Source organism: Myotis nattereri, assembly GCF_964212035.1.
Source record: "Myotis nattereri genome assembly, chromosome: 1".
NCBI lineage: Eukaryota > Metazoa > Chordata > Mammalia > Chiroptera > Vespertilionidae > Myotis > Myotis nattereri.
Window position 1 is genome coordinate 215,365,531 of NC_138075.1, and position 144,179 is coordinate 215,509,709.

Here is a 144,179-nt window from a genome sequence, read left to right on the forward strand (position 1 = left end):
TTTTCTGTAGACACAGTCTCACATTTTCAAATAAAGCCATACAGAGGCTAATGAGGATGGACAGTCTTCACATATTAGCTTCTACCACTTGACCTCAAAATGCCATAGTTAAAATTAATTACCAACATTTTATATTTGCTTGGTGCTTTGCAGTTTAAAAAGTCCCTTTCAAATATATGTTCTCATTTGCTCTTACTTAATCCTGGAAGGTACACAGAGCAAATATGATAATTTCCTGCTGCCTGTCCTCCCTGCCTGCCCCTAATTGCAGATAAGAGAGTAAAATACTGAGGGACTTACAGGTAGAAACAAAACTATCCAGCCTAGTGTTTTTCTGCTAGACCATGAGACTGCTGCTTTGAAAAAGGCTTATGAACGTTCTCCTAAAGCAAGAGGCCAATGAAGGGAGTCTCTGTATAAATTTGACCATAGTCGTTTAAAATTCTCTCTCTTCCTTACATGTTATTTCTCATTTTCCCAGAGAGAGAAGGAGGGAGATAAGAGTCATAGGTGTGCGCATCATTATCCTCAGGGTGAGTGTGCATTTGCACACACAGAATGGCAAAGCATATGACCTAACTGCATCACCTGCAAAAACAATACAATGGGTTTATTAGGAATCAGCGGCTGAATAAATTATTTAGTCCTTAGTAAGTCAGTAAGTACCTGATGAATAAAAGCACATAATATTTTCAAATACCTAGCTATACCAAACTCCACCACACTTGCAGTATTGTGCTAAGCCTCATGTATTTCTTAATATATACTATATAAATAAATGTTTCATGAATACATTTGGATAAAACAATACAATTCTAGGCATTCAGTAAGAGTGTTGATATACAGTGAAACCTCGTTTCTCGAACTTAATTCATTCTGGCAGGTTGTTTGAAAACCAAATCATTTTTTTCCCATTAGAAATCATGTAAATTGAATTAATCCATTCAAGACCCCAAAATGATTCTGTTTTAACCTTTCTTATATACAGTACACATCTATGATACTGTTTATTCTATAAATAAGCACTTTAAAAACAAAAAAGACATGAAGTGTAATTGAAAATTTAACAAAAAGGAAAGGAAATGTACAGTAAAAAATGAAATTTAATAATAATATGAGCAGCAACAAAAGCCAAAAAAAAACCCCCCAAAATATTCACAGCACAATATCCTGAGATTTTAACAGTGGTAAACTGACTCATTCGTGCATTCTCTCTTTTGCTTGTCACCCGAGAGATGTGTGACTGACCATACAGTATCAGCATGAAAGGGATGCCGGGTTGAGAAGCAAATGGTTCGAGAAACAAGGTTCCACTATATTGATTTAGAGTTTTGTTAAAATGATCAGCATCTTGAATTTGAGCCTAAAATCAAAAGAATTGTTTTGGACTTCTTTTTTTCATACTATTATTCCAAATTACAGAAATGGTGGGCCTTTGGGAAGTAATATATAATAAGACCCTCCACTTATAATAAAGACCAACATAAGATTGAGCCTTGCATGACGTCAGTTCTGGAAGGAATGTCTAGTATCTATTGCTGGTCTTGCAGCTGCTCCTCCCTAGAAGTAAATCTCATTAAACCAACCATCAGCAAAAGCGAATATGGTTTTGATATTTCATTCCCTCCATTGAATCCTTAGGTATCCTCCAAAGTAACAGAATCTGGCAACAGGCCTCAGCAGTGTCGTCTTCTAATCGCCGTGATATGGAAGGTTGAGAAGTTTGAACAGATCATGTCATAATTTTGACTTTCTCCCCCACCCCAGGAAATAATGAATACAATACTGGCAGGTGGACACAACTGTATTTGACCTCCCCTAGTACAAAACATTAAGTGAGAAATAAAGTGGAGAGAGATCTAGAAAATCTCTGGGGAAAGGAACATTGTTAAAAACACCAAAGCACATGTGAATTTCTACTTAAAAGCGTTATCTTTTTCAAGTCTTCCCACATCCTACCCCGCCCCCGGTTCTGAGTGAAGAGCAATTTATAAGATAAAACAATACATTATCTAGAGATAAATTTACAAACTGACATAAGAGAATTGTCCCAGAGGCTGCATTACCTCTTCAAGTTTATTACAGCATCTTTAGTTCTTATTGCATATGTTGTCGCATGCTTTTTACAGGTCAGGATTGTATCTATAGAACGCTCAAGTCGCCAGAAGTTCAGTCTGTTGCTTCTCTCTTGAAAATCAGCAGCATGCAGTGCAATATTTGGTGTGCTGAGTTCTTTTTTCAAAAAGCAAAAAATGACTTAGGTTTGTTTAACTGAGGAGGGAACATGATCGTTATTGGATTTTGGTTTTATGCAGTTTGCATAGTTCATGATTAGCTTCTAATGAAAAACTTTATGTGTTGTCAGTGACCTTGAAGAAGATCAGGTGACAGTAGCAAACAAAAAAATCTGAAGAAGAGGCATAACTTTTAAAGTAGAAAGGTCAGCAAGAACTGCCTGAAACAAAAAAACAAAAAGAATTATTACTGTCAGTATTCTCATCAGCAAAGAGAAGCCTATGAAATAAGGGGCAACAGAAACGCCATCACAATGTTATGCTGGCATCGACGCACCCTCTAAATTCTCCAGATGTGTCCTAACCTCTGTAATAAAGCTACAATGGTCCTTTTCTTTTCTGTGTAGCTTAATGTTAGAACATGTGCAAAATGCTAGCATGGACTTTAGCCTTGAGCCTTCTTCAAATATACAAGGTAGCATGAGTTTATAAGAGGTCTAACATTTCAACTTGCTTCTATAAATAAACGTACATTAGGATTCCTCATTCTGTTGTAGTAGTATAAGAAGTAACTGACTTCAGGAAATAATTTCGAGATGGGACTAATGTTTATTCAGTTGCAAGATGCATAAACATCCTCTTCCCTTTAAACAAAGAATGTAGGCGGCTATTTTAAGGATAAAACGTATAACAAATAGAGTAATATGGCAAGCCACTGTTTAACCATGTTTCAGGTATACTATTGAAAAGAAACCAGCTTTAAGTAATTAACTCACAATTAAAAACAACCAAGAAAGCTCATTTATCATTAGTATATCGTCCAAACACATGCCCTTTAACTATCTCAGCTAGTTTTTCTTTGTTTTATGAACTTCACACATGGATGTAAACACTACTAAGGAAACACAACATAAGACCCAATAGTATATTATGTTTCCCATAATGATTACAATGGCTTTCTACAATAATCTTGTTTATGACTCTCTCACAAGGTTATTTTCAAGTCATTAAGAAATTTTGAATACCTAATACTACTTAGCTCAGAACTTACAGGTTTTACCCACGTTAAAAAAACTAGGCTATGAGTAAAGTGTGTCTCAGGCATCTGAGATTTGAGTGCCCGAGGCTGGCAGGCCCTCAGGAGCTATTTCCATCCCTTCAGAGTGAAACTTATCCTTACTTCAGCTGCAGCCAGTGATGTCACCTCCATCAGGTTGACTGCTCGGAAGGCAAATACGGCAGCTGCCAGGACTGGAAGAGAATGCACACTATTTCAACTGCTGGCCACTCATCAGCCCCACCAGTCTACTGCTGTGCCCACAACCCAGCACGAGAGCTCAGAAAGGGCGCTTTGCACAAGCACACGCCTGCCCTGAGCGAAGGTCCTGCGATGAATCTCCTGAGATTGTCTCTGGAGAACAGTGCCTGGTGGCTGATAAACTGTTATCTCACAGTTTGGGGGAAAAGAAATAGTCAAAGGCCCTAAAAAGCCATTTTATAAATTGCTTCTTTCATACTTACAACTTAAATTATAACAGCTTTTAAATGGCATGAAGATCTAATGACTGTCTTGTAAATGAAGGTTTATTTGGATGCAGGTGTTTCTTACTAATGCAATCGAGAGGCTTCTAAAAAGTTACAAGGAGACTGGATTTTTTAATGTATCACATCGTGTTTCATATGTACTGAGGCGGCATCATGATCAAAATGTGGCAATAACACCTTTTCTTAAAAGTATCTTTACAATGTTTTGTTGTATTCATATTGTTATACTGAGCATTGCACTTTCTTAGGTCACAAATGGGCATGCCTATGGGGAGAGCTGCTGGGAGGCTGAGCCTGCAATTGGCTACAGGAAAAAGCTGAAACTGAAAAAACCATTATAGGACATCTTGAAGGTTAATGTTCTACTTTGAATAGAAAACAACCTTTGGGTTTTTGTTTTCATTAAACATAAGCATACGAAAAACGAGCAATGCTAACATGCACCACTTCTTATGTAACCTCCCATAGAACTCCATGTGAGAGAATGAGTCATCATGAACAAGGGAAGGGCCCGTGGAAGAGGAAGGCAACCCGATAAGGAGACAGTACTCCCTGGAGATGATACTTGACTTCTCCCTCGCACTTGTTTATTCCATCACCTGTGGTGGTAATGCATTCACTGTCCAACAAGTACTGAAGTTTAGGAAATGAAATCTACAAAATTATGGTGAATTGTGCTGCTATGAACATAGGGGTGCATATATCCTTTCTGATTGGTGTTTCTGGTTTCTTGGGATATATTCCTAGAAGTGGGATCACAGGGTCAAATGGGAGTTCCATTTTTAGTTTTTTGAGGAAACTCCATACTGTCTTCCATAGTGGCTGCACCAGTCTGCATTCCCACCAGCAGTGCACAAGTGTTCCTTTTTCTCCACATCCTCTCCAGCACTTGTCGTTTGTGGATTTGTTGATGATAGCCAGTCTGACAGGTGTGAGATGGTACCTCATTGTTGTTTTGATTTGCATCTCTCGGATGATTAGCGACTTTGAGCATGTTTTCATATGTCTCTTGGCTTTCTGAATGTCCTCTTTTAAAAGGTGTCTATTTAGATCCTTTGCCCATTTTTTGATTGGATTGTTTATCTTCCTTTTGTTGAGTTGTATGAGTTCCCTATAAATGTTGGAAACAGCCTAAGTGCCCATCTGTAGATGAATGGATTAGAAAACTGTGGTATATCTACACGATGGAATACTATGCTGCTGTAAAAAAGAAGGAAATCTTACCATTTGCAACAGCATGGATGGAACTGGAGAGCATTATGCTAAGTAAAATAAGCCAGTCAATGAAGGAAAAATACCACATGATCTCACTCATTCATGGATAATAGAGACCATTATAAACTTTTGAACAATAATAGATACAGAGGCAGAACTGCCTCGAACAGACTGTCAAACTACAGGAGGAAGGCCGGGGAGGGTGGGGGGGGGAGGAGGGGGCGGGGTAAGAGATCAACTGAAGGATTTGTATGCATGCATATAAGCATAACCAATGGACCTAAGACACTGGGGGATAGGGGAGGCCAGGGGATTGTCAAATGCAGGGAAAAAAAAGGAGACACATGTAATACTCTTTGTAATACTTTAAGCAATAAAAAAAAAAAGAAATCTACAAAATTATTGGAAGACTGGTTCCTAAGTACATTGCATAGCTAGAATACACACACACACACACACACACACACACACACAGATTTTTACTATGGGAATAATGACAATAGTAATTAATTATTACACTAACTCTATGAGTAAAATACTACTATTGCCCCATTTTACTAATGTGGAACCCGAAGCACAGTGAGTTTGGGTGACTGTTTAAATCACACAGATATAAAACAGTAGCCTGAATACACCTGGGCTCTGGCCAGAGCATCTAATCACCATGTGATGACATTACTGACATGCGGGTTAGCAGTATCAACTTATTCAGTACTGTAAAGTCACTGAGCTTCTTTGTTTACAAGAATATCAAAGAAAACCAGGTACGTGGACCAGCAACGTCTTTATGGTTTCCCAGTACCTGGAACCATGTTTGACCAGGAAGACATTCAGAAGCTAAGGCGTGTGAGCATGCCTTCCCCTTCTGTGCATAATTTAACAGTCAGTGAGAGCTTGGCAGGAGGGTCAGATCTGCTGTACAGGAAAGAGTTTGCATGGCGGGAAATTGTTTTTCCAAATGCAGAGGAGGGAAGAAAGCGCAGGTCACTAAGTAAGTGACCTTAGCACCCAGAATGCTCATGTGCTCATAACCTTTATTTATCTTGGTGTCGCATCACAGGAGTTCCTCCCTGCCTGCTCTTGTTTGCTCTGCCCAGCCCTTCCACAGCACGGCTTTGTTTGCCCGGGAGAAAAGGTCTATACTTTAGGGTGTTTTCAACTGAAATCATGTTTCATCTGATATACAGAAATGCTAATATTTACTTTGGTCTTTTAAACTATTCTCATTACTGTAATTTTAAGCAATTCTATCATGAACATTAAGGCACCTTTGCTTTAAACTGTTCTACAAAAGGCTCTAATTAATTCACAACTAAAGCCAGTAAGTATTTACTTACTAAATACTTTAGTAAGTATTAACTTACTAAAATATTTCTAAGGACTATATTTAATAACTCATTTGAGAAAAAAAAGGTGGATCCCAAATATTCATAACAAAAAAAATAAGAAAATATTTTAAATAATCAAAATTAATTTGATCCATCTACCTGAAATTATCTGCTCTGTGGCTCTTGATTGGCATTCCATGGTGGGAGCACCCCTCAGTCTAGTGCCACTCTACATGGTCTATAATTCTTCCCTGTTGATTTTTAAAAACCACGCAGGAAGAGTAGATGGCTCCAACAGTGTGGACTGAATTTCTACCTATTCATCAGTAACTTTTTACTTAAGGTACTGAGTTCATAGCATGTGCCTGCTTAGAGCAAATGCAGTATGCAATATTAATTTATGCCGCTTTTACTTCAGCTTCCTGAAGGGCGATAAGTCACAAAAAGAGAAAATTTAAATTGGAAGAGACCTTGAAGGCCTTCTAATTCAGCATTTCTTTCATAGTAGAAATTTCAACCCTTCAGGTGACAATTAAAAAGCCCATTCTACTTTTGGAAAGTCCTAATTATTAGAGAGTACTTTCTTATACTGAACCCCTTTCATTAACACACTCTAATATCTTTTTGAAATGAGACAAAAAGCTATATACAATACTTTCCAAACTTAGGACCCAAACTGAGGAGAGTTATTTGGTGGAAAGACTAAAATCCTGATGCCTGAGCAAGGGGAGCAGAAAACAAGTCCATTTAGCCGGAAAACAGAAGACTTTGGGGAAAGGAGGGGTTTCTGAGAGAAGAAAAACCATGCCGATGACCCTGGTTTACTGGTTGTACATTTTAGCAAGTCGTATCATCCAGAAATGAAATGGGCGACCTGGTAAGACAGGGACTACCCTGCACCAAAGTGTTCAGGGGATGAGGACTGCCGGAGAGAAACGCGTGAAAGAGGTGATACCTGAGGACTTCTGAGACCTCTTCTATCTTTAGTTTATATGTGTCCCTTCATTCAGCCAAAGGAGACGAGGGCAGACCATTCTTTCCTACTCATATTTAGATGGGCTTTAAAAACCATTGAGATAGGAAACATCAGTAAGTGATATCTCTGAATACACCGGGGTGATATTTCTCCTTATGACATTTTATTATTACTCTAATTTTCCTTTTCAAAATGCCACCCAATTACTCTAGACCTCTCAGCAGTCAATAATATGTTAATATGGTCCCTAGAGAATCTTTGACAAGAAAAACATCTTCACTTAAGCATTATTTCCACAGTAGCCCAGAAAGGTGTCTTACTATACTAGCGATATAAGATACGGAAACAAAGGCTTACACAGGTTAAATAGTTTATTCAATATCACACACCTGGAGAAGGTTGGACCCAATACTCCGCCTACTTTTCTGCTTTCCATCCTTTGTTATAAAAACCTTGTAAAATTTATTTGAATTTTCTGATAATACCAATGATAAAAATAACTGAGTCTACTTTGTACAAGAGAAGCAAAATAATATAATCAGTAAGAATCTGTGCTCTGTGTGTTACACAGCTGCCTTGTGTAATATCTGTGGTAAGAACTGCTAAATTATTAAATGAGAGGTGAATCTGACTTCCTGAAAAAAAACAAAAACCATAAAATATTTTTGGTTTAAGAGAATACCTAAAAGGAAATTCTGCCACCAGGGCAGGAGTCAGAGACCATTAGCAAAAAGGAAAAGGTTTTGAATTCAGTGTAAGGTGAAGTCCAGAAGCGCGGGGATGCTCAGTGTCAGTTAGGATTTCAGGCCGGAGTTGAGATGGAGCACAGAACAACACTGAGACAGTCAGAGGAATCCAGGGTGGAGTGTGTACCTACACTGCTGCACAGGTCTGCCAGGCGCTGAGGCGGTAAGCCCTGGTTGGACTGATAGTGGTGGAGGGGGAGAAACGGACTTTCCTGGGAGCCAAAAAGAAAGACTAGGAACAGACTGGTGTTGGGCAGTTACACAGAAGTATCTAGATCACAGAACCTCAGTACCTGCCTTCCATGAATTAACAATGACAGATAAGTGTAGACTTAAACTCGAATGACAGATGGTGAATGTTAGAAAGGAAAGGGGCTTTACTATAGAAACAGCATGTATTTTACAAATAAGCACTTCCTCTTACCAGCAAGAATTTCTAGAGAGTTGTATCCTAGGATTCTATCCCACAAAAGCAAGAGTTGATCTGTAGCTAAGTATCCGGAGAAAGCTCGAACCATCCATTTAAATGATATGCGAAGTCTGTAAGCAAAGAAAAAAAAAAATTTTACCAGTGGTTTTTTTCCTTTCTTTCGAAAAGGCGCTATCTTACAAAAGGTTAGAAGAGCCCAACCACTTCTGTTGTTAAATGAATCTTAGAAATCGCCTGGGCATTTATAACACCACGAGTCTTAAAATGATTGGTCTCAAAGTATTGAGAGGAAGAATTATATCTGCTTGATCCTCCTTTGTGCTACAGTTCAGCCTTTCGAAGACTCATGTCTACCTTCTATTTTTCAGGGTATGTACTAATTAGCTATCAGTGAATTGATCTTGGAGTATTGACAGTTTCAGGCAAGCCATGATCATTGGAATTTTTTTTTTTTCAAAATACTTGAAAGGGTGCTTGATAGCTGCATAATTTTCCTACTCAATAAATTACACTCCTACATCTCAGTCAAATGGCTACATAGGATGAATAAAAGAAATTGTTAAAGACAAAGAAAAATAGTTTTAAAGTTATAAGGGAATTGAGAAATAGATTTCTAATTTCAAACACTTCATTTTAAAGAGGAAGGGTTGTCAGAACTCTGAAAGATCGACCAGAAAACACAGTTAAATTCCACCACCACCCCCACCCCCCCCACGCAAAAAAAAAAACACCCTAAGAGGATGAGAGCCCACTATTTATAAGCAGGTTATGTTACAACAATTTATCTCTGGAATCAGGAAATGAACTCTTTGGCTTGATCCCTTCTGTACTATCCATTACTATATAAACCTCATTTTTCTGCCCCTGAGAGGTGCTAGACAAACTCTTTGATGGAACTGTTATACTATTATGTAGGTAAATATCTGTGCTATTTTCTTAAAGCAAGAGAAAGGGACCCAGATATTGTCTTTGTTGGTGTCATATTAATTCTTGTAAGACTGAAAAAGACCCAAAGTTTCAGAAATTTCTCAATATGAAAGAGAAAACTATTGTTCTAACAGAATAAAATACAAAGTACAAAATAATATTGACAAATTAGGTGTTTTGGTTGGTTTTAAAATACTCTTTAGAGATACCAAAGAAACTTCTGGCCACTGGATATTTAAAATTTTAAAATTCATTTGATTTTTAAGTCTAAATTATTAACTTCAACTAATCTCATTTTACTGGATCTCTCATAGCATCTTATTAGAACTACCACATTGTGTTCTTCCCTCCCCCCAGCCCGCCCTGACCCTGATCGCCCCCCCCCCAACCCGATCGGGGGCGGGGCCGGCTGGCCAACCACTTACAGCCCCGCCCCCCGCCCCCCGCTGACTGGACCCCATCCGTGCATGAATTAGTGCACCAGGTCTCTAGTCTATACAATAAAAGCCTAAGCGACCATTACGGCGGAACTACCAGAATGACCAGTCACTATGATGCACACTGACCATCAGGGGGCAGATGCTCAATGCAGGAGCTGCCCTCTGGTGGTCAGTGTGCTCCCACAGGGGGAACACCGCTCAGCCAGAAGCCAGGCAGTGCTCAGGAGCAGCAAGCTGAGCTGTAAGAGCAAGGGGTCCCAGACTGCAAGAGGATGTCCGACTGCTAGAGGGTGCAGGTCGGGCTGAAGGACACCCTGCCCCCGCCCCCCCCACCCCCGTGCACGAACTTTGTGCACCGGGCCTCTGGTCAATAAAAAGATGATAGATTTTTATAAATATTTTGAAATTAAACAACACACTCTATATAACCCATAGTCAAAGAGAAAGTCACAAGAGAAATTAAGAAATATTTTGAATTAAATGACAATGAAAGCACAAAAATTTGTTGGACAGAGGTAAAGCAGTCTTTTGAGGGCAACTGATAACATTATTAGAAAAGAAAAAAGCTCTCAAACCACTGCTCTAACTTTCATCTTAAACAAGTAGCAAGGCAAGAGCAAAATAAACCTAAAGCAACCATAAGGAAGAAAATAATAAGTAGAAGAGCGTGTGCTATGATATTTAAAGCAGAAAAACAATAGAGAAAATCAATAAAACCCAAAACCGGCTCTTTCAAAAAATAATAAAATTAATAAACCTCTAGGCCAGCGGTTCTCAACCTGTGGGTTGCGACCCCTTTGGGGGTTGAACAACCCTTTCACAGAGGTCGCCTAAGACCATCCTGCATATCAGATATTTACATTATGATTCATAACAGTAGCAAAATTACAGTTATGAAGTAGCAAGAAAAATAATTTTATGGTTGGGGTCACAAGATGAGGAACTGTATTTAAAGGGCCAGAAGGTTGAGAACCACTGCTCTAGGCAGGATAAAAAAGAGAGAGAAGACATAAATATCAATCTCAGGATTGGGAGAGGTGAAGTCACTCTTAGTCTATAGATACCAAAAGGCTAATTGGGAATAATTAGGGAATATTATAAGTCACTTTATGTCCATAAATAAGATAACAGATAAAATGAACCAAATACCAAAGCTTAATCAAGAAAAAATAGGTAACTTGAATAGTTCTATATCTATTAAAGACATTAAATACTGAATTAAAAACCTTCCAACACTATCAGTTTTAATTCATGAAAGCCTTTAAAAAATTTATTTCTAGCTTGACAAATGAATTTTTATACTTTTTCCTGCATAAGTATTTTAATGTTTATCCGAAGTCACTAAAATAAATTTACTTTTAATGATTAAAGTGTATAAATAGGCTAGAAAAAATATCAAATATCAGAATTTTAGTTTCTAGCAATCAACTGTCTTCATTCTAGTAAAGTCTAGTTATATTCAATATACAATATTTCTATCACATTCTTGTTTTATAATCTTTATCATTAACAGATTCCTGTTTTTTAATGGCTATCAAGGAAAGAATATCAACTTAGTATTATCAATGTATGATATGAGATGTTGTTTTTATAAATGGCAGTCCTAAGATCTAAGAAGTCTGAAATTCAATGGTGCTTTATAGAAAAAAATAGAGAGACAAAGAAAGAGATCTATATATTATCTATCTATTTAGCTAGCGAGCTAGCTATCTAATCATTCAATCATGAAACAACTGCATGAGGTAAAAATTCTCTTGATTTAAAAAATGAGGAATTTAAACTATCTTGATTTAAAGAAAGAAATTGAGACTTAGATAATTTAAATAACTTTACCAGGATTATATAATTTAGCAGAGTTAGAATTTGAATCTGGGTCTGTCTCTTAAACCCACCCACTCATCCATCCATCTGCTGTGGATTTAAGCGCGGAGAAGATAAACACTAAACTGTCCCATTTCTCATTAATGCCTTTTGTGGCCTCAGAGAGTTAATGCTCCTTTCAAATATGCCCTCTTGAATAGGGGGAAATAGTTGCACAGAGAATATAGTTAACAAAACATTGTAAAGTCATTTAGAAATTTCTGTTGCCTTATATACACTGTTATTTAAAAGAGAGAGAGAGAGAGAGAGAGAGAGAGAGAGAGAGAGAGAGAGAGAGAGAGAGAAGAGGACCAATAAAATTTAGGTACAGAGATATCCTGCATATTCACTGATAACTCATATTGAGAAATATGAACAAATATTCCAACTCTTGGAAGGAAAAATCACAGTGTACAACCATTGATAGGTAACTGACTTAGTTTCCTTTAACAAGACAGCAAATTTTAAACTTACATAGCTCTCATAAAGTGCTCTCTGATCAATTTAGCCTGAACTGACTTAATTTTAGTATTATCACATTTCTCAGGGAGTATTTGCTCCATAAACTTTTGCTTTAGTTTTGGCCAACACCTTTCATTAGGAATAGAAATTAGTTCATTTTAGTGATTCTTGTACCAGGCACAAAAATCCTAGCAAATAATCCTTCCAAGAATTTTTGGTACAATGCAGACTTACAATTTACTACTTCATAAATTGTTTTATAGGGAAAAATTGTTAGTTTAATTTCTCTGAAAAATTACTGCATCTTTGCAAGTGATTTACAATGATGAAAAGGAACCTTCTAATGTCAACTAATCTATTCTTCAATTAGGAGAGAAAAATACTCACGGTTGAGCCCCAATTTCTCGTAGATGATAAAAGAGTTGGGGGAGGTAAGTTTGAAGAAGAGTCTCAAATAGCAAACAGAGTGACACAATACCCTGCAAACAATAATAAGTCACAAGAGGAATACATATTTTAGTATTTAAAAATTAACTCTGCTGATAAATTATTCAAATGAAAATGAGAAAACCAGTATCAACATAAATATTTTTGTCAACATATTCTTTATATTGTTTAAGAGTCAAAAACAGGACATACACTAATGATTTCCAACATTGTATTTAAAGATACATTTTATCCCTCTTTACGGAAACCTACTCTTATAGATATGCAATGGAGCCTCCTTTTAACACAATAGGTTCCCCACATAACTTGGTATGTAATATTCAGAGTCCAAAGAAAACATCATTTTATAGAAAAGCTGCCACTTTGTAAGCCATGCATTATCACTTAGGCCCAGCAAATTAGTTTTTTCTGGAAGCATGCCAGTTTCCAGGTATTTCTCTGGTGCCACGGCCACACCCTTTACTTTCTCCCCCCACACAGCTCTTCCCTGCCAGCTGCCTCACCCATCAGGGAAAGAATTTCCTGATTTTTTCTACTTTCTTTGAAATCCATCCACAGGGAAAGACTGACTGCTGATTGCTTGAGATTTGCACCAGAAAGTTATCAAACAAGATTTTTTATTTCATATAAAGATTATTTTTTTACTGAAATCTACTTTCTTAAAAGGGCATTATTTGTAGAGTACGGGAAGTAACCAATTTAAGCAGATGGTTTTGCAAGTGCATTTTTTACTTGACAACTCTGAATAAAGTCTTTCTTGCAGCTCAGCATTCCTCAGGGTTGATTTTGGTAAGGAACTTTTAATCCTCTTTTTGAATTTCTAAAGAAAAAGGGCTGTAATGGTTCCAAATAGTTCAGTCTAGCTGCAAGCCAGAAAAGGAGCCGGCCACTTCGAAGTCTTCATTTCATGGAATAAAGAAAGGGCAGAGGCAGGGCTGGCCCAATCAATTAGCTGAAAAAGGACACCTCCGGGTCAGTGTGGAGACAGAGGAATACCCAGACGGCTCGGCTCAGTGTTGAGCTTCGGAGCTCTGCAGGGGAAAACCCATGGGTGTGTACTGAGCAGCCAGGTCAAAACTCTGAAGCATAAAACGGTATAGAATCTGAGTGTAAGAAATCTGATGCTAAGAATGAAGCATTAGAAAAGAGAATTCTTCATATATTTCAGAGGATTCTAGATTAAGCATTCACGTAAGATAAGCGCTAAGTCAAGGTGTCTCAGAGAGAAGAAACCAGGGTAACTGGTGGTGCCTCCTTTGTGCATCGGTGACGCCCTGGTTTCTGTTATTTGCCAGCTGTCACTAGTGATGCATGAGAGCAAACTGGAGGTGGAGGAAGGGGATAAGAATACAGAGTTTGCTGGGGGGATAAAGGACAACCATGTAGTTTAGCAGTGGTGATGGTTGCCTCTTTGGGGAAATTTGGTAGCCCCGACACATTCCAATCTAATGTTTCTTCCGGAGAGTAAGTCAAGTTGTTCAAAACAGGCCCAGAGGTGGGAAAAAGTGGAACTGAAAATAAGCACTGCTTTTACTCAGGCTCATAGCAGGGAGAAAATACAACAAAGGACCGGCCAAAATAAGACAGGTAAAAATGTTCAATGCCCAATCTGCTTCTCCTTGATTTTCATACTGAGGCCAAAGGAGCTCCCTATTGAATAAATACAAGAAAAAGATCTAGTATGATAACTGAGAATTAGCCAAACATGAAACTGAAAAATAAGTGACAAATACATTTTTTGATTTTCATTAACAACAAAGAAGAGGTGATGACGATAATCATAGCAATAAAAACAGCGGCATTTATTGGACACCTGCCATGAGCCAGTGCCACCCGGTGCTCTGTCGGCTTCGCTGCAGCTCTGCAGGCTACAGAAACACAATTCCCTAGGTGAACCTCACTCCACAGGTGAGGAAATCAGTCTTCAAGAAAGGTGGGCATTTTTGCCAAAGAGGATAATACAGACATTTCTATGTTTTTCTTTTAACACAGAAAAGATCATTTAAATGCAATTGATAAAGGACTTTTCCCATTTTAATTATTACCAAAATATTTAAATATCGGTTTCTTCTTCTCTTTTGTTTATTTGATAGAACCTTGTTGGTGACATCAGAAGTGAAAATTTGTTGTTTTATAGTTTAATTGAGTAAGAGACTTTTTCTTGAATAAAAAACAGATTAGAGTCTGATTTGACCCAGTTTTTTATGAACTTACAGAAGGATGAGAAGAGATGGAATGAAGTCTGAAGAAAAAACGCACATACATCTCACGGAATATCTGATACAATTTGGAAGGTTCATTGTATAGAAAACAAAGTGGTGCAACTGAAAGAATAAAAAAAATCACTGGTAATATTGCAGAACTACTAAAATTTAAAAGATAAACTCATGAAAATGAAAGAGTAAGCCCATCTCTTATAGTAATATTCATTCATAGACAAGTTTAAATTAGAGGAAAGTTTTAATCAAATTTTAAAAGACATACATATTATAATCTGAAAGAAAGACAGTAACTAAAACTGAAGTGGTAAGGGACTAACTAGAGTTCCTGAGGGGGGATGAATTTTGATTATTCTATTCTACTGGTTCTAACTAAATAAGTGGCTGCGGCTCAAATATTTGTGGATGCTTAACATATTTTTCTAAAGTAGTATACTTAAACTCTATAGCATCATCTATTTCCTTAGCAAACATTTTCTCCCTGTGTGTATAAACCTTAGACTATTTCAATGACTAGAAATGTGAACAATCAGGAGTTGATGCATTTTGTGCTCTGAGAAGTGTTAGAAGATTTAAACTTTCTGACATCATTAATTTGCATCCAAATCATTCAAGTACAAGCTTACAGCTGAAATTATTAAAATAGGACAAAAGGGCTAGCATTTTTTATTATTTGAAGTAAAATTTATGTCCTTAACCTTTGTAGGTTTTCTATTTTACATTCCTCACATATTTATCAGAGATAAAGCAGAGCGCCTTATAATCCACAATTTCCCCAGCCTACTGGTGTGCACAGCAACACTACATTACAGCACCAGTCACCCCAGCCACACCACCAAGGAGAGCATAAGGCAAAGGTCCTAGGCCCCTTGGCTCCGTTTCACTGAAGGCTAGTTTTCAACGTTTTGTGTTACATCATTCACCATGATTATCTGATATTGGACTGAGGGCCTTTTTACAAAGAAAAGTATTAATTTACTGCTGATTCTTTTTACAAAAGTAAAGCATTAAGGTATTTCTGCTTAGCTTAAAGGTTGGGGGCAGCAATAGTGGGGACAACAATCTTCTGTCACCATATATTTGGCCCTCTTTATCCTTTACTGCCCTCCTTCCCTCTGGTAACCACCATTCTGTTGTCTGTGTCTGTGAGTCTCAGTTTGTTTTAATTCTAGTTTGTCAAGCAATCACCATCTGAGCAATTATGACGACATTTTTTTTTCCATTGGACATATAAACAAATACGAAACTCAATGTTTAAAATGTTCGCGATCACTTGTGTGTGGTGATGTGCTATAAAGTGTGATCTTCATGTTTAATTTTCTAAAGTGTAATAAACAGTGAATATTTTTAAGCCCAACTTACCATACATTGAAAATCCATGAAAAGGGATTACACCTAAAAAAAAAAAAAAGTATTTCTTTTCAATTAGTATGCCCACTGAATTATTAGGTGAACTTTAGAGGATTAAAACTGAAAATAGAAAGTTTTCCTATTTTTTATTTCTACTTTGTTCATGAATGTCAGAAAAACTTAGTGATGGTAACTAACAAAAATAAATGCTTTTTAATATCTTTAAAATAGCAAACTAGAGGTTTGCAATATATATCCAGTTAATTTTCTATTGATGACGTTGAAAAATTAAAACTTTGAATATGTACTACAAAAACAGGGAAAAAATAGAAGGCAGTTCTCAGAACTAAGTTAAAGAACTAATTATATGGTCTCAGAAAGTGAATAGATTATATCCTTCCTGAAACAAATTTATCCTGTAAATTTGAGTACAATCTGTTAAAAGAAAAGGGAGCATTCCAAGGTACCCTTGTATAGATACATTCCTCTGTAAACTTATCAAAAATTTTTATCGTAGAATGTGGTTTAGAAAAAGTATTGGCAGGAATATAGTACAAATTCAGTGTAATCTTTGGCAAGAATTATACACAAGTAAATGAGATCCACTTCAGAGAAATACTCAAAGCCTAACTTGGTGTGCTAAACATCTTGTCACATTGTAAGTGAAAAATCAGAATTTGTACAACTTAGGTTCAAAACAGAAGTTCTGCAATATACACACCATTGAATATCTATCACTGTACCAAGTCAGGTTGCAAAAACAGTACAGGAGAAAGCTGAGAAGTTTACTGTTTTGAAAAATAGTATAGAAATGCTTTAATCATCGACATGCTCAGAGGCAGGGCCTTCTGAGGTCATCTAAAGTGAGTTATAATACACTAGAGGCCTGGTGTACAAAAATTTGTGCACTCGGGAGGAAGGGTGGGTTCCTCAGCCTGGCCTGTGCCCTCTCGCAGTCTGGGACCCCTTGGGAGATAACGCCCTGCTGGCTTAGGCCTGCTCCTGGGTGGCAGAGGGCAGGCCCAATCCCTAGTGCAGCCCTTGGTCAGGCTCAGAGCAGGACCGATTGGGGAGTTGGGGCACTGCCCCCTGTCATGCACCGAGCAGGGCAGATTGGGAGGTTGCGATGCCACCCTCAGTCACGCTCAGGGTAGGGCCGATTGGGGGGTTGGGGCACCGCCCCGTCACACTCAAGGCAGGGTCGATGGGGAAGTTGCGGCGCCACCCCCTGTCATGTACAGAGCAGGGCCAATCAGGGGGTTGGGGCGCTGCCCTGTCACACACAGAGCAGGGCCCATCAGGGGGGTTGGGGCTCTGTACCCTGTCACGCACAGAGCAGGGCCAATCGGGGGTTGGGGCGTTGACCCCTGTCACGCACAGAGCAGGGCCCATCAGAGGGTTGAGGAGCTCCCCCCTGTCACTCACAGAGTAGGGCCAATAGGGGAGTTGGGGCACCGCCTCCTGTCACACACAGAGCAGGGCGGATCAGGGGGTTGGGGCGCCGCCCTCTATCACCCACAGAGCAGGGCCGATCAGGGGGTTGGGGCACCGCCACTCTCACACTCAGGGCAGGGCTGATGGGGAGGTTATGCCTCTACCCTGTCACACACAGAGCAGGGCCGATCAGGGGGTTGGGGCGCCGCACCCTGTCACACACAGAGCTGCAGGGCGATCAGGGGGTTTTGGCGCTGCCCCCTGTCACGCTGATCCCGGTGCTGGGAGGCCTCTAGGCTCCGCTGATCCCGGTGCTGGGAGGCCTCGCGGCTCCGCTGATCCCGGTGCTGGGAGGCCTCGCGGCTCCACTGATCCCGGTGCTGGGAGGTATATTACCCTTTTACTATATAGGATAGAGGCCTGGTGCACGGGTGTGTGCCGGCTGGTTTGCCCTGAAGGGTGTCCTGGATCAGTGTGGGGGTCCCCACTGGGGTGCCTGGCCAGCCTGGGTGAGGGGATGATAGCTGTTTGCAGCTGGTCACACACCCTTCAGGGTGGGGTCCCCACTGGGGTGCCTGGCCAGTCTGGGTGAGGGGCTGAGGGCTGAAGCTCCCAACTGCTCCTTTTTTTCTTTTTTTTTTATTCTGGGCCAGCTTTAGCTCTGGCTCCAGCTCTGAGGCCTCTGCTGCTGAAAGCAGGTATCTGGTTTGTTTGGGTTCTATAATCGAAACAATGTATAACTCCAGCTCTGAGATCCCGGCTGGCTGAAAGCAGGTTTCTGGGGTTTTGTTTAGCTTCTATATTTGTTACAATGTTTCAAACTGTAGGCTCAGAGGCCGGCAAGGCAGGCGGGGAACATTGGTTTCCTCCGTCACTGAAGCAAGCAAGCTTCATGTTAGTTTCAAGCTGCCTGGCTGCCGGCCGCCATCTTGTCTGGCAGTTAATTTGCATATCTCCCTGATTAGCCAATGGGAAGGGTAGTGGTCGTACGCTAATTACCATGTTTCTCTTTTATTAGATAGGATGCTTGTTCAGTCTCCCTTTAAAACACATCCAGCAGCAGGGCATGCATGAGTTCCCGATGCAACCGGTTACAAACGTTGAACAGGTTTAACTCGGGGGAGTTATTCCTCATGCTGGGTTGAGCTCTGGCTTCATGGAAGCCTCACTTGTTATTCCCAGGTCTGACCACAGAGGTCACACAGAACAAGTCTAACTTGTCCTCTTTGAAAACGTTCAGAAATATTGAGGACTTTGTTCTACTCCCCTCCGCCCCCACTCCCAACCCCCATTACCACCAGGTTTTTGTTTTTTGTTCTAAGACTTTATGAGTTTCTTTTTAAATTTTATTTTTCAAGCACAGAAGGCTTTATGGGTCTCGTTAGTGGTTCCCGACACAGTGGCCCTGAAGAGCTTCCTTACTCTATTTCCCCTGTAGCTCACCACAGTCCTTAAAGTGAGGTGACTGAAACCGCCAAGCATTTTCCCTCCCTGCGCACCACACAGCTAAGACGCTGCACTTGTGCAGTTGTTTCTGACCTAGGTAAAGGATTATACTCTCTCCTCTGTCACATCTGTTCTTCAGTGAGCCATGCCAATTTGGGACAATCCTATATTCCCTACTCTTCCTGGACCCATAGTACTGAGGTATTCTAAGTATACCATCTACGTCCTCATCTAAAAGTCTGAACAAGGCAGAGTGACGATAGGACTTGTCACTAGAGACGCCTTCCACGCTGATAGTAATTCATTAATTAGCACCTTATCATGGTAAGTTAAGAGCACAGACTGAGTGTCAGACAGATTCGATTGGGTTCATCTAGCTCTATCATTTAACAACTTTATGCCTTTGGGTGAGATTCTTAACTTCTCTAAGCTTCAGTTTCCTCATCTGTCAACCAGAGATAATGCTAGAGCTTCAGGATATGATTAATGAGATATGGCTGTAACTTAGCCATTAATAAATAATCATCATAGGCCCTTAATAAAAGTTAATATTGATATGGTCATTCACAAATAAGCTCATATCCCTTTGTTGTTTCTAGAAGTAATTCTATCAAAGAATATGAGGAAAATCCAATATTATCGGGAACAAGTGTGCCACCAACCACCTTTGGATTTTTACAGCATCACAAGCTGTAAAATGGCACCCATTTCCTCTCATCTTCCAGAACACACTCCGTTCGTGTTGTCCATCTGTGGCTGAATCCTGGGCTGCTTATCAATGTTCTCTTCCCATCCGTTCTTCTAACCTCTCCTGCTCTTCACACCCAATGCCAGGCCTCGCTTTGCTCCTCAGAGGAGGGGGATGCGAGGGGGGATGCCGTGAGCCCCCCACTGCCTGTTCATTACCCCAGTGCCCCTCACATGTTTCAGGTTTTCTCACTTCCCTGAGGAGCTGACAGCTTCACCTGTACCCCAGGCCTGGTTCCCTGACTTCCCCGCGGCGGGCAAGCTAGTCAGGTCCCTGGCTTGTTTCCGTGCAGCTCATGAGCTAAAAATGGCTTTTACATTTTAAGGGATTATTTTTTAAAAGCAACAAAAAAGAATGTGTGATGGAGACTGTTTGTGGCCAGAAAATGTAAGATATTTCCCACCTGGCCCTTTTCAGAAAGAATTGGCCAACCTCGGCTTTGGAATCCTGCCCATCCATTCTCCCCTCCTCCCCTCATGTGCAACACTCGGCAAATATGTTTGAGCCTCTACATGTGCCGGACACGGTCCTGACAGTTAGAGCTTCCTTTTTATTGGGGATAGAAATATCATAACGAAATAGTGAGTAGATGCTGGACAGTGGTAAGTGCTATGAAGGGAAACCAAGGAGGGAAGGGGGAGGCCTCACTGACAAAAGAGCCACAGAGGCCATGGAGGTGAGAGCCCCAGGGTGGGAGTGGCCTGGAAGCCCGGGCTTCGGTGGTGACTGACAGACTGGGATCAGTCAGTGCAGATTAGCAGGGCTCCAGGCGGAGAGCGGGGCATCTGCTCGCTCTCCCCCTAATGGAGGGAGGCAGGGGTGGGTGGGTCCTAGCAAAGTACTCACAGCTCCAGTCTCTCCTATTCCACTGCAGCCTTTCAGCCAAGGATGTCATATGTTATTAGAAATATCCTTAACACTGTCATCACTAAACATCCATTTCTTTCCCTGGGCCCCACTTTCCCATCAAACAAATCTCTAGTCTCTCTCCTTCCCATGAAGCCGGGCTTAATTTTTTGAAAATTATCTAAGTTAACTTCCTTTATGTTCTCATTATATGTCCTCAACTCTTTGTAAACTGGTTTCTAGCCCTATAACCCCAACTTATACTGCTAAACCCAGGGATCTCCTCTGTGTGTCTTGGCCCAGAGCAACTAAAAGTTCCTTCTCCAATTGGAGCCTTCCAGGCATTGATGCCCCTGGCAGATCAGGCTCCCTGCCTCCCAGAAACTCCTGCTGCTGTGCATGTACACATGTGTGCATGTGTGCATGTGTACATGCTTGTGGCTGGTTCTCTCTTCAGCCCACTCCTTGCCTGTAGCTACTTTCCCATTCTGTCGTATTTGTTTTCTCTCTCCTTCCGCCAGTATGTCTTTATTGACCTGCAAGTCAAACTGGGAGAGCCCAGTATCACGTGCCTCATTCTGGATTCCCTGTTTCTGTAAAGGACTCCTTAGCCCTTGGTCTTCAGGGAAGAAAGCTGTGAGCCATCTTTGCCTTCTAGTTCTCCCTCAGCCCTCAGCCCGAAATGTGACTGTGTTCTTCTCTGTCCCTCTGGGAAAGGACACTTCACTGTTCAGGCTTTGGCCAGAATCTAACATCAGCAGCCTCTTCTCTCTTCCCTAACCCTCAAGTACAACTCTAATCCTACTGACTTGATTGCCACCCCTCCTTCAGCCTCGGCGGGTGCAGGACAAGGGCTGTAGGCAATGCTCTCCTCCACCTCCAGCCCCGTGCTGGACCCGCCCCTTCAAGGTTTTAAAATCAACACTCCTCCGCAGGTCTCCCTGAGAGTCCCTGCTCCTTACCCCCAGTCAATTCACTAATCGTACCCTTGTATCAGCTCACTTGCCCTGGCTGATTGAGGTGTCCCTTCTCCTCTATGCACATAGACAGTCGGCATGATTTTGGCTACCCCACTTTCCACCATGTACGCTTGTATCAGTTCATCAACCTGTTTCCTCCTCGGGTACTACTCTTAGACCAAGGCAGGAGCAGGGGAGGGGGCATGGAGTAAAGGTGGGCCTGCTCTGGCCCACTTCTAACTGTACCCCTCAGCCAGAGTCCATGTCCCTCCTTTCAGAACACAACCCAGGTGCCCAAGCCTGAAATTCCCAGCCCAAAGGCCCCTGGCCAGCTTCCAGGCTCTGCCTGGCCTCTTCGGTGGAGCCGCCCTCTGGGTGGAGAGGTGGCCAAAGGGGGCTATTTGTGGAAGGTGTGAACAGAGCGTGCACCTGCAGGCTGGGAGGTCCACGTGCACAAGCATGAAGTCTGTCCAGGTGTGGGATGGAGCCATGCCTGGGAAGGGGTGGGGATACCACAGCTAAGGACTGCTGAGGAGCCTGGGAATCTGAATTTGAACCTGACTTCCAGATTGCTATGAAGGAATACAGAGATGGGCAAAGTAGGTTTACAGTTATAATAAAAATAAATAATACAATAATTAATAAATAATGTAAGAATAAACTCTTTTGTGTACTCACAACTCTACACCTACTTTTGCCCAGCCCTTTATCTGTTAAGACAAGAAAACAGAGTAGACTTTATCAGTTTATTAGTCTGATGTATAATGTTTAAATATCTAGACTTATGGTAGGTGGGCCTCTATTTGCACTCCTGCCCTGAGCCCTACAAAGGTTAGGAATAGACCCGTCTTCACCTTTAATTCTTCAACCTCATTGGATAATACCAGTGAGGTTGTGAGGATTAAATAAGGTCATGTATGTAATGTGCTCAGCATCACACTTGATGATGCTAAGTCTATACTTAACTAATGTTTCCTTCTCTTATCATAGTGTATTGTAATCACTTTTTTTTTGTTTTTCTCTCTCCCAACAGAATAAACTCTCAAAGCAGATTGCTATTACTGTATATAAAACTCCTATAATCTTACTGCAAAAATGTTTTCCTTTCACTAAGTTATTATAGAAACATTTGCAAAAGCAGATTAAGGTAGTCAGAGATGAAGATCTTACTATTATGATTTTCATCTTCTACAAATATTTATTAAGAGTCTGCTAAGTGTAAGAACACCTTAGTCAGGACAAGGCACTTTTAATTAGAAACTTACAGTGAATGAAGTAGTGAACTGCCAAGCAGCAGAAAGAGATGCATGTATTAAGACAACTCACAGTTAATCACACTTTCATTACATATCCCCCAAGTTCTGAAATCAATAATTGTTCTTTAAGCACATAAGGTATAAGCTATATGAGGCAATGGCCACAATTCACCATGCAATACAGTATCTTCTACGAGTAAGATGCTCAATTTGTGTTGTTAATGATAGAAAATTGAGCAATTATAAATATAATCAAGGCTTATAAATAAAATATTAAAGTATAAGAATAATTTATGAATGAGCAATCACCATATAGAACAGGAAACTCTCAGTAGCTAAGTGTTGCTTCGAAATGGCCAATGAAGTCACATGGAGATGGAATTTGAATTCTGTGTGACTCTGGGCAAACTACCAACACTCCGCGTCTCCATTTTTATTCCTGAAAATCACTGGCCAATAAGACCAACTTCATGGGGTTGTACTAAACACCAATGAGTTAATATATTTAAAGTACACAAGTATAGTGTTTAATACACAGCGGATGCGTCAATAACTGTAGCTATTTTATGCTCTCAGATTGGAGAGTACCACATTTCAGCATCAGCTTAAGTGTAAGAAAATCTTGTTCTGTGTTAGATAAGGATTCGTTTCAGCTTAATCAAGATTAACCAGGGCTTAAGACTCCAAGAAAAGGTACACAGTCCACTCTGTTGAAGAAGGACAAAGTCAAGATTCTGGCAAACAGAAGTAGGAGGCACAAGAAGCACTGAAGAATCCATTAACACTCTAGGGCACATACCACCTAGAACATGTCTTTGATCTTAGAGGCTGTCATGTTCTTGGCCAGTGTTTTAAAATACTTTCCTTTGGCTCTCATCGCTTCAATGTTTCAAGGGTTGAGTTTCACCCACCTGGCCATCGTCCAGGAGTATTACTTCTAGCAGACATTGGGATGTGAGACACCATCTCTTATCTAGCCTAAGAGTCTGCTATGAATGATTATTTTAAGATCCTAGCCTTCCCTTATCAATCTGAAGAAAGTCTTAAATATTAATTGCCCACTCCATTCAATAGGAATAATGTCACAAAGTACAGATTTAATGGGCTTTTGACAAAACTCAGAAAGGTAAACATTGTCAACAAAAATAAATCCTAAACTAGATGAGATATAAATAGTAAATATGACTCAGAGATACCCCAAATATTAACATGCTTTGCACTTATTAAATATTTTCCCTTCATTTCCTCCCTGTCTCAATACTTAAACATTTATAGTTGTACCATAACTCTCACAGCTGATTCATTTTACCATCACTCCAGTTAAAAGCAAATTTTAACACTCTTTCATTTGGGATTACGTAGTACAGTTTATTTAATTCATTTGTTGAAATAATCATTTCCTCTGTTTATCCTCATTCCACATGAACTCAGGAAGAATAGGAATTAGGACAACAGATAAATTGTGTTCTAAGTATTTCCATGATCTTCCTGAATTCGAAATTCAGAATATGACTTTGTTACTTTCAGTACTTAAAATTTCCCTAAACATCAGAACATATCTGTATTTAAATATCAATCTAAAAGTCATACTTGATATAACCTTTTAATTAGGTTTACAACTTATGTCTCAAGTTACACATCAAATGAATGTTAGATTATGAGATGTTTTGAATTTATTTAATTAATATAGATGATAAAGTGCATTGCTATTTATCAACTGGAGACTTGCAAGCAGATTTAAAATGACCTATTTTCATGATTTCTTCCAAAAACCTTCCCTAATCTTTACTGCAAGGAGCTGTCCTGTGCACTGTAGGACATTTAGTAGCATCATGAGATACGGGTGGTACCTTCTTCCCTCTGGTTGTGATAATGAGAAGCATCTTCAGACATTGCTAAATGTTCTCGGAGGGTTGGAAAGTGGGGTTAGAATTGCCCTTGGTTGAGAACCACTGCTCCAGAGTCTTAAAACTCCTCTACTTGGAGAAAACCAAGACGGCAGCATAGGTAAACACTGGATATTGCTGCCTCCCACAACAACTTCAAAAATACAACTAAAAGACAAAACGGACATCATCCAGAACCACAGGAAGGCTGGCTGAGTGGAAATTCTACAACTAGAAGGAAAGAGAAAAGCACTGAGACTCAGAGGAGGTGCGGAAGTAAAGTGCAGAGGTACAGAGGCGCACGGAAAGGGCTGGCAACTGAGGACGAGGCTGTCTTTTTGAATCGGGAGGGAGTCTCAAGCCCCCAACTGCTCTGAACTCCAGTTCTGGGAAGTCTCTGGGGACCCAGACTCATACGGGGAGAAACTGGACTGTCTGGCAGCAGGCAGAACTCAGAACTTGAGGGCGGCTTTCTCTCAGAGGTGCTTGCAGCAATTAAATTACTGGGACACTGAGAGGCTCGGCCCCTTAGGGCAGGGCTGAGGATCAGCCATAGCTGCTTGCTCTGCCCTGTTGATCCCCTGAGACCCCCGCCCCACCCAAGCTGTGGCAGAGGCTTTTGCATATGAATGCCCTGGCCCTTTGCAATCTGAAAATTACCTAATAAACTGCAGCTGGGCCAGACACACCCAGAACTTCCAAGAGAAGGCCCAAGGCCCCACAGCAGCTTGAATTGCTTCACAGCTGGGCCTCATCTGGGCACCTCCAAACACCAAACAAGGAAGGGGAATCTGCAGATCTCTTCGTAGCTCCTGCTGGGTAACCTCAGGGAGAGGCTTGATTAGCACCTCCTTAGATCCAAGAGCCAGATTACAACTCCTCAGATCCATAAGGGACACACTCAGGGGGCAGACTCAGTGAGCACCAAAGCCCCACTGAAGCAAGTCTTGCCCCAGAAGGGTGTCTTCAGCACAGAAGTTCTCCCACCGTAGACACAGCTGATTCTCACAGCCAATTGGCCTGGAAGTCAATTCCTTCCAGTGATACCTACAACAATCAAGGCTTAACTACAACAAGACTGCGCACAAAGCCCACAAAGGGGTGCACCAAGAGTGTCCACCTCAGGTAATTGGAGAGGCTGAGTCACAGGGTCCTATAGGACACCTAGCACAGAAAGCCACTTTATCAACACAGGGAAACATAAAAGATGCGGAGACAAAGAAACAGGACACAAATGACAGAAATGAGGAAAGCAAATGACTGGCTATAGAGTTCAAAACCACACTTTTAAGGTTTTTCAAGAACTTTCTAGAAACCACTGATAAATTTAGTAAGACCCTCAAAGAGTCTGGTGAGACCACCGATAAATGTAGTGAGACCCTTAAGAAATCTAGTGAGACACTTGAGGTTATGAAAAAGGACCAACTAGAAATTAAGCATACACTAACTGAAATAAAGGATATTATGCAGAGTTCCAACAGCAGACTAGAAGATCGCAAGAATCAAGTCAAAGATTTGAAATACGAAGAAGCAAAAAAACACCCAACCGGAAAAGCAAAATGAAAAAAGAATCCAAAAATACGAAGACAGTGTAAGAAGCCTCTGGGACAGCTTTAAGCATACCAACATCCGAATTATAGGGGTGACAGAAGAAGAGAGAGAGCAAGATATTGAAAACCTATTTAAAGAAATAATGACAGAAAACTTCCCCTACCTGGTGAAAGAAATAGACTTACAAGTCCAGGAAATGCAGAGAACCCCAAACAAAAGGAATCCAAAGAGGACCACACCAAGACACATCATAATGAAAATGCCAAGAGCAAAAGACAAAGAGAGAATCTTAAAAGCAGCAAGAGAAAGAAACTCAGTTACCTACAAGGGAGTACCCATATGACTGTCAGCTGATTTCTCAACAGAAACTTTGCAGGCCAGAAGGGAGTGGCAAGAAATATTCAAAGTGATGAATGCCAAGAACCTACAACCAAGATTACTTTATCCAGCAAAGCTATCATTCAGAATTGAAGGTCAGATAACGAGCTTCACAGATAAGGAAAAGCTAAAGGAGTTCATCACCACCAAACCAGTATTATATGAAATGCTGAAAGGTATCCTTTAAGAAGAGGAAGAAGAAGAAAAAGGTAAAGATACAAATTATGAACAACAAATACACATCTATCAACAAGTGAATCTAAGAATCAAGTGAATAAATAATCTGATGAACAGAATAAACTGGTGATTATAATAGAATAGGGGCATAGAAAGGGAGTGGATTGACTATTCTCGGGAGGGAAAGGGGTGTGGGGGATGCGGGAAGAGACTGGACAAAAATCGTACACCTATGGATGAGGACAGTGGGGGCGGGTGAGGGCGGAGGGTGGGGAGGGAACCGGGTGTAGGGGAGCTATGGGGAAAAAAAGAGGAACAACTGTAATAATCTGAACAATAAAGATTTAATTAAAAAAAAGAACAACTCCTCTACTTAATGTCCCCTGGCAATGAATGACCTTCTCTGTCTTATAGGAATCAAATGGCACAGCAGATTGGGAAGTTTGCTTCGGTCTCAGCCAGCACTGTGTGTCAGTGCAAGTCTTGCCTTCTTGCTTCTGTTCCTGCTCCTCCATATTCTTCTACCTTCATTCCCTCATTCATGTGTGAATGCTGACTGACCAGGGACCCCCTGCCATGCATGACTCCAGGTGCTGGATACCTGCTGGGCACCAGAACTATTCCGGTCCTTGTCCGCTTGGAGCTTACATTAGAGTGACAGGAGGCTCCTTTCCTGACCATCTTCCCTAAAATACCCATGTCCCCCCACTCCCTACCTATAATCAATTTCTTTGCCCTTTTCTTGCTCACGGCTCCCTGAAATTATTTTCGTGAGCTATTTATTTACTTGTTTACTATGTCTTCCTCATTAGAATGTAAGCTCCTTAGCAGCAGGCACTTTTACTGCGGGTCACTCACCTCCAAGAGGGAGCCAGAGCAGTACCTATTTATTAAATGAATAAATACAGACAAGTTATACATGTTGAACAAAGAATAAAAACAAGAAAAGCATATAAAATTCCTGTGCGGAATCTCCCTCAGCTCAAAAATGTTGCTCACCAGCTGTTTAATGAACCTGCAGTTCCATGGAAACCTGCACATTGACAAGACCTCTCATGAAGTAAAGAGGTGACATTTGACACCACGGTGGCCTGTCATGTCCACGTGGGAAAGGGGGTCATGGGTGGGTGGGCAAGTGAGCAAATATCCACCCCCTTTGAGCACCTGCCTGGCCAGGAATGGAGTGTCAGTGAGCTGCAGGCACACCCTCTGTGTGGGCCACTGAGGCCAGGTGAGCAAGGCTGCTGGGGTTCTTGTTCCGGCATTAAGAAGGGTTCAGCAATCTGGAGAAGGGCTGTGTGTAACTTAATAGAGAGTCCAGGGACGAAACATAATTTTGAAAGGCATTTGTGGGTCAGAGGAGCCTAGCTAAAGAAACTAAGATTTCCTTGTCTCAGGACCCCATGTTTTTTATTAACACAAATTGTCCTGAGGCGAGGCAGGACATCAAAGGGTCAGGTTTCATATTACAGAAACATTGTCAGAATTGGGAAAATGCCTATAGCTGTTCAGGTATTTGGCCAGTAGGAGGCAATAATATGTAGATTAAGATGCCCTGAGCTGTCTGGCAGCCAAGCAATCATCCCTTTTCAGGTTTGGGGAAATGCCTTTAGCCATTCCAGATGATTCGGTCCTTGCTGACATGCTGGAATTGGCTTCCGGCACAAGGCCAGTTTTGGAGGTGGTGGTAGAAGTGTCCTTGAGATTTCAAAGTACTCCTGTCTTTGGCAGAGGTTGAGAAATGTTGGATAATATAACAACATTGCAGATTATCATCTTGAGTAAAAACTAAAGAGATAACAGACCAACTGGTCTTTGCCTCTTCCTGTTCAGCCACTGTGTACTCACTGCCCAGAGAAGTGTCCTCCCTGAGTCTGGGGAAGTTCTAAAACAACCCAAGAGAAGAAAGATCCTGAAGAACTGGCTTAGGAACAGCTGTGGGGCTACCCCACTGAGCATTAAACTATTTTTATTCTTGATGAAAGTCTTCCTAGAACCTAGTATATACATATTTTACTTTTTCAATATGTTAACTGCTTTCTTTTCTTCTAAAAGATGCTGTAACAAACTCAGTAATGCTTTCTGAGGCATTAAGGATGTTGTCAGAGAGCTTGGGTTCAGAGCCTGGCACTACCCCTCACCAGCTGGTGAGTTAACACTCTGTGCCTCGGCTTCTTTATAAATAGGGATAATAGATAATATTAGCACCTGCCTCAGATGGTTCTTGTAAGGATTAAATGAATTAATACATGTAATGGATGCAGCACTCTGCATGGTGTGTAGTATTGCTTGGAAAATGTTAGCTACTGCTGCAACTACTCTTACTGCTATTATAGCAATATTTTTTTTTCTGGGTACTTTGTGCTCATTATACATGTCTTAACTTACTATAACTTGCTACAACCCAGAGATACCTTTTTAAAGGCACAGTTACTGTCTCTTCCATGAAACGGTCCTGGACTGACTCACTGCAATGTTCTAACATGCTGTTTTATAGTTTCCTATTTTCCTTTGTAAGGTCTCTGATTTTTCACTTCTACTATTGCCAGTCATTTCTTCTATCTCTGTCAGCCTCTTCCCATGCTTCCATTTTTACAAGGGGGCATAAAACCAGTAAACCAGGTTTGTTAGACCTGTGTGTTAGTAAGAGCTGTATGTTCTAAACTGGGTTGGCAAAGCTCTCCGAGGAACAGAAGTAACCTCACTCCACAGACATCTCTTTTGGCTCTTCAGAGGTGTTTTATTTCCTGATTAGACAAATATAAAAAGTCATATGAAAATTAAGTCTCTGGTGAGACAGATATAACTATGGTTATATAGACATGTTAAAATTAAAAAGCCTCTAATTAGTTCAAATAAATGATCATTAAACTCTTTCTAGAGCTAGATACTGGGGGAACAAAAATGAATGATATAGTCCTGAACCCCATGAAATTTGCAATCTAGAGGGGAGATAGAGCATAAACAAACACTGTCAAGCTAATACAGCAAGAGACACCCAGGCTTTGTACACTGGGTGCTGTGGGCGCCCAGAGAAGGGCCCTGGGTGACCCTGGGGTGCAGGGCAGCTTCCTGAGGAGGAGGTGCTGAGCTGAGACTTGGCAGTCCAGTGAGCAGAGGCTGAAGGGGCTGTTCCAAGCCTGGGAACTGAGGCGGGAACCAGGTAGGAAGCAGCGTGGTGCTTCTGTGAGAGAAGGTGTGTGTGTGTGCATGTGTGTGTGCACGCGCGCTCACGGGTGTGTGTGATTAATAGTTTGATATTGATATGATAAGAAAATGCCCTCATGTGCCATGCCAAGAGGCTTGGATATTACTTATGAAGAGATGAGGAGCCATTAAGACACCTCTAAGGAAAAAATAGCCATTTTCCTTTTAGATGTGTAAAAGGAGAGCATTGTGAAAGCTAGAGCAAGGCAAGGAAAGACTGGGAGAAGAGAGGCCAATGGGGGGGTCTGGAGCAGTTAATGAGCAACAGAGACAGTAAGGCCCCGAGGAGGGCAAACAGCAGTGTAGTGAGGAAGCGAGGGGTCCTGTGTGTATTTTGAAGATAAAAGTGGGCGTTTCTGGTGAATTACCAGATGAGGGGTCCAAGACTGAGAGGACGACTGCCGGGCTTTCGGCCTGAATTAGTGTTGGATGAGGACAATTAACTGAGAGAAACAGCAGTTCTTTGTTTTGTTTTAAAATTTAATTTTGTTTTTCTCTTTTGAATAGTGGGCATAGGAAGATAATGAGTTCAGGTTCAGTTTGAGTTAATTATTATAGAGATCAGAACTGAAGATATAAATGTTAGAGTAATTAACAAATAGAGCCAAGAGAGCAGATCAGAAGGCCCTGAAACCGTGTGAAAGGAGGGCAGCAGAACCAGGTGGGGTGGGCCCAGAGGACACCAGTGCTGAAGGGGGTGCAGGACGGTGGCCGTGAGCGGACCGGGGACACACACGGAGAGGTACAGAGAACAGTGAGTTGTACATGGAGTGGGCAGTAAAGAAGCTAAACACACTGGTAACAGCTGCATTTTCTGAGGACTCACTACATATGCATCAGGCACTGTGCTGTGTTATACCTTGTACCATCTGTTACACCCTAGATGGTGAATCTGAAGCTCAGTGAAGTCATGTCACTTACCCAAGGTCACAGGGGGAGCTGGCAGAATTGGGATCTGAACCCAGGTCAGATGGATTACAAAGCCCATGTTCTTAACTGGGAGCAAAAGACCTTCTTCAAGGTGCAGCTTAATATTATCATAATGAGGGCTGCTGTATATTGCTTTTTAAGACGCGTAACTTAAAAACTATTTAATCATCTCAAATAAATATTTAATATGTAATGAGGTCATTATACAGTTGATCATTTTGTATAATGAAAATATATTATTTCAGTGATATATTTCTTCATAATCTTTTTATTTCGTAAACACTATACTTATCAAATTGTGAGGACATGCCCTAACTGGTTTGGCTTGGTGGATAGAGTGTTGGCCTGCAGACTGAATGGTCTTGGGTTCAATTCCAGTCAAGGGCATATACCTTGGTTGCGGGCACATCCCCTGTGGGAGGTGTGCAGGAGGCAGCTGATCGACGTTTCTCTCTCATCGATGTTTCTAACTCTCTATCCCTCTCCCTTCCTCTCTGTAAAAAATCAATAAAATATATTTTAAAAAAATTGTGAGGACAATAAAGTGCAATACAAGGCAACTTCTCATTAGTGCCCTGCTCCTGTAAAGCAAAGGGGAGCTCCTGGGTGGACTAGTCATGTTCTTCAGAGAAAAACTCAGTGCCCTGGGCTTAGACACCTGTCTGCTGAGTTTCCCCACAAATATTACCTCTGGTCTCAAGGAAGACCAGAAAGGGTATCACAGTGTGCACAAACCTGCTACAAACATGGAAAAGCTCATTAAAAGCGGTATCCTGCAGAAAGTATGCTTTAGATGATAATTATCTATTTAAAGATAGAGAATAAGAAAGTCATTCCTATTATAAAAGTTGTAATCTTCCTATTTCCCACTAGAGGAAGCAACAGCATTACTCTTACCATTTGGTGGGTAAAAGACAGCATATTCTTCTATTCCTAGTTTTCCTAGAAGAGAAAGCCATAGAGGGTTTCAGTCTGATTAAATAAACAAAACAAACAAATTAACTCACTTTGTGAATGTACTAATAATTAGTGGTATTTTAGAAAACTACAATAGTAACACTGACAATAGGGTGGTGAAGGCCTGGGGTGGGGAGTAGAGGTGGGCTAGAAGGGGTCAATGGGGAAAAAAGAGGGACATATGTAATACTTTCAACTATAAAGATTAAAAAAATAAAACTACAATAGTAAAATCTCATTTCATTTTATGGTATGAAATTAATTTGAAAATATGCCAGTCAACCTGCTGATATTAGCAAATCCTTTCATCAATTGAAATCAACAGTATAAACTTAAGTAGAAGGCAAGTGATACAAAATAATTAAAAGAACAAATGCTTTCAAGCTTCTTGAGCTTAGAATTGTTTTTGCTAACTAGAAACAGCTCTAATCTATTCATTAAAGCAAGTCTTAAGCTTTGCAACGCCTCATTAGTTTACATTTTTATAGAATGTGTTGAAAAGTTAAAAATTAAATGTCTTTAACTATACGGTGGTAATACTTTCTGAATCCCAAAACAGTTCATATGTTCCAAGGCTAAATATTTGAAATCAAAACTGTCTCAAAATATTAAAGTATACGCATCATATTCAAATGTTTAAAAGAGTCTTTAAAAATAGCTTTTCCTCAAAACTATTAAGGTTCTGAATTTTCCCCCACCTTCTGAATATCTTTAGGAAGTTTTTATGTTTATATTGATAGTTTTTCTAACACTTTGAGTCTATGGAAAAGTCACATGCAATCTTGCTCTAAACTTTAAGGTAATATTTTTAATTAATTCTAAAATAATTTTTTATTCTTGTAGGGGGGTGGTGGCAAAGAGAAAATGAAGATTAAGAACCATGACTAGTTTAAGTTAAGGTGGAGACAACAGGACTGATCGTGTGTATAAGGAGAGAATAGAATAAGGAAAAATAGATGATTGATAGATAAGAAAGAAAGAAAAGACCACCTGGTGGATGCTCAATACTGGGTTAGATGTCAAGAGGCAAACAAAATAAATATAAGGCCAGTCCCTCAATCATGTGGCCTATAATCCAGGCTGGAACATGAAACACTGAGGATATGTTTGCGAAATTTTCTGGCACAGGCTTTCAGTGTTTTAGAGGTTGAGAGGAGAGAGAAATTGATGATGGATTGATGGCTCAGTGGGATATAGGCTAGTTCTTCAAGGACATATGATTTTGGGGGAGGAACAGTGGAAATCCTTCCAAATGAGGGGAGCATCTGGAATATGGGGTAATGTGGGGTAATCAGGAAAGCAAAATTAGCTAGGTTAAGACAGGAGCAACTGATGGACGGCCTTAAAACTTGGCCGAGTTAAGAGGTGATTCCATTAGACAATTAAGTTGTACAATCAGCTTTTTAGCAAATAATGTTAAAGAAACAAGCAAACAAAAGGCTTCTATAAGTTCAAGGTAGGAGCAATGGAACAGAGAGAGCCCCCAACTTGGGTGGGGTAGCCTGATCCCAGCATGTGATGGGGCTTGTCCTAGGGCAGGGGTTGGAGGAATCAGGCAGACACTCAGACTTAGTAGGTACAGGAGAAACTGTTTCTTTATGGGGACAGCAGAGGGGCCACTCAATAGCTTTTAAGTGCTGGGTGTTTACCACTTAACAAAAGGAGAAGTTGGGAAAGGGTTCCAGGTGAAATCAGTTCAGATGTCAGGTGATGCAGGATTTTGAAATAGTGATACTATCTTGTAGGCAGCTAGTGATAAAGAGGAGAAAAAAGCACTACGAATTACTAGCATACAACTTATACCAAAATTTTAAGTGTTGTAGAACATTTTGAGAGAAGAAATATAGAAAATTAAAAAATTAGAAAAGCAAATTCATGTGGTAAACTTATAAAAGGGAAAATAGAAGTCAACAGGTAAGACAAAAACAGCAATAGAGAGAGCAAATAGTCTTGCTATGATAATGTAAGTGTTAAAAAATATGTCCTTGCCCTGGCCAGTGTGGCTCAGTTGGTTGGAGTGTCATCCCATACACTGAAAGGTGGCAGGTTTGATTCTGGTCAGGGCACATACCCAGGTTGCAGGTTTGATCCCTGGTTGGGGTGTATGTGGGAGGCAACGGATCAATGTCTATCAAAAAATAAAATAAAATAAAGCCATTAAAAATACTTCCTTTATGTTACTAAGATTTTACCTCTTATGTATGATCTTGGTGGTGAAGCACTGTTGTATGCAAAGTGACCCAACACAGACGTATCCCGGGAAAAACAAAGTAAAACCTGGGTATAACAACAGATAAAACAAACAATTAAGCACTGTTTAATTTCTTGCTATTTCCTGGTTGGGAGGCACTGAGGTAGTCTTTCAAGTTCAGTACCATGCTTAGCAATGGGAGGAGTGCCCTCTATTGGTATATCCACGGTAAGTGCAACCAAAAATGCAAGTTGCTGACTACCAGTTGATTCTTTTATTGTGTTTTGTAGTTGCAAATAGAAAAACATGGGGAAAATTTAACATGAGAAGTGTATGAGGACCTAAGGAACTGCAGTGACACAGAGCAGCTTGGAAAGTGCAGGAAACTGGGATTGCTGGGATGCAGCAGCAGGCGGCTGGGCATGTCAGGGTGGGAGGGAAGGCAACTCAAGATATTTAGAAGGAATGGCAGGTGCAGTGGAACAAGAGGCAGCCCAATGCATGTTAGAAGCTGACCATCCTACCAGTAGGTAGAGGGTGGGAGTTTACCTGAATCAAGAAGGTCTATTGGGAGGGACCGGGTTGCTGACACCAGCCTGGGATTTTGGGGCAGGGGGCCAATCTTCAGGAAGGCAATTAGTGCCAGGAAATCTGGGTCTTGGTATTAGAAGACCTGGGGTTCAAGATGTTACTAAGAAAATAAGTTGAAAATGACTGGAAAAGGCAAGGCCAGTTCACAGAACAGGAACACAGAGCCAGGGCTGGACCAGAGCAGGAGTGAGTAAACAGGGGAACTATGGGTTCAAGATACAAGAAAAGGGTCAGCTTTAGAAAAATGATAAATATGAAGATTGAGCAGCAGTCAGGCCTAAGGGTGAAATGTGTACCAACCATTGCCACTGATTAATTTTATTATATTTTAAAATACTAAGAAATATAGATAATCAAAATAGGAAAAGCACTGATAATCCAAGCATTGGTAATATTTTTATGTATATTCTTTCAGACTCTTTTTATACACACATATAAAATTTTCAAAAATAGGATTATAATACTGTTCTAGAACCTCTTTTCTATCCATCCTATAAAATAAATATTTCCTACCCATATTTTAATGTGTATAATATTCCACTATATGGATCAACAAGCTTACTTAACCTATCTTTTTTATTGATCATTTAATTATCTCCAGTTTCCCCACATTATAAACAATGTCACAGTGAACTTCCTTATATCTAAACCAGAGGCCCAGTGCACAAAAATTTGTGCACTCAGGGCGGTCCCTCAGCCCGGCCTCTGCCCTCTCGCAGTCTGGGACCCCTCGGGGGATGTCCACCTGCTGGCTTAAGCCCACTCCCCAGAGGATCAGGCCTAAGCTAGCAGTCAGACATCCCTCTGGCAGCCTGGGAGCCCTTGGGGGATGTCCACTTGCCAGTGGGGAGCAGTCCTAAGCTGCAGTAGGACATCCTTAGCGCTGCTGAGGAGGCGGAAGAGGCTCCCACCACCACCACTGTACTGGCAGCCATCAGCCTGGCTTGTGGATGAGCAAAGCTCGCCCTGTGGGAGTGCACTGACCACCAGGGGGCAGCTCCTGCATTGAGTGTCTGCCCCCTGGTGGTCAGTGTGTGTCATAGTGACCAGTGATTCCCAGTCGTTCTGCTGTTAGGGTCAATTTGCATATTACCCTTTTATTATATAGGATACTTATGTACACATTAAACTCCTAAACCCAGACTAGATGTCTTGTCAAGTGATGGACATTTTAAATCTAAAGTTTTTGATACACATTGCCATATTGCCCTCCAGAAACCAACAGTAAGATAATACTAATTTTCTTTTATTCTCATCAAAATGGGTTATCATCATCTTATAGGTAAAAAATGGCCTCCTGCTTTAATTATACTCTTCCATTTGCATTTCTTTTATTTTACAACTAGAGGTCCGGTGCACAAAATTCATGCGGGGGGGGGGGGGGTGCGGGTGGCGGAGGGGCATCCCCTCAGCCCAGCCTGCAACCTCTCCAATCCAGGACCCCTTGGGGATGTCTGACTGCTGGTTTAGGTCTGATCCCCGTGTCTGACTGCCGGTTTAGGCCCAATCCCCAGGATCGGGCCTAAACCGGCAGTTGGACATCCCTCTCACAATCCTGGACTACTGGCTCCTAATCGCTCACCTGCCTGGTTGCCCCTAACTGCCACCCTCCCCCCCCCCCCCCCCCGCAGCCTGATCACTCCTCACTGCCTCTGCATACTGGCCTTGTTGCCCCTAACTGCCCTCGGCTGCTGGCCAGGTCGCCCCCAACTGTCCCCTCCCTGCCGGCCTGGTCGCTCTTAACTGCCCCCCCACTGGCCTGGTCACCCCTCACTGCCCCCCCTGCCAGCCTAATTGCCCAAATTTCCCCCCCTGCTGGCCTGGTCACCCCCAACTGCACCACCCCCACTGACCTGGTTGTCCCTAACTGCCCCCCCCCCCCCCACACACACGGGCCTGGTTGCCTCTTACTGCTCACCCTGCCGGCCTGGTCACGCCACACAGCCTGCTGTTCAGTCATTTGGTCATCCCTCACTAACCCCCCTGGCAGCCTAGTTGCACCACACAGCCTGCTTGTTCAGTCGTTTGGTCCTCCGTCACTAACCCCCCCTGCCAGCCTGGTGATATGCAGCCATTTTGTGAAGGCGTGAGGGTTAATTTGCATATTACCTCTTTATTATATAGGATTTGTCATCTTAGTCCATTTTAAAATGGATGCTTTTTAAATTATTGATTTGTTTAAATTATTTGTATTTTAATAGTTCTAATATTTCATCTAATTATATATTACAAATGGCTTTGTTCAAATAGTTTATTTTTGACAGAGATATTTTTAATACTTATATGTTCAAGTCCATCAATACTTTTTTTTCACACTTAAAAATTCCCTACCCACATTTATAACACTCTCTACATGTCCACCTAAATTATGAAAGTGGTTGGTGATGTTTATCAAATATTTCAGGTTCTTCCCCTTTGGGAACATATATCAGCTTATCTTTTCTGGCATGCAAATCTCCATCTGAGTCTACTCCCCTGGGAACCCATCCTGCAACATAGTAAAACTGGGTGGAAATGGTCAATTCTAAATACAATGTAAAGGCAGGACCAGTAGAATTTACTAACAGATTGGATGGTGTGTGCAAAAGAAAGACAGGAATCAAGGGTGAAGCCATGTAGAAGGATGCTTGATCTGAATAAATGGAAAGATGGAGTTGCCCTCAACTGAGACAAGGAATGTTGAGTGGACCAATTTTGGGAGTAAGATCAGAGGTTCAGTTTTCAACATTCTAAGTTTCAGATATTTGCAAAATATCTAAATAGAAATGTTGAGTAGGTAATTGGAGATACTAGTCTGAAGTACAAGAGAAAGGTTTGGACTGAAGATGTGAATTTGAGAGTTCTCAACATATAAATAGTAATGAAAGCCACAAGATAGATGAGCTTGGTGAAATCACCAAGTGAGTTTAACTAGAGAAAAGAAGGCTAAGAACTGAGATCTGGACTACTTTACCATTAAGATCTTGGGAAGAAGAGAAGGAACCAGTTTAGGAGACTGAGGAGTAACCAAGAGAGGTGATTGCACCTTTTGTGTTCCTGTGAGTGCTGTGAGTTACTGGGAGATGTAGTGTGCTTCTAAGTAAGAAGGGGAAGTCAGGTTGTAATAAAAAGCGTTTCCATGTATGCATTTCTAGTAAACTGCCTGATAAGAGTTAAAAAAAAAAAAAAAGAACCTGAGAACCTGTATCTCCACAGTTCTAATAAGTTACTATTTTTCCTCTTACTCTAAACAAGTATACATCAGTTCTTAACTGAATTTATATTTGTAACATTATGTTCTTTTTCTTAAAGAGAGCCCCCAAATTGTATAAGTTTTAGGTCCCCAAAATGTTGAATTTTCCTCTGGTGACCAATAAAGTAAGAGAGAAAACAAAGAGTGTGGTGTCTTGAAAGCCAAGTGAAGCAAGGGCACAACTGGATCAAATTCTACTGAGAGATTAGTTAAGATGAGGATTGAGCATTGGTCATTAGATAAATGGTAGGACACCATATGCAATGTTCAGTACCTTATTATTTTTTAACAATGTATTTTAGCAATCTTTTAATACCAGTATCTATACCAGTGATGGTGAACCTATGACACGCGTGTCAGAGGTGACACGCGAACTCATTTTTTTGGTTGACTTTTCTTTGTTAAATGGCATTTAAATATATAAAATAAATATCAAAAATATAAATCTCTGTTTTACTATGGTTGCAAATATCAAAAAATTTCTATATGTGACACAGCACCAGAGTTAAGTTAGGGTTTTTCAAAATGCTGGCACACAAGCTCAAAAGGTTCACCATCACTGATCTATACTAATAAAAGGGTAATATTCTAATTAGACCAGGTCGACCAGACATCTTCTGGATGTCCGACTTCCTTCCGGACAAAGCCACAGTGGAGGGGGCTGAGGCAGAGGTGGTTAGGGGCGAGATCAGGCCAGCACGGAGGAGCAAGCAGTTAGAGGGCAATCAGGCCAGCAAGGGAGGGCAATTGGAGGCGATCAGTCCAGCAGGGGAGGGCAGTTGGGGGCGATCAGGCCGGCAGGGGAGCAGTTAGGCGGTGATCAGGCAGGCAGGCAGAGGCATGATCGGGCCTAAACTGGCAGTAGGACAGCCCCCGAGGGGTCCCAAATTGGAGAGGGCACAGGCCGGGCTGAGGGACATTCCCCCCATGCATGAATTTCGTGCACCAGGCCTCTAGTCCTATCTAATAAAACAGAAACATGGTAATTAGCGTGCATCCGCTACCCTTCCCATTGGCTAATCAGGGCGATATGCAAATTAACTGCCAGACAAGATGGCGGCCGGCAGCCAGGCAACTTGAAGCTAACATGAGGCTTGCTTGCTTCAGTGACGGATGCTTGCAACGTTCTCCGCCTGCCGCTGCCGGCCTCTGAGCTTGCAGTTTGAAACATTGTTACAAATATAGAAGCTAAACAAAACCCCAGAAACCTGCTTTCAGCCACCCAGAATCTCAGAGCTGGAGTTGAAACAGTGTTTCGATTACAGAACCCAAACAAACCAGATACCTGCTTCCAGCAGCAAAGGCCTAAGAGCTGGAGCCAGGGCTAAAGCTGGCCCAGAATAAAAAAAAAAAGAAAAAAAGGAGCAGTTGGGAGCTTCAGCCCTCAGCCCCTCACCCAGACTGGCCAGGCACCCCAGTGGGGACCCCACCCTGAAGGGTGTGTGACCAGCTGCAAACAGCCATCATCCCCTCACCCAGGCTGGCCAGGCACCCCAGTGGGGACCCCCACACTGATCCAGGACACCCTTCAGGGAAAACCAGCCGGCCCCACCCGTGCACCAGGCCTCTATCCTATATAGTAAAAGGGTAATATGCCTCCCAGCACTGGGATCAGCGGAGCCACGAGGCCTCCCGGCACCGGGATCAGTGTGACAGGGGGCAGCGCCCAAACCCCCTGATCGCCCTGTGGCTCTGTGTGTGACAGGGGGCGGGGCCACAACCTCCCTATCCGCCCTGCTCTGTTCGTGACAGGGGAAGGCGCCCCAACCCCCTGATCCGCCCTGCTCTGTGTGTGACAGAGGGGAGCTCCCCAACCCCCTGATCGGCCCTGCTCTGTGCGTGACAGGGTACGGAGCCCCAACCCCCCTGATGGGCCCTGCTCTGTGCGTGACAGGGGGCAGCGCCCCAACCCCCTGATTGGCCCTGCCTTGTGTGTGACAGGGGGTGGCACCGCAACCTCCTCATTGACCCTGCCTTGAGTGTGACAGGGGGCGGTGCCCCAACCCCCCAATCGGCCCTACCCTGAGCGTGACTGAGGGTGGCATTGCAACCTCCCGATCTGCCCTGCTCTGTGCATGACAGGGGGTGGTGCCCCAACCCCCCAATCAGCCCTGCTCTGAGCCCGACCAGGGCTGCACCTAGGGATTGGGCCTGCCCTCTGACACCCGGGAGCAGGCCTAAGCCAGCAGGTCGTTATCTCCCGAGGGGTCCCAGACTGCGAGAGGGCACAGGCCAGGCTGAGGGACCCCTCCTCCCCGCCCCCGAGTGCACAAATTTTTGTGCACCGGGCCTCTAGTCTATATAATAAAAGCCTAAGTGACTGTTATGGCAGAATAACCAGAATGACCAGTCGCTATGATGCACACTGACCACCAGGCGGCAGACGTTCAATGCAGGAGCTTCTCCCTGGTGGTCAGTGCGCTCCCACAGGGGGAGTGCCTCTCAGCAAGAAGCCAGGCTCACAGTTGGTAAGCACAGTGGCAGTGGCAGGAGCCTCTCCCATCTCCACAGCAGCACTAAGAAGCAGCAAGCAGGTAGGCAGTAAGGAGCGAGGGCGTCCCAGACTGCAACAGGGCACAGACCAGGCTGAGGGACCCCTCCCCCCCAGTGTACGAATTTTGTGCACCAGGCCTCTAGTATACTAATATACTACAGCTTCATATAGAGCTGCTTCATTTTAAGGGCTGTATTGTATTTCATAATTTATTTAATAGGTTAGTCCCCTCAAAGTGAACATTTTAATGATTTCAACTTTATGCTATTTCTGACAATGCCAAAAAGTGAGCCTTTCACTGTATCATTTCACACATATATGAATATCTCTGTAGGACAAATATATAGAAATAGAATAGCCAAGTCAATGGGTATATGCATTGAAAATGTGATGAATATTTGGCTAATCGACTAAATTCTTTGTTATCTTCCCAATATCCACCCAATATTTCTTTATGTTTACAGTGGAAAGGGGGCTACTGAGTGAGCTCAGTCTCTTATGTTTCCTGGCTCTTTATTTTCCATTATATATTCTAAATGATTATTGCTCATATTTAAAACAGTAAGTTATTTTAATATTTTATTCGGTAAACAGGCATTTAACTGAATTATCTTATTAGTTCTAATGGTTTTCAGTTAATTTCCTTGAATTTTTATAGATCTATACTTGATAATTTCTGATATCTATAACTCTGATTTATTTTTCTCATCTTATTCATTAGTGAGAAATTAAGAAATGACTCATATTCTTTTTGTGCTTTAGTGGGAATATCTGTAGTATTCCTGCATTAAGTAACATTAAGTTACATTAAGATAGCAAATATTGGTTTTATAGAAATATTATTTATATGTCAAGAAAATATACTTCCATTCTAGTGTATAGAGTTAGCAAAAAATAGGATGCTAGGTTGCATACAATGTGAATATACTCAGAACAAGTAAACTGTACACTTACAAATGGTTAAGATAGTAAACTTTATAGTGTTTTTTACCACAGTTTTAAAAAGTAGATAATATCAAATACAGTCTCAAATATGTTTTGGGCATCTATTGACAATCACATCATTTTAAAACAGATATAACTGACATATAATAGATTAGTTTCAAGTATACAATATAATGATTTGATACTTGTATATATTGTGAGAAGATCATATCATTTTTATTTTTAGACCTGTGATGAATGCCAATAATTTAGTAAAATAAAATCATTAGGCTCTAAAATATTCTATATCTATAAAATGTTATCAAGCCAGTAAATAATAATATTCTCTTTACTTGGAAACTTCCCTGTATCACCATGATAGGTAGAATAATGCCCCCTCTCTCCCCAGCCAAGATATACATCTGAATCCCTAGGACCTGAGGACATTGTACCTTACATGACAAAAGGAGTTTTGCAGAGGTGATTAAATTGAAGTTAGTTAGTTCAGAAGATTATCCTGAATTTCTTGCTAGGCCCAATGTAATACCAAGGATCCTTATCAATAAAAGAGACAACAGGGCAGAGTCAGGGAGAGATTTGAAGATGCTGCCTGGCACTTCAAAGACGGAGGAAGGGGCTGCGAGCCAAGGATGCAGGTAAACTTCAGAAGCTGGAAAGGTAAGAGAAGGAATTCTCCTCCAGAGCCTCTATAGCAGCGATTCTCAACCTGTGGGTCGTGACCCCTTTGGGGGTCGAATGACCCTTTCACAGGGGTCGCCTAAGACCATCAGAAAACACATATATAATTACATATTGTTTTTTTTGGTTAATCACTATGCTTTAATTATGTTCAATTTGTAACAATGAAATGGGGGGTCATCACAATATTAAAGGGTCTTATATTATAGGAACTATATTAAAGGGTCGTGGCATTAGGAAGGTTGAGAACTACTGCTCTATAGTAACACAGACCTGGCAACCCCTGGGTTAGCCCAGTGAAACTCAATGCAGACTCCTGACCTTCAGAACTACAAGAGAATATATTTATTTTGTGGTAATTTGTTATAGCAACAATAAGTAACTAATACAATTAATACAACTAATAAAGTAATACAACTAGTACAGTAATAACTAATACAATTCAAGTAAAATAATGCAAAAGGAAAATTTAATTACAAATATCTTTCTACTGTTGCCTAGAGAGAAAACATTTCCTAAAGAAATGTTTGTATTAACTGTCCCTTAGCAGGCTGTTGAGAACACAGTAATGTTAGGAGAAATTCTGTGCTGAAATATATCCCTCTAGACTCCCTGATGCCCTGGAGAAGACTAGATATCTGAGACTGCTCTACAGAGAATACTGGTGCCTGTAAGGTGATAATGCCAGAGGTGATATGTTAGACATTACATATTGAAATGTAAGCAAAGAGCTGCCAACTCTTATGAGGATGACAATTTCAATCAAATGAACTAGAAAATTTAACTTTGATTACTTACTAATAAATAAAAATTAAACTTTATGAGGATGAGGCTATACATGGTAATGATTTACTTTATTTAGAAGAGCTATAAGAAACTGGACATGTAAGTCCGAACTACGCTTGTGATAGCAGAATCATTTCTAAATTGTCCACATACAGCTGCAAACGATTTATTTGGGCCGATGGTTTTCTCTAGTCTCTTGAATATATATTTATGGTGAATGTTTCAGAGAATAAGTTACTTATGTAATAAAAGGCACGTAAGAAAGGATGGAGGCCAAATGGAGAGTCACTTTAATTTACAACTCTGAGACAAGTTTTTCATTGTAGTGCCCTTGAATTTTTACCCAAATTTGGAGAACTCCAAATGAGAAATTTTCAAGGATGACTTTTTTAAACACTCTGCCATAATTCACATTTTCATAAATTAAAGGGTACTGGGGCTTACGGGGCTTTGAAACGGAACAGACTCGGCCTGGCCTTGGCAGCCGTGTGAGCTTGGGCTCAGCCTCTGCTTCTCCATCTGTAAAATGGGAATAAAGTTACCTCACAGGGTGTGGTAAGAATTAGTGATAAAGCACGTGAAGTGTCTGGAGCAGATCCTGGCACCTAATGAGCACTCTCTAAATGCCTGATGAAAATAGTGCTGACAATCTCACTCGCAATGACTGGAAAACACTGGGAGAAAAATTAAAAAGAAAGGCTTTTATTTCTGTTCCAGTTTCATGCTTAGGCATGGGCTCTCAGATATTTTTCTTATCACATTTTTATCAAGAAAAAGACACTTATAAAATTTGTCCCTTTTCTGTCCCCCTGACTTCCAAACTATACATCTTTCATGTGTTTCTAATCTTAATTCCCAGATCACCATGCCTGGAGCTATCCAAAGCCTGAGAACTCATTCTTGATTCTTCCATCTCTCTCCACCTGCATATTTATCCAGCCACCAAAATCCCCCTGGCACTGCTCTGCCTTTGATAGCTCCCTCCTTCTGTCTTTCCTTCCAACAGTATTTACCGAACACTTACTTTGTGGCAGCCACTGTTCTGCAAACTAAAAATACAGCCATGAGTAACAACAACAACAAAACCCCAAATCCCTATCTTCATAGTGATTATGTTTTTATGAAGGGATACAGGATAAAAAGCACAATGTATTATATGTCATTTGGTGTTCAGTGCCATGGAGAAAAATAATGCAGACAAGAGGGATAATGCATGCACACACACACACACACACACACACACACACACACACATATGTATATATATATATACTGGGAGAAGTTTGCTATATCAGTTAGGGTCAGGCAATCAGCTTAGGTTAAAAGAACAGCTCCCAGGAGCAGGCAGGTAAGCCTGGAGGTGAAGGGAGAGGTCCACAAAGAGAGAGAAAAGTGAGAATTGTTGGTGTACAGGTGGCATTTAGAGCCATGAGGATAGATGAGATCACTAAGGGCAAGGACATAAAAACTGAAAGAGGTCCAAGGACTTATCCTTGGGGCACGCCAACGCAGGACAGGGAGGTGAGGAAAAGCCAGCAAAGGTGAATGAATCAGAAGGAAACCCGAAATCACGATGTCCTGGAAGCCACGTGAAGAAATCAAGGAGAATCAAGGAGAGGGTATGATTAATTGAATGACCAAATAGATAAAGTAAGGTCAGAAAGTGGGGACGGACTATTGGATTCCGCAATATGAAGTCACTAATGACCTTTGGTAGAGCCACTGAGAAAAAGAAAAAAAAGAAGAAAAAAGATAAGAAAAAAGGATTGCTTTGGAGGGTTCAAGAGAGAATAGGAGGATGGAAATTGAAAACAGTATCTATAGATTTTTAAAAAGGAGTTGTGTTGAATAAGGAAACAGAGGGTGGGACAGTAGTTGGAAAGGATATAGGATCAAGAAAAATGTTTGTTTCATTTTATTTTGCTTTGATTTTCAGATGAGAGGATTAATGGCCTATCTGTGTGAGAGGGAAATCTGAAGATAGGGAAATTGACAATGGAAAAACTACAATTGCACTGCCTATGAATACCAAGGGGAGATGAGTTTTGGAGTCCAAATGCAGGGACTGGCTTTATCAAACATAAAAGCAAGGGCAGTGCCTCCATAATAACAGGGAAAGCTGAGTAGACAGTGCAGATGCAGGTAGGTGGAGTATCTGCAGTGGTGGGAGTACATGTGGGTTCTTTGTTGAAAGCTTTTATTTTTTTCAGAACCAGACATTTCTTACAACATTTCTATTCTGAAGCCTAAACTGCACTATTCCCAGAATTTATTTCCCCTTTAACTGTGTTTGTATGGAACATTACAAATTACAGAGCTGTCAGAATAATTATCAAATTATAACTATGTATTTGCCTTTCCCCTCATTTTCCACTATAATGTGAGCTTAATCTTCTTATGCAGCACCTGATACAGTGTCTGTATCAAAACAGACACTCACTAATTTGACTAAATGGATACATGAATAAAGCATATCTGCTTGCATCTGGTTCTTTCTTAAACTCCATTAAATGGCATTAAAATATTTGTAATCAGGGCATACTCTAAATGTCAGTGCTATTATTAAGCATATGCAACATAAGCCAAGCATATGATAGAGGATTTGTCATGCAACAGAAAGAGTAAAGAAATTCTTCCCCATGAATATTTTATACACTTTGGACAAAAAGTTAACTTGCAGGTTGTCATGATGCCATTAAGTATGGAACCTGAAAATGATAGTCACACTACCCACTGTACTTCCATGGCATAAGGGGCATGTTCGATTTGAACACATTTTAAAACTCTCACATAATTTAGGGCTTTCAGCACCAGGAAGTATTTTTAAGAATTTCAAGCAAAATAAAAACTAACTGAAATTTGGAATGATAAAAAGTTGACTTATTACTCAAAACATTATTTCTATATGCCCTAGCTAGTTTAGCTCAGTGGATAGAGCATCAGCCTGCAGGCTAAAGGGTCATGGGTTTGACTGCAGTCAAGGGCACATATCTCAGTTGCAGGTTTGATCCCCAGCCCTGGTTGGGGCAAGTGTGGGAAGCAACTGATGAATTTTTCTCTCTCACATGGATGTTTCTCTCTCTCCATCTCTCCCTCTTCCTTCCACCCTCTCTAAAAATCAATGGAAAAATATCTTTGGGTGAGGATTAACAAAAAATATATATAATTTGTATACTGTTCAGTGTTGTTACCTATAAAATTTAGGTAACTACCATGAGCCATTCAGAAACAATATCTGTGTATCCTTGTCACATAGGCCCAGATTTTCCTTAAAGAGGGATTGCTGAATTTTTCTCATCTGTATACAGACACGGCTATGCCACATGCCATCTAATTCTGTAATCTAGTCACAAACTCAATAAATGGGTTAGACCCAGAACATGACCAGAAACATTAAATTCACTCCATTATCACCAACTATTTTCCCACAGAGCACTTACGTTGCTTGGCAGTTCTGCCAAAGGAAAGCTTGTAATTAATGATAAAAATAAGGCTTTCTTTGGTCTTATCTCACATATACACACGCACACACACAAATACATGCATATATGAATAATTTTCCCGAGACAAACTAGAACTCAATTTTTGATAATAAAATATTGTTTTTAATGTGTACATTTTTATTATTTAAAATCAACTTCTCTCCAATAATTCATATAAATAATTAAAAGTTATGATCATGGAGTGTATTCTTAGTAACTATCCACATGAGGAAAATTTAATTCTGCATAATTCCCAAAGACAGAGCTTAGATGATATAATTATCCTTTTTCTTATGTTACAGGGATAAATATCCACAGTAAAGCTTATTTAGTGTCATTTCCAAAGTACTATAAGCAGCAAAGGCCACGAGATTGTGACTGAAAAAACATTTAAAATTAATACAAGGTAGATTAAAGTATTGATAAAAATGAAAAATAAAGTTAAATCACACTCCTATAGTATTTACTGTCTATGATATTAATTTCTCTAATATCCAATGCTTGACATAAATACTTTCAATTTTAAAAATATTTTAATGCCCATGTCTTGTCTCCTTAGCTAGAATAGAATGTAAACCCATAAAATGTGGTATATAAATACAAAGGAATATTATTCAGCCATAAAAAAGAAGATTCTGCCATTTGTGATGTGACAACCTGAATGAATCTTGAGGGCATTATGCTAAGTTAAGTCAGACAGAGAAAGATAAATAATGTATGATATCACTTACATATGGAATCTTAAAAAAAAAAAAAAAAAGGCAAAGTCAGAGAGACAGAAAGAGTGATGAATAACAGGGATTGCAGGCTGGGGGAAATGAGGAGCTATTGGTCAAAGGGTACAAAGTTAAAAGATTATAAGTTATATGATTAACAAATTCTGGAGATATAATGTATAGCATGATGATTATAGCTAATAACACTACTATATATATGAGTGTTGCTTAGAGAGATCTTAAATGTTCTTGCTACAAAAAAGAAATGGTAATTATATGACAGATTAGAGGTTTAGCTAATGCTGTGGTGATAATCATTTTGTAATAAGTAAATGTATCAAACCAACATATTGTTCACCTTAAATTTACCCAGTGTTATATGTCAATTATATCTCAGTAAAGTTGGGGGGTGGGGGTGGAGAAAAAGAATTTTCCTTCAGCAACTATTTGTCTATCCTAGAAAACAATGTGTACAGAAAAAGCAAGATGTATAGGATATAGAATATCTGCTTGATGTTTTCCTTTATTTATCAACTAGAGGCCTGGTGCATGAAATACATGCGGGGGGAGGGGGGGGTGTCCCTCAGCCCGGCCTGCACCCTCTCCAATCTGGGACCCCTTGGCGGATGTCCACTACAGGCAGTTAGACATCCCTCTCACAATCCGGGACTGCTGGCTCCTAACTGCTCACCTGCCTGTTTGCCTGATTGCCCCTAACTGCTTCTGCCTGCTGTCTGATCGTCCCCAACTGCCACTCCCCTGCTGGCCTGGTTGTCCCCAATTGCCCTCCCCTGCTGGCCATCTTGTGGTGGCCGTGTTGTGGCGGCCATCTTGTGATGACATCGCGTGAGGGCATTGCACTGGGGCGTGATGCCACCTAGGCTTTTATTATATGGGATTTTTAGAATAAGTTGGTGCTCTAGAAAATTCTAAAAGTGACAAATGAGATTTTGAAAAAGATATCAGTAATGAGTTTTGGATTTTAATGTAGTTGATGTGTATGGAGCCAGTCATTATACTTTTTGATGCTCAAATTGTTGCATCTTTGGCCAACGGAATCTGTTTCAGTTTCTATTACTATATAACAAACCACCCTAAAGTATAACTGGTTAAAGTAACAAACAAACAAAAAGACCATTCTGACTTCATTGTGCAAAATATTGTTCTCCCATCTAATCCCACATAAGAACAGAGCTAACCTTATCCCAAATTTAGAACATTTAATTTGAGATAAAATAAACATGGCTTGGATTTCAGGAGGATTCATTTAACAACAGAGATATCCCCCAAAGTATCTGAATTAGAGAACTTAACAAGAACATTATATATTTTAATTTTTCAACTTACCTGATACAAATAATCTTCAAATACAAAATAATAATCATCATTGCTTGCCGTCAACTTCACATCCTAAAATTAAAAGTAGAGACTACTGAAAACAACCTAAATAAGTATGTCTATGGTGTTAAGACATAAATGTAATATCTGCAAAGAATACTAAAATGACTTTACTACTTTATGTATGACTAGAGGCCTGGTGTACGAATTCATGCACCAGTGGGGTCCCTCAGCCTGGCCTGTGGGATTGGGCCGAAACCGGCTCTCCGACATCCCCTGAGGGGTCCCAGATTGCGAGAGGGTGCAGGCCAGGTTGAGAGACTACACTGGCACACAACTGGGGCTAGAGAGGGATGCGGGAGGTTGGCCAGCAGAAGAAGGACCACGGGAGGGCTCCAAGGTGTGTCGGGCCCATCTTGCTCAGTCCTGATTGGCTGGACTCCAGCAGCAAGCTAACCTACCAGTCAGAGCATCTGTCCCCTGGTGGTCAGTGCACATCATAGCAAGCAGTTGAGCAGCCTTAGCATATCATTAGCATATTACGCTTTGATTGGTTGAATGGATAACCAGACACTTAGCATATTAGGCTTTTATTATATAGGATTATAAACTTCTTTAAATTTTATCACTGCTCTAAATTTACTTGACTAATATAGAATGTGATATATTATTTGATATTAAATTGCTGACACTTTTAAGGTTTCATTAGTAATTCCTTAGTATTTATTTCAATTCTATCTCCTTTTAACCCGATAGTTAGGTATCTTAAATACTGGAAAAATAGATGTCATCATAATATCCAAAAATAATCATAACAATCTGGCCCCAAATTACTGCGCCAATCTCACCCTCCACTGTTCAGGTCCACATTCTTGCCATACTCTCAATATACAAAAAATCTGCCATGCCTTTGCAATCATTCACTTGCAAGGCATCACTTATTACAAAAATCAAACAAGTAAGACAATGATTATCTTTAAGAAGTCTACAACCTCATCAGCAAGAAAACATACAGAGTAGAAGAATGGGAACAATTACAAAGAAGTATTGAAGAAATCCTTGATAATATTGGTCAGTCTATAAAATTCAAGTGAGCTGTTGAGCAAAGCAGCAAAAAGAGGATGAAATGAGTATGGATGACGCTGGAAGTGGCTGAATGTGTGCTAGGTCTGGAAAAACTTAAATACACCAATTAGGAGAGAAGAAAGGGTCCGGTCTGCTATATCAGAGGACAACATGGGCAGAGAGGGAGATCCACATCCTCCACAGGGTGACATTGCCCTCAGGGGGTGAGAACTGGTTCTTGGGGGCCAAAAATTTTACATATTACAATGGTTTGTGGACCTCCAAAGCTCATCCTTATCCAACGAAATCTTTTCTTTGGTATTTAATTTTTACATTAGAGAAAAATTAGTTATCTTAGGGGATAATAAAAAGGGAAAGGTTGTCAAACACTGCTATAAGCTGTCAGGTCATAGTAAGTGATGAGAAACTGTAGACGATGTGGATAAAACATACATTTGTAAAAAAAATACAGTACAGAGAGAAACATTTAGTAATTTAGCTTAGTGAGGGTTTGATGATGCTCTATATTTAATATTGCCTTGTTCCATTCATTCCTTTAACTACTAAAATAATTGACTTTATTTTCAGTTAAATTAAAAATGAGTCTTTGCCAATGGGAGCTGTAATGAAACTTCAAATAATTTTTTAAAATGTTCATTCCCTCAAGGAATGATTTTAATAACATTTGGAGTTGTTTCAACAAGATCAGCAGAGATCAACTAACACAAATAAGGACTAATCAGTGACAGATTTCTTCCTAAAAACACTCATGTTGTGGACAGTCAGGATTGATTCTGCCAAAACTTATATTCAATTCTTCAGACACAAACTGTTTACCTCTTTCTCACAGAAGATTTTATTTACTGATTCAAACTGAAATTCATCCTGGCAGTAAAGGCAACTCTCCCTGATTTTCTGACCTCCTCTTGTGAGTCCTCTTATTTGAATAGGAAAGGGGTTGAAGGTCTTAGAGCCAAAAGATCTCTTGCACTCTTGCTAAAATAAACCGCCTGAGCACAGTCATAACCTCAAAATTAACAGTGGTATCTCTGATCCAAATCTATGTAAAAACTCTGAGAATTGAGACTTTTCATCAAGACTCTCCCTCTTAACTCTGCTCATCTTTGCTCCCTGAGAGCCTAGTGGTTAAAAGTGTGGCCGAGAAGTCAATTTACCCAGATTCAAATCTTGTTTTTGCTATGTAATATGTAAATTAAAACAAGTTTCTTTACTCTCCCTTTACCTTGGTTCCCTCAGTTGTAAAATGCTAACAATAATAGTACTTCCTGTTTTGTTATAACCTGTGCCACTATTGGCTGGTGAGTAAGGGAATGATGTCAGTATAATATGGAAATTGTGTTGGTCCATATGCAATTTTTCTTTCAAAAAGGGGAGCTAAAACAGCAGGAGTAGAATTACAGTCATGAAAGGATGCTCCCTATTACTGTATTTAAGAATGTTAAAGATGAATGACTGCACTGGGTGCTCCCTCTCCAGAAAGGCACACCCAGCCTTTGTAGCTTTACTTCCTCTCATGCCCACCTTAACAGCAGCCCCTATAGCCCAGCCTATCACTTCAATCGACATTATTTCAGCATTTCTACTTTATTATTTTTGTACATTTTTAATAGCTCCTGCAGGAGCAGCCTGCCTGAGCTATCTAATTCATCTTCCAAGCTACCAATTACTGTCCTTGTTAGTACTCTGGTTAAAAACTGCAAAAGCTACCCAACCCTCTTTTTCCCATAAGCTCTATATTTTTAATGCATGATTTTGTAGAATGCAATTTTTCCCCCAAAAAAAATACATTTACAGCCTAAGTGCTGGTATCTGCTACTCTTAAGGTAGCTGTCAGAATCAAATGACAATCTATGTAAAGAGTTTGGAACACTCTATGGCACATAGTAAGCAGTCATTACTCATAGTTGTCATGTTCTCCCAGACAAATCTTCAGGTCCTCACTGTGTAATCTTCTCTTCCCCATTTCTGAGACCTGAAATAATATACCCTTCTCTTCTATCTTACAAGTTCTAAATTTAAAATCCAACTGTTTTAAATAGCCTAATTATTAATTCAGAGTTAGTCATACTCTCTATCATGCTTGCAGCATCTACATCTCAACTTCTTATCAGATACCTGGAGACAAAAACTCAATGCATCCCTATTATAACACTTGAGATGTGCTTATCCATGTCTAGAAGCTAAAAGAAATAAAAAATAAAAAATGACTTCAATACAAGATAATAAACAAGTAGATCCACAAGAATGAGATAAATAAGATAAAAATATCATAGTCTGATATTTCTTTCAGTTGCTTTTTAAGTTTGTGCCATCAACTTGAAATTTTAAGGATAAAAAATGGCTATCATTCTCTTAATTAAAAAAACTGGGAGGACCAGGAAAGGCTCATGAGGACAGGTTCAAAAGGAAAGATAACATTGGATAGATACTGCGAAATTTGAAGGTCAACCTTAATTTCATAAGTATAATGATCACTTAGAATTATTTTTCAAGGTTAATGTGTATCATTATACATAGTGCAGGCCCTGCATGTTAAAGACTCTCAAAAAAAATTTAATGACAATAATGAAATGAAAACTTTTACTTACTTTATAAATTAGACTGTCCACCAAAAGGTCATGTTGTATCACATTGGTCTTAAGCTGTTCATAATACAAGATATCCTAGAGTTAAAAATAAAACAAAAAAGTTAAAGGCCAATCACATTTACAAAGTCAGCCTCAAACTTTAATAATAATCATTAATCTATATATATATAAAAGCCGAAGCGATTGTTATGACGTAACGACCGGAATGATTGGAACGACCAGTCACTATGATGTGCATTGACCATCAGGGAGCAGACATTCAATGCAGGAGCTGCCCCCTGGTGGTCAGTGTGCTCCCACAGCAGGAGTGCCACTCAGCCAGAAGCCAGGCTCACAGCTGTAGAGTGCAGTGGAAGTGGCGGGAGCCTCTCCCGCCTCAGAGGTAGCACTAAGGAGCAGCGAGCCAAGCAGTAAGGAATAAGTAGGTGGGTGGTAAGGAGTGAACAGGCAGGTTGTAAGAAGCAAGCAGGCAGGTGGTTAGGAGCAAGCAGTTGGGCAGTTAGGAGTGAGCAGGGGAGCGGTTAGGAGTGAGGGGTCCTGGATTGCGAGAGAGGTGTCCGGCTGCAATATGTCCAACTGCAGGTATTGGGCATAAAGTGGCAGTTGGACATCCCCCTGAGGGGTTCTGGATTACGAGAGGGCACAGGCTGGGCTGGGGGACCCTCCGCCCACCCCACCCCCCGGTGCACAAATTTCATGCACCAGGCCTCTAGTCTATCTATATAAAACCCTAATATGCAAATCGACCAAACAACGAAACAACCAATGGAATGACCAGTTGCTATGACATGCACTAATCACCAGGGGGCAGATGCTCAATGCAGGAGCTGCTCCCAGCCCACAGGCCCCGACTGGCAGTGGCAGTGGGGGCAGGGCTGGTGAGCAGGCAGTGCCAGGCCAGCTAAGGCGGGTGTGAGCAAGGGCCCCCTCAATTGCCCCACTGGTCGCCCCACAGATTGGCCCTGATCACCAGTCAGGCCTAGGGACCCTTCCTGTGCATGAATTTCATGTACCATGCCTCTAGTAGTAGTATAAACACTAAGAGGATAGGGGCTATAATTTACTCACAACTACATTTTCTACACCTGGCCAATACCAGATGCTCAATAAATATATCTCATTTACTTACACTGAGTTGCCATCTTTATTTTTCCTACTGTAACAACCCATTTCTACCACACATCTTCATGAACTAAATTGACAAACGTCATTTCTTAAAAATTTACCGATGGTTCTGTTGTACGGATAAGTACACATTATCTAATTATTAATAACAAAGACTTCTATGTTAAGAACAATGATTAAATTATATAGGGTGTCCCAAAATTCACCCTGTATTGGGTGAATTTTGGGACACCCTATATTAAACTTGTCAGATAACTCAAAACTACAGTGTTTTAAAATAAAAAAGAAGGTAAATAATAGACAAAGAACAAAAGTATTTCCATTTTGAATAACTGGTCTGAAAAATAAAAATCAATAGTTCAAATTTGGCTTATCCTTTTCCTTCTTACCTCAGGTTGACTGGAAATATTCAAAATGAGAGCCCATAATTCAGCCCTCAGTGCTGTGGGGCTTCCTTGTCTGACATACTGTTGAGCAGCAGCACTATCTTGTTCTGCTAGAACTGGCAAAAGTAATATAGTTAATTAAAGTTTCATTAGAAATTTCATAATTTAAAAAATAATAGTGGAATCTTTAATTAAAAATCTTTTGGGAAGCCAACATCTCATCTTTATGTCCAATATATTTATATCACATCATGACAACCTTCCTTTGGTCTCTGTATTTTGATGTGGCCCTATTTACAGCCCTACAAGTTTTAAGCCTTCAGCTCCTCCACCTCCTACCCTGCCTGGTAAAAACTGTTAATGAAGTTACCTTGAGAGAGCTTTGCTTTAATTATAAGCATGGATCTGAAACTAACGCTGTATATATATAATAATTTTGAAGTTCCATGATCAGGTAAAGTCATATCTATAGAAACCCTAAGTTTCTTATGCACATTTTACTAAGTCATAAATGTTCTAGTATTTGGAGTTAGTATGATTTTTGAAGTATTTGGCTAAAAATTGTAAAGGATATAAGATAACCATTCTATTAGGTGACTTCTTAGTTACCTTCCAAAAACAACAGAAAAGAGGGTTTTTAAAAGAAAACACCCCAAAAATGTGCTAACCTTTTAAGGAAGCCAAAATTTTTCATAAGCAGCCAAGTTCACAAAATTGATATACTATACTTTTGCTTTTTTTTCTTCATTTTTGTGTGTGGGTCTTTTTAAATAAAAATACCAGCTATTAAGTCTGGAAATAAAGCCCCCCCCGCCCAAACAAAACAAAAAAAAAGAGAGATATTAGATAACTGCTGACATTTATCTAACAGTACTGTTTCCTTATATTTTCTTCTTAAAAGAAATCATATGCTAAATGAAAATGACAAAACCAAACCAAACAAAGAAGTATGAAATTAAAAAATAAAATTTTAAATTTGCAATTGTGTTTAATAAAAATGTCAACTGATACAAATGAAGTTTTAAAAATAAATATGATTTTGAACAATATACCAGGGAGTTTAGAATATGACTATATAATTGCCATAGAAGGGTCATTCTGACACAAAGACTTATTTGTAGTTCATATTTCAAAGATAAAACAGGATTTACAAAAACAAAGAACTAATCTTCAGAAGATGGGAATATTGCTTCCCAGAACACTAGGCGCCGCTCCAGCTATTAAGTCTCAGCATTATGAACAGTCCCGGTAAGTGTGATGGTTACATTTTCTCCTGATGCCAGAGCATATTCCCATTAACATTAATGGGAAGTGTGTGGGCGCATCAGAAAGAGAACCTACCTCTTTGATTTTGAAATTAAATTCTATTGCTGAATGGATTAAGCTAACATCCTTGAAGAATATGTGTCTGCATTTATTTCCTTTTTAGTGAACCATCTGTGTATGTCTTTATCTGACATTTATTGATGAAGCCAAAATGATGCATTTCCCTTCTTTAGAAAGATTCTCATTATAGTATCTATGCAGTTAAATATTACTCCTTTTTAGGGTGTTAGCTCTTTAGAGATTAAAATTCGGTTGGGGGTGGGGGGTATATGATACAGACATTTACTTAGGATTGTGTCTCATTTTCAGAAATTATCGTAAGTATAATCAAAAGCTTACCTTTTTGCCCAATACGTACATGCTCATTTTCAAAAAGTTCTTTAAAAAAAGATAAAATAAAATAATTAAACATAAATATGATCAGCCACATTTAAAATAATTATGGGTATATTTTTCTGGTATTAATACTTTTAATTATTTTAAAGTTGGATGGCTCTATAGAAAAGTATAAAAATATTTATATTTATATGCATAAAATCATTTTTCTAAATTTTTTAAAGTTTGTAGAAATTAAGAGTGCCGGGAGCCGGTCCATCCTTGCTGTTTCAAAGGACCTGGCATATATGGCATACTGTTCTTAATATGTTTGCTCACCTTCTTGGCACTATGTGTTTTAACCAAGGTCTCTGAGAAAGGTTGTTTCCCCAGGTAGGGATTTTCCCCTGAAGTTAGGGAGGGAATAAAACCTCTTAACTAAGTGCCAGGTGGGTAATTCACCACTTTAACTACGAACAATCATGCTTAAGCTACATAATCTTTTACTCCCTGGAATGGAGATAAGAAACGCCCTAACCTTTGGAATAGAGATTGATAGGATTGGAATCAAGTGGTATAAATACAGATGTAACAAGTCAGAACTTAGAAGAAGACAGCAGAACACAGAACTAAGAAGACAGAACCAGGAGAGACAGAACCTAGGCACAGAACCTACACAGAACGTTCTCTAGAGACAGAAGAACTTCGCTGGAGAGAACATGGCAAAAGATCCTGGACAGAAACTGGCCTCAGAACCTAGAGACAGAACCTAGCGAGAGAACATGGCAAAAGATCCTGGACTGAACCTGACTACAGAAATTGGCAAGAGAACCTGACTAGAACCTGGTGACTGAACCTGGCTGGAGAACCTAGCAAGAGACCATGGACACAGAACCTGGCTGGAGATCCTAAACAGAACTTCGCTGGAGATCCAGACCAGAACTTGGCTGGAGATCCTGGCTAGGCTGCTGATCAACTGAACGCTGTCTCCATGTCATTCCTTCTTCGCCGACTCCGTCCACACCTTTGGGGACCCCTGGACCTGCTGGGGTTGGACCCCAGCATAAGAGGCAAGTGCATTTAATTAGAATAAAAAAATGACAAAACTACTTTTCTTTTGTTAAAAGAGAATATCTTCTCAAAACACAAAAATGTTTCTGCTCATTCATCTTTGATTTTATCCTTAAAAAAGCAAAATTTTGGGTAATTGCCAGAGGTTGGGGTGGAGGTGGGGGCAAAATGGGTAAATGGAGCCAAAAGATAAAAATTTCCAGTTATAAAATAAGTCATGGCATGTAGTATACTCCATGGTACCTATAGTTAATAATACTGTATTGCATATTTGAAAGTTGCTAAGAGAGTAAATCTTTAAAGTTCTTATCACAAGAAAAAAATTCTGTAACTATGTATGGTAAATGATGTAAACTAGACTTATGGTAATCATCCTGTAATATATAATAATACTGAATCATTATTTTATACTCCTGAAATTAATATAAAGTTGTATGTAATTATACTTCAATTAAAAACCATGTTGATGTATCATTGGCAATTATATTCTCCCATACAGTGGGTTTCCTTTTTGATTTAATGCTGGTTTCTTTTCTGTGCGTAAGCTTTTTCTTTTTATATAGTCCCATTTATTTATTTTTTCCTTTGTTTCTCTTGCCTTAGGTGTTGTATCAGTGAAAATTCTGCTACGTGAGATGTCTGATATTTTATGCCTTCATTTTCTTCTAGGATTTTCATGGTCCACAACTTACATTCAAGTCTGTTATCTATTTTGAATTTATTCTTCTATATGGTGTAAGTTGGTGGTCTAGTTTCATTTTTTTGCATGGACCTGTCCAATTACCTCAACGCCATTTATTGAAGAAACTGTTTTTACTCCACTGTATGCTCTTGCCTCCTTTGTCAAATATTAATTGAGCATAATGGCTGGGGTCGATTTCTGGATTCTCTGTTCTATTCCATTGATCTATATGCCTGTTCTTGTGCCAGTACCAGGTTGTTTTTATTACAATGGCTTTGTAGTATAGTTTCATATCTGGTATTGTTAGCCCTACAACTTCATTTTTTTTTTCTCAAGATTGCTGCGGCTATTCATGGTCTTTTTTGGTTCCATATAAATTTTTGGAGTATTTGTTCTAGATCTGTGAACTATGCTATTGGTATTTTAATAGGGATTGCATTGAATCATAGATTGGTTTAGGTAGTATGGATATTTTGATGATGTTAATTCTACCAATCCATGAACACGGTATATTCTTCACTTGTTTATGTCTTCCTCTATCTCTTTTTTCAACGTTCTGTAGTTTTCTGAGTATAGGTCTTTTACCTCCTTGGTTAAGTTAATCCTAAGTATCTTAATTTATTGTTTAATTTTAATTAGCTATGATTGCTGAGACTTAGTAACCAAAGAATCAAAGGTTGTCAGCCAATTCTTGTCTCTATAAAAGTGGATGATACTACCAGGTGATACACTGAAAGTAGTACAAAATGAAAATAAAAAGACTTTAGAGAAATTATTTGATTATATGAAATACAATAATTTTTTTTTCCAAGTACCATACTCTGGTCTAAGAATAAGAGCCCAAAGAAGTCAGAACCAGAATTTCCAATCTGTAATCTGTGTTTCTCAAAGAATGCTCTGAGGATCACTATGTTAACAGATGCATCTACATTAGGAGATCTTGATTGGGGAAAAAGGTTCTCTGGTGAAATGTAATTAGAAGATGCTAAGATCAAAGTTTACTTAGGACTTCTCACAGTGTTTAAGATGGTAACACACACTGTAACTGTATATCTTAAAATATGGCCTAGCCTTTCCCAAACCTTATTTGAAAACAAGATCCTCTTTTTCACAGGGCATATGGTGAATGTTTCATGTAACACACTTGGGAAATGCTGTGCCAAATGAAGATGCTTTTTTGTTTCCGAAATAACAACCTGAAAAAATGTCTATTTAGCAGAACCCCCACCTAATAAGATTCATTATTATGTATATTCAGACAATAATATCAGAAATATGAGCCCCCTTTTTCATGAAAGAATGCTGGTTCTGCTCATCCTTTCCCCTCATCGCATAGGTCTTATCAATGGTGTGTGTGTATTTAAAATAAATGCATATTTATGAGAATTTACAGAAATAATAAATGTTTGATTTATGTTATTATTATTAAATACGGATTCTACATTACAGTGATAAGGACTCTTCTATCAACTCTTATATAAACCTGATAAGTTAGTGAGAAATGCACTTCAAATATAAAGATGGAAAAACAGTATGGGTAAAACATAGGTAATTTAGGTTTTTAAAGATAAGTATGAAATGAGGGGAACACTATGTAAATTATATGATTGTCTAACTACTTAGCTGTACACCTGAAACCAATACATAATAAAAAAGTAAAATAAAATTAAATATATATTTTTAAAAGATGAGTAGGAAGGATATAGTTTCTGTAAATCACACATAAACTTAATCCTAAATATGAAACTTGCCTCTAGCCCAGTGGTTCTCAACCTTCTTAATGCCGAGACCCTTTAATACAGTTCCTCATGTTGTGGTGACCCTCCAACCATAAAATTATTTTTGTTGCTACTTCATAACTGTAATGTTGCTACTGTTATGAATCATAATGTAAATATCTGATATGCAGGATGGTCTTAGGCGACCCCTGTGAAAGGGTCGTTTGACCGCCAAAGGGGTCGCGACCCACAGGTTGAGAACCACTGCTCTAGCCAAATACTATTAGCAATATTTTCAAAATATTTAGCATTACATTTCCAATTTAACCAAAGCCATATACATATACTAAAAAATAAAAAACTATTTTTCACTCAGGCAAAAGTAGTTTTATATGACCTCATTTTCTTTCCAAGTAATTCTGTTGCCTAGCAATTCTCAAGACAGGCAAAAATTTTAGTACTATACCACTAAAAACAAGCTCATTGGATGAACACTAATTCAACCCCCCTTTCAGCAGTCCTGCTTTGAAAAGTCAAGGGAGCAAAAATAACTGCATCAACTAACAAGATTTTCAACTCCTCCAGCCGACTTAGGTGCTCTCTCTTCTGCTCCAACTACCCCTTGTATATAATAATAGCCAAAGCCAGGTGAGTCTTATCTCAATCTTATATCTTCCCTGAAAACAAAAATTATGTCAAATTCTGTATTCACTAGTCACTGGCCCTTATCAGGATCTCACCCACATTTGTTGTATTCTGAGTGAATCAAAGAACTATACTCTAGATTAAGAGAAAAATTAGGTTTTCTAAAGCATAGCTATTATAAGTTTAGAATGATTTAAAACAATTCTTAGGGATTTTTTTTTTCAAAAGTGAAAAACATAGATATCATTCAAGGTTTTATTACTAGTTCTTTCCCCTTTTGTTAGTTATATATATATATGACTAGAGGCCTAATGCATGAAATTTGTGCAAGAATAGGCCTTCGCAGCCATGGGTGGCTGCCTGGATCCCTCCCTTGCAACCATGGTGGCTGCAGCCCTGGCTTAGTCCAGAAGGACATCCAGAAGGACATCTGGTCTAACTAGGATATTATGCTTTTATAGATTATCATTTTCCATGAACAGAAGTATAAGTTAAGATATCTGTCTCAGTCTGTTCAAGCTACTAAAACAAAACTAAGTAGTTTATAAATAACAGAAAATCATTTCTCACAGTTCTGGAGGCTACAAGTGCAAGATCAGGATAGTCAGTTCTGGTGGGGATCCTCTTCCATGTTGTAGAGTACCGACTTTTCGCTGTGGAAGAGGCTGGGGAGCTCTGTTGGGCATCTTTTATAAAGAAACCAATTCCCATTCAGGAGGGCAGACTTCTTAGTTTTGAATCTTGGTTCTACCACTCACTAGTATTTGTGACTTTAGGCAAGTTACTTCACATCTGCACTTCTTCAACTTTAAAATGGTGGCATTACTTCTATCTCACATCACGGAAAAAAATTAAAACCATCATACAATACCACTATTTACCATCAGGATGACTAACACAAAGAAGAGGGAATCCACCCAGCATAAGCAAGCATACAGAGCAACTACTGTTCTCACACATTGTTGATGGAAGTGTAAACTGGTACTGCCACTTTTAAAATTTCTTTGGCAGTTATCTACTGAAGCTGAACTTATGCCAACCCTAGGACTGAGAACTTGCATTCCCAGGTGTATACTCAACATATATTCACCAAAAGACACACATTAGGATGTTCATAGCAGCCTTATTTGTAATAGTCCCACACTTGAAACTTCCCAAATACCCATCAACAGTAGACTGCATAAATAAATGTGTATGGTATGTTGATACAATGGACACTATAATGCAAAAAGCCCAAAATATTTATAAATACACACAGCAATTTGGCTGAATCTCACAAACACAACAGTGAACAAAAGAAGTCAAATATCAAAGAGTACATAACAAAACTTTATATGTTTTAATTCATATAAAGTTCAAGAACTGGCAAAAACAATCTATGCTGGGAGGAATTAAATAGTGGTCTTTGACATGGAGGGTAAAGATTGAAGGAGGTTAAGAGGGGGATTCAATTTATTAATCTGTATTTGTCCAATTAATAAAAATTCCCTGAACCATTTTCTTATGATATACACTTTCCCCAAGGCATTAAAAACTAGTAATTTTAAAGGAGGTAATAAACACACCTTGTAGATTTCTGAGAGCGTAAAATGAGACAATATACATATAACACATAGTATATGCTCAATAACTGTTTGTTATTATTATTAAGAATAATAACTATCCAACTTCCTTATTTTATAGAGGAAGAAATAAGTGCAAAGATGTAAAGCGATTTGTCCAGGACACACAGTGAGCCAGTGGCAGGTGAGGGTCTACAATAGTTCCCTGACACCTGTCTAGTATTATTTCCACTACAATACAGGCCTCCCGAATTTAAAGCAATTTTTACTTCCTTTTATTATAGCTAAATATGAATCTGGGCTTTTATAAAAACCATATTGTACTTATACACAAAAAGAGAAAAGTTAGGGAAATTTTCTAGATGATTAAGGTTTAAGAGATAGTAATTTTAAAGCCTGAGTTTATTCAAGGTGGAATGTCTGTGTTTGTGTAATTTGGTGCTATGAAAAATAATAAAAATAAATAGTGAGGGCCAGTAAAGGGAAATATGAGTGCTGCCAATGAAGATTTTGCCAACAAAATAACTTGTGTATGTCCAGTGACTTAACAAAATTATATTGGGCTTCAAATAAAAAGACAACATCAAGTTGCACTCTGATCATTACAATATACAGAATTCTATTCAGTAGTTAGTAGAAACAAAGGAGAGGAAAAGCATGCTTTGTTTTCAGATATAAAAATGTTACTAGATTCATTTAGAAATAACATGATAAATTTTTACCTCGTTCTCATTTATCATTGATCATATGCCATATGGGAGAAATACTAACCAGGAGGCACTTGTGTAGAATCATCTATACCTAGTTGTCCTGTAGTTAAGCCGAGTTCTACAAATAATTCTTTCTGAAAAACAACACACACAGAATTAACATACATCTCAGACTTTGCTACATGTAAAAAAATAATAATTTTCACCTAAACATCAGTGTAAATAAAAATCACAATACAAAACGAATCTTTGCTTCCCTCAAACATCTAAAGAAGAAAAGGCCTGCCCTAGCCGGTTTGGCTCAGTGGATAGAGCGGACAAAGGGTCCCGGGTTCGATTCTGGTCAAGGGCACATACCTCGTTTGCAGACTTCTCCCGGCCCGGGCCCTGGTCGGGGCTCCTGCAGGAGGCAGCCAGTCGATGTGTTTCTCTAACATTGATATTTCTCTCTGTCTTTCCCTCTCTCTTCACTCTCTCTCTAAAAATCAATGGAAAAATATCCTCAGGTGAGGATTAAAAAAAAAAGAAGAAAAAGAAAAAGCCATTATTTTTTTTTTAATACTTAATGGGAACTTATATTTTTTTTTATTTATTTTTAAAAATATATTTTATCGATTTTTTTTACAGAGAGGGAGGGAGAGGAATAGAGAGTGAGAAATATCCATCAGAGAGAAACATGGACTAGCTGCCTCCTGCACGCCCCCTACTGGGGATGTGCCACAACCAAGATATGTGCCCTTGACTGGAATCGAACCTGGGACCCTTGAGTCCGCAGGCCAACGCTCTATCCACTGAGCCAAACCGGTTAGGGCGAGAAAAAGCCATTATTGAACCTTTAAATAGTAATGCACTGATTCAATATTAAGGACAACCATGATTTTTTTTTTTACTACAGTATCGCTATATAACATTTACATTTTTTATTTTCATGAGAAAAAGACATGAATAGAAACGGTAAAAGCTGTTAGAAAATATCAATATGTAATGAGAAAAAACTTAAATATACAATATTTCTCCAAAGGTAGAGCTTTTAGTAGTATTTTTCTTTCTCCTAATTTCTTTTACCTAAGAAAAATTTTTCCTTTGATGCCAATGTTTTAAAAAACTATTTTAAAAATAGTTCTTGATTTTTTGTCTTTTTAGGTAATAGGCTAATCAGTAAAGTAAGAAATGAATTATCCTTTGAAAAAAGAAATATTAACATTCAATTCTTTCCTGAAACACACATCTGCACACACTATGTGCAACAATTATCAATTCTAATGTCATTGTCTAAAATTAGCAATATAATTCTGTATCTATCCTTTCTATGGTACTGTACTTCACTCAGCTCTTAATCAACTAAGCAATGAAAATATCCAAAACAACTTAAATTAATTTTTAAGTAAGATTAAACTATCAAGTGCTCTGCTAAAAGAAGAATAAATTAGATTTATTCTCCAGACTTCCTCTACTTATCTAGTAATGTCTAAGGAAAGTAATCATGTTTGTCTGTTATTTTTAAAATATATAATAATCCCATGTTATTTGTATTATTTTTCTTCCCTAAGTAATTAAATATTTCTATTAATATTTAATTGACTCAGTGTTTTGTTACTATTCAATTGCTAAAACCAAACTTCCTTCTTCTTTAAAAAATAAAATTAATTTTAATACTTCCCAATTATTCATTATTATTCAAGTTCATAATTATTAGTGTCCCTCACAAGACAGTTATTGAGCCTAATATGCACACACATTTCATTTTTGTATTAATTTTAAATAACTACCATTATATTTCAATTCTTAACTAAACTTGATTTTCATCTGTACTTTAAAATAGTACTGCATCGTTACCAATTTTTCAGAGTAAAGAGGTTAAAAATTTAATGTTATTCTTCCATTTTCAACCATTGTCTTCCATTTATTTTAAATTCTTCCTTCAGGTCCCAGGTTCGATTTCGGTCAAGGGCATGTACCTGGGTTGCGGACACATCCCCAGTGGGAGATGTGCAGGAGGCAGCTGATCGATGTTTCTCTCTCATCGATGTTTCTAGCTCTCTATCTCTCTCCCTTCCTCTCTGTGGAAAATCAATAAAATATATTAAAAAAAATCTTCCTTCATTAAAATCATACAATTAATGATAATGTATTTGATTTTTTAAAAATAAATTTGATCTTCATATTACAGAGGGACTTAAGTCCAATAAACATTTCAGTATTAGGTTCTATAGTCACAATGGGGAATTATACTTAAGCTAAGACACGTGAGGAGCATAAAAAAAACTCTGAACATCGTTTTCTATTTCACTGCTCTGGACTATTTTTTATTCAACATCAGTACACCTGGCCCCTAATCTCAAATTTCCTTCAAAAACTCCCCTAAAATATTGTGCCTTCTGGGATACCTTCTTTGATATTCCAGGCTGATTTGGGTAACTCTCTATGCATATGGATTACCTTTTTCAACCTCTACCAAACCAAATAATCACATCATATTAAAATTATTTTTTACTTGTCCATCTTCCCACTACCCCGAAGTTCTTGGAAGACAGCGTGGCTCATACACATCTGCACTCCCAGAACTTGGATGGTGCTAAGTGAGCCATAGCGGGTCTCAGTAACATTAAACCACACCACGGAGCTCTAGTTCCACCCTGCTGCCTCCACCTGGCTGAATTAGTAAACAGAAGTTAGTGCCTGCAACTTTACAGGAATTTCCTTTTAACACGGATGAGTCTACAAAATATGGTGACCTAGATTTAAGGGCCATCCAGTATGTACCTCATGACTCACTGAGTCTCACCAAGTTTAATACTCATACAGACAGACCACGGACACAGATAAACCATGCATCCTGCAGTCAGAATCATTACACATCCAGGCCATGTGATTCAGGAAAGGCAGGGACAACTATCCCTAATGACCACAGGAGGAGGACTAACCATATTGTCAGCAGGTATAGCCACAATTTCTGAAAAATTAGTCACAGGCTTTTGTTCTTCAGTAACTAAGAATGAATCCACATCAGTTCCAGTTCTCTTCAGTCAGACAGATGACATAATTAGTCCCCCTCACACACATGCTAAACCTTTACATACATGATCAACTTTCCCTGCTTCTTTCTAGCAAACTCCTTCAAACTTGATCAAATAGTAGCACCTCTGAGAAGACTTCCCACCACGTCCAGAATAATCTGCCACTTTTTCTTCTGTATAGCCATAGCATTTTGTACAAACCACTACCAATATAAAGCTTTTAACACTTTTTAAAAATTACCTCTTAAAATTTAATTTTTTATCAAAGTTCTAGTATTTGTGGTAAATAGTTATATATTGCTTTCCATTTTCCACTAATTGGGTGGCTTTAAATAACAGACATATATCTCACAGTTCTGAAGGCTAGAAGTCCAAAATCAATGGGTTAATTGATGCTCTCCCTGGAGGCTCTGGGGGAGAATCGTCGCATGCCTTTCTCATGGCTCCTGATGCTGCCAGCAATCTTTGTGTTCTTTGGCTTATAAATACATCACCCCATTCTCTGCATTCATGTCATATGACATTCTTCTGGAGTCTCTCCCTTCTGTGTCTCTTCTCATCTTCCAATAAGGATACTAGTCATACTGGATTTAGGGCCCACCTGACTCTAATAATCATCGTCTTAACTTGATTGCATCTGTAAGGTTCTATTTCCAAATGAGGTCACATTCACAGATACTGGAGGTTAGGACTTCAACATACCTTTGGGAGGGCTCAATTTAACCCATAACTTCTATTTTAACTTATTGATCTGCACAACACTCCTATGAGAGATTATCATCACTATCCTATATAATAAAAGCCTAATATGCAAATCGACCGAACAGCTGAAGGACTGGTGGAATGACCAGTCACTATGATGCACAGTGACCACCAGGGGGCAGATGCTCAATGCAGGAGCCATCCCCAGACCGCAGGCCCCAGGCCAGCCAAGACGGGTGCAGCGGGGCCCCCCGATCGCCCCGCTGGTCACCCCACAGATTGGCCCTGATCACTGGCCAGGCCTAGGAACCCTACCCGTGCATGAATTCTGTTCTCCAACCGGCCTCTAGTTTTACAAATAAGAAAACTAAAGCTCAAGGTAAAAAAACTTGCTCAAGATCACACAGCTAGTTAGTTAGCTTCAGAATCTAATCACCTACACTGTCTCTACATGCAGCAAATAGTTCAAGAGGTGAAATCCACTAAAAGACTTATTACAACAGCATAGCAGTTCTCTATCTTATACACTCCACCACATACACACACACTCATAATTGGCCCACTACCCAGGGACAGCTGCTTTTTTTCTGGTATATATCTCCATATTTCAAGTAATAAGTGTATATTTCTATTTTTAATTTCCCAGTTTCAGACATTTACTGGGTTTGTTTGTTTTTATGGAAAGTGGGGATTTTTCGCTCATGTACTTCTCACCATCATCCTATATAATAAAAGGCTAATATGCAAATCAACTGAACAGCGGAACACGCACTGGTCGCTATGACACGCACTGACCACCAAGGGGCAGACTCTCAACACAGGAGCTGCCCCCTGTGGTCAATGCATGTCATAGCAACCAGTAGTCCTGCTGTTCAGTCGATTTGCATATTAGTCTTTTATCATATAGGATGATGCAAAAGCTGCCCCCTGGTGGTTAGTGCACTCCCACAGAGGGGAGCGCCGCTCAGCCAGAAGCTGGGCTCATGGCTAGTGAGCACAGCAGCAGTGGCGGGAGCCTCTCCCACCTCTGCAGCAGCGCTAAGGATGTCCCCCGAGAGCTCCCGGACTGTGAGAGGGCACAGACCGGGCTGAGGGAACTCCATGAGTGCACGAATTTCATGCACCGGGCTTCTAGTTTCAATATAATTATACATAAACTAGAGGCCCGGTGCACAAATTCGTGCATGGGTGGGGTCTGGCTGCCCCCCCCCCCACAATGGGGGCCAATTGGGCCAGGCAGGCAGGAGGTTGGCTGGCCAGTTCTGCCCTCGATTAGGTGTGGGGGGTCAATTGGGGGCAGAGCTAGCTGGGGGGAGGGGCCAACCCCCAATTGGGCTGGTGGGCTGGCCACAGTGCACATTATAGCGACAGATCGTTCCAGTCATTCCGGCATTCCCGTCACTTGTCTTTTATATATATATTCTTGATTAAATCTATATTGTTTGCATTATTATGACAATTTAAATGTAATTCACTGCTGAGCCACATAACATATGTTACAAATGTGTTTCCTTTCTTATACTTTTAAAATTAAATTCATTTACCTCTTCCTACACCCTTTAACAATCTGAAAAGATCTTCTCAATACAATTTTGCATGTGGCCAAACCTGTCAGATCATCTATACTTGCAGTGTTTTTCTTGGAGGCCTATACTTACCAATTCAGGGATGTCTTTTACTTTCAGAGGAATTTGGATTAAACCCAAATGAGTCCTGAAACTAGGAGAATCACCATTTTCATAATTTGGGTTGCGAAGATTAATTAATACCTTTAAAAACAAGCCCAACAAAATTGATTAGTTTTTTATAGAATGTTTACACTTCTAAAATTGGCAGTGATATTCTTACTGTATCACCACAAAATTAAAAACTATTTGGGGTTAATCATATACTTCAATAACATTCTAAAATACTGTAAAATTGTACTAAAATGTTAAAATACCATAAACATGCTTTTAATTAGGATGGCTTAATATTCCAACTGATGATCTATCATTTAATTATAAAAATTTAAGAATGTAATTATAAAGAAAACTTTTTGATGGTTGAAAAAATAAAAAATTGTTTGATTATAACAATTTACCAGGAAAGGTGTTAGAAAAATAAAAATTACTTGACTGTAATATTCACCAAGGAAAATTTTAGAACCAACTCTAACCCTTTTAAAAACAAATATTGACAATGTTTTTTAGAAAGATACTAAGGCAATATTGGAAGGTCTCGCCTCTAAATCAAACCCACATGGAAAAACAAAAAAATTTTTTCAGAAGCCAAGCTAACAAAAAAGACTTTACATACTTTTCAAAATAAGCATATAAAATAATTCATAGAAATTTTCATGTCCTTTAATCTAGGAGTCTCATTTCTATGAGTATAGTTGTGGAAATAAAACATTGGCAAAAATAGTGCAGGAAGAATGTTAATGAAATGCTGTTTATAATGGAAAAACATATAACAACTTATACAACCCACTCGAGGGAATTACTTAAATAAATTATGTTCAATTCACATAATACAATACAGTATAATAAGTAATTTATGTAGATAATAACATGAAAAATATTCATAATATATTACATTTTAAAAATTATGATAATTGTGTCTATTGCTATATGATGGTATTATGAGTAATTTTTATTTAAAATTTTCTTCTTATGTATGTTTTCTTATTTTCTATCAACATTCATTTGGGGGAAAGAATAATCATAAGTTTTTAAAATATTTTAAAGTTGAAACTCTTGAAGGAAATCAACAATCAAGAATCCAGGGAAGGAAATGATGATGACAGAAACGCTATAGTATCTAAGGAAGGCATTGAACTGATAACTAATAGTTGATAAAACGGAATGTGCTATAATGCTCAAAGTTTCATAATACTGCAAACAATAAATTGAAACTGAAAAAAATCAATGACATTTGTTTAAAAAATAAAAGATTTAGCAAAGAATCAACCATATTAAATACAGACTAATAGAGAACAGCACAATTTCAGACTAATTACACAAATACTGCATGGGGAACTCACTAACACAGACTGGGAAAGAAAAAGAATCTATGAATACATGGGTGATAGGAAAGAGAAAATATTAAAAATGCGGACACTATATTAGTAACTAAGGAAATAACGATAGGAAGTGTTCTTAAATTAAAGAAGAATCCCAGCATAAACAAGAAAAGCATCAATTCGGCAACAGTTCCTAAGGAAATGGAATATACGACTATTAGGGAGAAAGCACAGTTAAAAATAACCATATAAAAATTACATGAAATTTCAGCCCTTAGTGTTAGAAAAGGAAAGGGTTTAGAGGAAACCTTTACTAAGCTAAGAGAAACAATACCATCGCTATAAAGGCGGTTTCTGACCAACCTAACTTCTCTTTAAATTTAAAAGGAGACTATTTATACTCCAAACAACCTGATAACATTTCTAACAATGTTTAATGCTGATAAACTGGTATCAGAGACTACAGGTTCAGAAAAGAAATAAAAATAAAATGTGAAAGATTCATTCGTTCATGTAATAACTATTTATTGAGCAAGAATATGCTAAGCCTTGTTCTACCTGTTGGAGATAGAGCAGTTAAAGATAGGAAGAGCTTGCAGCTGGTTTTCTACCTATGCCTATCTCCAGGGATACCTGGGAGTGTGGTCAAGATGGGATGGAATGTACTAACTTGTCATTTATAATGTGCTATGTAATAGCCCCTGTGTTTACACTATTTATTGCCTGGACTAGAACAAGGAGGGAATAAAACGGGAAAAGATTCCCTGACACCTATACCATGGTATGTGCCAGGCAGCAGGCAACATGACTTAGAGTCGCTATTTTTTATGAAAAAAACTTCCTAATGGATTTACTTGCCTCTAATGTTTCCATATTCCAATATATTTTCCAATAGCAATATCCAAACACAAATCTGATCATGTGCTTCATTGACTTGGGGGCTGTTTACATGGTGATTTCCTCTGCCTAGAGATATTCTTGTATCATCATTTCTTTCATACTTTCCCATCATTATCATACATATATTTAACCAATAGAACTTACCTCAAGAAAATCTTTAGGTGCATAAACAGGTCTGAAATGGCTTAAGTCTAGAATTAAGAAGACAGATTACAAACAAAATTTCAGTTAATAGTAGTACATGTTTATTAATAATAAATATTAATGATTCCTGCATTCATTACTGTGCAGCTAGATTAATTAAACATTTGTAGAGTGTTGGTTATTTGCCATACATTGTGTTAAGTATTGGTAAAAAATAAAAAGACAATCCCTCCCCCTTGACAGCCTAGATGGCATATTCTGAAAGAAACTGAAAGTCTCCCACTCATATATTTGTAATAGATTATAACTGAATAAACAATGTCAATATAATATAAAAGTTCTATATGAGAATTCTCAAAGTGCGTAGAATACAAACAATACATTCTCAGTGAATTCCTCTAGTTGTACTGAACTGTCCTCTCTTTTGAACTTCTGTGACACACTGCTTCCTATGTTATTTCTTGCCAGGCCCCCACACTTATTTTTTTAAAAATATATTTTATTGATTTTTAAAAGAGAGGAAGGGAGAGGGATAGAGAGTCAGAAACATCGATGAGAGAGAAACATCGATCAGCTGCCTCCTGCACACTCCCCACTGGGGATGTGCCCGCAGCCAAGGTACATGCCCTTGGCCGGAATCAAACCTGGGACCCTTGAGTCCCCAGGCTGACACTCTATCCACTGAGCAAAACCGGTTAGGGCCCCCACACTTATTTTTAAGGAGGATAGTGAGCAATTATGTAGGTGTGTACTTAAGCCATTATATATATTATCATAGTAAAGTATATATAGTTGTCACTAATTATCCTATATATAATAAAGAGGTAATATGCAAACTGACCATCACTCCAACACACAAGATGGCCACCCCCATGTGGTCAAAGATGGCCGGCAGGAGAGGGCAGTTGTGGGCAATCAGGCCTGCAGGGGAGGGCAGTTGGGGGGGGGGGGACCAGGCCAGCAGGGGAGGGCAGTTGGGGGCAACCAGGCCTGCAGGGGAGGGCAGTTAGGGGTAATCGGGCCTGCAGGGGAGCAGTTAGGAGTCAATCAGGCTGGCAGGAGAGTGTTTAGGGGATGATCAGGATGGCAGGCAGGAGCGGTTAGGGCAGCCGTGGGCAAACTACGGCCCGCGGGCCGGATCCGGCCCATTTGAAATGAATATAACTAAAAAAAAAAAAAAGACCGTACCCTTTTATGTAATGATGTTTACTTTGAATTTATATAAGTTCACACAAACACTCCATCCATGCTTTTGTTCCGGCCCTCCGGTCCAGTTTAAGAACCCATTGTGGCCCTCGAGTCAAAAAGTTTGCCCACCCCTGGGTTAGGGGCAATCAGGCAGGCAGAAGAGCAATTAGGGGTGCTCAGGCAGGCAGGCGAGTGGTTAGGGGTGATCAGGCAGGCAGGCAGGTGAGCAGTTAGGAGCCAGCAGTCCTGGATTGTGAGTGGGATTCCAGATTGGAGAGGGTGCAGGCTGGGCTGAGGGACACACACACACACACACACACACACACACACACACACACAACCATGCACAAACTTCATGCACCAGGCCTCTAGTATGTTTATAAAATTGATTGACTCAGTTTTAAACATTAAAATTACCCCACAATAAGTTCTTAAAAACATTTTAGAAGTCTTAGAACTTTACACCAGTTGACCTATCTTTAACATCTCAACAGAAGTAAAGCTTGAAAAATATTTGCCTTAACTATGAGTCTAGTAAATTCAAGAATGATTTAATTTACTTTTTTATAAAAATGTTTTCAAATGCTGCTTTAAAAAAGGATAATTGCCTTAAATGTTCTCAAAATAAGACAGAACACTGACCAAAGTTAGGAATTTTCAAATTGCAAAGCAAACAAAACAAATAATAGAAAATTAGTGGGAAAGGAAAGTTGCTATCTGTCCAAAAGTACTGTTAATATTGTTACTTAGGGTCCACAATGACTAAGAATGCAATTTCCCCCACTACCACATTTTGGAAAAAGCTATTCTTGTACCTGGTTCATCAGTTCCCATTTCATTCCATTTATTGAGAAGTTCTTTCTGTTCTCCAACTGGCCTCTAGAAAAGACAATTTATAAATTGGTTTCATTTTGTGAAGTTTAGCAATGCAGCTGAAAAATAAGAATCAATAACTCATCTAAAAGTTTAAATAAGGTACTATAACATAAGGAAAAATAATTTCATTACACACAAACTTTTTTAGAATTACACTTAAATTATTATTTAACTATTATATCTAGTTTCAGTGGCTCAGTTAATGAGTCCAAGAAAAGAAGGTAAATAATCTGTACCGGCCAGTAAATTTTACACACAAACACTGCTGCTCAGCCCACATACTACACCGCTTACCCCCTCCAGCAATCTCAGAAATGCATTGCAAAGGCGACTGGCCAAGAGAGTGTGACTGAGTCAGTGGCATCATCTTCCTATACAAAAGATAGTAGTATTACACAATACTACCTATTTAGACAGCTTTTAGTATAAATTTCTTTTTTAGCACCATCCTCTGGTGTCTTCAGTGACTTGTCCTTGGATATTATCCAAAGTACATCCACTATATTCTGTTCAACAGCAGGGAACAAATAGCAGGTAAAAAGAACGAAGTGAAGAGAAACTTATTCTCTCCTACTTGGGAGAAGCTAGAAAGAATCCAGAACATTCCTCATGTGGCTTTTCTCTCCTTTTTCATCTCTCCCCGCTCAAAGCCCCAACTGACAGATAAATGTTGAGTACTAGATCTAAGTAAAGCTAATACTATTCCATCTAAATAGTTCTGTAGAAAGATAACAAATCATTCTTTTCATTGCCTATGTTAACACTGAAAGATGGCATCATATTTGCTATTACAAGATGATAGTATGCCTGAACTCCATGCCTAATTAAAAAATATGGCAATTTTGCTAATTAACCAGAAAATAATGAGTCAACACATTACTGAAATCTTTAATGTCCACCTATAACCTTTACAGCCAAATCGCTAAATAATCTACAATATAGATTCTATACTTTATTTCTACTTATTCTCAAGTTATAGGTTTATTATAAAAAACATTACAGCATACATAACAGAAATCTATATAGAATACACCCACATAATTAATATTTTATGTATTTTTTGTTTTAAAACAAATTGATATACTAGTAAAAAAGATAAATCTGCCTAAGTTATAAATTCATGATACTTTCCAGTGCTTGATTTACAATAAAATATTTAAATATTAAAAGTACCTTTCGTGCCAATGGGATACTCAGTTCAGTGCACATACTATTTAAACTCTTCAAAATCCTTTTTTCCCAACTTCCCTGAAACATAAAGAACAATCTATTATTGTTTCTGGTTAACAATACTGAAACTGATTTTTAAAGTTAGTAAAAAAAAAAAATTAAAGATATTATGAGTTATACAGAAATGGTGAGGATGGTTGAGATTGGTTATCTTCATACCTTAGTTCAGTCAAAAAATATGGATTACAGCCTACTATGTGCCAGCTTTTCCACTTGCAAGAATTTCAACCAGATGGTTAAAGAAGTCATTTCCATAGACACGAGAAACAGAAATAGAATTTCCTGACAATGAAGGGAAATCCAAGAAGAAAGTGGCTGCTTTCAAGCTGGGTCAACCTTTAGGTTCCCTCAAGAACTCTAATCTCAATTAAGTGGTATTTATTCATTCCTTCGTTTACTCGCTGGCTCACTGACTAACATATATTGAATGCTTTCTATATATATATGCTACGCACAAAACTAGGACCAGTGTGTAAATGTAATAAGGAGCCTTTGACTAGTTATTATAAGAAAGAAACTCCCCAACAAGTGGAATGACTTAACCAAATGGCTTAAATCCATGACACTGTGAGTTCTGTTTCCAGAAGTACTTGAGCAAAAGGCGATAAACTCCAGAGGTTGCACTGGGTAAACCGGAAGGTCTATTTCAGCTCCAGTTTTATAGATACTTAATTTTTCTCAGGTTGTATTTGTAAAAGTGACTAAACCCTAACTCTGAAAAATAAAAGCTCAAAAAAATCATAGTTATTTGTGTGCTATTAAATTAAAATTTTAATATACACTTAGCATTCCCAAAAAAGCAAATAAGCTCTTGAAAAATGATAGTTCATTAATACAAAATAAAAAGTAATGTTTTCTACCCAAAAGACTTATAAAATAAATAAAGCTTTAAAATGTTATTTAGAAGGAAAATAAATGGCCTTTTACATTTAAAATGTTTAAATAGGAAGACATTACCTCTTACCCAAACTCATATCCTCGCCAAATGAAATTATTGTTGGCTTCAAATCAGTTTCCCTAATAATTGGAATGTATGATATTAACTCAAAGGATTTCAAGAGTTTTATAAATAAGGTAATTTCTAAGCCATGAGAGGCAAAAAATTAATAAAAGAATCATAATTGTATAAAAATCTTTAAATGGGTATTAGCTATCACCATGCTATATTTTTATAACAATGTAAGTAAATAAAAAGACTTTTAAAATTGTATAATATTTTGTTTTTAAAGATTTTAATGTTGACATTATTACAGGAGTCCCACTCCCCCTATGTATAATAAATGTGCAGCATGTAAAAATAAATGACTTTGAAACTACGAAATTAAAAAATTATTTTCTTTATGCTGACAAAAAATAAAGTAAAACAAAACAGTAATAGCTCAGGTACTTAATAAAAATATTTTAGTAGTTGCTGAAACCGGTTTGGCTCAGTGGATAGAGCGTCGGCCTGCGGACTCAAGGGTCCCAGGTTCGATTCCGGTCAAGGGCATGTAGCTTGGTTGCGGGCACATCCCCAGTAGGAGATGTGCGGGAGGCAGCGGATCGATGTTTCTCTCTCGTCGATGTTTCTAACTCTCTATCTCTCTCCCTTCCTCTCTGTAAAAAATCAATAAAATATATTTTAAAAAAAATTTTTAGTAATTCTTTGATTACAAATATAACACATTTATTTAAGATAATTTGGAAAACAGAATATGTAAAGAATAAAATAATAAATACATATCAACAAATTTCCATCATCCAAAAATAACCATTGTTAACATTTTATTCTCTTCTTTTATTTTTTCTATGTATGTATATATAATTGAGATATATATGTATGTATACATATATATACTCATGTACATTCTTAAAGAGGAATTATATTATCATATCTTTTTATTTTTCCATTTAAGATTACATTCTATGCACTTTCCTATTTTGTAATTTCCTCAAAAATGATATTTTTGATGCCTGTATAATATTATCTTTTGGAAATGCCATGTTATATTTCAGCAAGCCCTATTGCTATTCATTTAGATTCTTTTAAAGTTTTTACTCTTATCATGAACATAAATTTCTGTGTTTCTCTGATTCCTTTAGATAAGATTCTAGATGTGAAATTATACTAGGAAAAGAGGTATAGATATTTTTAGGAGGGAACATTTTCTTTTTTTGTTTATTCAATTCATTCAACATTTTAAGTAATATGTATTGAGCATCTACTGTGGGACAGACACTGTGCCAGATGTTGGAGATACAGCTGGGAAAGAGAGACTGATGCTGTTTCACAAGGACTTCAGAACCTAGTAATAATACAAACGACCCAAGTATTTCACAAGGACTTCGGAACCCAGTAATAATACAAATGACCCAAGTATTGTGGTAGGAAGTACAGGGTGCTTCCCATGTGGAGGACTACAGACAGGAAGAGTTAACTGAGCATCTGATAACTGGGGGGTCAGAGAGCCTTTCAAAAGAAACTACCATCTAACCTGATCCCTGAAGAATATGCATAAGTCGACTAGAAATACATGGGGAGTTTCAGGTAGAAGCAGCAGCATAAGCAATGGTTCTGCTGGAACAACTGGGAGAGGTCAAGTATGATTAGACAGAGAGAATGTACATGTGTGTGGAAGTGGGGAGGGGAGTGGGAATGTGGGGAGGGCAGTGTGAATAGGCAAGAGATGAGACTTGAATCATAAAAAGGGGCAAGACCAGTTACAGCCTGGTAAGCTAAAGTAAAGGGTTGGAATTATATCCTAAAAGTCTTAGAAGTTTTAAGAGGTGGAGTGACAATAAGACAAAAAGACCCATTAGATAGGGAATGAGAATTGAAATAATATAAAACTAACAAACTTCCTATTTTTGCTTAGGTTACTGGATTGATAGAAAACAGTAAATTCAGCCACAGAGCGTACCTTAAGTTTGCCTGAAGGCTTCTGGACTGTACAGAGAAACAGGCTGATACCATCTGGAACCAGAATTCCAGGTTCAAATCCCAACTCTTCCACCTACTAGTTTTGTGAAGTTGAATGAAAGATCATAAGAGTAACTCACCTCAAAAGCTTGCCATGATGATTAAGTGAGTGAATACTTGTAAAGCCCTAGACTGGCACCCGCCACACGATTAGAGCTCCATGTGCTTACTAACATTATTTCACAAGAAAACTCCGGAACTTGTATTTATCATGCTGTGTATTCTTTTCTTCATAATGCTTTCTCTGAAGGATGCAGCAAAGTAGTTCCCAAGGTATTTTCATGGAAATGGGGTTCCATGGTCATGTAAGTTTGAACAACACTGGACTAAATCAAAGTGAACAGTTTCTTTACTGAAGAAGTTTTTGAGTCTTTAACATTCAGAACAGATTGTAAGCAACAAAATTAAAAAGTTTTCAATTAAAACCCAAAGTATAAAGTAAATATCCATGAGTTTATACTGATATAAATAATTAAATGAACAGAGTGGGGGGGGGGGGGGGGGAAGAGAGAGAGAGAGAGAGAGAGAGAGAGAGAGAGAGAGAGAGAGAGAGAGAAAACTCTTCCATAAGGAAAAATTCAAAATAATTTGTTGATACTACCTCCTCAAGGAAGTAAGAGCATAACTACCCCTCCTTAAGTGTGGACTACACACAGTAACTTCCTTCCAAAGAGTAAATTATACAGAGGGGGGAGGGAGTGACTTTACAGTGATGAAACCTCACAAATACTACCTCTGCCAGATGATCAAGGTCAACATTAACAACACTTCCTAGCCACCTCCCCTAGAGCACACAACCTTACATTATAACTACCTATGTCCAAATCTTCTTAAACCATGAAGTTATCTAAAGGCAGAATCTAAGTTATTTCTGAATCTCCATAGCACATAGCAGAGTGTCTTCTCCTACTAGGTATTTATTTAGTAAATATGTTTTAAATGAATATTGTAATCATTGGTAGAAGAGATTGCAAATGCCTTTACTATTCATTCAACATAAACTTACTAAGATCCTGCTATATAAAAGTTAGCATACTAGATATAATGGGCATACAAAATGTTTTTACAGCATTACTGCTTTCAAAAGACATACATTTCAGAATGATATGTACAGAAATTACTATAATGGAATGCAATTGGTGAAAAGGGCCACGAAATGATCGTGTGCTACAAGAGTGCAAAGAGGGAGAGATACTTTTCAACAGTGGTGTAAATCAGAGATGTCATCTGAGCTGATCCTCACAAAGCAAATAGGATTTTCATAATGCAAATCAGGCAGAAAGGGCTTTCCATGATGATAAAAAAATAAGAAAGGTACTAAAGATGCAAGAGGGAAAGACAAAATAATTCACTTGGATGGGCACATAAGGACAGTTATAAGACAGCAAATACTGATAAAGTGAAAGGGGACACTGGAACAAATAGTAAAAATTCTTAAATGTTGGGCTTTGGAATAGGAAATTAATTTGTTAGGCAATTGGGTGGGAGTCACTAAAAGTTTGTTAGAAGGCAGTGAGATACATTATAAGGGTTCATCTGCTTGTAGTTCAAGTTCATTGTGTTGAGATTACATAGGGTGATAGACTCCTTGAAAGTTAAGAGGTGTAAGAATAAGGCAAGGATGCTAATTAATGTCTGAAGCCAAGTAAGCACTCAACAAGAGATAGTCATCATGGTCATCATCATGATCATTGTGATCACTATGGTAATAATGATGAAAAAGAATAGAAGGCTCTCTAAGACTATGGAAAGAAATCATTTATAGAACTTAGTGAGTATTTGGATTTGGAAAAATGAGGTCGAAGATATTTCATGTCTACATTAGTATAATAATGATGGAAACCAATCATCAGAACTTGGGAAGGCAGAAGATATACTCATTTTAGAAAAAACATCAGAAACTCGGTTTTAGACATGCTGAGTTTGATCTAACAGAAGAAATGCACAGTAAACAGTTGATCATAGAGGAATGGATCCAAAAAAGGTGTAGCAGCAAAGCAGGAAGCTACGGAAGCTTGAATGAGATGACCTAAATATTCTCAATAAAATAATTGGCAAATGTTCAAAATGCGTGAGATAGAGGTAGAATTTCAGGCTACATAAGCATGGCAAAACTTTGGGAAAATCTAACCAGAAACCAGGTAATAAATAATCTAATATAATAAAAGAGAAACATGGTAATTGGCGTATGACCGCTACCCTTCCCATTGGCTATCAGGGAGATATGCAAATTAACTGTCAGCCAAGATGGCGGCCAGCAGCCAGGCAGCTTGAAACTAACATGAGGCTTGCTTGCTTCAGTGATGGAGGATTCCAATGTTCCCCGCCTGCCTTGCCGGCCTCTGAGCCTGCAGTGTGAAACATTTTAACAAATATAGAAGCTAAACAAAACCCCAGAAACCAGCTTTCAGCAAGCTGGGATCTCAGAGCTGGAGTCAGAGCTGGAGTTATACATTGTTTCGATTACCTACTTTCAGCAGCGGAGGCCTAAGAGCTGGAGCCTCAGAGCTAAAGCTGGCCCAGAATTAAAAAGAAAAAAAGAAAAAAAGGAACGGTTGGGAGCTTCCGTGACCCGCCAGCCTGAAAACAGCCCTCAGCCCCTCACCCAGACTGGCCAGGCACCCCAGTGGGGACCCCCACCCTGAAGGGTGTGTAACCAGCTGCAAACAGCCATCATCCCCTCACCCAGGCTGGCCAGGCACCCCAGTGGAGACCCCCACCCTGATCCAGAACACCCTTCAGGGCAAACCAGCCAGCCCCACCCATGCACCAGGCCTCTATCCTATATAGTAAAAGGGTAATATGCCTCCCAGCACCGGGATCAGCGGAGCCGAGAGGCCTCCCGGCAACTGGATCAGCGTGACGGGGCAGCGCCCAAACCCCCTGATCGCCCTATGGCTCTGTGTGTGGGAGGGGGTGGGGCCACAACCTCCCTATCCGCCCTGCTCTGTTCGTGACAGGGGAAGGCGCCCCAACCTCCTGATCAGCCCTGCTCTGTTCCTGATACGGGGTAGCTCCCCAATCTCTGATCGCCCTGTGGCTCTGTGTGTGACAGGGTGCGGTGCCCCAACCCCCTGATCGGCCCTGCTCTGTGTGTGACAGGGTGCGGCGCCCCAACCCCCCTGCCCCCCCACGGGCCCTGCTCTGTGTGTGACAGGGTAGAGCCATAACCTCCCCATCGGCCCTGCCCTGAGTGTGAGAGTGGCGGCGCCCCAACCCCCTGATTGGCCCTGCTCTGTGGGTGATAAGAGGGCGGCGCCACAACCCCCACCCCTCCCACGGGCCCTGCTCTGTGTGTGATGGGGTAGAGCCATAACCTCCCCATCGGCCCTGCCCTGAGTGTGAGAGTGGTGGCATCCCAACCCCCTGATCGGCCCTGCTCTGTGGGTGATAGAGGGTGGAGCCCCAACCCCCTGATCCGCCCTGCTCTGTGTGTGACAGGGGGCGGTGGCCCAACTCCCCTATCGGCCCTAGTCTCTGAGTGACAGGGGGGAACTCCTCAACCCCCTGATGGGCCCTGCTCTGTGCATGACAGGGGGCAGCACCCCAACCCCTGGATTGGCCCTGCTCTGTGCGTGACAGCGGGTGGTGCCGCAACCTCCCCATCGACCCTGCCTTGAGTGTGACAGGGGGCGGTGCCCCAACCCCCCAATCGGATCTGCTCTGAGCCCGACCAGGGGCTGCACCTAGGGATTGGGCCTGCCCTCTACCACCCGGGAGCAGGCCTAAGCCAGCAGGGCGTTATCTCCCGAGGGGTCCCAGACTGCAAAAGGGCACAGGCCAGGCTGAGGGGCCCCCCCTTCCCCCCGAGTGCACAAATTTTTGTGCACCGGGCCTCTAGTGAATTATAAAAGGATTGACAGGCAGCAAAATGAATCCACTGGAAGATGAATAAGTGGATTTAGTCAAAATTAATGGTCAGGCCGAAACCAGTTTGGCTCAGTGGATAGAGCATTGGCTTGCGGACTGAAAGGTCCCAGGTTCGATTCCGGTTAAGGGCATGTACCTGGGTTGCGGGCACATCCCCAGTAGGGAGTGTGCAGGAGGCAGCTGATCGATGTTTCTCTCTCATCGATGTTTCTAACTCTCTATCCCTCTTCCTTCCTCTTTGTAAAAAATCAATAAAATATATTTTTAAAAATATTAATGGTCAACACATATGATTTTCCTAAGTGTTCAACAGTTGGGAGAAGAGAACGAGTAGACAGTAGAGGTAGCCTATGCTGAAGGACATGTGACAGGAGTTATTTTCTTTTTTAGCTGCTTTTTGCAATTTTTCTGTTTGAATTATTTTATTCTTTTAAAGTGATTTTTAGTTGTTTTCAGCCCATTTATAGTGTATATTCACTTGAGTTCTGCAACAGAACACAGTGAGTACATAACAGTCTGCTATGAGAACAAATATATTTCAAATATGCCATCATCAATACTGGCTTCAAAAGCCAAAATTTTAAGGGGACAGTGTGTCAGTTCATCCCCATTTCATTCCTTTAATATCACAGAGCAAGGGAAACTTCTATCATATTTTAAATTTCAGACCTGTATGGTACATAGTATTTTTTTTTCTACTCAATGTTTTCAGGATTACTTTAAGTATGTGTGATCCTTGGTTACTGAAAGTAAAAAGAAGAGTATACAAATACTATTCACATCACTTTATTGGTTCTTACCCAGTTTTTCATACAGTGAATAACATATACTCCTGACATCAATAAGGACCTTTCATTCTGCATTATATAACCTGACATGGAAAATAAAAGTAAGCAATAGCCAACCTGTGCTTTCCTCATGTATACCAAAGGCTCTTTAAGATGTTCCGGAGGTACTGCAGGGTGACTAGGTAGAGGAAACCTAGGAACAAGAAGAGGCAGCTTAATATTGTACCTTACTCTTGATAATTAACTAATTCTCTTGGTTAGAAATTACTTACCTCTGTAGCCCATGTTATGAAAGAAATAGACTACTTATTAGCAGTGTATGTGTTGACACAAGGTGCAACAGCCTGACAAACTTCAACTCTTACCCTACCAGTACTGTAGTTTTAGATTCGTAATTTAATTACTTGTTAAATTGCATAATTATCTGGGTTCATAAATTGAGGTAATTTAAAATATTATTTGGCTCTGTAAATGCTCATAATTGTCCTATTAATTTTAACACAGAAATATAAACATTTAGAGGAATCTTTTAAGAAAAAAAATCCATTGACATATTAACATATCAACTCTTATCCTTTTTCACATGATTATATATTTTTATACAGTTGAAATAATAATAGAAATATTTATTTGAATACACAGGTTTTACTATATAATACATTCATTTACAAATTTAATACAATTTTAAAGTTTTATGAATTCTTTCTGTTTTCTAAGTCACTTTACATTTTATATTCAAAATGTATTGTTTTTATTAAGAAAACATTTATTTAGTCAATAGATTTTTGAGCCATTCTAGGTACTAAATATATGATAGTGATGAAAACAATATCCCCTGTTCTCATATATCTGACATTCTAGTAAAGAAAGTGAATAATTATAAAAACAAATAAATGCATAGAATAACACCAGATAGTAATAGGTGTCATGAGAAAATGAAAGCAGGTAATGGGATAAAAGTGCTTTGGAAGGGTAGGGAAAGCATCTAGGGGAGCTAATATTCTAAGACATAAGTGGGAAGAAGCAGCCTGTCATACAAAGATCTGGGGCAAAGGGAAAGCAAGCATAAGACCCTGAGGTGGAAACATTTGGAATGTTTAAAAATCCTTAAAAAACAACAAAAAAAAACCTAATAAACAGAATGGTTGGGATATAATGATCAAGGCACAGAGTGATGTGAAATCACATAGAAGGCAATGGGAAAACATGATACTCTAATCGTTTACTCCAATCTCTTTCACACACAAAAAATGGTTATTTATAGGACCTGTACCTACAGCAAAGCAACTATGTTGCATAGTCAAGAACCATACACCGAATTCTCAAGACATTCCTCATCCAAAGTGGGACATCAGCATGTGAAGGGTTAATGACATACGAAGCCACCAGTACCTATCCCAGAACCTAAATGCGAGAGGCTCAAATGTCCATAACAAATGTTTCTAGAATAGAAAAGAGTAACCTATCCTATCTCATTTAAAGACAGCTTCACTTACTGATTATTTCTAGCTCATTGCTTTTCCCACTAAAATCTACATTCCATATACCTGAATAAATCACCTTTCACAAAGGAAAACATGATAACCTCTAGATACCTCAGCATTTCTTATATGCAAGATCATTTTAAAAACCATTATTTCATGGTGCTTAATGTGTCATTTGTAAAGGGACATGTGGTTTAGAATTAAATATCACTCTAAAATCCTTCCACTAAATAAAACTTAGAAATTTAGGATTGAAATTGGGTGCACTTACTGCAGAGAGAGGGTTGTCAGATAGAAACCTGTGCATCATTCTTGACTCCTTCCTCTTCCGACCGCCTGAGCCCCCACAAATAGTTCTCAGCTTTTTCCTCCCCACGGACACTGTTTCAGGGAACCAGCATCTCTGGTCTGCATTCACCCGTCAGACTGTCCCTGCTTCCATGCCATTTTCAACCTATTTGCCAATTTGCCTGGCTGCTAGCCAGGAGCGATGTCTCCCATGTTCACCAGTGCTTGCAATCCCAGTGTCTAGCGTAATGCCTGGCGCACACTAGATAACCAGCACATTGTTGAATGAATAAAATGCAAATATGGTCATGTCACTACTCTGCTTAAACTTTTAAATTGACACCCAAATGCTATTAGGATCCAGTCTGCAAAGCCTTGAGTATGAAGCACAGTCCTGCCTACGTGGCTAATATCCTTTACCATGGCCCTTCCCCTACCAGTGGTCAGCAAACTGCAGCTCGGCAAACCGCGGCTCGCGAGCCACATGCGGCAATTTGGCCCCTTCAGTGTGGCTCTTCCGCAAAATACCGACTCTTCCACAAAATACCAACTTCTGCGCATGGGCCACAAAGTTTAAATCACACTGTGTGTACGCGCCCACACGTGGTATTTTGTGGAAGAGCCACACTGAAGGGGCCAGAGTCGCATGTGGCTCGCAAGTTGCGGTTTGCCGACCATGGCCCTATACCACCCAGCCATTCAACTTCTGTTCCTTCACTGAGCCACAGTTTCCCCTCCAAGTCTCTGAGCCCACTGTTCCCTTCTGCCTACAGCACGTCTCTTCGCATGCTGCACTGTATTCCCAGTGCCCAGAGCAGTGCTGGCACATGGCAGGGACTCAGTAAAGAACCGAGGAATGATGAAATAGTAAATAAACTACAAAGGCTAACATTCTAGGTCTACATTTTTTGTAATGACAAATGGTTCTATATATCTCAATGGATGCTGAGGGCAAGTCCACATACACAAAGAAGTTAATTTTTTGTATGATGTTCTTAATAATATTAATAAAGAGAAAAAGGGTAATATCCCAAATGGTAACAATAAATAGAACGTTGGTAAGCTTCAGTTTTCTGAAATAGTAACTTACAAGAAGCCCTAATTACACTGAATAAATAAATTTGTAATATAAATTTTGGTGACATATAAAAACTCTATATAGTTACAGCAGGAAGGCTGGGGAGGGTTGGGGGGCAGGAGGGGGTTGGTAAGAGATCAACCGAGGGACTTGTCTGCATGAATATAAGCATAACCAATGGACATAAGACATTGGGGGATAGGGGAGACCGGGGGAATGTCAAGAAGGGGAAAAAAGGAGACATATATAATACTCTTTGTAATACTTTAAGCAATAAAACAAAATTTTTTTTAAAAAAAGGAAACATCCAAAAACAACAACTATATATAGTTAATATTCTCAGGCAAAACTATAATTTTTAAAAGTATTAACTAATTTTAAATGCTATATTAATATTAATAAGAAATAATACAATGAGTATACATAACAATACTGTATTCAGCACTTACAAAGTAAATATAGCTAAACATAATATTTCATCATAGGTAGGAAAAACTCACACACTCAGTTCACTATAAACAGCATTCTGAAGTTTCTTCTCCCAACCTGTTTTAAAAAAAACACAAAATATATAAACATATTAGTTTCAAAGATAGATATACATTATAATTAACGTATCTCACTGTAACATTATACTCATTTGTGAAAGCACTTTATCAGCTGCCAATTGCTGTGTAGTGTTATTAAGGATTAGTTCCTATGCATTCATTATATCCCTTGGCAAACACTGAGTAGCCAAGTTGTCAACATTATATTATTTTTTAAGTAAAACTATTGCACCATTTCTCAAGATGGGAGAAAAAGCTCCTTCTTCTACCATTAAGTTGCTCAACAAATGCTGAAATCTCTAGCCATTGCACTACTGGTTCAATGATGACTGTGCCTAGAGAAAAGCAAGAAAGAGCCAGGCAGCCTGGCCGGTGTGGCTCAATGGTTGAGCATTGACCTATGACCCAGGAGGTCATGGTTTGATTCCTGGTCAGGGTACATGCCTGAGTTGCAGGCTTGATCCCCAGTGAAGGGCATGCAGGAGGCAGCCGATCAATGATTCTCTCTCATTATTGATGTATCTACATCTCTCTTCCTCTCCCTTCCTCTCTGAAATCAATAAAAATACTTTTTTTTAAAAAAAAGAAGAAAGAGCCAGACACTTGGAAAATGCAGACCACAAGTAATCAGTTACATGAACTAGTCAGTAAACACCTACCAGCAGAAGTGGATTATTATAAGGTACCTACCACAAGTCAGATCAGTTATCTTGGCTGATAACTACTTGAACTTTTCTGGATAAGTAAACCACTTAATATCTCAGTTTCCATGTACAAAGGTTAGAATAGGGAACCTCTCTTCTTGCTCTAAAAGGGGGGGGGGGGGAGGGATTTTTGTTGTTGTTTGTTGAAAGGGTAGAAAAGAGGAGGGAAAATAATTGTAGAAGGAAAAAAATATATACCAAAAAAAAGGAAAAGACAAGTTCCTGAACGAGGAGGATTTTTCATATATTCAGGATGTATTTGATCAGGAAGGTAAACAGTATTTAAAACTAACTGATGTAAAGCAGTCATTTCCTTAGTGACCCTAAATTTTTACAGTATTTATTGAAATGTTTGAAAGTTCTAATTCTTCCCAAATAGAAATATATCCAGCCACTGTTTCACAAGTTTGAATGAGTAATTAGATGGGGATGAAATATTTCCTTCAAATACAGTATTTCCTTATTTTGCCTTAAAGAATTGGGGGGGGGGGGAACAACTTACAAACCTGATGTTTTAAAGAATCTCTTGATATCTTCTTTTAGAGATTCAAGTTTGATATCAGTTCTCTGAAGACTGGCCTAATTTTAGAAAAAAGAAAAAGAGGTCAAGATAAGTCATTGGGTTGATATTTAATGTTAACGGAAATTTTTAAAAAGTGTGTCCAAATATACAGATTATTTAAAAACCTCGCTCTGAGGTCAGAACACCTGGGAATTAACTAGATGAGCTCAAAAGACAGAACTCTTTTTCAACTACTCTGAAATAGAGGATCTGTGGTATTAAACATTTCTACTCAAAATATAAAAACTTGTAGCTCATAGCTATCTGACATCATCTAGTGTTTTTATCTTTATGAATACTTAACATCATTTTTCCAGTAGAAAATATACTCAGACTTCATAAGTTCATTCTCCTAATATTATACCCAACATATACAGCATCTACACCTAATGACCAAAAACCCAGATGCATCCTTAAAAACGATTTTTGATTAGTATCTTTCTCTTTGGATTGCTGCTCAATGTGAACCTGCATTTGTTGTGCATATTTATGGGAAATATATAAAACTACTATTTCACAAATGCTTATTAGTACCTCTTTCCTCTTCAAGCACAAGCTTTTTATTCTACTGATATTTCATACTGTAATTTTTACCAAAAATATAATTTCTCGAACCTATAACGGCTTCATGACTTTCAATATGTTGATCTTTCATCACTTAGCTCTCTCTATCAAATTCCAGAAGTCTACTTTTTAAGAATTATTTCTAGTAGAGTATCTCATAAGCATTTCAAACCTATGAAATAAAAATATTAATCTTATCTTCCATTTACTACCTTGCTCCTTCTCTTCTATTTTTTAATCTTCATCCATGCAATTACTATCACCAGATCTTCCAAGTCAGAAACATTAGTTACTCTCAATTCCATTCTAACTCTTCTAAGATTTGACCCGCTTCTGGAAAGATTGCATTGGTGACAATGGGTTGTTTTTGCTTTTTTTAATCTCCCTGATTTCCACATAAAAAGAGACCAAGCAACTCAATACCAAAAGCAACATCCCATGGAAAACACGTGCAACAAAACTTGATGATAAGATATCCCCTACAAGCCTAACATATAAGCAATAGGGGACACACCAAGGACATAAAATCTATAGTGTATGGTAGTAGCATCTGTGGAGGGGAAGCAGTGGGGTATCTGATATACGTAAAAACAGAGAACTCCAAAATAGCCAACAAGTTCACTGGAACATATGATAAGCCAATTTTAGAACAGGAGCTGAAACTGAGAGGGGTTTGGCCTAATCCAGTCAAGGGGATTAGGTCTGAAGAGACTGGAGCAGCCTTCCACTTGTGAATTCTTGAAGCTGACCAACCAGTGCACCACACCCTTTTCAGACAAGGCCACCTTGAGGAGAAAATACTACCGATAAAGTAACAAGAATTGAGAATTACAGTGAACCAATTTATTACCTTGAAAACTGGTAAATAAAGGAAAAGTAATTTATCTTGCTTTTCCTATGGGAACTGTACCACTGGGCAACCAAATAGTAGATAAGAGGAAATGTCTCTTTATAAAGGAATTTCAGCTAATAACTAAAACAGATATGATATAATTAGAATATCACCATTTTGCAACCCCTAATAACTTACTAATTCTAGGCATTGAGCAGAAACAGCTAATAACATTGCAAAAGACAGACCCAATGTGCTTCTCGATGAAATAACATTGCTGCCAATGTTGGCGGCCACCTGCGTCTGCTCAAGCCACTGGGTCCAGCTGTCAATTTACAAGTCACACAAAGGACAGGGGAACATGTTACACTTCACCATGCGTGTGCAATCAGAAAAACCCAGGATGTGAGAAATTATAAAGGTCAAACGGCCCAGTTCTTCAGCAATAAATTATAAGGAAAAAGAAGGGAAGGAAAGGAAACCCATAGATTTTTAAAGACTTTAAAAGGCACATCAAAAAAATTTTTTGGAGAAACCAAGATGGCGGCATAGGTAAACACCGGAGATTGCTGCCTTGCACAACCACTTACAAAGGTGCGGAGGTGCATGCAGAGAGGGCTGGCGGCTGAGGACACGATTGTCTTTTTCAATTGGGAGGGAGTCTCAAGCTCTGAGCTCCAGTTCTGGGAGAGTCTCTGAGGACCCAGACTCATATGGGAGAAACAGGACTGTCTGGCATTGGTCGGAACTAGAGGGCAGCTTTCTCTTGGAGGTGCTCACAGCGATTGCCAGGGCCTCTGAGGGCATGACTGAGAGTAGCCATACTGCTCGCTCCGCCTGCCCTGTTGATCCCCTGGGACCTGCCCCGCCCAAGCTGTACATGGAGGCTTTTGCATATGAAAGGCCCGGCCCCTTGTAATCTGAAAATTACTTAACAAACTGCAGCTGGCCCAGGGCCCCAGGGCAACTTGCATTGCTTTACAGCTGGCTTCTGCTGGGTAGCCTCAGGCAGAGGCTAGATTAGCACCTCCTTAGATCCAAGAGCCAGTGTACCCAGTGGTCAGAGTGGGACCATCCAATTACAACTCCTCAGATCCATAAGAGACACACTCAGGGGGGCAGACTCAGTGAGCACCAAAGCCCCACTGAAGCAAGTCTTGCCCCAGAAGGGTGTCTTCAGCACAGAAGTTTTCCCACTGCAGACACAGCTGATTCTCACAGCCAATTGGCCTGGAGGTCAATTCCTTCCAGTGATACCTACAACAGCCAAAGCTTAACTACAACAAGACTGTGCACAAAGACCACAAGGGGTTGCACCAAGAGTGTCTACCTCAGGTAATTGGGGAGGCTGAGCCACTGGGCCCTATAGGACACTTAGCACAGAAAGCCACTCTATTGACACAGCAAAGCATAAAAAAATGCCGAGACAAAGAATCAGGACAAATGACAGAAATGGAGGAAAGCAAACTACTGGATATAGAGTTCAAAACCACACTTTTAAGGTTTTTCAAGAATTTTCTAGAAACTGCCGATAAACTTAATGAGACCCTCAAGAAATCTAGTGAGACCCTTGATGTTGTGATAAAGGACCAACTAGAAATTAAGCATACACTGACTGAAATAAAAAATATTATACAGACTCCCAACAGCAGACTAGAAGATCACAAGAATCAAATCAAAGATTTGAAATACGAAAAAGCAAAAAACACCCAACCGGAAAGGAAAATGAAAAAAGAATCAAAAATACGAAGACAGTGAAAGGAGCCTCTGGGACAGCTTCAAGCGTACCAACATCAGAATTATGGGGGTGCCAGAAGAAAAGAGAGAGCAAGATATTGAAAACCTATTTGAAGAAATAATGGCAGAAAACTTCCCCTCCCTGGTGAAAGAAATAGACTTACAAGTCTAGGAAGTGCAGAGAACCCCAAACAAAAGGAATCCAAAGAGGACCACACCAAGACACATCATAATTAAAATGCCAAGAGCAAAAGACAAAGAGAATCTTAAAAGCAGCAAGAGAAAGACAGTCAGTTACCTACAAGGGAGTACCCATATGACTGTCAGCTGATTTCTCAACAGAAACTTTGCAGGCCAGAAGGGAGTGGCAAGAAATATTCAAAGTGATGAATGCCAAGAACCTACAACCAAGATTACTTTATCCAGCAAAGCTATCATTCAGAATTGAAGGTCAGATAAAGAGCTTCACAGATAAGAAAAAGAAAAAGGAGTTCATCACCATTAAGCCAGTATTATATGAAATGCTGAAAGGTATCTTTTAAGAAGAGGAAGAAGAAGAAAAAGGTAAAGATACAAATTATGAACAACAAATACACATCCATCAACAAGTGAATCTAAAAGTCAAGTGAATAAATAATCTCATGATCAGAATAAATTTGTGATTATAATAGAATCAGAGGCATAGAAAGGGAGTGGACTGACTATTCTTGGGGGGAAAGGAGTGTGGGGGATGCGGGAAGAGACTGGACTAAAATTGTGCACCTATGAATGAGGACAGTGGTAGAGGGGTGAGGGCGGAGGGTGGGAGGGGAACCTGGTGGAGGGGAGCTATGGGGGGAAAAAGAGGAACAACTGTAATAATCTGAACAATAAAGATTTATTTTAAAAAAAATTTTTTAATTGGCAAGACCAAGTTAGTGTCTATGGATATACATTTGGTTAATAAAACTATCAAGAAATGCAGGAAAGTGATTACCAAATCAGGTGGTGGGGGAGGGAGGGATTCGTGATGGGGATGGGGCAAATGAAGGGGTTTCTGGTATGGCTGGCAAAGTTTCCCCACCCTTTTTTTTTTTTCAGTTTTTTTATTTCAAGAAAAATGATTTTAAATATAATAGTGTTACATGCAATAAACCTTAATATTTCAAGAAAATGATCTTAAATAATGTTACATGCAATAAACAATATCTCAAGAAAAATTATCTTACATATAATAATACTGCAGGCAATAAACATTAATATTTCAAGAATAAAAGGGTTTTAAGTATAATAATATTATCAAAACCGTACTAACATATTATGATGTCACAAAAGTTGTAGGAAATATTAAAAATCTGCAAATAACAGAATTACTTCTATTATATTCTAGAATATTTTTCCCCCTCTGGCTCTACTTTTGTTCATCAGTTTATGTTGTTCATTATATTCCACAAATGAGTGTGATCATATATTTACCTTTCTCCAACTGGCTTATTTCACTTAGCGTGATGCTTTTAAAATCTATTTTGTTGGATATGAGTATTGCCACTCCAGCTCTTTTTTTTTCTTTTCCATTTGCATGGAAAATTTTTTTCCATCCCTTCACTTTCATCCTGTGTGTGTCTTTTTAAAAAATATATTTTATTGACTTTTTACACAGAGGAAGGGAGAGGGATAGAGAGTTAGAAACATTGATCTGTTGCCTCCTGCACACTCCCCACTGGGGATGTGTGCCGGGGTCCAACCCCAGCAGGTCCAGGGGTTCAAAAAGGCGTAGACGGAGTCGGCGAAGAAGGAATGACACGGAGACAGCATTCAGTTGATCAGCAGCCTAGCCAGGATCTCCAGCCAAGTCCTGGTCTCGATCTCCAGAGAGGTTCTGCTTAGGATCTCCAGCCAGGTTCTGTGTCCATGGTCTCTTGCTAGGTTCTCCAGCCAGGTTCTCCAGGTTCTCCAGCCAGGTTCTGTAGCCATGTTCCCTCGCTAGGTTCTCCAGCCAGATTCTGTCCAGGTTCTCCAGCCAGGTTCAGTCACCAGGTTCTAGTCAGGTTCTCTTGCCAATTTCTGTAGTCAGGTTCAGTCCAGGATCTTTTGCCATGTTCTCTCGCTAGGTTCTGTCTCTAGGTTCTGAGGCCAGTTTCTGTCCAGGATCTTTTGCCATGTTCTCTCCAGCGAAGTTCTTCTGTCTCTAGAGAATGTTCTGTGTAGGTTCTGTGCCAATTTCTGTCTCTCCTCGTTCTGTCTTCTTACATCTGTATTTATACCAGTTGATTCCAATCCTATCAATCTCTATTTCAAAGGTTAGGGCGTTTCTTATCTCCATTCCAGGGAGTAAAGATTATGTAGCTTAAGCATGATTGTTCATAGTTAAAGTGATTAATTACCCGCCTGGCACTTAGTTAAGAGGTTTTATTCCCTCCCTAACTTCAGGGGAAAATCCCTACCTGGGAAACAACCTTTCTCAGAGACCTTGGTTAAAACACATAGTGCCAAGAAGGTGAGCAAACATATTAAGAACAGTATGCCATATATGCCAGGTCCCTTGCAACAGCAAGGATGGACCAGCTCCCGGCAGATGTGCCTGCAACCAAGGACATGCCCTTGACCCCCTTGACCGGAATCGAACCTGGGACCCTTCAGTCCGCATACCAATGCTCTATCCACTGAGCCAAACTGGTTAGGGCAGGGGTGGGCAAACTTTTTGACTCAAGGGCCACAATGGGTTCTTAAACTGGACCGGAGGGCCGGAACAAAAGCATGGATTGAGTGTTTGTGTGAACTAATATAAATTCAAAGTAAACATCATTACATAAAAGGGTAAGGTCTTTTTTTTTTTTAAGTTTTATTCATTTCAAATGGGCCGGATCTGGCCCGCAGGCCATAGTTTGCCCATGGCTGGGTTAGGGCCTGGGTATGTCTTTTGTTTTGAGGTGGGTCTCTTGTAAACAGCATATAGTTGGGTCACATTTTTGTATCCATTCAGCTACCCTACACTTTTGATTGGAGCATTTAATCCATTTACATTTATGGTTATTATTGAGAGGTACTTATTTATAGCCATTTTAATTCTGTGTGGCTAGGTTTCTCTCTCTGTTTCTTCTTCTCAGCAACAGGGTGGGGCAGTTGCTTCTGTTTGGAGCCTAATTGTTACTTTTAATCTCTTAAGTGGCCTCAGGGCAAGGTGTTTTCCAATAGGGTGTGTTGACTATCTTCCCCCCAGGCAAGGCAGATGTCTATGTGGGAAAGATGTCCTCTGCTGTGTGAGGGAATGACTCAACCCAGGAAACTTGGGGTATTCTGCCTTCTGAGCTCTATCCCTTGAGTCCCCAGTCCTGGGTTCTGCTCTGGCAGCTCCAGTCCATTTCACCCTCCCTCAGGCGGAGCACAAGGTGGGTGGCTCCACAGGAAATTTTTGTGTGTTAGCCCTTTAAGAGGGTGCCTGAACTTTTAGCTGCCACTCCCTGGCAGACAGCACCCCACTGCTTTTCACAGCTAGATGTTATGTGGGTACCCTCCTCAGTTGGGTGCTTTCTGCTGGAGAGCCCAGCTTTGGGATTAGATCCCAGAGTTCTCAGTTGCTCCCCCCCACAGCTGAAATCTCTATCTGGGACTTCAGTTGCCATCTGTGAGTGCCTGGCCAGCCCTGATGCTCCTCCACCCCTCCTACCAGTCTCTATGCGGTCTCCATCTTGGGTATCACGGTTCTCTCCTGTGAGTTTTCCATTGATTATTCAGGAAGCCTTCAAAGTTTCCCTTTTTTACCAGAGTAGGTTTGACAAGGTAGTTCATCTTATAATAATTCATTATATTATAGATTTGTGTAGTTTCCTTTTGTGTTTTATTTTATGAATAAAAAAGGGTAAAAAAAGATTGAAAAAGGGTCAAAAAAGATTAAAAATATATATCTCCCAACCTATTCCCTGTCTCCATTCTAAAGTCCGCACTTAAGTCCTCCTTGTTTCTCGTTTAGATCACTGCAACAGCTTCTGAACTGGACATCCTGACGCCTTGTTAAATTGCAACTACCAACCACCCCAGCCTCACACCCCCTTATTCTGCTTTTTCTTCTTTCTTAGTATTTATCACCTCTAATATGCTGTGTGATTAACTTACTTACTATGTTCATTGGTATAGTGTCTATCTCACTTCACTGGAAGTGGTGAGCCCCACTGTCCCCACCTCACAAGGTCCCAAAAAATAAGCCTAAATCCTTTTCCGTGAGACAGCCTCACATATTCAAAGATAATTATTGTGTCTTTCCTAAAAGCCTCTCATCTTAAGCCTCATATATCTCCAGGTTCTCTAAATTCTCTTCATATCATAGATTCTTCTTACTACCCTGGCCATTCTTCTCTGAGCCAAGTCCAATCTAACTTGTCCTCTACTGTAGTCACTTCCTCACTGACCTCTCTACTTCACTAATCCCACTAGACAGGGGAGGGGAACATCCAACCCACAGTCCATATAAGGCCCAAGAAATCATTTGGTCTGGCCCTGCCAAGGCAACCACAGCCAGAACTCAAAATTCAAAAAATCTAGGAGCTTTGTTTATAGCAACATAAATTTATATTAAGTGAATGATGTTATAAATATCCAAATGGCCCTTGGCAGAAAAAAGGTCCCCTGCCCTTGCACTAGACCCTTGATTCTCAAACATCTAAGTCTAAGGATCCTCTTAAAAATTATTAAGACTCTAAGAATGCTCTAAGAATGCTTTTGTTTATATGGAGTACATCCATTGATATTTACAGCAATTGAAATTAAAACAAATTAAGCCTGTTTGCTTTTTAGTACGGCAATTTCTCAAAAAAAAAAAAAAATTACCATATGATTCAGCAATCCCAACTCTGGGTATATACTCAAAAGAACTGAAAGCAGGGACTCAAACACATCTTTGTACACTCATGTTCATAGCAGTATTATTATAATAGCTGAACTATGGAAGCAACCCAAGTGTCCATAGTTTACCTAAGGTTTGGATAAACAAAACTAGTACATACATACAATGCAACAGAATACTATTTGGCCTTTAAAAAGAAAGAAAATTCTGAAACATTTAAAACACTGATGTGCCTTGAGGACATTATAAGTAAAACTAGAGGCCCAGTGCACAAAATTCCTGCACAGGTAGGGTTCCCAGGCCGGGCAGGTGATTAGGGCTGAACGGGGCCTTCTGGCTGCTGTCTGGGGCCTGCCTTCATTCCACACCACCCCCTGGTGGTCAGCACACGTCATAGAGAGTGGTCAAATTCCCAGTCTCCTAGTTGAACTCCCGAGGGGACACTTTGCATATTAGCCTTCTATATACAAGTATATAGATAAGCCAGTTGGAAAAAAAAAACCAAACAAACATAGCAGGTCACCAAAAAACATCATTTCATTTTATGCCATTTCATTATAACATTGATGAGATGCCATAGGAAGTTAACTCTTGTTTATACCAATTAGCCTAAATTGGTTTCATTATATGTCATTTCACTTAAAGTCACAGAACCTATCCATGATGTTAAGTGAGGACTTACTGTACCATATGATTCCACTTATAATAAGGTGAATCAAATTCATAGATGCAGAAAGCAGAATGGGATGATGAAAAAGTTCTGGAGAAGGATGGTGGTGATGGATGCATGACAATGTGAATGTACTTAATGCCACTGAAAAACATACATTTAAAAATGGTTAAAATGCCCTAGCTGGTTTTGCTTAGTGGATGGAGCATCACCTTGTGGACTGAACGAACTGGAGGGTCCCAGGTTTGATTTCTGTCACGGGCACATACCTTGGTTGCAGGCTCACTCCCAGGTCTGGGTGTGCGCTGGAGGCAACCAATAGATGTGTCTCTCTCACACATCAATGTTTTTCTCTCTCTATCTCTCCCCCTCCCTTCCACTCTCTCTAAAAATCAATGAAAAAAATATTCTCAGTTGAGGATTAACAACAAAGAAAGGTTAAAATGGAAAGCTTATGTATGTTTTACCACAATAAAAATTATTGGACTCTTAAAATAACAATATAAATCCATTCATTATTTTTTGTGTGTGTTGTTTTCCTCACTCGAGGGTATTTCTCCATTGATTTCTAGAGAGTGTGGAAGACAGAGGGAAAGACAGAGAGAAATATCGATGTGACAGAAACACATCAATGGGTTGCCTCCTGCATGAGCCCTGGCCAGAGCCCAGGCTGGGAGGAGCCTGCAACCAAGGTACATGCCCTTGACCAGAATAGAACTCGCGACCCTTGGGTCCACAGGCCAACGCTCTATTCCACTGATGTGGCGAGCCGATATATGGTTAAGCCTCGGACTGACCTGTTGGCAAAGTCACAAACAGGTCTTCCAAGTCTTAAACAAACCAATCCGAGAGTTGGCTGCTGATTTACACGCGCTGTCATTTAAAAAATAAAAATGGGGGAATTTGCCGGAAGCCAGTCCACCCTTGGTGCTTGACACAGTCACTGCAGGGAAGAAACATCTGCACAGCTTATGTTTCAAGGGACCTGGCATACTGTTAATATGGTTTGCTCCCCCTCTTAGCGCTATGTGTCTTAAACAGGACCACCTCCCCGAGAAAGGTTGTTCCCCCGAGTTAGGGATTAACAGGACTAAGGAAGAGAATAAATCGGTAAATCCCCCTAGTGTTACAGAAATACCATGTACTACTTATGAAGGACTTGGACTAAGACTTGGCAATAAATTTGGGGCTTGTTGGGCCCACATCCCCAGGGGTCTGCCCACCAGGGAAAGCACCAAAGCCTATACCCCTGGAGATCCACCGACACAGGGCAGTCCCAGGGAAGGCAAGCAGAGAGGCTGGGAGGATATAACCTTTACTGTGTAGGATAATCTCCTTCAGTCACTTCCTTGTAGCCTATCAGTAGAGCAGTGACCTTGGAATAGCCCTTGTAATGGAACACAGAGATTAACCTAGACAGGATTAAACTCAACAAAACTAGATAGAGACAGGATTTTTGGCAAAGGTCAGATAAGAAACAAGGAACTGTAGAATGTTACCCAAAACATACCATGATGTGATTATAGAGGCATGCTTATAGGATCAAATGGTATAAATACAGATGTAATAGGACAATAAAAAACCTGGCTATGATGATCAACTGAACGCTCCCTCTGTGTCATTCCTTCTTCGCCGACTCCGTCCACACCTTGGGGAACCCCTGGACCTGCTGGGGCTGGACCCCAACACACTGAGCCAAACTGGCTAGGGCCATTCATTATTAACATAAAATAATTTTATTTAAAAAATACACCCTGTATTTTCAGAAATAAAACTTAACAAGAAAAAGAGGCACTGTCTTAGATTTTTGCAAACCTGATGTTTGGCTTAATAAAAGGCAGCTAGATTCTGCAATATTCTGTGATATTCCAACCCACCATGTCGTTTCCATTGATACATATGAAAAAAAATCAGTGCCACACAGATTATAACTGGAAAAGGGGAGGGTAATGTAATATCCTTTTCTAATAATGTTGATATTCTCCTTTGATAGTACACCAAAATTTGACAAGTAGTAGTTTCAATTAGTTGCAATTTTGAATTTGGTTATCAATAAACTTCATATTTTATTACATAAACATGTATTATAGATCTGCCTTACACTTTGAATCAATCTCCTATTTATACATAATTTTGTAACATTAAACATTGATCATTTCAAATATATTAACTAAGTGATTCAGTGGACACATTTCATTAAACAATATCAAAAATTAGCATTCTTTAACATCACCATCAATATAATCGAAGTCTTTAAATATTGGGAAGCCATCAAGTTCACAGTGGTGAACACAAGCTTTATAGAATCTAATTTTTAAATTTTTTTTAAAAATATATTTTATTGACTTTTTTACAGAGAGGGAAAGAGATAGAGAGTTAGAAACATCGATGAGAGAGAAACATCGATCAGCTGCCTCCTGCACACCCCCTACTGGGGATGTGCCCGCAACCCAGGTACATGCCCTTGACCAGAATCGAACCTGGGACCTTTCAGTCCGTAGGCCGACGCTCTATCCACTGAGCCAAACCGGTTTTGGCAGAATCTAATTTTTATTTAAAGAATGAATTTTATCATTGGTAACACATAATGGTTTTCTTTGAAATGAGGCTCACTTTATTCATTTAGAGAAAACATCTGCAAGTCAACAATAGCTTGTCAATCACTCTGAAGTAAAAACGGTGTTTCAGTAAAAAAAAATATATATATATATTAAAAAAAAATAAAGCAGTCCCACTTGTAACTCAATGAATTAATTGCAGGCGTGCTTTTCCTCTTTTTTTGTGATTAATCACTATGCTTTCATTATGTTCAATTTATAACAATGAAATTGGGGGTCACCACAACATGAGGAACTGTAGTAAAGGGTCGCAGCATTAGGAAGGTTTATCTCTTAGAAACTGGTCTAAGGTTTATTTCTACCTCAGTTTCTGGCTCCTTACCCAGCCTGGCCCTCGTCCGGGCTTGGGCAGGAGGCAACCAACTGATGTGTTTCTCTCACATCAATATTTCTGTCTTTCCCTCTCTCTCCCACTCTTTCTAAACATCAATGGGAAAATATCCTCGGGTGAGTATTAAAAAAAACAAAGGTGGGTAACTTGGTCAGAAGGTCAAATCTGCAAGCTTCTCCTCCCAGGGGGTCTGGAATGAATGTCCTTTTTTTTGTTTTTTAATATATTTTATTGATTTTTTACAGAGAGGAAGGGAGAGGGATAGAGAGAAACATCGATGAGAGAGAAACATAGATCAGCTGCCTCTTGCACACCCCCTACTGGGGATGTGCCTGCAACCCAGGTACATGCCCTTGACCGGAACCCTTCAGTCCGCAGGCCGACGCTCTATCCACTGAGCCAAACCAGTCAGGGCCAGAATGAATGTCCTTGAGCATCTCCAGGAAGGCCTGCGGGGATGGTGCCTCCACATTCTGGAAGGTGTTCTGGACTCTGCCCAACAGGACGAAGTATTTCAGCTCCAGCCAGATGAATCCGAAGTGGTTCTCATCGAACAGGATGAAGACTCCAGGGAAGCGCCTGGTGTAGGCGAAGCCAGGTAAGGTAACAGTAACAGTGTCCACGCCATAGAAGCACATCCTGCAGGTTCGGGGGTAGATCTGGTCTCTTGAGCGCACGCCCACAGGCAGAACAAACGGAACAGGCTGCTCCTCCGAAGCTGCAGCCCCGGACTCCCCAACGCTGGGCTGGGCAGGGCTCTGCCAGCCATGGCCCTCGCTTTCCTCAGTCCCGTCTTCTTGCTGCTGCTGCTGCTGCTGCTCCCGGATCATCTGCTCGTCAATCTCCCGGACCACGCGGGAGAGCTCGTTGAAGTTGCGGAAGATCTCGCCATCTCGCAGCTGGATGCGGCGCATGAGGTGGATCTCTAACATCCCGATGGAGTCTCCCGTGATCTTCGTGACCCTGGCATACTTCCCATGGAAGCTGAGCATGGCAATCTTTAGGCCGAAGGCATCGTAGTTGCCTTGGAAGAGGCCTGGCCTGATGAGGTCGTCCGGGTGGCTCGGCGGGAGGTAGAGGCGGCGGTAGGCCAGGCAGTCATATTGATAGCTGTCCTCCCGCACCGGCACCAGTCCCAGCGTCAGCACCAGCCCCCGTTTTTTCCTAAGTCTCGCTGTTAAATCCTTTCGGTGGTCTGTCTTGTTGCACTGGAGGGTGAGCCTGTCCTTCTGAATCTGCACGTGGCGGTTGTGGGGCCTGATGTGGCGGCCTTCCATGCACTTCACCGTGGCTGATTTCCTCCCCGTCAGGCGAATTCTGAACGAGGGCTTGAACTGAAGTGGGCCATCCACATGGGTGTGAAGGGAAGGCCCGTATGTCCAACCAGTAATGCATAAGCCGTCCACCACGACATTCAGCAGTGTTCTATAGTCCTCAGTATCTAGCTGCCACAACCCCAAAATGTGTCTGTACGGGTGGAGCAGCTTCGCATAGACTTCCCGATAAGACATAGCTATCATCCCCAGGTTCTGCAAGTTTTCACGAATGCCATACTCCACCCGGCAGCGCCGCCTCCAGATGCTGTCGATGTGCAGGATGTGGTGGAATTTGCTGCAGGCCTGGGCCAGGCTGGGCAGGTGGGTGCCAGGGAGCCAGGCGAAGATCTCCACCAGCATCTCCACAGGCAGGTCCTGCAGCGAGCAGTGCAGGGGCGGCATGGGGCTCGCGATTCCTCCACTCCCCGCACAGCACCGTGCTGCCGCGTCCGCCTCTACTTGCTTTTCTTCCGGGGCCGGGGCCGGCTTGCCCTCAGCCGCTGCTGTCTCAGCTGGGCCCTGGCACTGCTGACGACACCAACATCCCCGCGAAGAGCCCACGCTGCAGAGACCAGCGCACTCCTCCATGTCTCGACGCATTAACAGCCACCACTTCTGGGCTGCTGTGCCTCAGCCAGGCTTTAAGCTGGCTGGTCCCGCCCCAGAATCCAGCCACGCCCCCAGGGCCTAGCCACGCCCCCTCAGAGAGGAGCCAATTGTAGGACTTTATTTTTTAAATTAAATCTTTATTGTTCAGATTATTACATTTGTTCCTTTTTTCCCCCCCATAACTCCCCTCCTCCCAGTTCCCGCCCCACCCTCCGCCCTCACTCCCCACCCACTGTCCTCATCCATAGGTGCACGATTTTCGTCCAGTCTCTTCCTGCATCTCCCACACCCCTTTCCCCCCCAAGAATAGTCAGTCCATTCCCTTTCTATGTCCCTGATTCTATTATAAGCACCAGTTCACTCTGTTCATCAGATTATTCACTTGATTTTCAGATTCACTTCTTGATAGATGTGTATTTGTTGTTCATAATTTGTATCTTTACCTTTTTCTTCTTCTTCCTCTTCTTAAAGGATACCTTTCAGCATTTCATATAATACTGGTTTAGTGGTGATGAACTCCTTTAGCTTTTTCTTATCTGTGAAGCTCTTTATCTGACCTTCAGTTCTGAATGATAGCTTTGCTGGATAAAGTAATCTTGGTTGTAGGTTCTTGGCATTCATCACTTTGAATATTTCTTGCCACTCCCTCTGGCCTGCAAAGTTTCTGTTGAGAAATCAGCTGACAGTCATATGGGTACTCCCTTGTAGGTAACTGACTGTTTTTCTCTTGCTGCTTTTAAGATTCTCTCTTTGTCTTTTGCTCTTGGCATTTTCATTATGATGTGTCTTGGTGTGGTCCTCTTTGGATTCCTTTTGTTTGGGGTTCTCTCCGCTTCCTGGACCTGTAAGTCTATTTCTTTTACCAGGTGGGGGGAGTTTTCTGTCATTATTTCTTCAAATAGGTTTTGAATATCTTGTTCTCTCTCATCTTCTGGCACCCCTATAATTCTGATGTTGGTATGCTTGAAGCTGTCCCAGAGGCTCCTTACACTATTTTCGTATTCTTTTTTCATTTTGCTTTTCCAGTTGGGTGTTTCTTGCTTCTTCGCATTTCAAATCTTTGACTTGATTCTTGCGCTCCTCTGGTCTGCTGTTGGGTGTCTGTATAATACTCTTTATTTCAGTCAGTGTATGCTTAATTTCTAGTTGGTTCTTTATCACAACATCGAGGGTCTCATTAGATATCTTGAGGATCTCACTACATTTATCAGCAGTTTCTAGAAAATTGTTGAAATACCTTAAAATTGCGGTTTTTAGCTCTATATCCTCCATTTCTGTCATGTTTCTTTGTCTCGGCATTTTTTATGCTTTCTTGGTGCGCTCCCTTGTGGTCTTTGTGCGCAGTCTTGTTGTAGTTAAGCCTTAATTGTTGTCAGCAATACTGGGGGTGATTTGACCTCCAGGCCAACTGGCTATGAGAGTCAGCTGTGTCAGCAGTGGGAGAACTTCTGTGCTGGATCTCTAGGGAGGTGCTAATCTAGCGTTTGCCTGAGGCTATCCGGCAAATGGCTCTGCGCAGGGCTTGGGCGGGGCGGGTCCCCAGGGATCTACAGGGCGGGCCGGAGCGAGCAGTTATGGCTGCTCTCAGTTCCGTCCCTAGGGGCTCTGCCTCACAGAGTCCCAGCAACCACTGCAAACCTCGGAGAGAAAGCTGCCTTCGAGTTCCAACCGAAGCCAGACAGTCCCGCTTCTCCCGTTTGAGTCTGGGTCCCTAGAGACTTGCCCGGATCTGGAGCTCAGAGTCTGAAACTCCCTCCCGATTGAGTATGATATTCTCTTTCCTCCTAGTTGTAGAATTTCCACTCAGCCAGCCTTCCTGTGGTTCTGGATGATGTCCATTCCATCTTTTAGTTGTATTTTTGATTGGTTGTTTGAGGCAGCAATCTCCAGCGTTAACCTATGCCACCATCTTGGTTTCTAATCTCCATCTTCCAATTGTAGGACTTTAGCAACACTTCCAAAGAAACCCATACCCATTAACAGTTGCCTCCCTTTTTCAGTGCCCCCTCCCTGTCCTCCAGCCCTAGCCCCAGGCAGTCACTAATCTGCATTCTGTATGGATATGCCTCCAGGGATATGCCTATGGGGGCAGGGGACATTTCACATAAATGCAGTTATAATAGCTGGTCTTTTGTGACTGGCTTCTTTCACTTAGCATAATATTTTAAAGTTTTATGTATACTATATTCTAGTGTATGGGTATACCACATTTTGTTTACCCATTCATTAGTTGATGAATACCTGGGTTGTTTCCAGTTTGAGGCTCTTATGGATAACGCTGCTATGAACATTGTGTACAAGTTTTTTGTGTGAACATGTTTCCATTTCTTTTGTGTATGTACCTAGAAGTGGAACTTCTGGGTCATCTGGTAACTCTATGCTTAGAATATTGAGGAACTGCCAAAAACGTTTTCCAACATGGCCCCACTATCTTACATTTCCACCAATGTACAAGGGGTCCAATTTTTAAACATTCTCATGAATGCTTTTTAAAAAAATATAGCCATCCTAGTGAGTGTTGAGTGGTATTTTATTATAGTTTAGAGCAGAGTTATTGACTGTAGGTTGACTTGACCTTGAACTCCATAAGGGAAATCTCTTCTATGCTCAGCCTTCACCCAGCCTCTGCCAAATCTCTCAGGCTCGTGGTAGGAATGGGCTCCTACATGTGAGCAAGGATGGACTTAAGTTCTTCACTTTCAGTTGACCTTGAGCTCTTCACTCTCAAGTGACTAACCTTGCTAGTTCCTTCGGTGAATGGATGCCCTCAGAAAAAAGTTCACAGGATCTGCCCACTATGAACATAATTTTCCTATGGGCTGAGACGGCTAGTGAAGAGGTTCAATCATCTTTTCTCTCCCAGGATTGAGAGAGCCAGACACACCACTGCCCTAGGAAGAAATCTGTGTAGGAAGGTCAAAGGCAGGTCCATATATCAAAGGAGAGACAGAGGTTGCTGCTATGGTGAGAGTGAAAAAAAATAGAATATTGGGGGATTAGTTATGGTTATGGGAAATACTAATTGTGCTCTGTTAACCATGATTGCCTTGTGTTGGTTCAAGAAAGGACATTCTGACCTGGCTAGGAGTTGTATGCCCCTGGGACCTGGGAGTCAATCTTAAACCAGGGAGTCAGCCTTGGAATGTGGCCCATTCTCATTCAAGAACAGCCTATTGTCATGGAAAGATTAACAACCTTGTTGCCCAAAGAATGGAGTCCCACCCCAGCCTCCTACTTCCCCATGCCTGTAATCCCTACTTCCCCATGTAATCTTTGTTTTACCACATATAAACAGCTGGCTTATAGGGGGCTGCAAAGCAGATTTTTGTGGATGACCTGTTGCTCTCCCATTCTGCTGGCATTATAGGAATAAACGCTCATATATGATTCAACCCTGTCTCGGCTGAATTGGCTCAAGTAGTGACAGGCAGCCCAGACCCTTTGATTGTCCTGTTACACTATCTCTGAGCCTTTTCCCTTGCTGTTCTATCTGCTTACCAGCTCTCCCACTCCATTCACCACCCAAACCTCTACCATTGTCCTGGGCCTCACCTACTAATGGCACATGATCTTGGTCAGGAAGCATCCTGTGAAACCCCAGGACTTGCCAAGTGCCTCTCCCTGGTATTTACAAAGCACCATGGGCTTAAGTGCCCATCAGTAGATGAGTGGCTAAAAAAGCTGTGCTACATTTATACCATGGAATACTGTGCAGCAGTAAAAAAGAACAATCTCTTACCCTTTGAGGTAGCATGGAGGGACTTGGAGAGTATCAGGCTAAGTGAAAGACGCAGTCAGAGAAAGACAATATCACATGATTTCACACATATGTGGAAGATAATTAACAAAATAAACTGATCAACAGAGAGGATCCAGAGGCATGGAAGCATGGAACAGAGTCTGCTTTTCCTCTTGAAAAACATCTTATTTCAATATATAGCAGAAGTGCCTTATACATACTTTCCATTTTCTCAAACAGAATATTAAAAAAAATATTTTCAAGAAATTAGATTTAATAAAACTAATAATTGCTGTTTCATCAAGGACACTAAAATAAAACTGGCTTTTTCTTTTACTATAAATGTGTGGTGATGAAGAATATAGTGACTACTAGTACATTTTGGTACCAGGTCCCTGATTGGTGCTAAGACACCAGCAGTTAACCCACTGCCATTGTTTTTTATCATCAGCACAAATGTTAGCACAGTGAAATTTTTTTTTAAAAAAAGGTATCATTGTATTATACATTATATATCTTATGTACTATCCTATGTAATCTAATAATAGACAAACATGGTAATTGACCATACCTTCGCTACGCTTCCCATCAGCTAATCAGGGCAATATGCAAATTAAATGCCAACATAGATGGCAGTTAATTTGCATACATAGGTGCAATGCTGGGAGGTGAAATGGGAAGGACGGAAGAAGCCGCCTGCCGCTGATGGTGATCAGATACCCAGGCGGCAGGCAAGAGCCGGGAGGCAGGGCAAAGGTGGCCCCGCAGGCTGCCTTTGCCCTGCCCCCCGGCCTATGATCGGAGAACTGGGCCGCCCTTGCCCAGCCGGTGATCGGAGAAGCCAGGCGGGGCAGGGAAGAGGCGGACGCCAGCAGCCGCCTCTTCCCTGCCCCCCTACCCCTCCGCCGGTGTTCGGAGAAGAACCTGTATATATTTTTTTTAAAGTTCCTGTATTTTTAATAATTTCTTGACATGGTAAAAGAATTTTACATTATGATCCAAGGGTGGTAGGGTGAAGAGAAGGAGCAGCAGAACAATCCAAGAAACAGAAAGGGAAAAAGAAATGCATGGTGGAAGGGATATGAAGGGTGGGTAGGGGCATTGCCCAACTAAAATGCAATTGGTTTGTCACTGAGTACTATTCATGGGAAGACAGCATTCTGACTCCTTCTCTATACAGCATATTGGGAGTAAAAATGATGCATCCAGGTAGAAATATGATTAGGGGTTGGAAGACAGACAGGGAAAGAAGAAGTCAGAAATAGATACTGAGAGAGTCACTGGCTGGCTGGCTGCAAATACTGACTCTCCAGTAGAGATAGAATAAAAAAGCGGGGGATATCTCTGGAAGATTCAAGAGATAGGGGGCAACTCTTCTATGGTTTTGACTTTCCCAGCAGATTTCCACATACACACATGTACACGCCTATGTTTGCATGCACGCACATATACACATAACTGACTGTCCCCCCTGGAAGCACAGAAGAAGAAGCTGCCAAAACAAAAAGCCGCCCACCTTTGGTCCAGGCACCAGCACCTGTGGCTGGCTGCAGCCCAGGAGACGGACAAGGCACCTGCCCGAGGTCCCAGGCTGCAGCCACCTGGAGAAGCTGTCAGCCCTGTGGTCCAGGGCGCCAGTGCCTGTGGCCAAGGAAATAGGTTCCCTCTTCTCCTACTGCAGTCATTACTTCAGTATTCCCCTTCTGAATTTCTCTCCTGTGCTGCAACCCAACTCCACTTTTCATCGGAAGGATACGGAACAGAGAGAGCAGTGTTAAAAGCTTACATTTTTAAGCCGGTAAGGTTGATACTTAAACATATAAATGGAAAACTAGAGTCCTTAAGGTAACAAAGGCTACAAAGGACAGGGCAGCACATGACCTATTATATCCAGCAATCCATATGGGGACTGAAAACTTTGCAATGATGACAATTAGTGAAGCTATGAATCAACTAAAATAGTTGACAGGGACAATTCTTCCATCTTTGAAAATATCTACATCAAATCTGTTTAAATAGATTTTCATCTGCATAATATAACACATTCTGACAAGACCACCACCACCACCAATGTGGTCAGTGTTGTGCCGATAAATGTTTAATAACTGAGGGACACCACCCCCACCCTGAGTGCACAAATTTTTGTGCACCGGGCTACTAGTTTTATATAAAACACTTTTAACCTGAAAGGATCCTATAGACCACCAGGAATTCACAGATCATACTTTGAGAATCACTCTACTAGACTATAGGCATCTGGAGGACAAGTGTCTTCCATCTCTGTACCAAGTTCCAGCACAATAGCTATCACATAGTAAGTTCTTCATAAACACGTATTTAATGAATGCATTTGCACTACAGATTGCTTAGAACTACACCAGCAAAACTCCATGGAAAACTCAAAATGAACAAGACCTTATCCTTGTTCTCTGGAAGTTTTAGTCTGAAAAAGGAAAGAGCCGATTTAAAAAAAAGAAAAGAAAGAAAGAAAACTAACTCCACTATAAGAAAGAAAATGTTACAACAGAGGTATCATTCATAGAAAAAGGAACAATTCATTCTAATGCAAGAAACTGGAAAGGGGAGCAAAGAAGTATAGGCTGTGTGGACGGACTGAGCAAGGGCATGGGGATGCTCTTGTGCACTGACAGTGTATGGAACAGCACAAGGTCCAATAGAATGTGGGAAGGAATAAAGAGGAGCATGAAGCTGATCACTCTCCTCTATTCCTATCTATCCTGATCACCAATGTCAGATTAATGCTCCTAAAAACTACTCTCATGTCTCCACTCTCCTCAAAATACCCCAATGACCCCATTCAATGCCTATAGAATAAAGGCAAATTTGTTTTAGCATTTACAATCCTCTAAAAGCCTAGTTCCACCCCACCTATATAATCTCTCTCTCTCTCTCTCTCTCTCTCTCTCTCTCTCTCTCTCTCTCTCTCTCTTCTCTCTCTCTCTCTCTCTCTCTCTCTCTCTCTCTCTCTCTCTCTCTCTCTCTCTCTTTCAGTACCCCACCACAGAAACCCTTTGCTCAGCCTGACTGCTGTTGCTATATTGGGAATGCATTCCCATCTTTTCACCTTGAGTGCCATCCAAGACTTCTTCTTCCCCAGCCTTTTCCTTTCAATATATCCATACCTTAGTATATGCCTATTCATTTGCATTCTTCTTTCAATAATTAACTGGACACTTCCTATGTTCCAGTTGTTGGGTATAAAAAGAAAGACAAGACATAGTCCTCCCTCACTCTTGAGGAACTCACAATGTACTGAAGAACATAAACAAAAAACAAAGAGAGAAAAGTGTGATCAATCCCCAAACATTCTTTTATCATTAACATAATTTTGGACTTCATCTATTTTCTGTTAAGAGCCCATAACCACCGTAGAAGAGGGACTCGTTAACGACAATGAGATACCATCTCACACCTGTCAGAATGGCTATCATCAACAAATCGACAAACAACAGTGCTGGCGAGGATGTGGAGAAAAAGGAACCCTCGTGCACTGATGGTGGAGATGCAGACTGGTGCAGCCATTGTGGAAAACAGTATGGCATTTCCTCAAAAAATTAAAAATGGAACTCCCATTTGACCCAGTAATCCCACTTCTGATATCCCAAGAAATCAGAAACACTGATCAGAAAGGACATATGCACCCCTATGTTCATAGCATCACAATTTACAATAGCTAAGATTTGGAAACAGCCTAAATGCCCATCAACAGATGAGCGAATTAGAAAATTGTGGTACATCTACACAATGGAATACTATGCTTCTGTAAATAAGAAAGAACTCTTTCCATTTACAACAGCATGAATGGACCTGGAGAACATTATGCTAAGTAAAATAAGCCAGTCAGAGAAAGAAAAATATCACTTGATCTCACTCATTTAGGGAATATAATGAACATAAACTGATGAACAAAAATAGATCCAGAGACATAGAAGCTTCGAACAGTCTGTCAATCCTCAGAGGGAAGGTAGGGGAGGGTGGGAGTGGGGGGTAAGAGATCAACCGAAGGACTTGTATGCATGCATATAAGCATAACCAGTGGACACAGACACTACGGGGGTGGGGGCATATGCTGGGGGGTGGGAGCGACCAAAGGGGAAAATGGAGACATATGTAATACTTTAAACAATAAATAATTTAAAAAATAAAAACATTGAATTGGATATTCCCATTGCTTCCTAATAGTTTTGGTTCTTTCTAAAATTGTACACAAGATTTGTTTCTGTAATCCTAGTAGTCCGGGTAGACATGCATTACAGCCAGGAATGAGTTTTGGTTTCCGATTGGGAAGTCTGGCTCTGTGCGAGCTGACCATGCCTTCTACTCAATCTGTGTTATGTAATTGGAGCCCTGCTCCGGTTTCTCTCACCTGAGGATGGAGCCCTCACTGGCTTTCTTTTGCTGACACCCCCACGTTGGCCCTCTTCTCTGCCAGCACTGGCTGTCTTATCCTCCCCTTACGCCACAGCTTCACTTCTTAGCCTCTTTTCATAACCTGTCTTGTGCCTGAAACAGTCTAAACTTCTCCTTTACTAATCAATCGTTTCCCTCTCATTTCAAGTTGGCCTTGCCTAATTCAAGAATCTGACATGACCGTCTCTAAGTAACTCATGGCTGAAATAAAACACCAAGAGATATCTTACTCACACAAAGCAAACCTACATTTTAATAGGTATCTTATCCCTCAAGTACATAAATTCTATGAAGACAGGGGGTTACTTATTTTGAAATCCTGTACACCATCATCCACTTCTTCACTGTCTTACTTTCCAGGATTAAAGGGTATGACAGCAGTTAAGGTAGATATGGGTAAGGCTAATATCACTTCCAGATTCACACCAAACTCAATCTGAGTCCCTGAATTATTCATATAAATATATATCCCAGCTGCACTAGTCCAATCAGGAGCTCCCCCTAGTGTTTGCCAATCCCCACCTTCGAGAGAAAAAAGAAAGACAGATGATAGAAAGCTCTAATCATGGCACAGGCTTTTAAACACCAATATATGTTCTATCTATCCATGCCTTACATAAAATATCTTTAATTAAAATCGATTTAATTAAATCCATTTAATTTGCATTTTCCTAAAATAAATAATAAAGGTCATATTCTTTTCTCTTTTTATGATCTCTAAATTCTGGTACAAATTTCTGGTAATGAAGAATACAAAAACAGTATTTGAGATACAATCTCATAAGATTTTTAGTAGAGACACTAGCCTTGAGATGCTCTTGGGTTCTAGACTTATGACAACATCCTATCATTTACATTATTTCTTCTCTCTCCAAAACCTATCTTCTTTCAGATTCCTTCCTTTCACAATTCTATTATTTATAATAATAATCCGAACAACAAGACCTATTCAATATTTAATGGAATGGAAATAACATTTGAGGTTTTACACAACATCCATTTTAAGTACAAATAATGCATGATACAAAGTAATAATGCTGATTTGGTGCTAGGCATCTAATGTGGGTTTAGGCTATTATCCTAGTGTCTAGAGAGGATGAGTGAGCAAATGTAATTTTAAGATGCAGGTTGACTTCATAATAAAGTAACTCAAGAAACTTAGAAAAAAACAAAAACACAACATAACACCTTTCTAGAACCACAAAAATCCATGTTATCACCCTAATATCTTAAATAATTAAACTTCAATAAATAAAAGGATACATTAAAATAAAGTCAATGTTTAATCATAATACTAAAAGAGAAGCAATAGTAGGGAAAAGGGTCTAAAACCATTTATATTGGTTTAGAAATGTGCTGTGTGGTTTTATTTTTCTAATTAATTTGGGCCACACTGCTCTAGACCCTCTGGGTAGACACAAACAGACAAAATGGAAGCAGTTCAGAAAATGCCCTCTAGATTAAAATTTTAAAGGCATGTAAAAAATACACAGCCAGATGTATAAAAGTATGTTATCAAAGCTGGTTGTAAAGTTGCCTCTAAGAGTTAGTTGATTTATATTGAACTAGAGGCCTGGTGCATGAAACTCATGCACTGGGTTTGTGCGTGGGGGCGGGGGTCCCTCAGCCTGGCCTGCAACCTCTCGCAGTCCGGGACCCCTTGGGGGATGTCCACCTGCCGGCTTAGGCCCAATCCCTCCGGGCCTAAGCCAGCACTCAGACATCCCTCTCTCAGTCCAGGACCCCTTGCTCCTGACCGCCTGCCTGCACTTGCCAGCTGAGCCCAGTTTCTGGCTGAGTGGAGGGGGAGGGTGGAGGAAGGGGAGTAAGGGGGGGAGTGCTGCTCAACCAGAAGCTGGCTTGCTGCTCCTTAGCACTGGCCCCGCCACCCACACACTGGTTTGGGGGGGGTGTAATTGGGGGCCGGGCCGGCCAGGGGAGGGGTCAGGGGAGGTTGAGGCACTGTGGTTGCACCCTATCCTGTCTCTGCGAGGTGCTGGGACCGTGCATCCCCCTTTCCCGCCACCTCTGTGGAAGGGGGGTGCACCAGGACCACTGTGGCTGGCCTGGTGGCGCAGGCTCACCGGCCCTGCCCCCTGCCCACTGGTCATTCAGGAAGGTCATTCTTGCCTCAGCCCTTGCAGCCCTGGCTTCATCCGGAAGGTCGTCTGGAAGGATGTCCGGCTGTCTGGTCAAATTAGCATATTAGTTCTTTATTATACAGGATGTCTGAGCCAATGGATACAAATTAAGGCAAAGTTGTTATCACATTTGTTTTCCAAGTCCAAAACTGCACTACTTTTAAAAGATCTGTAATTATATTTTTATGAATCTATAATAGTACAGGTCTGTTAATTCTTTATCTTAAGAACTAGTCAAATACATGTTTTGAGTCTCCTTACATTGTTTTATCTTTCTATTTCCTTGCCCTACTTTTTTACTAATTGTTAAATGTTATAGGTGTAGATACATAATCCTTTACTTGAAATTCCAGAATCTAAAGAGCTTTGAAAACCAGTTTTTGTCTAATCGAATTGTGCCAAAATCTGCCCTGATTTGAACTCATTTGATGGCAAAATCTGATCTGACCTGAATTGACATGAGATTATTTATAGTTCTTATTTATCACACCAAGTATGAAAATTCATACATTTTGCCACATAAATATTAATCTATGTAATTACTGGGTGCTGAAAGACGTTGGTAGAGATATTAAAGAACATACAGGATATGCATAAATTACCTTTCTAAAATTTGAAAAACATCTGAATTTTGAAACACATCTGGCCCCTGGTTTTTGATAAGGTATTGTCGACCTGTACTTATTTTTAACACTATCATCTCTACATGAGGGTGGTACTTTATCTTATTCACTGTTGTATGCCCTGGGCCTAGAATTGTGCCTGAGGTAACAAATACCCTTAAAACACAATAATAAAAAAACATACAATTTTAAAAGGGGCAAACGATCTGAACAGACATCTCACCAAAGAAGACATACAGATGGCAAATGAATATATAAAAAGATGCTTAGGTGAATGTTATTAACCAAAGAACTTATATGCATATGTGCATAACCAATGGACACAAACCATAATATGGTGAAGGCCTGGGGCTGGGGTGGGGTAGAGGTGATCAGTGGGGGGGAAAAGGGGACATCTGTAATACTTTCAACAATAAAGATAAATTTAAAAAACAGAAACAAAACAAATTTCAAATTAAAACAACAGTGAGATATTACAACATACCTATTAGAATAGCTAAAATCTAAAACAGCAAATGCGGTGAGGATGTGGAGTAACAGAAACGCTCATTCATTGCTGGGAATGCAAAATGGTACAGCCACATTGGAAGACACATTGTCAGCTTCTGATGAATCAGTTAATCATAGTCTTAGCCATATAATCCAGCAACTACCCCCTTGATATTTTCCCAACTAAGTTGAAATGTATGTTGATTTAAAAAAAAAAATCTACACAGGAATTTTTATAGCAGTTGTCTTCATAACTGCCAAAACTTGGAAGCAATTGACATCCTTCAATAGGTGAACTTATAAGCAAACTGATACATCCACACGAAAAATATTATTCAGCAAAAAACAAAACAAAACAAAAAAACACCCATATAGAAGAACTTAATGTATATTACTAAGTGAAAGAAGCCAGCTTGAAAAAGCTACATACTGTATGACCCCAAGTATATGACATTCTTAAAGGCAAAACTATAGTGACAGTAAAAAAAGAAATCATTGGTTGTCTGGGTCTCAGGAAAGAGAAGAATGAGTAGGGGGGAGCACAGAAGATTTTCAGACAGTGAAACTATTCTGTAAGACAATGGAATAGCGGACACATGACATTATACATTTGTCAAAACCCACAGAGCTACACAACATAAAAAGTGAACCCTGATGTAAACTAAGGACTTTAACAATAATGTATCAAGATTGGTTCACTAATTGCAACAAATGTACCACATTACGCAAGATGTTAATAACAGGGGAAACTGCTCAAGGGGAAAGGGGATGTGTGGGAACTCTATACCTTCTGATCAATTTTTTCTGTAAACCTAAAACTATTCTAAATAATAAAGTCTACTAATAGAAAAATAAACCTCCCCAAAGAAAATGAAGCCTGAGACACAGGCTTCATTGGAGAATTCCTCCAAGCATTTACGGGGGAAAAAACACACACACCACAACAACCTCATAACAACCTTTCAGCAAATAGAAAGTAAAAAAAAGAAGGAACACTTTCCTATTCATTTTATCAGGCCAGCATAACCTTGATATAACACTTGTCAAAGACATTACTAAAAAGGAAAATTACAGACCAATCTTTCTCGTGGGCATAGATGCAATCTTTAAACACTTACTAATAGAGTTTTGATAATGCATAGCATGTAGAAAGCCAGTACAAGATGTGTCGCTCCCATCCTACCAAATGAGAAAAAGTGGTATAATCTACAAAATCATAATTTTTGAACCCACCAGAAAATTGAAGATATAAGACTATCCAGTGAACTAAATTCCAAAGAGTAACAAGCCCCTCCAAGGACAGACGGGACCCTAAATGTTTGACAGAGAACAGGAGGAAAAGAAGGCTACCCTACAGAAGCCAGAAAGAAGAATTTGGCTAAGAATTCAGCCATGACAGATTAGAGGTGGGCTAGCATGTCAGTTTAGAATAACTGGGAGCTCAGAACTCAAGGGGGAGTCACACTCCCTTGCATGCTCTTTCCCATGGGTCTACACCAGGTGTCCACACGAAAGACGGAGGGCAGAGCATGGAGCTGCAGAGAGCCCCCTTCGGTGGCACAGGTGTGCACGAAGGGACAGGCTGCCACTGCAGAACAAGCATGAGACCATGCTACCTTGCCCAAACTCTCCTCTCATGTGAGGAAAACGCCTTAGACCTCTAGGGGAGAATTCAGAAACCAAACCACGCTGAAGACAAGGCGATAATTCACTGCTTCTGGGAGTAAGGCAGATGCAAAAACCATCTTCCTCACGGAAAGGTAAGGGAGCCTTTGGGCCCAGGATCCCACACCAGGCTGAAGCAGAGGTCAGCCAGCACTAGGAAGGGGCAGGGATCTCTCTGTCACCCATGATCTGCCACGGATACAAGGCAGAATTCGGCTGCACAGGGAGAAGAAGGCACACTGAGGAAGACCTACCCCGACGCACATGGACCGGGCCAGGGCCAGGAGAACGAGAACACCTGTACCTACCGTGAGCTCAGGAGGGTAACAGACGGCAGACTACTGCCGGTGAAGGGATAAGAGCATGGAGAGAGGCTTCCCTGTGCACAGGCAAGCAGGGACAGGGTCACAGAAACACAGAAAACCCCTCCAATGCCCCCAGAATCCTTTCTAAGGACAAAGTGTATAGCAGCCCACCAAATCTGAAGCCTGTGGTACAACTGAAGCTAATGGCAGTGATAATAAAACGTCTGACGGTGTTGACTGAGGCCTCTTCCTAGTAAGATACAGAACACTTGAACAAAATGGTCTATGTGACCTCATTGACATTTATAGAAAAGTAAGAGCAGAACACTCATGCCTTTCAAGTACACATTCAACCAGAGAAATAGCCCAAATAGCCCTGCATATATTTTAAAAATTAGATTTTTTATTAAAAATGTTCCCACAAAGAAAACTCCAGGCCCTAATGACTTTACCCGGAACTCAACCAGTCATTTAAGGAAGAAATAATATTAATTCTACACGAATTCTTCCAGAAAATAGGAGAGAAGGGAACACTGCCCAACTCGATTTCTGAGTTCAGCATTAACTAATAGCAAAACTTGACGAAGATGTTAAAATAAAACTACAAACCAATATTCTTATGAAAATATTCACATCTTCAACAAAATATTAGGAAATTAAATCAAGATATATATAAAAATAATAATAATGTATTGTAACCAAGTGAAATTCATCTCTGGAATGCAAAAAACAATCAGTGTTGTTCATCATATTAACATATTAAAAATAAAAATCACATTGAGAATCTCTACATGTACAAGAAAGGTACTTAACAAAATTCAACATCCATTCATAATAAAACTCTCAGAAAAACAGGAATAAGAAAGAGTTTCTTCAACCTAATAAAAAAGTATCTATACAGCATTGTACTGGAAGCAGTAGCCAGTATAACAAGGCAAGAAAAATAAAAAATAAAAACATATATATTGAAAAGGAAAAAGGAAAATTGTCTTTGTTCACATATGAAATATGTACTTGAAAAATCATAGCAATATACAAAAGAGGAACTATAATAAATAAGTTTAGTAAGGCTGCAGGATACATGGCAAATAGACACATATCTATTGTATTTCTACATACTAACAAGAAACAATTGAAAATTGAAATGAGAAAAAAATCAGCATTTTTAATGGCATAAAAATAGTTAGGGGAAAATCTTAAAATATGTGCGAGATTTGTATATTGAACTGTAAAAACACCAACAATAGAAAATAAAGATATAAATAAATGAAGAGATAAAGTGTATTCATGGGCCAGAAAATTCAATATTGTTAAGAGGTCATTTCTCCCCAAACTGATCTATACATTCAACAAAACCCCAATCCAAAATCCAGGAAGATTTTTTGTAGTAATTTATAAAATTATAAATTTTATATGGCAAAGAAAATGACATAGAATAAACAAAACAGTTTTTAAAAAGAACAAAGTTGGAGGACTAATTACCTGATTTCAAGACTTACTATAAAGTTACAAAAATAAAAAATGTAGCATTAGCATACTGGTAAACAAACAGGGCAATGGAACAGAATAGAGAGCCAGACAGAGTCCTCTGTATGTGTGTGTGTACTAAAGGAATTTTCAACAAAGGTGTCAAGGAAATCGGCAAATAAGCAATAGAAATAGGTGTGGTATTGGGCATCTACGTGAAAAAAAAAAAAGCTTTACATAGTAACATACACAAAAATGAACTGGAAATGATCTAAATTTAGAGCTAAAACTATAAACTGCTACAACAAAACAGGAAAAGATTCTTAGGTAAGGCACAAAAAGCACAAATCATAAAAGAAATTGGTAAAAATGTATGTCATCAAAATTAAAATGTTTTGCTATTTGAAACACCCAGTTAAGAAAATGAAAAGATAAGCCACAGACTGGAGAAAATATTTGCAAGAGGAGTATCTGATAAAGGACTTGTGTCCTTTATATAAAGAATCCTTACAATTCAACAATGAGAGAACAAACGATTTTTTTAATGGGCAAAGGATTTGAACAGATTACTTCACCAAAGAAGATATAAGCATGATAACATGCTTGATATCATTGGTATTAGGAAAGGCAATTAAAGTCTCAATGGGATATCATTACTCTCCTACCAGAACATTGTAATTAATAAATAAAAATTAATTAATAAAAATACTGACATCAGTATTAGCAAGGATGCAGAGCAACTGAAACTCTCATAATTGCTGGTGGAAATGCAAAATGCTACAGCCACTTTGGAAAAGTCTGGCAGATTCTTATAGAATTAAACATATACTTATCATACAACTTAGCAATTCTACTCCTAGGTATTTATCCCAGAGAAAAGAAAATATTCAAACAAAACCCTATACCAGAATGTTTATATCAGATTTATTTATAATCTCTATACCTGGAAACAACCCATAACTTTATAACTGAGGATGCCCAGCAATCAATGAACAGAAAAACAAATCATAGCCTATCCAAACAATGAAATATTACTCAGCAATACAAAGGAACAGAACATATATGGGAACCAGACCTATCGGGGTATACAGATATCTAATCAGTATGCTGTACACCTTATACTAATACTAGAGGCCCAGTGCACAAAATTTGGGCACAGGTAGGGTACCTAGAGGCTGCCAGCCAGGCCTTCCTTCCTTCTGTGCCACCCCCTGGTGGTCAGCACACATCATCACAAGCGATCAAACTCCCAGTGGGTCCAACTCTTGAGGGGACACTTTGCATATTAGGCTTTTATATATGTAAATAATACTGTATGTCAACTGTCATTGAAAATTAAAAACAATTTTTTTCCCAAAAGAAACTGAACTACCGAAATACCAACAACATAAATGAGTCACAAAAGCATGATTCTAGCCCTAACCGGGTTGCCTCAGTGGATAGAGCATCAGCCTGCAGACTCAAGGGTCCCAGGTTCGATTCTGGTCAAGGGCATGTACCTTGGTTGCGGGCACATCCCCAGTGGGGAGTGTGCAGGAGGCAGCTGATCGATGTTTCTCTCTCACTGATGTTTCTCTCTATCCCTCTCCCCTCCTCTCTGTAAAAAAATCAATAAAATATATATATTTTTTAAAAGCATGATTCTAAATGAAACCAGGCACAAAAATTTACATACTGTATAACTCCATTTACATTGCATTCACACATACACAAAGATCCCTTAATCAATCTCTGCATCAAAGAACCCAGCACATTGGGAAAATGCTCAGTAAATGCGAGGTGGATGGGTAGAGGGAGGATGAGTGCATGGAGGGTAGAGGCAAGGAGGTGAGTGATGCTAAGGCAAAAAAAAAAAAAAAAACACCCCACATTTAGAACAGAAAAAGTAAGGGAAGGCGTGGTCCAAAGACCTAAGGTGATTCCAGCAGTTTAAAATATTAAACCCTGTAAAGGACAATACGATGAATAAATTGCTTTAGCGATTCTATCTCCTAAGGAAGGCAATGATGCGCCCCACCCTCCTTCAAACATCTATTACCCCACGCGCGAGGCTGAGCGTGGGGACCTGGAAGAGAGGGTTTTCCGCGCACAGGAGCGGAGGTGCAGAGACCAGAGGCGGCTGCAGCCGGGGTCCGAGGGGCTCCCACAGACCGGGAGGCATCGCCGCAGCCCCGGCCCCATCCCTTCCTGCCCGCCTCACTTACCCAGGCCTGACGTTCCAGCTGAGCGTACAAACTGGAGCCCTTGAGTTTTTGGACTATCTGAGCGATACTGAGAGACAGATCCGACTCCTCCTGCCACATTTCCCCTGCCCTAGCCCGCCAGGCGGCGGGGACAGGCCGCCGGCGCGGAGACAAGGGCTATGGGGTCCGGCTCAAGGCTAGTGACACTTCTCCCGGACCTTATTACGCTGGGACGCCTCAGCGGGCGTTACCAGGCAACCGCTCGGCGTTCGTCCGTTCCTCTCTGGTGCCCCCCCGCGCCTGACGGCCCCAGCACCTGCGTTCCGAGTGCAGAAACGGCACCAGAGGGTACATCTTCAATGCTTTGTTCCTGCTTAGTCGGTGGTTGAAAGGCGAGAAGAGCTCTTTCCTCCGGAGCCACAGCGCCTCCGAGGCACAAGGGGAACTCGGAGAGTTGCTTATTCTTGTGTTTTATTATAAAGGATCCTTCCTCTCTCACTTTCCATCTCTGCAGAGACGGGCCGTGCACACACAGACATGCAAATTACTTGCAAGAATAATCGGGCTCTGACCCTAGCGATGTGAACTTGGGCGAGGTGCTTAAATTTCAGAACTCAGTTTCTTCCTCTCTAAAATAATACAAGCTAAATTGACGTTTCTCTCTCGTCAATGTTTCTAACTCTCTATCCCTCTCCCTTTCTCTCTGTAAAAATTCAATAAAATATATTTAAAAAATAAAATAAAATAATACATGCCCAGTTCACAGATGCTGTGATGAGCTGAAGTAACAATTGTAAAGCTGTCTAGCACTATACTTAGCTCTCCCTCTTATTTGCATTTCTCCTGCTTCTGTTCTCTGTGGTTTTATGCCAGGAATAAACAAACAAGGCCTTCTCATCCAACAACTTAACCAGGACGTGTTTATGTTTTTTATATATATTTTATTGATTTTTTACAGAGAGGAAGGGACAGGGAGAGGAATAGAGAGTTAGAAATATCCATGAGAGAGAAACATCGATTCAGCTGCCTCTTGCGGGCACATCTGCCCGCAACCCAGGTACATGCCCTTGACCGGAATCGAACCTGGGACCCTTCAGTCCGCAGGCCGACACTCTATCCACTGAGCCAAACCAGCTAGGGCCAGGACGTGTTTATTGATAAGTTTTCTGGGAAGCATTGGCAATTCAAGGATGACTTAGACATTATCCCCGTCTTCAAGGAATATACCATTTATATTCTTCTTCTTTCGTGTATTCATTTATTCAGTCACTTATTCAGAATTCACTCCGCTTTCAACTTACTGAGCATTCGCATACAGGAATCTGTGTGCCCACAAAGTAAAACATATTTCTTGCCTTCAAGGAAACATCAAAGATTTTTAGAAAAACTAGAAATAGCTGATTTAACTAATTGAATGATATTACCAAAGGCAACTAGAAAAAGGTGTATGGAATAATACACAAACTAGAATAATATTGTAAAAATAACAAAAACTTCATTTCAAATGTGTTTATGCATATATATTTTTAATTAAATTTTGTTGGGGTGACATTGGTCAACATGAACATATAGGATTCATGTGTGGATTTCTAAGTTACAAAAATCTGTTTATAGCACCATGTGTCCACCACCCAAAGTCAAGTCTTCTGTCACCTCATATTAGAACCCCTTCTTCTTCTCTCTCCCCCTGTCCCTGCCCTGACAACCACCACACTGCTGTTTGTGCTCATAACTTTCAGTTTCATATCCCACATATGAGTGAAATCATATGGCTCTTAGCTTTTTCTGTCTGACTTATTTCACTTAGCATAATGTCCACCCATGTTGTCATAAATGATGCTATTTCATCCTTTCTTATGGATGAGTAGTATTCCTCTGTGTATATGTACCACATCTTCTTTATCCAGTCCTCTATTATAGGGCACTTTGGCTGCTTCCACGTCTTGGCCACCATGAATAATGCTGCAACGAACATAGGGGTGCATATATCTTTGCATATAAATGATTTTGAGGTGTGTTTTTTGTTATATACCCAGGAGTGGGGTTGTTGGGTCATGTGCTTGCTCTATTCTTAATTTTTTGAGGAATCACCAGGCTGCTTTCTTTTTTTCTTTTATTTTTATTTTTTTGGCATATTAGGCTTTTATTATATAGGATAATAACAACACTTTAGTGAGACTTACTGACAGGCATTAAGTACTTTATATTAACTCAGCTAATCCTTACAACAACCCATAGAGTAGTTACTACTATTATCTCCTGTTTTTCAGATGAAGAAACTGATTAATCAGAGAGGTTAAGAGACTTTCCCAGGCTTAGCTACTGTGTTATGTGCCTGTCCCAGACACATGTGCTGTTGTGGTTGATAACTATCACAGACATGAGCATGAACTCCTGAAATGTACAGTGCTGTTCTGTGTGGGAGGTGTTTTCACATATGTAAGTGGAGTTTGCAATTCTAGCGCACCGATTCTGACTGTGGCGTGATATTCCTTCCACACGGGGCACCCATCACAGTTGACTGATCCATTCTCCCTGTTTGTGGTGCCTTCAACTGCCTACCTCCACAGCAGTGCTCCAAGGAGCATCTTTCTTTCTTTCTTTCTTTCTTTTTTTATTAAATCTTTATTGTTCAGATTATTACATTTGTTCCTCTTTTTTCCCCCCACAACTCCCCTCCACCCAGTTCCCACCCCGCCCTCCGCCCTCACTCCCCATCCACTGTCCTCATCCATAGGTGCACGATTTTTGTCCAGTCTCTTCCCGAATCCCCCTCACCCCTTTCCCCCGCAAGAATAGCCAGTCCATTCCCTTTCTATGTCCCTGATTCTATTATAAGCACCAGTTCACTCTGTTCATCAGATTATTCACTTGATTTTCAGATTCACTTGTTGATAGATGTGTATTTGTTGTTCATAATTTGTATCTTTACCTTTTTCTTCTTCCTCCTCTTCTTAAAGGATACCTTTCAGCATTTCATATAATACTGGTTTAGTGGTGATGAACTCCTTTAGCTTTTTCTTATCTGTGAAGCTCTTTATCTGACCTTCAATTCTGAATGATAGCTTTGCTGGATAAAGTAATCTTGGTTGTAGGTTCTTGGCATTCATCACTTTGAATATTTCTTGCCACTCCCTTCTGGCCTGCAAAGTTTCTGTTGAGAAATCAGCTGGCAGTCATATGGGTACTCCCTTGTAGGTAACTGACTGTTTTTCTCTTGCTGCTTTTAAGATTCTCTCTTCGTCTTTTGCTCTTGGCATTTTAATTATGATGTGTCTTGGTGTGGTCCTCTTTGGATTCCTTTTGTTTGGGGTTCTCTGCGCTTCCTGGACTTGTAAGTCTATTTCTTTCACCAGGTAGGGGAAGTTTTCTGTCATTATTTCTTCAAATAGGTTTTGAATATCTTGTTCTCTCTCTTCTTCTGGCACCCCTATAATTCGGATGTTGGTACGCTTGAAGCTGCCCCAGAGGCTCCTTACACTATCTTTGTATTTTTGGATTCTTTTTTCATTTTGCTTTTCCGGTTGGGTGTTTTTTGCTTCTTCGTATTTCAAATCTTTGACTTGATTCTTGCAATCCTCTAGTCTGCTGTTGGGAGTCTGTATAATATTCTTTATTTCAGTCCATGTATTCTTAATTTCTAGTTGGTCCTTTATCACAACCTCGAGGGTCTCATTAGATTTCTTGTAGATCTCATTAAGTTTATCAGCAGTTTCTAGAACATTCTTAAAAAACCTTAAAAGTGTGGTTTTGAACTCTATATCCACTAGTTTGCTTTCCTCCATTTCTGTCATTTGTGTCTTTTTACTTTGTCTCACATTTTTTATGCTTCCCTGTGTTGATAAAGTGGTTTTCTGTGCTGAGTGTCCTCTAGGGCCCAGTGGTTCAGCCTCCCCAATTACCTGAGGTGGACACTCTTGGTGCACCCCCTTGTGGTCTTTGTGCACAGTCTTGTTGTAGGTAAGCCTTGATTGTTGTAGCTATCACTGGGAGGAATTGACCTCCAGGCCAATTGGCTGTGAGAATCAGCTGTGTCTGCAGTGGGAGAACTTCTGTGCTGGAGACACCCTTCTGGGGCAAGGCTTGCTTCCCTGGGGCTTTGGAGCTCACTGATTCTGCCCCCTGAGTGTGTCCTTTATTGTTCCACGGAGCTACAAACTGGATGGTCCCACTCTGACCTCTGGGTTTCCTGGCTCCTGGATCTCTAGGGAGGTGCTAATCTAGCCTTTGCCTGAGGCTATCCAGCAAAAGCCTCCCTGCAGGGCTTGGGTGGGGCAGGTCCCACAGGATCAACAGGGCGGGGCTGGCAGTTATGGCTGCTCTCAGTCTTGCCCTCAGAGGCTCTGCTTCTCAGTGTCCCAGTAATCGCTGCAAGCCTCTCAGAGAGAAAGCTGCCCTCGAGTTCTGACCGATGCCAGACAGTCCCGCTTCTCCCGTTTGAGTCTGGGTCCCTAGAGACTCACCTGGAACTGGAGCTCAGAGCCTGAGACTCCCTTCCTATTGAAAACGACAACCGCGCCCTCAGCCGCCATCTCCGCACCTTAGTATTTTACTTCCGTACTGCGCCTCCTCTGAGTCTTGGTAAGCTTTTCTCTTTCCTTCTAGTTGTAGAATTTCCACTCAGCCAGCCTTCCTGTGGTTCTGGATGATGTCCATTCCGTCTTTTAGTTGTATTTTTGAAGTGGTTGTTCGAGGTAGCAAACTCCGGTGTTTACCTATGCCACCATCTTGGTTTCTCAAGACTGCTTTCCGTAGTGGTTGTATCAGTCTACATTTCCACCAGCAGTGAATGAGGGTTCCCTTTTCTCCACAACCTCTCCAACACTAGTTATTGCTTGCCTTGTTGATAATGGACACTGTAACAGGTGTAAGGTGATATCTCGTTGTAGTATTAACTTACATTTCCCTAACTTATGCATATATTTTAAGTAAAGCAAAGTTTGGATTCCAAGAGAACAGACCAAGGTTGCTGCAAAAACTCTAGTCTAACTACCTTAACTTTAATGTGTTTGGGAATCACAGATTTTTTAATTCAATAAGCCTCTAGTGGGATCTGCTAATCTGCATTTCTGGAAACTCCCAGGAGATTGTGACCCTATTGGTCCAAGGGCTACCTACTAAATTGCAAAGGACCAGAGCAGGTGAACAGTAGGAATTTAAAGGGACTGGATTTCTGGCATTTATGCACAATACCCTGACATTCATAACACCACTGCTCAGAATAGTGTAATGGGAAATGCAAGATTCCAAGTAACCTATTTGGACAGGTTTATTTATTAAAACAATTTTGGAAAGAGGCAGGCAGGGAAAAACAAAGTACTTAAAGACAATTAATGACAGACTCTACCCAACATGCAATTTCTCTACACAACATGTGATTTCTCTACAAAACATTCTCCCACACCTCAAAATTTCTCAGACTTGCAGATGAGTGAATCTCAACTTTTTACCATTTCTTCATCACAACACCCTACCCATTCATGAATCTCCCAGCACAAACCTCACTGTAAACAACATCAAAAGAAAGAAAACGATGGAAACAGTTCTTTTGAGATTGAAAGAGGTGAAGTGATTAATCATTAAAAGGATAAGGATGCTTATGCTGAGAAGGTTAGAAATCACAAGGGAAAGAAGATGAAGCTGTGGAGCAGAAGAAAAGGCATGGTGCCTGGAGTAAGAGAACAGCCTAAGCCGCTTCCTGCTTCATGAGTCCCTTCCCGCAAGAGGGTTTTGGCTTCCTCATTAGTAACAAGAGAGTAAAATACCCACCTGAGGGGATATTATGAGAAACAAATGTACCTCGCATGAAAACATCAATAAGTATGAATGAAATGTTAAAGTTGAGATAATAAAATGAATGCTCTGTGCCACTGACAAGGGAACAAATGAAATAAATGTAACGACATACATGAAAGTGCAGAGAGTCTTTAAAAATGACTTTTTAAGAAGAGAATAATTTGCAGTCTTCAAAACAACAACTTTGAAGTTTGGATTTGATTCGGAGGCATGCCCAAGCAAAAAAAAAAAAAAAATTTAATTTCAACATTTAAAATTTGTTTCTTACATAGATAGAAGCAGGTGTGTTGGAGTATAATACAATTCTAGGATGCCCTCAGTTCTCTTTTTCCAATTCAATTTAGCAAAACTTTTCAGAACAACTGTTCCGTGCTAGAAATAGCAGAAACACAAAAAATGAGTAAGAAAGTGTCCCTTCTCTCAAGGAATTCTCAATCTCAAATGGATGATGAAGCCAATACACACGGAGCTATAATGGTACACAGGCCCCGTTAATCTCCCACCCATGTATCTAGAAATTATATGATGTACTTTGAAATCATTGTTGCATAAAAAACAGAATGTGTAGGTTCCAATCTGCATCTCACAAAGGGGAACTTTGGCTTGGAAATTCTGACTCTACCCAGAGTGGATAAGGATTGGGAAAACATTCTATTCCTGACATTTTGGAGTAGACCACGACTCAGCCTAACAGATTAATAGAAAAAGGAATCCAAGCCCATCTGAGTAGTTGAAACTATATAAACAGAGACAAAAGACAGACAGAGGCAGAGTAACGTCTCCTCAAAATTCCCTCCAATTCAGAACAGAGGCATTTCTGGGCCAACAGTGTGTAAGGCTCTGGGCCCAATCCTGCCTTTACCAGGCCTGCTCTGCTTTGATCCATTTCCATACCACGGAGCATGTTCTTACTCTATTCACATGCGAGTGGCCTGCATACACTCTACGATCTGCAATGGAAAGTATTTTCAGCTCTTGGCTTAGAAGGAGACACTTCTTTTAGCAGGCTGTGTCTGCTGAATAGACTGAACTGTGTGCTCTCTGGAACCGACTTTAAAAATAAAAAGTATGATGTGTGTTGTATCATGAATGTCACCGGCCTCCATGTCTTTGGGAACAAATGAGCTCACAGTGATACCAATGACCTGCCACTGGACCATTAGCACCTTCCTCCATGCGGGAACAGGGCCTCCAGTTACTTTGGGAGTCCTCAGGAAGTGGCACATATGAGGTTAAGAAAAAGTCTGCTTGTGAACTGCTCTGCCTGCTTCAGTGATGTCTGATGCCCCAAAGCCAGTGTCCAGGCTGAGTATCAGACTGTGCCCTCCTCCACTTCCCCATCCTTCATGGCTCTCAATAGGGAGAACTGGGCAGCTGGCTCCGTGAGCAAGCTCAGGACTGTGCTGACTCACAGTAGAAATTCCAAGCAATGGCGATTTAAATCATAGAATATTTATTATTACCAACAAGCCTGGACCAGGGTCCCAAGGTTGGCTCAGTAACTCTGCTGTGTTTGTCTTTCTTTTCCATCCCGCCATCTTTGGCATGTTGGCTTCCACTCTCCAGTTTATTGCCTCCATCTCAAGGTGGCTGCGGTTCCAAATATCACTCTCTCCTTCCACTGCCTACAAAGGCAGGCATGAAGGGGGGTGGGGGAAAATAAAAGAGTTCCCAAATGACTATGTATGTCTCTTTTTTGAGGAAAGACTGCTTTCCCAAGAAGACTTACCCATACATCTTATTGCCCGAAGCTGTGTCACATGACCATTTCTAGCTGAAAGAGAGGCAAGCAAGGAATGATCTGGTATTTTATCCTCAATCCTGGGAGAATGATGAAGGAGAAGAATAGCTTGTAGGTTCTCCAGAGGGACAAAACCAATAGAAGGGACAGATATAGATATAAATTATAGATTAGATATAGGCATAGATGATAGATATAGATATATAGATACATAGATAGATTTATTTTTTAAAATTGACTCACATGATTGTGGGGACAGGAAAATCTGAAGTCTCTAGGGCAAGTCAGCAGGCTGGAAATTCAGATAAGAATTGATGCTACAGTCTTGAGTCCAAAATCCATAGGGCAGCAGAGTGAAAACTCAAGCAGAATTAGTTACAGCCATGAAACAAAATTCTTCTTCTCCAGGAAATCTCAATTTTTGCTCTTATAGTCTTCAATTGATTGTGTGAAGCCCATCCACATTATGGAAGGCAACCTGCTGTTCTGTAAGTCAACTGACTGCTGATGCTAACCAACTCCACCGAAGATCTTCACAGCAACACCTAGATTAGTGCTTGACCAGACAACTGGACACTTCAGTCTAACCAGGTTAACATATCAAAGTAGCCATCACAAGCGGCATCTGCCTTCTTAGCATAGTTCTTTAACAGCCTTGTCCTAATCACACCTTGTCCTCGTCCACAAAGTCCCATTCTACTTGGACCCCTCTTTGTCTCCCTGACATTCTGACTTCCTCTACAACCCTTCAATTCTGATTTTCTGTTGTACGGGGCTCTTTGGCCCCTTACACTGCTGCATTGTTCTTCTGTTCCTAGTTTGTCCCAGTTAAATTGGCCTCCACTCTTGAGACTGAACTCTTGGGCTGGGTCCAGAGCCCCTTCCAGAGTGCTGCTCGTCAGGCATGTAGGTCCCCTCGTCCATTGTGCTGGATCCCAAACAAGGCATGGTTTTCCTCTCCAGATTCCCAAAACAAAGTTTAATTCATGAAATTAAACATGAATTACCTGTCAAATAGTACTTTTGTTAAGGGAAAGGGAAGGTGGCAGAGTCAAACCACAGCTTCTAGCAAAAAGGGAGGCAAGTGGTGGTTATGATTCACCATTAGTATTTTAGTCAGATTGTGTGTGTGTGTGTGTGTGTGTGTGTGTGTGTGTGTGTGTGATGTTTAATATCAAAACATGCTGGAAACAATTTAAAAGAGTGTCATTGAGCCCTAGCAGGTTTGGTTCAATGGCTAGAGCATCAGCCTATGGAGTGAAGAGTCCCGGATTCAATTCTGGTTAGGGGCATATGCCCGGGTTACAGGCTCAATCCCCAGGAGGGGGTGTGCAGGAGGCAGCCGACCAATGATTCTCTCTCATCATTGATTTTCTATCTCTCTCTCTCCCTCTCCCTTCCTCTCTAAAATCAATAAAAAAATATATTTTTAAAGTGTCATTGACATCCTATATGAGATAAATAAGAGTTTCCGTCTCAACTGAGCTGTTTGCAATTAACAACTTCACTTGACAATACAAATAAAGAAGGGGGCAGGGAATGTGGAGGATTGAAAAGCATACTTTAAGGTTTTCAAGATATAAGCCAAAGTGTAAAATTCTTTTTATCAATTTCAATTTTTATGTTCCTGCCACATGGTCTGCCAGAATTAGAACAAACCTGGGAAGATCAACAATTCACTTTCCTTTTGACAAGAGTGAAATTTGCTCTTTCTGAGAGTAAAATTAATGGAATTGTTTCAAGTCACACAACAAGATGGAGGCAGACCTCCAAGTTCACAGCCAAGTCTTCTGATGATTTGTCCCATGCATTCCCACAATTCCAGAATGCTTATTTTTGGTGTGCATGGTTTGTTGTTGTCATTGTTTATTTTCTTTTTCTTTCTTTCTTTCTTTCTTTCTTTCTTTCTTTCTTTCTTTCTTTCTTTCTTCCTTTCTTTCTTTCTTCTAAGCTTAGAGATGCAGAGATTCAACATGGAGGGGAAAATATTATCGCATTTAACTCTTGTAACACCTTCTAAGGTAGATGTTATTTTCTTTAAGTTTTACAGACCATCAAACATTATATAACTTGTCAAAGTCACAATAAAGTTTATAAAAACAGAGCTGGGATTTGAACTTGGCTTATTTAGCATCCCATTTCCTCTCTGGGATAGATGGGGGTAATTTTTGCCTCAAAAATGTTCAGGTCCCACCTTTGCCTTACAAACACAACTAGAGATAAAAATGATCATTTCAGACATTTTCAGAAATCCCTTCTCTTCATGATGATAAATTTAAACTTGAGAAATTCTATTTACTAAACAGGTTACAAAATCTAAAATGGGAGAGTGTTTCCTTTTATTCGTTGTGTATTTCTGCACATCCCTATAAAAGTTCCTCTGGACATCTAATATCTCGCTCTACATTATTAATTTCTACACATTAGAAAAATAGTAAGATTTTATTAAATCTTAGAGATACAATCTTGAAAATGTAAGGAACAGGATTAGTGAGAAAAAAGGAGCGTGGGACTTTGCAGCTAAATAATACTATTTTGGTCTATTCTTCTTGAAAATGTATAATGTTTTCTCTAATAAATGGATAGACCTAAGGGTCATTTTTTCTATTCTTCACTTCAAAGATAATAACAAAATTCAGGGAATTATTAGTTTTGTATCTGAGAGCAATTATTCCTCTAGCTAGTCCTTGATTTAAGTAGGCTTTATTAGACTTTGAAGTATGTTGGCATTTACCCAAGGGTCTACTGTTTTTCTCAAATGAGTTTTGTTAGCCAAATATTTTTTAGTAACTAAATCACCTGATCAGAGACACTGGGATATTATTTAGTTTAAAAAGACTTATTTGGAGGAATTTGATTTAAATTTAAATGAAATTCGCCTTTAGATTCTTCAAAGAGAAAACATCATCTGAGCAGAAGAGTATAGTGATCATGAATTGGGGCTCATGGTCTAAGCCAGTGGTCGGCAAACTCATTAGTCAACAGAGCCAAATATCAACAGTACAATGATTGAAATTTCCTTTGAGAGCCAAATTTTTTAAACTTAAACTATATATGTAGGTACATTGTTATTAACTTAATTAGGGTACTCCTAAAGCTTAGGAAGAGCCACACTCAAGGGGCCAAAGAGCCGCATGTGGCTCTCGGGCCGCAGTTTGCCGACCACAGGTGTAAGCCATTGGTGCTTGGATCAACCCTTTACTAGCTGTGTGATCTTGGGTACTTTTCTAAGGCTCTCGATGCCTCAGTTTTCTCATCTATAAAATGGGAATAATACCACTTTGTACTTCATCTGGCTATTATGAGAACTAAATGAGTCACTGAGTGTCAAGTTCTTAGAAGCATGTCTGGTTCCTAGAAGGCCTTAGAGAGTGTTTAAACCAGAGCTTCTCAGACTTGGGTGGGTATTAGAATTTCCTAAGGAAGTTGACAGAAATACAAAGACTAGGGTTCTAGTCTACCTCAATGGCCTTGGGCCTTTATCTTTTTTATTAGCTTTCCAGGTGATTCTGGTACACATAAAATATTAAGAACCACTTGTTTAAACAACATCAATAAACACTAGTTTATCTTTTACATATGCCAACCGTGGTGTTCAGTAACAAAGACACAGGAAATGCCATCTGTCAGGATTCAGTTACAAATAAAAAAAAAAGGCTCTAGCATTCTTAAACAGAAACAGATTTGATACTGACCATTGAACACTTACAAAGCAGTAGGAAAGCTTTCAGGAGCAAGTTTTAGAGCAGGGCTCCAGAAATGACTCTCAGAACAACACTGCCAACGGGGGCCCACTGAGGTGATGGCTACCTTCGCCACAATCAGGGGTGAGGGAATCAGCACCTTCAGGAACTGCTGACTTTGAGGATACAATGCCTTAGCTGCCATCTGGCGATCAGCAGGCTACCTCAACCACCACACTGCCTCTCAACACCCTCAGAGCCCAGGACTTGATACCAGAATGCTGCTGCAGAAAACCCCAGAATCTTCTTGTCTGTGTTTGTCTCAACAACACCCACACCAGCCTAAGATGGCCCCTGACTCACTTCTACTTTCCACATCTCCCATGAGAGCATCTAATTGGGGAAACTAATGCACATTTGTAACTAAAAGAGAACATTTTGAGCTCCTGGCCTCCACGGTACAGGAAGACACACTGGAGGGAGGTTGAGTGCCCATCTACCGCTTCCACGTAGACCAGTGGCTCTCAACCTTGGCGGCACATTAGAATCACCTGGGAATCTTTTTAAAATCCTGATTTCTAGGCCTCATCCTCCGAAATTCTGCTTCTTTGTTACTAATGTTGTGGCCCCACCCCATAACAAAGAAGCAGAATTTCCGGAGGATGAGGCCCAGAAATCAGGATTTTAAAAAGATTCCCAGGTGATTCTAATGTACAGCCAAGGCTGAGAGCCACTGACGTAGACCAATGTATTCGTTGGCTAGGGCTGCCATAACAATCTCCCACAGACAGGGTGATGTAAGCAACAGAAATCTGTTTCTCACTGTTCTGGAAGCTGGAAGTCCAAGGTCAAGTTGTTGACTGGTTCGGTTTCTCCTGAGGCCTCTCCTGCTTCCTGCTGTGTCTTCACCTGACCTCTCATCTGTGTATGTGCCCATCCCTGGTGTCCCCTCCTACGGACACAAGTGTCCTGTTAGGTTAGGGCCTCTCCCTTGTGACTTTGCTTAATCATAATGACCCCTTTAGAGGCCTCGTCTCCCAATACAGTTACAATGGGGTTAGGGTTTCAACATATCAATGCGGGGGCGGGGGGGGGGGGGCATAATTTAATCCAGAACAATGAGTAAGACAGACCTCGCCCTAGAAAAATTTGCTCTAGAAGAAAAGTTATAAACACAGTCGCAGGTGCTAAGTGTAAAGAAGCAGGCAGAGATTGTGGTGGCCTTATAGCACAGGACAGGATGTAGGTGTCTTTGATGATGAGGTATATGTGTCTGTATAGAGCTTATAAGTAGAGTCCTTATCTGTAGTCTTCGTTTCCATTCCATTCCATTCCAGTGCAAAGTCGGGTGCCCAATAGTGAGGCCAGGAGATGGTACAAGATGCTGCCTGAAGGAGGTGGCTGACATTTCGGCATAAATCTCCACTCCTTGGACTTCAGGGGCAACCTGGTGGCCGTGGGAAGGGGGAGACAGAAGATTGCTGGTTAGCACCCATTTTATTGACTGAAAATACATCATAAAGGTGACAATTTTGAGAAGAAGCAGATACAGGGCTAAGACCTTGTGTGTGTTTCCTCTAAGTCTTGTCTCAGAATGAGCTGCATTTCCCAGGATTTATATCTGAGCTGTTGCCAATGGCTAGCCTCTTATTGGTGGTGCCAGGAAGACCCAGATGCTCTGCCCTCTGACCCCTGCAGGGTGGCATTCCCGAGGGTTACTGCGGGAAGCATCCCAACGCTGCAGTTCAAGCCCTCCACTCACTATCATCCTTTTTTGGGGGGTCTAATTTCTGCTCTTTAATCTTTTTCCTTTAAAATTTTTACCTGTAGCCCTGACCGGTTTGCTCAGTGGATAGAGCATTGGACTGCAGACTCAAGGGTCCCAAGTTCGATTCCGGCCAAGGGCATGTACCTTGGTTGCAGGCACATCCCCAGTAAGGGGTGTGCAGGAGGCAGCTGGTTGATGTTTCTCTCTCATCGATGTTTCTAACTCTCTATCCCTCTCCCTTCCTCTCTGTAAAAAATCAATAAAATATATTTAAAAAAAAAAAATTTTTACCTGTAAAATCATTGAAGTTAAATAAGTTCATAATAACCAATTAATAATCATTTTACTTTTAATGATTTGTCTCTGTGCGTTTTATTCAGTCATGTGTTTCAGTGACGCCTAACTTTTTCCAATTACTCCGCTTGTCTTCTAGGGCTTTTGCATGGCAAGTTGTAACTTAGTTTTCCTCCCCAAGGAAAGAAAGAGATGTAATTAAGGAACTATGCCTTAGGCTTTCAGATATTCATTTAACAAATGTTTATTCCGTGTCTTCCATGTGCCCGGCTCCATCCCAGACACTGGAGGTCCAGCAGTGGACCAGAATCGGGTCTTACAGCGCTTACACCCCACAGAGGAAATGCACGGTAAAGGCATAACCAAATTATCTTTTTAAAAGGACTGATGATGTTAAATAAACCTGATTGTTTTACAGAAAATGAGACACTGTGATGGGTGGAGGTGTCTGTTGTGTTGATTGGGAGGTCAGAAAAGACATCTCTAACATTTGACAAGACTGACCTAGTTTACTTCGTCACCGACATCGAACTATGCTAATCATCTAAACTAATCATACAAACTTAGAGGTAATTATTGCTGTGCGACCAAATGAAAAGCAAAGGAAACGAAGCCCGGGCTGCTGTTGGTTGGCAATTTGGTAGCTCTGAGCAGTAAGGTTCTGTGGGCTGATGAATAGAGGTGGGTGAGAGCAGACCTCTCTCATTCAGCTCAATCTCCTGCTTTGGTGTGTTCTGTCCCCCACGTCCCTACTGTTTTCTGGGCACCAGGAATTTCTTTGCTGAACTCAGATGAGTGTGAATCCTTGAAGCTGCGAGTTATGTGTAGCTGGTCTTTGCCGTTAGTAATCAGCAGAACTCAGGGGTTAGCCTTCAGAGACCCTGCCATTGTACTGAAACTTTTCCTGTCATTGCCATAATGAGCACTTACATTGAAAATACACCTTATCATGCCAGCGGTATGCTGGCTTCTGATTACAAGTTGCAGCTCGATTGCTTCAGTTCTTCCCCTTACATGATATTTTTCCTTCAACTAATTTTTGATTATATGAGTTGTGTTGTTTTGTATCCGACTATGTGATATTCATTCATTAAGCTAACAATCATCCAAATCTGTGCCTTAAGTGTGCAATTATATTCCAGGTAGAAACACATTGATCCTTGACAATAATGCAGGCTTGAATTAGATTGTGTCCATGACTGTAAATAAGGATGATAAAAAATTTAGGCAGCCCGGCTAGTGTGGCTTAGTGGTTGAGTGTCGACCTATGAACCAGGAGGTCATATTTCAATTCCCCGTCAGGACACCTGCCCAGGTTGTGGGCTTGATCTCCAATGTGGAGCATGCAGGAGGCAGCCGATCAATGATTCTTTCTCATCATTGATGTTTCTATCTTTCTCTCTCTTCCTCTCTGAAATCAATAAGAATACTTTTTTAAAATACAAGCAGCCATAGATACTTATGAATAGCTTTATTGTCATTATGTAGCCAAAATGCCTAGACAATTGATTATTTGGAGAACCCCCCACCCCCCTACACTCCACCCAATTTTCCTTCAGATGATTCAGTGTACATGCAGCCTAGGAATTGTAAATGCTCAATTTAACAGCAGATTACAATGTACCAGCATGAGATGTCAGGCTTTCCTCAGGAAGAACAGTTTCTCCATGGACCAGTCCGGTTTCTTAGGAATTCTTTGATGTTAATCTTGAATGTAACCTTTGCTCTTTAAGATGAGCTTCTGCATTTTAAACACAAAATGGGAGACAGTTAATGACATATAACAAACAGCCAGTTCAGATTTCATTGGCTTTATCACTCAGTTAAATTATTTCCTTCCTTGTAAGGCCAAGCAAAACAGAAGGATGTTGAATGGAAAAATCTTGGAGACAAACAGATCATCTCAGAACGTTTTGAGTGAGCTCATGAAGCCTGGGAAAAGAATAACCTCTTCTAGTCAAGAGTTGGATTTACTCCAGAGGCATGCCAGCTAGCATTCTCTAGGTTTGAAGTTTATGGAATAAATGTCTTTCTGGAGCCACCAGAGGCCTCGGGGCTTGTAAAACGCTACCATGTGGTATAGTGGACAAAAACCAGGCTCTCATTCTGGTTCTGCTACAAATTAGGTGTGAGGCTCTTTGGGTCTCAGTAACTCATCTGAAAACATGATCTCTAAAGATCTTTCATCAAAAATCTATGATGGTATAAAGCTAACAAGGAGTCCAGCAGCTCAGCAATGCTGTATTTTAAGGAAAGATATCTTTGGTAAGGTGATGAAAGAACCCAGAATTAAAGAGAATCTGTTGACTTTTTAGTATTCAGCTAAATATTAAAGTTCATGAATATATACAGAATTATAAACTAATAATGATTAACCTAGAGACAAAAGGTACTGATTATCATAGATCAAAACAAAACATTGATAGGCACTGGAATAGTGACATCTCCTATTTCTCAGGTGTACTAGTAGTTCAGTTGTACTTATTGAATAACAACAGCAGCAGCAGCAACAAAAAAGCCAACATACTATACCTGGCCTGTGTCTAAATAACAATACATCTTAAGAGACTTTCTTAGTCAATTTGATGGTTAGTCCTCACATCATCAGCTTCCTTAAATTAAAGCATTTTTGCACATCAAAATTACAACTAAACTACAGAACAACCATCATTCAGAACCGCCTGAAATCTAGCTGAACAGAAGTCCTACAACTAAGAATATAAATAAGAAGCCACACTGAGACTCGTAGGAGGGGTGGAGACGTGGAATGTGCTGGTCTCACACTCACATGTGGCGGGTAAAAATCAGGAGGAATATCTTGGCTGTAGAGTTCCCCTCTGAGGAGCAAGGTGATCCAACCTCACACAGGCCCCACCCCCCACCCCCCAGCTTAGGGTTCCAGCACCAGGAAGAGAAGTCCGCAAAACTTCTGGGTGTAAAAGTTAGTGGGAATTGTGGCTGAGTAAGAAAGCGGGTCGCTGGAGTCCCAGGCAGTTCCTCTTAAAGGGCAACATGCAAACTTACTTGGACTCACTCCCTCTGAGTTCCAGGTCTGGGGATGGTTGAAAAGGTGAAAGAATTAAGAAGTACAGATTGGCAGTTACAGCATAGTCATGGAGATGTAAAGTATGGCATAGGGAATATAGTCAATAATATTCTAATAACTCTGTATGGTGTAAGATGGGTATGAGATTTATCAAAATGATCAGTTAGTAAGCTATGTAATGTCTAGGCCAGGGGTGGGCAAACTTTTTGACTCGAGGGTCACAATGGGTTCTTAAACTGGACCGGAGGGCCAGAACAAAAGCATGGATGGAGTGTTTGTGTGAACTAATATAAATTCAAAGTAAACATCATTACATAAAAGGGTACGGCCTTTTTTTTCAATAGTTTTATTCATTTCAAAGATCCGGCCGATGGGCCGTAGTTTGCCCACGGCTGGTCTAGGCACTAGGTTATACATATGAAACTAACATAATATTACATGTCAACTATAATTGAAAAAGAAAAACTGATTTCAAAGAAAAAACCTTTTAGAAAAAAGTAAAGCATTTTGATCTGTGGTTCTAATTAATCAGAATAATTTCTTGTCCCTAATTTTTTTTATCTATAAAATAGGAGGTTTGGCCAAAATAACTCTAATATTCTCCCCACCTCTAAAATTCTGAGTCTATATTTTTGGATAGTTTGGAAATCGAGACTTTAATTCATTAAATTCAACCAAATATAAGGAATGTATGCTGAGCTTTGCAAGACCCCAAGAGAGGAATACCTTACCAGGAAGCAAAATGATTTCCTAAACAGTTTCATTTCAAAAAGGACACTTCAAGTCATATATTCTCCTTTTCCTCCAGAACACCTCTCCTGCTGCATGACCTGAATTACAGATTCATGTGTTTAACTTCAGACCTTATCGTCTGGTAAAATACAAATGCCTCTGGAAAGGTCACACATTTAACATTATCAGTCATTTTACCTTTGTTTGAATGAATTTTTTTTTTTCAGTCTGACCCTGTCTGGTTCCATAAAAGATTTGACGCTGCTTCCTGAGAATGAGTTGAGATCAGATTTTATGAAAGCCCAAAGGGGACAGGGGAGAACACAGGAAGGAGGGTTCCACCAATAAGAAAAGCTCTATGTAAATTGCAAAGTGCTATAAAAATATTAGAAGTTGTTATTAATAACAGGGAGAGGCTGGCTGGCTAAAGATAAGTCTTGCTCATTTCCCAAATGATTCAGAGTCTGCTATTTCAACGTGTCAAATTGTTCTTTATTCTTCTATGAGTCTTAATGTTCCTTTTGTAATTCTTTGAACACTTTGTTTGAAAAAGAAACCCATTCATAATTTGTTCTTTACCTTGCTCATGTTGCTTTCCTATTTCCTGCATGGCATGAAGTTCTCTTAGCCGCTGCACAGTCTGGGACCACTATTTGCAGTCTCATGATCTTCTTTATTTCCTGGAAATGCAAAGATCTTTTCTCTGTCTTTGCAGAAATAGGTATCTATTCAGCTCAGGAAGGAAAAAAAGAATGACTTTAATTTGAAATGACTCTCTCAACATGACCAGAGCTGACTGGAGCAACACTAATAGGTCTTTCAAAAACAACAAAGACATAGGCCATCACACAAACATCAAGACATTTCTAGATTGTACTGTACAGGTCAGGTCTCAAAGATAACATAACCTTGAGAAAGAAAGAAAAAGAAATGCTTAAACCCTGAGAATTAGACTGACACTATGTCAACTTAGTAGAAGATGCCAGTGCAAGAGGAAGAGCCAGGAAAGAGAAGCAGTCCTCTGGGGTAGCCTTTCTGACCCTGCCAGCAGAACCTAATGTTGAATAAACAATTAAAATATCCTATTAAGGAACTGTTTTACCATTATGTAACTCTTGGCCTGAATTTGAATTCTCTAAAACAGGATTATAAGATCAAGTTCTTTTTATATGCATTTATCTTATAAAAATAAAGTTAAACTTCAGTGTTATGTACTATTAGGACTGCCCATATTTAGTCACTGGCCGTATTGCACACCAAGCAGTGGGAAGTACCCTGGCTGAAGGGTTTCAAGAAGGGCTGACCATGGTTGTCTGACACATTACACTTTCAGCAGTGTGGGACACATGGACTTGAGCAGGGGGAAGTGGCTTTAGATTCTGTGCTCATGTTTCAATTAAACCAACCCCCCCTAAATGGGTCAATAACAACAACAAAAAGATACCTGCAGAGAAAGCATCAACCCAACTATATTGTATTAATAATCAAAGGACACACATGCAAAATAGCAAAATTGTATTGTGCAACTCTTGGTACAAGCCCTTTGTCAGCCACATGACAATGTAAGACATTATAAAAAAAACAATGATATAACTAGAAGTTGGCCATGTTCCTTAACAATTTTAATAAATCTATGTAAAATATAGGTTCACATCCACTTTTTTAAGTGCTTGCCCTCACTTTAAATGTACCTTGTAGTTTAGATATTACTTATTGATAGTCTGGAGACATCACCATTTTTAAGTCCCTTAAAATCAAGCAGGAAAGGATTCTGGGAAGAAAGCAGAGTAGAAAGTGTCAGGAATCCATCTACCCACTCAGGCAACAATCACACTGACAGAATCTGTCTGATATAACAGTTTTTGGAACTCTGGAATCTACTGAAGGTTTGCAACTTTTGGGGGAAGGCTTGGATGGTCAATGTTGGTCAATTTCAGCTCTTAGCTCAGCATCAGCTACCCGTCACCCACTCTGGAAGCAAGGAGCTGTGCACATGTTCCTGGAGCCACTTGCAGGCAGCCTGTGGGAACCAGGGTAGGCAATAAAAAACATGCCATACTAGGGATCTGTAGTCTGATTCTGATGGTGGCTTCTGATCGCAGAGGTACAGACACAGAGGTGGCCACTGTTGTCGCTCTTCCCTGCATTGTGTTAAGCCTCTGTTTCTCCAGGTGAAGTGACTTCCAGCAAGTGTAAAGGGCTGGAGCCTTTGTTTTCTCCCTTCACTTTTTCTTTATTTCCTTTATTTCTTTTTGGATTCCGACATTAAAGACTAGGACATTCAAAAGCAACCACACATAAGGGGGGATTAGAGAGTCACCACACGCCGAAGGAAAGGCGCAGGCTCAGAAACCCCCCAAAAAGGGACTTAATTTACAACTTGGGTCGACTCTTGGCCAAGACACGGCCCGCGGCCATCAAAACTAAGCAAGGCGAAGAGCAAAGCAACAAAGGCAAAAACCCAGCGAAACCTGGGCCAAGGGGAGAATCTGATTTCCAGTTACCACATTATTAGACACAAATGTCCAGTTTTCAACAACAAAAACTCACAAGGCATACAAAGAAATAGAAAAGGGAAAAATGTACATATACAAAGGGAAATATACACATATACATTTAAAAACTGTCTCCAGCCCTTGCTGGTTTGGCTCAGTGGATAGAGAATTGGCCTGTGGACTGAAGGGTCCCAGATTCGATTTGGGTCAAGGGCACATGCCCTGGTTGTGGGCTCTATCCCCAGTAGGGGGAATGCAGGAGGCAGCCAATCAATGATTCTCTCTCATCATTGATGTTTCTATCTCTCTCTCTCCCTTCCTCTCTGAAATCAATAAAAATAAATTTTAAAAAATAAAAATAAAGTAAAAACCATCTCCAAGAAAGACCTGGTGACCTATTAGGCAAAGAATTTAAAACAACTGTCTTGATGGTCAAAGGTGGAAGAAAGACATAATGAAACTCAAGAAAATGATGTATGAATAAAACTGTAAATACCAATAAAGATATAGAAAGACTTAAAAATAAACCTAAAAGAAATTCTGAAGCTGTAAAGTACAGTAACTGAAATGAAAAATTTACTAGAGGTATTCAAAGGTAGCTTTGAGTAGGCAGAAAAAGAAACAGCCAACTTGAGGATAGGACAATAAAAATGATTAAGTGTGAAGGACAGAAAGAAAAATAGATTTTAGAAAAGTGAACAGAGCCTAAGGGACCAGTGGGACACCATCAAGAAGAAAAGGAGAAAGGGGTAGAGAGAATATTTGAAGAAACAATGATCAAAAACTTCCCAAATTTGATAAAAGACTTGAATATAAACATCCAAGAAACTCAAAAAACTTCAAGTAGAATGAACTCAAAGAGAACCCACACTGAGATACATTATAATCAAACTGTTGAAAGACAGAGAAAGAATCATATTAGTTCACTGCAAAATAACAATAACACACCCATTATATATTAACCTAAATATTTTCATTTAAAAGAACTGTATTTTTAGAAACAAAAATTAGTGGGTAAAAGAGATTTCTGCAAATCTCTCTGATGTGTGTCGGGCTTAACAGAAGACAGCTGGGTTCTTCATTCTGCTGTGGTATTCAACCTGTGGTGCTATGTTGCTTTGGTTGATGAAAGCAATCCAGTGTCACACAGCTGTGTAACCAGAAAAGGGGGAAGTGTTTTGATATCCTTTTCAGATACTATGGATATTCTCCTTTGATAGCACATCAAGTCACATAAAGAAGTCAAGTAGTCAGCCCTGACTGGGTGGCTCAGTTGGTTGGAGTGTTGACCTGTACACTAAAAAGTTGTGGGTTCGATTCTGGGTCGGGGTGTGTGGAGATGGGGAGTGTGAGAAGAGCAGGGGTAGCAATCTATATTTTTCACTCTCTCGCTCTCCCTTCCTCTCTCTCTAAAATAAATTTTTTTAAAGCATATCTTTGGGTGGAGATGAAAAAGAAAGCGAGCAGGCAGAACATGAAAGACCCCCTACTACTTTTCAGCAATATTTAAAATCATATGCTATCAATCTAGCACTTCACAAAATTTGGTTCAATTGAGTGAGAAATATTTGGAATACTCATAGTCGATGCCTTAAGACTGAAACCAAACAAGCCACATACCACCGGTGGAAACACTAGTTCCTGCCAAGGTGGTGAAAATGACTAGAACAACACATTGAAAACAGTATGATTAGAAACACATACTCATGGGCCAGGAAATATTGTTGGAAGGTGTCAAAAATAAACCCTTAAAATTTGAGTAAATTAGTGTTAGTTAAGTGGTTTGGGAAGTTTGTTATTGTGTTGGAGGAGAACGCTGATGTTGCTGGCATGCTTCACTCGATAGAGTTTTTGGGGTTCTGTGTCAGTACCCAACAGAGGAAGCACTACTGTTTTGTGTTTTTTAGAACCTCAAAGGAAAGGAATCTGATGGAAGACTTCAATAGTGAATTCAATAGGGTATGACTCTTCCATTAAAAAAAGTCAGAGCCTAGCCGGTGTGGCTCAGTGGTTGAGCAAAAACCTATGAACCAGGAACCCATGGCTCAACATTCCTGGTCAAGGCACATGCCCAGGTTGTGAGCTGGATCCCCAGTGTGAGGCATGCAGGAGGCAACTGATCAATGATTCTCTCTCATCATTGATTTTTCTATCTCTCTCCCTCTCCCTTCCTGTCTTGGGGAGAGGGGGATATAGATATAGATAGATATAGATAGATATAGATATAGATATAGATATAGATATAGATATAGATATAGATATAGCTATAGATATAGATATAGATATAGATATAGATAGATATAGATATAGATATAGATATAGATATAGATAGATATGTAGATATGTAGATATGTAGATATATAGATATATAGATATATGAAAAATTTTTAAAAAGAAAGATGTTTTTAGTTAAAATCTGTGTTAGTCTTACTCCTGATGGGGTAAGAGTACTGGTAGCAATAAATAAATACATTCCTGGAGGAGATTGAAATATAGCACTGGTGGTTTGTGTAGCATTCTAATGACATTCCCTTGTCATCACAGAAAAGGCCAGCAGATTGGTAAGATTTACATGTTTTTGGTTTGTGAGTAATAAAAAATAGTATTATCTTTAAATTTCACAACGATTTTACCATGAGATAACTGCTTTGTCTGTGGGGTGTGCCACATGTTTCAACAAGATGAGAAATGACCACGAAACCCTTGGGGACCTGTGGTGAGCTGAGTTATCGGCCTCGGTTATTCATTCTCCTGCTATAAAATTACACTCCAAACCCTTGACGTGGACACGTGGTGAGCAGAATGCTCTCTCTACTTTGGATTCTGGATTTAGCCTGTGACTCATTTTGGCCAAGGGGATGGGATGTTAGAGCAGAGGTAAATTACACTAGCCAGTCCCTGAGAAGAACGCGCCTGGGTTGCTCTGCCTGCCAGCCTGGGCCCTGGAATGCGCAGCCCAGAGCCAAGTCCATTAGCCCCAGCCAAAAGCAGTCACCCCAGACCTGGAGCAAGAAAAAATGCTTACGCCAGAGGCCACTGAGGTCGTCTGGTGATTTCTCACCCAGCATCGTATCAGCAACCTTAGACACTCCACAGACAAAGCAGTTACCTCAAGGTAAAATCGTTGTGAAACTTAAAGATAATACTCTTTTTTTTATTTTTATTTTTTGTGCAAATAAAATGTAAATCTTACCAATCTGACCTTTTCTGTGATGACAAGGGAATGTCACTAGAATGCTACTTTACAGATGTTTTTGAAACAAGTAAATACGTTTGATCTGTCACTTCAAGGTAAAGGTAATTTTTAAAGATGAGTACAAAGGTCATTGCTTCTTGCTAATATATTTATGTAATGGAGGGATTATTTTGGAAACTGGCGCTGGGAATTTTCCACAATTATTTCATGTTACTGCTCCAAAGAATTTAAGTTTGTTACCTGTAAAAGCAGCCATATGTGCACACTTGAAGAACATGGAAACTGCATTTTCTGCTGTTTAAAAACCCTCTATTGAGCTTAAGATCAGTGTATTTTACTATGTGTAATAATTCTTTTTACTAAATAATTTCTTTTTTTAAATATTGTTGAAAGTATTACACATGCCCCCCATTTTCTCTCATTGATCCCTTCTAGCCCACCCCTGTGCCCTGCCCTAGGCCTTCACCACCCTATTGTCTGTGTCCATGGGTTATGGATATATGCATACAAGTCCTTTAGTTTATCTCTTCCCGCCCACCCACCCTCTCCTGCCTTCCCTCTGAGTAAATAAAGAATTGCAATGGGTTTGAATTCCATTTGTTAAAAATATAGACAGAACACCTTACAATTAGTTTACAAGAAAAAAAAAATGATTGACATCAGGGAAGATGGAAATTTCCTAGCTGGAATTCAGTAACAGCCCTTGCATAATTGATGGGTGGGAATGAAAAAATGAGTACCATGATTTGGCAAGCAAAGCAAATGATACACTAGTTTGGTCCCATCTACATATCTTTGTGAAGCATCTTTTTCAGCTATGATGAACATAAAATCAAGTGTCAGAATAAGCTGAAATTAGAACCAGACCTTCGAATTGCCATAATACAAAATGGTAAATCAAGACTTTCAAAAATGGTGAAGCACATTCAATGACTTCGCTGCTACTAAAAACATTGTGATTATTAATAATATATAGTAATGGATACAAATAACATATTGAGCACAAAAGATTTATGTATAATAAATAATAAAGCTATTTTAAAATATCTTATTTTATATCATTTTAAAATATCCAATTTTATAATGATAAAATTATGGCACATATAATAAGCAAATCGTAAGTAAGTAAACAGACTTGAATTCAATGTAAGCCCTCAAAAATATTTTACCAATAGGTATGGCACAATCAGAAGATCCAATACCACTCAAGAAAGAAGAAGGAGGAGGAAGAGGAGGAGGAGGAGGAGAAGAAGAGGAGGAGGAGGAGGAGGAGGAGGAGGAGGAGGAGGAGGAGGAGGAGGAGGAGAGAGAAAAAGCCTATTTCTCTATATCTGTGGGCTCACACCTATGCCCTCACATCTATGCTTCTTTAGTCCCTGTTGTGACTCTCCCTTTCTATTCAAGCATGTACTATTATACCTCCATCCTGCTTTGAAATAAAACACATAAGAGCATCCTCACTTGATCCTTTAACTGCAACATGGTGGCTGCCCAGGTCTAAGGAGGTAGCTGCCAATATTGATGTCCCCTCGGTCCCATTTCTTCCCTCCTTCCATGAAGGGCATAGCCAGTGAATTCTAGGATTTGTAGTATCTGATTTATGACTGATATCATGTTTAACATTTTTATACTATGTGATAATTCCTCACAGTAACCTTGTGTTAGCAGGGCCATGGAGAATTAAGAAAAGGCTGTGTCCACACTTGGGCAAGAGTGTCAAGATGGCAAGAGGTGCCCGACCATCTTGAGGGAGGCGACACGCATCTCTCACCCGGTAACCTTAAGCTGTATCCAGCAATACACTGGATTTCCCGCAGAAATGCAGAGTGGGTGCAAAAAGGTTTTATTTGAATATAGTTTGTAAAAGTAAAGTGAAAGGGCAATAAACTTGATTGGAGACAAGAGGTCAAGGACCAAAGAAAGACTTAGATTTGATGTTAAGATCTATGGGAACGTCAGAACTGCCAGTTTCAGAAGTATGGTGTCATATTTGCAGGGTCTTATGAGCAGGGTCTGCGCGCGCGTGTGTGTGTGTGTGTGTGTGTGTGTGTGTGTGCGTGCGCGCGCGCGCGCGTGTGTGTGTGTGTGTGTGTGCGTGCGTGCGCGCGCGCGTGTGTGTGTGCGTGTGTGTGTGTGTGTGTGTGTGTAGTGAGGACCAAACAAGCTACATTGGCACCATTTATGACCACTTACTCCATGTTGCAGAGGGCCCACTCCTGGATCAGATCAAAGACACCCTCTCTTGTTCTGTCTCTTCCAACTCCCCATCTCTAGCGCTCCGCAGAGAAAGCTAAACTTCCAAAAGTCTCCTGCATGCTCTGCCCGCAAGAAAGACCGCGCTTTCACCTCATCACATAAAATAGTTTAGTGGTGGTTCTCATTCCTAGCTACACCTTAGAGTCACCTGGGGAGTTTTTGAAAAAATCCAGTGGTTGGACTGCTCCTACAGATTCTGATTCGTGTATTTGGAATCGAGGCCTAGGTATGATCATGTTTTCAAAGCTCCCCATGCGGTTTAATGTGCAGCCAGAGGTATGAAGTCCCAGCTGCCCTGCTGATGGTCTCAGCTCTCGATGCCAGTGTAAGAGTCTGCGTTCCCTTCTGCCTCGCTAAAGACTTAATCACCCCTTTCTCCCACCAGACGTGAACATGAATCCCATCAGTGACGTTAACAAAATCAATAACAAGCAGAAGCCTTGAACTTATTCATTTCCCCAAAGGCTGCAAAGACACCCCTCCCCCCCAGATAAAATTCATAAACTGGGCTCAAGGCCAAGTGCTGAGGCTTCTTCTAAGCCCCAGAGCTTTCCCTAACCCTTGGGGAGCCAGTTCCAATTTGGATCAGGAACAATTGTGGTGGTGAATTGAATCTCATCTCTCTCTTCCAGAACAAACCTGGGAGGCAAGGGCGCTCTGACTTTTAAAAAATGTTTTTGCCCTGGCTGGTTTGGCTCAGTGGATAGAGCATTGGTCTGCGGACTGAAAGGTCCTGGGTTCGATTCCAGTCGGGGGCACATGCCTGGTTTGTGGGCTCGATCCCCAGTGGGGGACATGCAGGAAGCAGCCAATTGATGATTCTTTCTCATCATTGATGCTTCTCTCTCTCTCTCTCTCTCTCTCTCTCTCTCTCTCTCTCTCTCTCTGTCTGTCTCTCTCTCTCTCTCTCTTCCTCTTTGAAATCAATAAAAATATATTTTTTAAAAATGTTTATAATTTTCTGATTCACTGCAGGAAACACTGCCTTCTCGCTATTTGCATTGACACTTAATCCTATCTTGGCTACAGTGAAGCTTCATAAGCCAGATCTCACTTCCCTGGCTCATCTCCGGTCTGTTCAGCATCCTCCTGGTCTTCCTCTCACTCAGTTCTCCAAGGCTCAGTTCCTGGTTCTCAGCTTCGCTTTGTCCCCACACTTCCTCCAACAGGTTGTCCATGATGATATCTTCAGCAGTGACACGTGCTCAGCGCTGGGGATACAATAGAGAGCTTAAACCTGCATGGCCTTGCCTTCTAGGGTTTACACTATTGGGAGCACACCTGACTCAACAAGGCATGCAAGCAGATGTATAAATGCAAGTTGCCTTGAGGAAAGGGACAGATCTCGATAAAAGGGGGGAAAGGGATGCACCTTGTTTTAGAGATGAGGGAAACTGACATTCGAACTGAGATTGGAAGGATGAGAAGGTGAAATCAGCATGTTCAATGGCCATGGGTCTTCCCATTAGGGAACTCCTTAAAGAGACAGTGAATCTCAGACTTTTGCTGTGCCTGACATTCAGTGTCAAGCTTCAGAAGCTCAGTAAATATCTATTGATGGAAGATTTATTCCAAACTAGAGGCCTGGTGCACAAATTCGTGCACAGGTGTGGTCCCTTGGGGTGGCCTGCAGATCAGGCTCCAGCTTGCACCCCCAGCCTCACAGCCCTGCAACCCCACCTGGCACCCCACCTTGGCCTGGCACCACCCCCTCACCTGCTCTACCATCCCGCCATGATCCCACTCTCATCGGGCAGCTTCCACTGTTGCCCACTACCATGTTCCATGCTGCCTCCTGGTGGTCAGCGCACATCATAGCAAGCAGTTGAACTCCTGGTCTCTTGGTCAAACTCCCCATCAAATGATCACCCAAGGGGACAATTTGCATATTAGGCTTTTATTATATAGGGTGGCAAACATTTCTAAAGTGACGGTTATTTTTGCCCATTTAACACATCCCCTCCAAGCAGAGAAATGGATTTCTCCTCCAATTGAGTGATTCCTCTGTCCTACCCCCACCCCAGTCCTTCAGCCATTCCTCTGTGGAAGGCCACAGTGCCCCCATTCACCTGGACTTGGAAAAGGGTTCAAAGGTGAGAAAGTGACCAGGTTGGGATTTCTCCATTTGCAGTTGAAGGGACAAGGAGATCACAAAAATGAAATGGGGGCTGCTGGTGGCCCTCTTCCCTACCACATCGAGAAAGCTCATCTTTAACAGGTGAGAATAAGCAGAGAGAGACCGACAAGATGACAGGCAGATGATGTAGCGTTCTGGAGCACTGGGGCTCAATTCCACTCCCAAGTGACCCTAGAGCTGCCATGGTTTCGGCAAGATTGGCATTAAGTTTGTGAACTACCCATTGTAGGATTCACAATGAACTCCAGTTCACAATGAACTTGAGTCACTTTGAGTTAAAATTCTGTCTCTTACAACGGACAGAGTCCTGTCTAAGACATGCTGGCTTAACTCAATTTACTAACAGATTTTAGGGGAGTTAATTTGTCTTTAATTAATATAAAAAAAAATATGCCCATTACTTATTACAAGTAAAATCAACAAACCATGTGGCACTGGAACTACAGGGATGAAAAAAGAAGTGGCCCAGCTGGCCTGGCTCAGTGATTGAGCATCGGCCTATGAACCATGAGGTCATGGTTCGTTCCTGGTCAGGGCACATGCCTAGGTTGTGGGCTCGATCCCCAGTATGGGGGGTGCTGGAGGCAGCCAATTAATGATTCTCTCTTTCCCTTTCCCTTCCTCTATAAAATCAATAATATCCTATATAATAAAAGGCTAATATGCAAATTGACTGAATGGCAGAATGATCAGTCACTATTATACACACTGACCACCAGGGGGCAGATACTCAATGTAGGAGCTGCACCCTGGTAGTCAGTGCACTCCCACAGAGGGCGTGCTGCTCAGCCAAAAGCTGGGCTCATGGCTGGCAAGTGCAGCGGCGGTGGCGGGAGCCTCTCCCACCTCCACGGCAGTGCTAAGGATGTCCAACTCCTGGCTTAGGCCCACTCCCCACAGGGAAGGGCCAAAGCTGGCAGTCAGACATCCTCTGAGGGCTCCCAGACTGTGAGAGGGCACAGGCCAGGCTGAGGGACACCCCCCTCCCAAGTGCACAAATTTCATGCACCAGGCCTCTTGTATATACTAGTATATATAAAATAAGTGGAGCCACTGTTATACAGTCAACAGGGGAAACACTCAGCAAAGAGTTACAATACAGTGTGAAGAGAGAAGAGACAAACTATAAACAGGATACAGTGATTCTGCACCTACAGGACCATTCCAATTTCATCTTGTCATTTAACATTTATGGAAAACTAATACTTAAATGGTATTTGCCCCTGTCCTCTGACTCCCCAAAATGTGTAGGTGAACAATTTATATAGAATGCAATGCAATTTTTTTTAAATCTTACAATTACCCTTTCTTATTCTATTGTATGACCATAAGTTTAAATCAAGTAGCCAGTCAGCATGCCTTCCTCTCAGTTGCAAAGTAAGAAATCGTTTTAGAGCAGGGACGTTTAGGGCACATCTTTTCAGCCTGTTCCCTCCTTTACCATGAATAGATAGGCTTTTATGCTTTCTTCACACATTTCTATTCCTTTAAACCTTGTCTTGGCTCCTTATCAGGTTCTGTCAAATTCTGTCT

General features: G+C 40.3%; 2 protein-coding genes across 2 annotated transcripts; both read right to left on the reverse strand.

The window, feature by feature from the left end:
• Nucleotides 1-1,786: 1,786 nt before the first annotated feature.
• On the reverse strand, nucleotides 1,787-115,741 carry TBC1D19 (TBC1 domain family member 19). Its single transcript, XM_081101976.1, has 21 exons — nucleotides 115,524-115,741; nucleotides 84,908-84,980; nucleotides 83,650-83,695; nucleotides 80,417-80,492; nucleotides 72,626-72,700; nucleotides 71,392-71,455; nucleotides 69,389-69,435; nucleotides 66,999-67,109; nucleotides 61,683-61,755; nucleotides 55,258-55,296; nucleotides 53,596-53,708; nucleotides 52,082-52,156; nucleotides 48,417-48,479; nucleotides 34,147-34,231; nucleotides 31,895-31,939; nucleotides 16,192-16,224; nucleotides 14,825-14,934; nucleotides 12,551-12,642; nucleotides 8,469-8,584; nucleotides 3,415-3,485; nucleotides 1,787-2,455 (listed from the first exon to the last, which is right to left on the reverse strand). The coding sequence occupies exons 1-21, from the start codon at nucleotides 115,620-115,622 to the stop codon at nucleotides 2,381-2,383; spliced, it is 1,581 nt and encodes a 526-aa protein (XP_080958102.1). The 5' UTR covers nucleotides 115,623-115,741; the 3' UTR covers nucleotides 1,787-2,380.
• Nucleotides 86,172-98,438, reverse strand: LOC308529919 (F-box only protein 31-like; the record flags this gene model as incomplete). Its single annotated transcript, XM_081106303.1, has 3 exons — nucleotides 86,172-86,327; nucleotides 86,558-86,684; nucleotides 96,940-98,438. The coding sequence occupies 3 exons, from the start codon at nucleotides 98,436-98,438 to the stop codon at nucleotides 86,172-86,174; spliced, it is 1,782 nt and encodes a 593-aa protein (XP_080962429.1).
• Nucleotides 115,742-144,179: the final 28,438 nt, after the last annotated feature.

What these genes read in the sequence shown, in the direction of transcription:
- TBC1D19 (XM_081101976.1), bottom strand. Translation starts at nt 115,622, where the DNA reads ATGTGGCAGGAGGAGTCGGATCTGTCTCTCAGTATCGCTCAGATAGTC. An exon ending in AGCTGGAACGTCAGGCCTGG is followed by an intron (nt 84,981 to 115,523) that starts GTAAGTGAGGCG and finishes TTCTAAAATTAG; the next exon opens with GCCAGTCTTCAGAGAACTGA. An exon ending in ACCAAGATCATACATAAGAG is followed by an intron (nt 31,940 to 34,146) that starts GTAAAATCTTAG and finishes TTTCTCTTCTAG; the next exon opens with GAAAACTAGGAATAGAAGAA.